This window comes from Macaca mulatta, chromosome 6 (assembly GCF_049350105.2).
Source record: "Macaca mulatta isolate MMU2019108-1 chromosome 6, T2T-MMU8v2.0, whole genome shotgun sequence".
In the NCBI taxonomy this organism is placed as follows: domain Eukaryota; kingdom Metazoa; phylum Chordata; class Mammalia; order Primates; family Cercopithecidae; genus Macaca; species Macaca mulatta.
In genome coordinates, this window is record NC_133411.1 from 76,621,526 (window position 1) to 76,765,704 (window position 144,179).

The 144,179-nt window shown below is 38.6% G+C and overlaps 1 long non-coding RNA gene across 1 annotated transcript; it reads right to left on the reverse strand.

Moving 5' to 3' along the window:
- Nucleotides 1-9,640: 9,640 nt before the first annotated feature.
- LOC114678812 (uncharacterized) lies at nucleotides 9,641-113,503 on the reverse strand. Its single transcript, XR_003730355.2, has 4 exons — nucleotides 113,351-113,503; nucleotides 70,344-70,803; nucleotides 68,738-68,770; nucleotides 9,641-9,721 (listed from the first exon to the last, which is right to left on the reverse strand). It is a non-coding gene; the product is annotated as an uncharacterized LOC114678812 (long non-coding RNA).
- Nucleotides 113,504-144,179: the final 30,676 nt, after the last annotated feature.

A 144,179-nucleotide genomic window follows, 5' to 3' on the forward strand; every position in this document is an offset into this window, starting at 1 on the left:
GGGGTTTTCTAAATATACAATCATGTCATCTGCAAACAGGGACAATTTGACTTCCTCTTTTCCTAATTGAATACCCTTTATTTCTTTCTCCTGCCTGATCTTGCTGACCAGAACTTCCAACACTATGTTGAATAGGAGTGGTGAGAGAGGGCATTCCTGTCTTGTGCCAGTTTTCAAGGGGAATGCTTCCAGTTTTTGCCCATTCAGTATGATATTGGCTGTGGGTTTGTCATAAAGAGCTCTTATTATTTTGAGGTACGTTCCATCAATACCGAATTTATTGAGAGTTTTTAGAATGAAGGGCTGTTGGATTTTGTCAAAGGCCTTTTCTGCATCTATTGAGATAATCATATGGTTTTTGTCTTTGGTTTTGTTTATATGCTGGATTACGTTTATTGATTTGCGTATGTTGAACCAGCCTTGCATCACAGGTATGAAGCCCACTTGATCATGGTGGATAAGCTTTTTGATGTGCTGCTGGATTCAGTTTGCAAGTATTTTATTTTCGCATCGATGTTCATCAGGGATATTGGTCTAAAATTCTCTTTGTGTGTGTGTGTCTCTGCCAGGCTTTGGTATCAGAATGATGTTGGCCTCTTAAAATGAGTTAGGGAGGATTCCCTCTTTTTCTATTGATTGGAATAGTATCAGAAGGAATGGTACCAGCTCCTCCTTGTACCTCTGGTAGAATTCAGTTGTGAATCCATCTGGTCCTGGACTTTTTTTGGTTGGTAGGCTATTAATTATTGCCTCAATTTCAGAGCCTGTTATTGGTCTATTCAGGGATTCAACTTCTTCCTAGTTTAGTCTTTGGAGAGTGTAAGTGTCCAGGAATTTATCCATTTCTTCTAGGTTTTCTAGTTTATTTGCATAGAGGTGTTTATAGTATTCTCTGATGGTAGTTTGTATTTCTGTGGGGTCAGTGGTGATATCCCCTTTATCATTTTTTATTGTGTGTATTTAATTATTTTCTTTTCTTCTTTATTAGTCTTGCTAGCGGTCTATCAATTTTGTGGATCTTTTCAAAAAACCAGCTCCTGGATTCATTGATTTTTTGTAGGGTTTTTTTTGTGTCTCTATCTGCTTCAGTTCTGCTCTGACCTTAGTTATTTCTTGCTGTCTGCTAATTTTTGAATGTGTTTGCTCTTGCTTCTCTAGTGCTTTTAATTGTGATGTTAGGGTGTCAAATTTAGATCTTTCCTGCTTTCTCTTGTGGGCATTTAGTGGTATAAATTTCCCTCCACATACTGCTTTAAATGTGTCCCAGAGATTCTGGTGTGTTGTATCTTTGTTCTCATTGGTTCCAAAGAACATCTTTATTTCTGCCTTCATTTCGTTATGTACCCAGTAGTCATTCAGGAGCAGGTTTTTCAGTTTCCGTGTAGTTGAGCAGTTTTGAGTGAGTTTCTTAATCCTGAGTTCTAGTTTAATTGCACTGTGGTCTGAGAGACAGTTTGTTATAATTTCTGTTCTTTTACATTTGCTGAGGAGTGCTTTACTTCCAACTATGTGGTCAATTTTGGAATAAGTGCGATGTGATGCTGAGAAGAATGTATATTATATTGATTTGCAGTTCGGAGTTCTGTAGATGTCTATTAGGTCTGCCTGGTGCACAGCAGAGTTCAATTCCTGGATATCCTTCTTAACCTCTGTCTCATTGATCTTCTAATGTTGACAGTGGGGTGTTAAAGTCTCCCATTCTTATTGTATGGGAGTCTAAGTCTCTTTGTAAGTCTCTAAGGACTTGCTTTATCAATCTGGGTGCTCCAGTATTGGGTGCATATATATTTAGGATAGTTAACTCTTCTTGTTGAATTGATCCCTTTACCATTATGCAAGGCCTTCTTTGTCTCTTTTGATCTCTGTTGGTTTAAAGTCCATTTTATAAGAGACTAGGATTGCAACCCCTGCCTTTTTTTGTTTTCCATTTGCTTGGTAGATCTTCCTCCATCCCTTTATTTTGAGCCTATGTGTGTCTCTGCAGGTGAGATGGGTCTCCTGAATACAGCACACTGATGGGTCTTGACTCTTTATCCAATTTTCCAGTCTGTGTCTTTTAATTGGAGCATTTAGCCCATTTACATTTAAGGTTAATATTGTTATGTGTGAATTTGATCCTGTCATTATGATGTTAGCTGGTTATTTTGCTCACTAGTTGATGCAGTTTCTTCCTAGCATCAATGGTCTTTACAATTTGGCATGTTTTTGCAGTGGCTGGTATCGGTTGTTCCTTTCCATGTTTAGTGCTTCCTTCAGGAGCTCTTGTAGGGCAGGCCTGCTGGTGACACAATCTCTCAGCATTTGCTTGTCTGTAAAGGATTTTATTTCTCCTTCACTTATGAAACTTAGTTTGGCTGAATATGAAATTCTGGGTTGAAAATTCTTTTCTTTAAAAACGTTGAATATTGGTCCCCACTCTCTTCTGGCTTGTAGAGTTTCTGCTGAGAGATCCACTGTTAGTCTGATGGGCTTCCCTTTGTGGTAACCCGACCTTTCTCTCTGGCTTCCCTTAACATTTTTTCCTTCATTTCAACTTTGGTGAATCTGACAATTATGTGTCTTGGAGTTGCTCTTCTCGAGGAGTATCTTTGTGGCGTTCTCTGTATTTCCTGAATTTGAATGTTGGCCTGCCTTGCTAGGTTAGGGAAGTTCTCCTGCATAATATCCTGCAGAGTGTTTTCCAATTTGGTTCCATTCTTCCCGTCACTTTCAGGTACACCAATCAGACATAGAATTGTTCTTTTCACATAGTCCCATATTTCTTGGAGGCTTTGCTTGTTTCTTTTTACTGTTTTTTCTCTAAACTTCTCTTCTTGCTTCATTTCATTCACTTGATCTTCAATCACTGATACCCTTTCTTCCAGGTGATCAATTCAGTTACTGAAGCCTGTGCATTTGTCACGTAATTCTTGTGCCATGGTTTTCAGCTCTATCAGGTCATTTAAGGACTTCTCTACATTGGTTATTCTAGTTAGCCATTCGTCCAATCTTTTTTCAAGGTTTTTAACTTCTTTGCAATGGGTTTGAACTTCTTCCTTTAGCTCGGAGAAGTTTGATCGTCTGAAGCCTTCTTCTCTCAACTCGTCAAACTCATTCTCTGTCCAGCTTTGTTCTGTTGTTGGCAAGAAGCTGCATTCCTTTGGAGGGGGAGAGGCCCTCTGATTTTTAGAATTTTCAGCTTTTCTGCTCTGTTTTTTCCCCATCTTTGTGGTTCTATCTACCTTTGGTCTTTGATGATGGTGACATACAGATGGGGTTTTGGTGTGGATGTCCTTTCTGTTTGCTAGTTTTCCTTCTAACAGTGAGGACCCTCAGCTGCAGGTCTGTTGGAGTTTGCTCGAGGTCCACTCCAGACACTGTTTGCCTGGGTATCAGCAATGGAGGCTGCAGAAGAGTGAATATTGCTGAACAGCAAAAGTTGCTGCCTGATTGTTCCTCTGGAAGCTTCGTCTCAGAGGGGTACCCAGCCGTGTGAGGGGTCAGTCTGCCCCTACTGGGGGTGCCTCCCAGTTAGGCTACTCGGGGGTCAGGGACCCACTTGAGGAGGTAGTCTGTCCGTTCTCAGATCTCAAACTCCTTGCTGGGAGAACCACTACTCTCTTCAAAACTGTCAGACAGGGACTTTTAAATCTGCAGAAATTTCTGCTGCCTTTTGTTTGGCTATGCCCTGTTCCCAGAGGTAGAGTCTACAGAGGCAGGCAGGCCTCCTTGAGCAGAGGTGGGCTCCACCCAACTCGAGCTTCCCGGCCACTTTGTTTACTTATTCAAGTCTCAGCCATGGCGGGCACCCCTCCCCCAGCCTCACTGCCACCTTGCAGTTAGATATCAGATTGCTGTGCTAGCAACGAGGGAGGCCCCGTGGGCATGGGACCCTCTGAGCCAGGCATGGGATATAATCTCCTGGTGTGCCATTTGCTAAGACTCTTGGAAAAGCACAGTATTAGGGTGGGAGTGACCCGATTTTCCAGGTGCTGTGTGTCACAGTTTCTCTTGGCTAGGAAAGGGAATTCCCTTACCCCTTGTGCTTCCCAGGTGAGGTGATGCCTTGCCCTGCTTCAGCTCTCACTCGGTGGGCTGCACCCACTGTCCTGCACCTACTGTCCGACATGCCCCAGTGAGATGAACCTGGTACCTCAGTTGGAAATGCAGAAATCACCCGTCTTCTGTGTCACTCACGCTGGGAGCTGTAGCCTGGAGCTGTTCCTATTCAGCCATCTTGGACGAGAATCATTTTAAATGTTTTTATCTGGTTAATGTCAAAATCCAATTACCATCCATAGTTTCCTTTAAGCACCCAAAGAAACAATAACAGAAAAAGAAACATTTGCCCTCTCTGAGTTGCATGATTTATGCCTCTGCCCCCTAAAATGCACTGTCTGCCCACGCTCACTTTGATTTTGCAGTCTGCCTTCATGTTTTTCCCTCCTTTGGGTGCCTTCCAAATTGCTTATCAACATTGGCTGCAATTTCTTTGTGTCTTGTTCTGATCATAATCTGCTAATCCTCCCCAGATGCCACGCCAAGTCCCAGCGGTGCAGTCGGGCCTGCAACCACTGCTCATGACTCAGCACCTTGGACAGAAGAGCTGAGGCTCTGGCCCCAGGCGCCCAGGCCGGCACTAGTCACTCACTGTTTCCAAGCCCAAGGTACATCTCTGCCTCCATTTCTATTTTGCCAGGAGCAAAGCAGAATTGTGGGAAGGGTGAAGAGTCCAGGCAGAAATTGAGCAAGACTCGGGCAGCAACATATTGACAAGGATGTCCAAGCAGGAAATGGGCAGAACCTTAGCACTGGGGACTTTGCCATTTAAGCCAGGTCTTTCCTCAGTTCTGAACATCATAATCATAACAATGCTAGTTATCATTTATTGAATATTTCATGTGGGCCAGGAACTTTTAAAATACACTTTCCATGTACTCTTTTTACTAAACCCTCACTGCCACTCTATAAAGAACAGATATTTTCTGTTCTCATTTCACAAGTGAGGAATCTCAGGCCTGAGATCACACAAGAATTTAAATCCAGACAACTTCAGAGCCCACAGATTTAACCCCATTGCTCTATTACCTCCCAAAGGCATGAGTCTCTAAAACACAATATTCTACAAACCTTAAGAAAGAGTCCACAGGTCCTGGGCTCTCTTCCTACTAATTCATACCCAAATATTTGCATGCCAGGAAGGAGGGCCCATGTGAAGGTGGAGAAGTATGTCACAGACAACAGCTTGTGCAGCCTGCCAATAAACCTTTAGTTCTTGTCTTAAGAATCAAGTGACAGTGTCCAGTTCACATAAACAAACGTTTTCTGGCAATTCACAAATTCTTAGATAAACAAAGACAACTAAAAAGTTGCTGCCCATCTAAAAATGTTTGAAAGGATGTGGTATGCAGCAAGCTTCAGGCGAGAGATGCAAGCAAGCGTGTCTCTCGTCCACCTGCTCATGACCCTGTGGCATTCCACAAACTAGCAAGGACACAGTGCAGCTTCATGGAATACCAGGGCTCCAAATGCATATTTGTCACATACCATTCACTCTGGCAACATGCATTCCACATGCCCCAGAATTCTGCAACTTGTGCTGTTTTGCCTTCTGATGAGAAAGCTTGCTGATAGTAAACACTTCTTGATAGAGGACCTTTGCCCCCAAGCTGAATGTTATTTGACCTGTGTGTTAAATTCCTTTCCCCCCTTACTATTAAGCCACACCTCTGTATTCTCCACACATCCCATCTTGCATAGCCTGCTAAATATTCTGTCTTGTCCCAAAGAGGATTGCCTTCTAGATAATTTCCTGTCTCCTTAACACAGGCTTGTCATGGGACCTCCTGACGCTTAAGGCTGCCAAGAACAACTTGCAGTTCTTGCAGTCAACACACTCCGTGCTCGTCCTGGCCTTCCCTGACACTCAGGGAGCCCCACCTTTCCTGGGCACATTCCATCCCTACTCATCCCACCTACTCCTTTTTTACTCCTTCATTGGGTGGTGCCACTGAAGCTTGCAAACTGCTCTTTTCCCTTAGGCAAGGGATTTGGGCTTCACAGTGTCATCTGTCCTGTGTAGTCTAGGGCAGAAAGTTAGGATTTAAGAATCCAAAAGTTGTGGCTTCCAGTCTTGACATTCCCAGATACCAGTAGTGTTCAAAATCCCCAAGTTACCAACAACCCATGTGTAACATAAAAATCCCTGGCTCTATCTTCATTACTAGGAACACCCCTCAGCATCAACTTTACCTCTCAACACCTTATTTCACTGCCTCAAAACAACAGATGTCTCCTTTTTATTTAATGCCCCCACCTTTCCTTCTTTCATTCTGCCTTTTATAGCTGCTGTTTTGTATGTTTCACGTATCTTCAGAAATTGGTTTCAATTATTTCTGATTACAAATGGTGGAAAGAATAAAGGGAGAAAGTGAAGAAGAAAGGAAAAATGGAAGGAAGGAGGGAAGGAAGGAACAAAGGAAGAAAAGAAAGAGAGGAGAGGAAAGGAAAGGAGAGGAGGGAGGAAAGGAGGGCAAAAGGAAGAAAGGAAGAAGGGAGGCAGGGAGGGAAGAATGACAAAAATGCAAACAAAATTAAGAAATTTCAGACAGAACTTTGTCCATAGCAGATAAGCTCAGAATACCTTAGCAAATTTAGTTTTTCTTTCTAAGCAAAGCAAGGAGCAACCAGAGGGAGGAAGCACCTAATATTCATAGATAAGGAATTTAATAGCTCAAATTTCTTGCATTCTATGCATAACTTCATAGGTGAGTTAAACTTTCTGATTCTCTCTTTCTCAATCTGTAAAATGAGGTGGTAATTAAGTAACTAGACCACTACAACTAAAATAGGACATTCTCTTATAAAATACTGATGTTACAAATAAAAAGTAGCACTATTGAGATACATTAAAAACTCTCTTCCAAGCAATATGCTAATTACAGAAATGAAAGAATCATTTGTCACTGCTATTTATCTAGGCAGATTCACAAATTTTTATTTCAGTTTAAAAACGTATCCTTTTTATTTCTGATCAAAAAACACTTCATAATTATGGGAGTGAGTGCAAATAGCCCAAAGCACGCCAGCAGCTTTCCTCACCGTTGCCCTGCTCAGTTCCCATAGAAAAGCACCGACACTGGGCAATCTACTTTACATTTCAGGACTTGCTCTACAAGGCCTCTTAACCTCTCTGTCTTTGATACTGCTGAGTCTTCCTGAAACTCTCTCCTTTCCTTGGCTTCTAGGGCACTACTTGTTGCTTATTTTTCCTCAATCTTCTCACTTTCTGTTCCTAGGTCCTCTCCTGTCCTAACTGTGGCCTCTTTTCTGCTCACCCTGCACCCTCTCCCTTCCAAGGCTCCAGTGTTTCCCAATGGCGACATAATTGGTTGGCATTTTGAGTGGGACAATTCACTGTTTAGGACTGCCCTTTTATTTCAGAACATTTAGCATCCTGGTCCCCTCTCATACATGTCAGCAATGCCACACCCAGTCATTGTGACAACAAAAAACAGCTCATATATTTCAAAATGCCCCTTCTAGGGGCAGCACCACTCACAGTGTGTGAGAAATTCTGTGCCATTTTACCATACCCAGCCCAAATATCTCCCCTATGCTTTAGTCCATTGTCGACTAGATATCCTCAGTGGGATGATGCAAAAAAACCCTTCACACTTCTGTCTGAAGCAAAGCCCATCTCCCCAAATCTGATTTTCCTCTTGAATTCCTATCTCTGTTGGTCATGCATAACCACCAGAGCCAGAAACATAGATGTCAACTTTGACTCCTTCCTCTTCTTCAAATCCCAGATCAATTAATCTCCAGGTCTTTTCAATTGTACCTCATGAATAACTTTCACATCTGTCATTTCCCCTCTATTTCCACATAATAACTATCTCTTTTCCAACCCACTGATTCCCAATATGGGATGTTAAGCCTGCTGGTTGGCCATGAAAGATCTCCCAATAAGCTACAAAATGATTATACGCATGTCTAAATCTCTAAACTCACATTCTTCTCTTATTGAGTAAAACTTGGTTCTATTCAGAGTCTTTGTTCTCTAAATTCATTTAGTACTAGAGACTGAAATTCCTGAAGTATGTTAAGGTAGTTTTTGTCCCACCTATGTGGGTCAGGGTCAAAAGAGTCTGTGCACCACTGTCCTAGACAATAAGCTCCTCAATGTTCAAACTCTAATCTCATTTTTCTCCCACCAGTTTTCTCCTTATCAAGTCCATAGTCCCCAGCATTTTCAGAATTATCTTTCTAAAATATTAATTTGACATTATCACTCCTCTGCTTAAATTTATTCAATAGTTGTTTATTACCTATAACACACACCTCAGGCAACCATATGTGAAATCTCAAGCTATGGTCTCTCTCTCTCTCTCTCTCTCTCTCTCTTCAACTCAGTCCCCAAACTTTACACAAAGGTCTACCAATCCCAAACTCTTGTAGTTTCCCAAGGACACCTTGCTGCTCAGTGCCCTTCTGCTGTTGCACATGTGTCTCTCTTGGCCTAGAGTTATCTGCCATTGACTTGACTTGAGTTGTATTTTAAAAGTATCAACCCCGGTATTGTGTAGAGTAGGGGTCCCCAGCCCCCATACCATGGACTGGTACCAGTCTGTGGCCTGTTAGGAGCCAGGCTGCACAGCAGGAGATGAGTGGCAGGTGAGCAAGCATTACTGAATGAGCTCTGCCTTCAGGAAGATTATCAGTGGCATTAGATTCTCATAAGAGCATGAACCCTATTATAAACTGCTCATGCAAGGAAACTAGGTTGCACCCTCCTCATGACAATTTAATGCCTGATGATCTGAGGTGGAACAGTCTCACCCCAAAACCATCTCCCCGACCCTGGTCCATAGAAAAATTGTCTTCCATGAAACTGGTCCTTGGTGCCAAAATGGTTGGGAGACCGCTGGTATAGAGAACAGACTTCAAGGGCACAGGGAAGAAGCAGTGATACAAAAGCTGATGGTGGTTTGCCCCATGGTGATAGCACTGAAAGGGGAGAATAATGCTCAATTCTTAGATATTTATATTCATTTTATATATTTCATTTAAATGCCTACCAAAATGTTTTTCCTAGTTGACAGGTAGCAAAACTGAGCCATCAAGTCATTGCCTTAGTGCATTCAGACTGCTGAAACAAAATTCCATAACTGGGTGGCTTATAAACAACAGAAATGCATTTCTCGCAGTTCTAGAGGCTGGGAAGTTCAAGATTAAGGTACTTGCAGATTCAGTGTCTGGTGAGGGCTCACCTCCCAGACAACCATCTTTTCACTATAACATTACATGGCAGAAAGGACAAGGGATCTCTTGGGACTTCTTTTTTAAGAATACTAATCTCATTCATGAGGGCTTCACCCTTATGACCTAATTACCTCCTAAAGTCCCATCTACTAATATTAATTAGTATTAGGATTTCACCATATGAATGTGGGAGGAGGGGTACAAGCATTCAGTCTACAGCAGTCATATGGCATCTCATCAGTATTGTATTGTATATCAGTATTGTATTGTATATAGTACCTGAAAGGCCTAGAATTCATTTCCTCACTTAAAGAGTTATTTTCCACTCAAAAAACCTCTTTGTAAACTGAGCAGGGGTGTGATTTCTGTCTCTCTTAAGAATTTTAAAAGTTAAGTGCATACCTCAATTATCTTGAAAAGAATTCCTCATTCCCCAGTTTGAGGTTGTTTTTGTTGTGTTGTTTTATTTTCAGCAATGCTGGTAAGAAAAGTCGTGACATTAGTAATGCTTCAATCTTGCTTTTGCTCCCCTTTCAACCCTCTTCTCTTAATCTTATCATGTACCCATGCTTCATAAGGTCCTTTATCCTAATTGTTTTATTGGTAATAGTAGTAGTTGTTGTTATCACTAGGAGTAAAAATAATTATAATACTACAGTGCATTAACTCAGACTCACAGAATCTTGTCATGCTAAGAGTTTAAATGAATTACTTCATTTAATTCTTACAGGAACCATAAAAAGGTGAGCAGCATCTTTATACCAATTTTGCAGATAAGACAATAGAGACTCAAAGAAGTTATGAAATGTATTCAAGATCATTCATCTAGCCAACTGTACAACAGAATTTAAATCCAGATTTCATAGCCTGTACTCTTACCTACTACTCTATGTTGGCTCTCTTACTGCCATTTATCTAGATTCCAACTATCATGTAACTGTGAACTAATCTAATGAAGCATTTAAAAATAAATATTTTAAAATTTAAAAAGTAATTTTATGTTTGTTGTCAAAAGTTCAGAAAACCTAGAAAAGCACAAAGAATAAAGTATTTATAGAATTACATCATACAGGGACTAATATTTTTGTATTCTCTACATCATACTCATAATAGATTAATATTGTTGTGATTAAACTGAACAACTTTTTTTGTAATCTGATTTTCTAAAGCATTAAAATTATCAAAGCATTTTCCCATATCATTAAGTTATATTTTCCAAGATCATTGTAGTCATATAGCATGCTATTATGTGGATGCATGAACAAATTTATTCAATCAGTTTTATACTGTTGAATATTTTGGTTAATTTTTTTTTTTTTTTTTTAGGTTAAAAATTTCCTTACTGATACTGCAGTTAAGAAGAAATCACTGGCCGGGCGCGGTGGCTCAAGCCTGTAATCCCAGCACTTTGGGAGGCCGAGGCGGGCGGATCACAAGGTCAGGAGATCGAGACCACAGTGAAACCCCGTCTCTACTAAAAATACAAAAAATTAGCCGGGCGTGGTGGCGGGCGCCTGTAGTCCCAGCTACTCAGGAGGCTGAGGCAGGAGAATGGCGGGAACCCGGGAGGCGGAGCTTGCAGTGAGCCGAGATCGCGCCACTGCACTCCAGCCTGGGCAACAGCGTGAGACTCCGTCTCAAAAAAAAAAAAAAAAAAAAAAAAAAAAAAAGAAGAAATCACTTAGGCAGATAGCAAGGGTATGGGAATCCCTGGTAAAGCTTTTCTTTTTAATGAAAAGCAGCCCCAAATCATTTTCTAACAAAGATCAGCCTGTAAAGGTGAGCTGCAGACGTAGAGGAGCAAGCTGGGAGCTTGCCTGAGTGAATGCCGGCAGGAACTAAGGACTAGGCCTGGCGCAGTGGCTCACGCCTGTAATCCCAGCACTTTGGGAGGCCGAGACGGGCGGATCACAAGGTCAGGAGATTGAAACCATCCTGGCTAACACGTTGAAACCCTGACTCTACCAAAAATACAAAAAATTAGCTGGGCGTGGTGGCGGGCGCCTGTAGTCCCAGCTACTCAGGAGGCTGAGGCAGGAGAATGGCGTGAACCGGGGAGGCGGAGCCTGCAGTGAGCCAGGATTGCGCCACTGCCCTCCAGCCTGGGCGACAGAGCAAGACTCTGTCTCAAAAACAAAGGAGCTAAGGACTAGACATTTTCAAGATGGTGGCTCCATCTTCCTGTCTTTGCCAGCCACATGTACTATAAGGGCAGACAAGATGGGCAGATCAACTAGAAAGTATATTTGCCTAATAAGATTAAGGTGGGACAACCAGCCTTCCCAGCAAGCTAAGTAAACTTCATACCTTACCTGATCGAACCGATCTGTGAGCGCTCTGTAAATCAGATACTGCCTCCTCAAAGTGGACTATAAAATTCAGTGTATTCACCACCAGCCGGTCCTTTCCCTTGGAGACCCCTCTCTCTATGGAGAGAGCTGTCTCTTTTTCTTCTCTTCCATTTATTATACCTCTGCTCCTAAACTCCTAGCGTGTGTCTGTGTCCTAAATTTTCCTGGCATGCAACAATTACCCAGACAACGTAGCCACTTCATTACTATCATTATTTATTAAAACTTTCATATATGTCTGATTATTTCTTCTGGATAAATACCTAGAAGAAGAATTTCCAGTTCAAAAGTAAAAAAAAAAAAAAAATTAAGCTTTTTATTCTTTTTTTGCCAAAATACACTTCTAAAGATTGTTCTAATCTAAATTTTAACCAGTAGTTTTTTAATGTGGCCTGGTTTTATACACTCTAGCTAATACTATTTTTATTATTTGGAATTGTTTTCTTTTCCTTTTAATACTTGTTCCCATTTATTTTATTATTTTATTTTATTTATTTTTTTGAGACAGGATCTCACTCTGTCACGCAGGCTGGAATGCAGTGGTGTGATCTCAGCTCACTGCAACCTCCACCACTGGCTCAAGGGATCCTCCCACCTCAGCCCCCCAAGTAGCCATGTATTTTAAAATCAAGAGGGGAAAGACTTTTGCTTCCTTCCATGAAGGAATAGTAATTGCATGGTCTTTGCACTTTTACCTCCATAACCCATAAACAACTAGAAAACTAAATGAAATATATAAAATGTCTGTTTTCCAGCGTTAGACAAGAGGCAGTGTAGGTCTATGATCCCTGAAAGCATGACTTGCAGCCTGGAAGCAATTTCCTAACCTCAGGGCAGGAAAGGGGGCCCATGCAGAGCTTGGCAGTTTCTCTGAATTGAGGAGAGACAGGAGCTCAGAAAGGCTGAGGCAGCTGGAAATTACAGGGCAGCATTCCAGAGAGGGAGGAGCCACACAAAGGAAGAATGCCAGAAACCTGCATAGGAGTCCCATTGAGTGGCTGAAGCCAAAACTGCACATGTGTAAGTGAACTCCACAAATCCAGGCAAAGAACAACTGCCAGGGTTTTCTATCTGAACAGTTCTCTGAGCTCATTCAGGGCAGAATGACATTCGACTTGTTATTCCTTGGAGTGTAAAGACTCCATTTGAATACCTAGGTATTCAATAAAGACTACAGAAAAGCCAAGCCTTAGTAGTAGGAATAAACTAGCTCTACAATAAGGCCACTCTAGACCTATCCTAACAAAGCTTAACAACAAGCCTCAAAAGGATAAAAGTGATATGCAAGTAACTGCCTGCCAAAGCAAACATCAATACTCTAAGACAACAAAATCCAAGCAGTCAATAATGTAACATTCCTAACATCTAACATTCAATAAAAAATTGTTAGATATGCCAAGAAGTATCAAGATGTGACCCTTAATCATGAGAAAAATAAGTGAGTGGAAATAAACACAAAAGTGGCTGAGAAGTACAATTAGCAGACAAGGACTTTAGAAGAACTACTATCAAAACTCAGCAATTTAAGAGAAAGCAAGGACATAAATAAAGAAGTTGAATATATGAAAAGGAGCCACACAATGTTCTAGAGTTCAAAAATAACATATCTGAAGTGAAAGAAGATTCACTTAATGAACTTAACAGCAGCTTAGACACTGTAAAAAAAAAAGATGAGTAAAATTGAAGATATAGCAATAGAAACTATCCTAAATCAAGCAAAGCGAGCAAAAAGGCTGGAAAAAAATGAATGAAACCTTAGTAAGATATCAGACAAGCAGTCTAATGTACATGTAATTGGAGTCTCAGATTGAGAGATAAGAGAGGAAGAAGTAGAAAAAAAATTTAAAGAAATAATAGTCGAATATATTCTAAAATTGATAAAAATAATAAGCCTACATGTTCAAAAAGCATGAAAAATGCAGGACAAACACAAAAAAATACCACACCAAGTCAAACAGCCAGCCTTCAAGATGGCTCCCAGTGACCCTCATCTGCTGGTATTCATGCCCTTGTATGGTTCCCTCCCATACAAAATAATGCTGACCTGTGTGACCAACTGGATATTGTGGAGATAATGACATGTGACTTCTGAGTGTAGATCACAAGAGGCACTACAGCTTCTGCCTTGCTTTCTTTTGAATCACTTGTTCTGGGAGAAGGCAGCTACAATGTCATGAAAACACTCAAGCAGCTCTATGAAGAAGTTCATATGTAAAGAAATTGAGGACTTCTATCCAAATCGCCATCAACTTGCCAGACACATGAGTGAGCCATCTTGGAAGCAGACCCTGCAGCCCCAGTCAAGCTTTCAGATGACTCCAGGCCCAGTCAACATCTTGACTGAACCTTCATGAGAGACCCACAACAAAACCAAGTAAGCTACACCTGAATATCAAACCCATAGAAATGGCAAGAGATAAGTGCTCATTGTTGTTTTAAGCCACTTGAATTTGGGGCATAATACTTTACACCGAAATAATTAGTTGTGCTTCTATTTGCTAGCAAAAAAAAAAAAAAGGAAAATAAAATCTTAAAACAAAAAACAAAAAACCCTTAACAATAGCAATGAAACAGCATCTACTGAAAATTACAGAACATTACTAAGAGAAATTAAAGTAGACCTAAATAAATGGAGCTATCTACCATGTTCACAGAGTACAGGACACAAGACTATTAAATATTACTTTTTTCCAAATTAATCTATATGTTCTTGACAAGCTAATTTTAAAATGTATATGGAAATGCAATGAACCTAAAATAGTAAAATAAATCTTGAAGTAAGAACAAAGCTGGAGGTCTTATATACCTTACATCAAGAATTATTACAAAACGACAGAGTTCAAGATAATGTAGTGTTAGCATAAAAGTAAACATGTAGAAAAATGGAATGGAATACAAAGTCCAGATATGGATCACACACATATGATCTATTGACTTTAGCAAGGGTACAAAGACATTTCAGTGGTAAAAGGAAAATTTTCTAACATATGGTGTTGAAATTACTGGATATATATGAGGGGAAAAATGAACATCAACTTTTATCACACACAGCATAAAACAGTCATAGAACTAAATGTAAAAGCTAAAACTGTAAAATTTCTAGACAAAATTTTCACAAAGAAAAACTTTTTGTTCACAAGAGAAAATCTTTGTGACCTTGAGATAGGCAAAGATTTCTTACATAGTACATCAAAATCACAAATTATAAATGAAAAAAATGATAAATTAGACATCATCAAAATTTCAAATTATTATTCTTCAAAAATCACTATTAAGGAAACAAAAAGGCAAATCATTAAACAGAAAAAATATTTGCATACATGTATAGCAAGGTGCCTAAATCTGGAAATTAAAAAGAAATAATAACTCAATAATAAAAAGGTAAACAAATTAAAAATGAGCAATGGATTTGAATAATAATTTCATAAAAGAAGGTATATGAATGGCCAGTAAGCACATGAAAAAGTGTTCAACTTTGAGTAATGAATTGTATACCTTAACTGGGTGAATTGGATGATATGTGAATGATATCTTGATAACACTTACATAAAAAATGAAACAATGAAGCTAGGAGTGGAGGAAGGAGTAAATTGCAAAGGTATGTGATACAGAAAAAGTGGCAGATAGGAGTCAGGGCTAACTTGCAGCTCCCACCTGGACAGACAAAGCAGTGTGTGGAGACTCACACTGTGAACTCTTGCTCCAAGAACTCCTACAGGAACATACAGGGAAAGCAGAGAGAATCCACAAACCCTTTGAAGGAGGTGGAATGCAACTGCAGGTTCTGTTAAGACAGCCAAGAAACTGTGAGTCCACTTTCTTTCTCAGCTGGGAGTCTCGTAACCTGGGACAAGTTCTCAGACTTGCTCACTGGTTGCCTGGAAATAAATTCAGTGCTGTTTGAGGGGGCATGGTGGGAGTGAGACTGGACTTTTGGGCTGCATGGGAGACGGATGAGGCCTGTGGCTGCTGGCTTTCCCCCACTTTCCTGGCAACTGGTGTGATGCAGCAGTGGCAGCCATAATCCCTCTGGGACCATAACTCCATTGGCCTGGAAACCACACTCCCATCCCCCACAGCAGCTGCAGCAAGCTCCACCCAAGAAGAGTCTGAGCTCAGACAACCCAACCCCACCTCAACATGATGATCTTTCTCCACCTACCCTGGTAGCTGGAGACAAAGGACATAATCTCTTGGGAGCTCTATAGCCCTGCCCACCACCTGATACTTGGGCAAGCTTGTATCCTCCCTATACTACTGCAGCTGATGCACTTTTGAAGGTGCTATCTTTTGGCTGGAGGCCAGCCAACACAAAATCAGTGCACTTAAAAATACAACCAAGGACCCTCACAGAGTCTACTTCACTTCCCTGCTACCTCCACCAGAGCAGGTGCTTGTATCCATGGCTGAAAGACCTGAAGATGGATAACATTACAGGACTCTGCAGATATTCCCCAGGACCAGCCTGGAGCCCAGTAGCTCTGCTGGGTGGCTAAATCCAGAAGAGAAATAACAATCACAGCAGTTTGGCTCTCAGGAAGCCTCATCCCTAGAAGAAGGGGGAAAGCACCAAATCAAGGAAGCACTTCATGGGACAAAAGAATCTGAACAGCAGCCCTTGAGTCCCAGATCTTTTCTCTGACATAGTCTACCCAAAACAGAAGGAACCAGAAAAACAATTCTGGTAATATGATGAAACAAGATTATTTAATACCCCCAAAAGATTATACCAGCTCACCAGCAAAGATAAAATCTCTGAATTGCCAGAAGAATTCAGAAGGTCGATTATTAAGCTAATCAAGGAGGCACCAGAGAAACATGAAGTTCAACTTAACAAAATAAAAACAATGATACAGGATATGAATGGAAAAATCTCCAGTGAAATAGATAACATAAACAAAAGACAATCACAAATTCTGGAAATGAAGGACACACTTAGAGAAATGCAAAATGCACTGGAAAGTCTCAGCAATAGAATTGAACAAGTAGAAGAAAAAATTTCAGAGCTCAGAAGCTCTTTAGTTTAATTAGATCCCATTGGTCAATTTTGGCTTTTGTTGCCGTTGCTTTTGGTGTTTTAGACATGAAGTCCTTGCCCATGCCTATGTCCTGAATGGTATTACCTAGGTTTTATTCTAGGGTTTTTGTGGTTTTAGGTCTAACATTTAAGTCTCTAATCCATCTTGAATTAATTTTCATATAAGGAGTAAGGAAAGGATCCAGTTTCAGCTTTCTACTTATGGCTAGCCAATTTTCCCAGCACCATTTATTAAATAGGGAATCCTTTCCCCATTTCTTGTTTTTGTCAGGTTTGTCAAAGATCAGATGGCTGTAGATGTGTGGTATTATTTCTGAGGGCTCTGTTCTGTTCCATTGGTCTATATCTCTGTTTTGGTACCAGTACCATGCTGTTTTGGTTACTGTAGCCTTGTAGTCAGGTAGCGTGATGCTGTACAGCAAAAGAAACTACCATCAGAGTGAACAGGAAACCTACAGAATGGGAGAAAATTTTTGCAATCTACTCATCTGACAAAGGGCTAACATCCAGAACCTATAAAGAACTCAATCAAATTTACAAGAAAAAAAACAAACAATCCCATCAAAAAGTGGGCAAAGGATATGAACAGACACTTCTCAAAAGAAGACACTTATACAGCCAACAGACGCATGAAAAAATGCTCATCATCACTGGCCATCAGAGAAATGCAAATCAAAACCACAATGAGATACCATCTCACACCAGTTAGAATGGCAATCATTAAAAAATCAGGAAACAACAGGTGCTGGAGAGGATGTGGAGAAATAGGAACACTTTTGCACTGTTGGTGGGACTGTAAACTAGTTCAACCATTGTGGAAAACAGTATGGCGATTCCTCAAGGATCTAGAGCTAGAAATACCATTTGACCCAGCCATCCCATTACTGGGTATATACCCAAAGGATTATAAATCATGCTGCTATAAAGACACATGCACACATATATTTACTGTGGCACTATTCACAATAGCAAAGACTTGGAACCAACCCAAATGTCCATCAGTGACAGACTGGATTAAGAAAATGTGGCACATATACACCATGGAATACTGTGCAGCCATAAAAAAGGATGAGTTCGTATCCTTTGTCGGGACATGTTGATGCAGCTGGAAACCATCATTCTCAGCAAACTATTGCAAGAACAGAAAACCAAATACCGCATGTTCTCACTCATAGGTGCTAATTGAACAATGAGATCACTTGGACACAGGAAGGGGATCATCACACACTGTGTTCTATTGTGGGGAGAGGGAGGGAGGGATAGCATTAGGAGATATACCTAATGTAAATGACGAGTTAATGGGTGCAGCACACCAACATGGCACATGTATACATATGTAACAAACCTGCATGTTGTGCACATGTACCCTAAAACGTAATTAAAAAAAAAAAAAAAAAAGAAAAGAAAAATCAGAGCTCAAAGACAAGGCTTTAAAATTAACCCAATCCAACAAAAACAAAGAAAAAAAATCTTTTTAAATGAACAAAGCCTCCAAGAAGTTTGAGATTGTGTTAAATGACCACACCTAATAATACTAAGCGTTCCCAAGGAAAAAGAGAACTCTACAAGTTTGGAAAACATATTTGAGGGAATAATCAAGGAAAACTTCCCTGGCCTTGTAGATCTAGACATCCAAATACAAGAAGCTCAAAGAACAACTGGGAAATTCATTGCAAAAAGATCATCAGGTTATCTAAAGTCAAGACAAAGAATCTTAAGAGCTGTGAGGCAAAAGCATCAGGTAACCTATAAAGGAAAACCTATCAGATTAATAGCAGATTTATCAGCAGAAATCCTACCAGCTAGAAGGGATTGCGATCCTATCTTCAATCTCCTTAAACAAAACAAGTAACAGCCAAGAATCTTGTATCCAGTGAAACTAAGCTTCATAAATGAAGGAAAGATACAGTCAAACAAATGCTGAGAATTCACCACTACCAAGCCAGCACTACAAGAACTGCTAAAAGAAGCTCTAAATGTTGAAATGAATCCTCAAAATACACCAAAGTAGAATCTCTTTAAAGCATAAATCTAATAGGACCTATAAAGCAATAATAAAATGAAAAAAATCCCACAAGGTATTCAGGCAACAAATAGTATGATTAATAGAATAGTGCCTCACATCTCAACACTAATATTGAATGTAAATGGACTAAATGTTCCACTTAAAAGATATGGAATGGCAGAATGGATAAGAATTTACCAACCAACTATCTCCTGTCTTTGAGAGACTCACCTAACACATAAGTATTCACATAAACTTAAGGTAAAGGGGTGGAAAAAGATATTCCATGCAAATGGACACCAGAAGCAAACAGGGGTAGCTACTCTTACATTAGACAAAACAAACTTTAAAGCAACAGCAGTTAAACAAGACAAAGAGGGACATTATATAATGATAAAAGGACAAGTTCAACAGGAAAATATCACAATCCTAAATATATATGCACCTAACACTAGAGCTCCCAAATTTATAAAACAATTACTACTAGACCTAAGAAATGGGATAGATGGCAACACAATAATAGTAGGAGACTTCAGTACTCCACTGACAGCACTAGACAGGACATCAGGATAGAAAGTCAACAAAGAAACAACGGACTTAAACTATACTCTAGATATTTACAGAACATTCTACCCAACAACTGCAGAATATACATTCTATTCATCAGCACATGAAACATTTTCCAAGATAGACCATATGATAGGCCACAAAACAAGTCTCAACAAATTTAAGAAAATTGAAATTATAGCACATACTCTCTCAGACCACAGTGGAATAAAACTGGAAATCAACTCCAAAAGGAAACCTCAAAACCATGCACATACATGGAAGTTAAATAACCTAGTCTTGAGTGGTTGCTGGATCAACAATGAAATCAAGATGGAAATTTAAAAATTCTTTGAACTGAATGATAATAGTAACACAACCTACTGAAACCTCTGGGATACAGCAAAGGCAGTGCTAAGAGGAAAGTTCATAGCATTAAATGCCTACATCAAAAAGTCTGAAAGAGTACAAACAGATAATCTTAGGTCACATCTCAAGGAACTAGAGAAATAAGAACAAACCAAACCCAAACCCAGCAGAAGAAAAGAAATAAAGATCAGAGCAGAACTAAATGAAATTGAAACTATATATATACACACATATGTATATGTATATACATATATACACGTATATATACACGTATGTATACATAGACTTCTATGTGTATATATACATATATTTATATATGTGTATATATAGTATGTGTGTATATATATATGTGTATATATACGTATATGTGTATATACATATATATGTGTATATATACGTGCGTATATGTATATGTAAATGGCCTAAATGTTCCACTTAAAAGATATGGAATAGCAGGATGGATAAGAATTTACCAACCGACTATCTCCTGTCTTCAAGAGACTCACCTAACACATAAGTATTTACCAACATATATATATACACATATATGTATATATACACATACTATATATACAGATATATACATATATACACATACTATATATACACACATATATATACATATATACATATGTATGAGATAAATGAAACAAAAAGCTGGTTCTTTGAAAAGGTAAATAAAATTGGTAGATTATTACTGAGATTAATTACGAAAAGAAGAAGATCCAAATAAGCTCAATTAGAAATGAAACAGGAGATATTACAACCAATACCACAGAAATACAAAAGATCATTCAAGGCTACTATGAACACCTTTATGCACATAAACTAGAAAACATAGAGGAGATGGATAAATTGCTGAAAATATACAACCCTCCTAGATTAAACCAGGTAGAAATAGAAGCTCTGAACGGGTCAATGATAAGCAGTGAGACTGAAAATTGGTAATTAAAAAGTTACCAACAAAAAGGGTCCAGAACCAGACAGATTCACAGCTGAATTGTATCAGACATCCAAAGAATAATTGGTACCAATCCTAAGATGGAGAAAAAGGAAATCCTCCCTAAATCATTCTGTGAAGCTAGTATCACCCTAATACCAAAACTAGGAAAGGAAATAACAAAAAGAGAAAACTACAGACCAATTTCCCTGATGAACACAACGCAAAAATCCTCAACAAAATACTAGCTAATGGAATCCAACAGCATATCAAAAAGTATCCACTATGATCAAGTGGATTTCACACCAGGATGTAGGGATGGTTTAACATACCCAAATCAATAAATGTAATACACCACATAAACAGAATTAAAAACAAAAATCACATGATCATCTCAATCAATGCCAAAAAAGCATTTGACAAAATCCAACAATGCTTTATGACTAAAACCCTCAGCAAAATCATCATAGAAGGGACATATCTTAAGGTAATAAAAGTCATCTGTGACAAACCCACATCCAACGTTATACTGAACAGGGAAAATTGAAAGCATTCCCCCTGAGAACTGGAACAAGACAAGGATGCCCACTTTCACCACTTCTATTCAACATAATACTGAAATTCCTAGCCAGAGCAATCCAACAAGAGAAAGAAACAAAGGGCATCCAAATTAGTAAAGAGGAGGTCAAACTGTCAAACTGTCACTGTTTGCTGATGACATGATTGTATACCTAGAAAACTCTAAAGACTCATCCAAAAAACCCTGAGGACTGGTAAATGAATTCAGCAAAGTTTCAGAATACAAAATTAATGTACACAAATTAGTAACTCTGCTATACACCAACAGCAGCCAAGCTGAGGATCAAATCAAGAACTCAACTCCTTTTACAATAGCTGCAAAAAAATAAAATACTTAGGAATATACCTAACCAAGGAGGTGAAAGACCTTACAAAGAAAACTTCAAAACACCACTGAAAGAAATTGTAGACGACACAAACAAATGGAAACACCCCCTATGCTCATGAATGAGCAGAATCAATATTGTGAAAATGACCATACTGCCAAAAGCAATCTACAAGATCAATGCAATTCCTCTCAAAATACCACCATCATTCTTCACAGAACTAGAAAAAAAAATCCTAAAATTCATATGGGAACTAAAAAGGAACCTGCATAGCCAAAGCAAGACTAAACAAAAAGAACAAATCTGGAGGCATCACATTACCTGACTTCATACTATAAGGCCATAGTCACCAAAACAGTGTGGTACTAGTATAAAAATAAGCACATAGACCAATGGAACTGAATAGAGAAAATAGAAATAAAGCCAAATACTTACTGATATAAATAAAACTGATCTTCGACAAAGCAAACAAAAACATAAAGTGGAGAAAGGACTCCCTATTCAACAAATGGTGCTGGGATATTATCAAGTCACATGTGGAAGAATGAAACTGGATCCTCCTATCTCACCTTGTACAAAAACCAACTCAAGACGGATCAAAGACTTAAATCTAAGGTCTGAAACCGTAAAAATTCTAGAAGATAACATCAGAAAATCCCTTCTAGACATTGGCTTAGGCACAGATTTCATGACCAAGAACCCAAAAGCAAATGCAACAAAAACAAAGATAAATAGATGGAACTTAATTAAACTAAAAAGCTTCTGCACAGTAAAAGAAATAATCAGCAGAGTAAACAGACAACCCATAGAGTGGGAGAAAATCTTCGGAATCTATGCTTCCGACAAAGGAAAAATATCCAGAATCTACAAGGAATTCAAACAAATCAACAAGAAAAAACAAGCAATCCCATCAAAAGGTGGGCTAAAGAAATGAATAGACAATTCTCAAAAGAAGATATACTAATGGCCAACAAACATATGAAAAAAATGCTCAACATCACTAATGATCAGGGAAATCAAATCAAAACCACAATGTGATATGACTTTACTCCCACAAGAATGGCCATAATCAAAAAGTCAAAAAACAATAGATGTTGGCATGAATGTGGTGAAAAAGGAACACTTTTACACTGCTGGTGGGAATGTAAACCAGTACAATCACTATCAAAAACAGTGTTGAAATTCCTTAAAGAACTAAAAGTAGATCAACCATTTGCTTTTGTTGTTTGTGTTTTGAGACAGAGTCTCACTCTGTCGCCCAGGCTGGAGTGCTGTGGTGCAATCTCAGTTCACTGCAACCTCCATCTCCCAGATTCAAGTGATTCTCGTGCCTCAGCCCCCCAAGTAGCTGGGATTACAGGTGTGTGCTACCACACCTGGCTAATTTTTGTATCTTTAGTAGAGATGGAGTTTCACCATGTTGGCCAGGCTGGTCCCAAACTCCTGACCTCAGGTGATCAGCCTGCCTTGACCTCCCAAAGTACTGGGATTACAGGCGTGAGCCACCATGCTCGGCTAGATCTACCATTTGATCCAGCAATACCACTCCTGGGTATCTACCCAAAGGAAGAGAAGTCATTATAAGAAAAAGATGCTTGCACACGCGTGTTTGTAGCAGCACATTTCGCAATTGCAAAAATATGGAACCAGCCCAAATGCCCATCAATTAATGACTGGATAAAGATAATGTGGCGGGGGTGTGTGTGTGTGTGACATATATATATTTGAAATACTACTCAGCCACAAAAAGAAATAAATTAATGGTATTTGTGGCAGCCTGGATGGAATTGGAGACCATTATTCTAGGTGAAGTAACTCAGGAACAGAAAATCAAACATTGTATGTTCCCACTTGTAAGTGCCAGCTAAGCTACAAGGACACAAAGGCATAAGAATGATACAATGGGCCGGGCGCGGTGGCTCAAGCCTGTAATCCCAGCACTTTGGGAGGCCGAGGCGGGCGGATCACAAGGTCAGGAGATCGAGACCACAGTGAAACCCCGTCTCTACTAAAAATACAAAAAATTAGCCGGGCGCGGTGGCGGGCGCCTGTAGTCCCAGCTACTCAGGAGGCTGAGGCAGGAGAATGGCGGGAACCCGGGAGGCGGAGCTTGCAGTGAGCCGAGATCGCGCCACTGCACTCCAGCCTGGGCAACAGCGTGAGACTCCGTCTCAAAAAAAAAAAAAAAAAAGAATGATACAATGGACTTTGGGGACTCGGGAAAGTGTGGGAGGCATGTGAGGGATAAAAGACTGCACACTGAGTACAGTGTACACTGCTCAGGTGATGGGCACACCAAAATCTCAGAAATCACCACTGAAGAACTTATTCATGTACAAATAATAATAATTAAATAAATAAATATTAGGGCTTGGTGATGGGGTCAATGTAAGAGATGCAATCACAAAAAATTAATTAAATCATACAATTTTTAAAAAGGTATGTGAGGTGATGAAATGATGAAAATGTTCAGTATCTTGATTGTAGCAGTAGTTTCATGGGTGTATGCAACTCTAAAAATTAATCAAATTGTACACTTTAACTGAATTCAGCTTATTGTATATAAGTAATCAGGTTGCTTTTATTTTTTATTTGTTTTTATTTTTATTTTTTTTTGAGACGGAGTCTCGCTCTGTCGCCCAGGCTGGAGTGCAGTGGCCGGATCTCAGCTCACTGCAAGCTCCGCCTCCCGGGTTTACGCCATTCTCCTGCCTCAGCCTCCCGAATAGCTGGGACTACAGGCGCCCGCCACCTCGCCCAGCTAGTTTTTTGTATTTTTTAGTAGAGACGGGGTTTGTGTTAGCGAGGATGGTCTCGATCTCCTGACCTCGTGATCCACCCGTCTTGGCCTCCCAAAGTGCTGGGATTACAGGCTTGAGCCACCGCGCCAGGCCATCAGGTTGCTTTTATAAGATGTGTAAACTGAAAAGTCTCCAGCATTTATTTCCCATCCCCAGATGCAATTAACATTGTTATACACTTGTATATTCTGTAGACATTTTATGCATGTGGTAAATTTTTTTTTCTTTTTCTTTTTCTTTTTTTTGGGACGGAGGTTCACTCTTGTTGCCCAGGCTGGAGTGCAATGGCACAATCTTGGCTCACTGCAACCTCCACCTCCCAGGTTCAGCGATTCTCCTGCCTCAGCCTCCCAAGAAGATAGGATTACAGGCATGCACCACCATACCTGGCTAATTTTTCTGTATTTTTAGTAGAGACGGGGTTTCTCCATATTAGTGAGGCTGGTCTCGAACTTCCGAACTCAGGTGATCCACCCACCTCGGCCTCCCAAAGTGGTGGGGTTACAGGCATGAGCCACCACACCCAGCCCTTGGAAATGCATTCTTATATACATTGTTTTCCCTTTCTTAAAACAAATGGTACCATACTATGCACACTTTTATACATCTTGTGTTTTTCCACTAAATATATTTTGAAGATAATTCTCTATCAGAATATAAGGAACTCCATTATCCTTTTTTACATCTGCTTAGAATTAGGTGGCATGGATGTAGTATGCTTAATCAGTATTTTATTAATTTATGTTATTTTCACTCTTGATATTACATTCAGTGTCAAAGTGAATACACTTGTATATATGTAATTTCATACATTTATCTATCCAGAGAGTAAATATGCATCCAAAAGAAGACTAGAACAAAAAATATAGACCTTTCTAATTTCGATAAATGTAGCAAATTTCCCTTCATGTGTATTGTATAAATTTATACTATCACCAGCAGTTATCAAGTTTTTTAATCTTTGACAATATCATAGGTGAAAAACAGCATCTCGTTACTTGAATTTATGTTTCTCTAATTGTGAATAGGATTGAGTAACTGCTCGGTTTCCAGAATCATGAGTATTTCATTTTCTGTGAACCAGTGTTTATAATCTTTGACTATTTTTCTATTATATTCTTAAATATGGACTTACCTATTGGTAGAAGGTCTTTCTATATAAGCAAAGTATTTTTCACCTCTGTTGTGAGGTACAAATATTTATTTGTTTGTTATATTTTGACTTGATAAGAATGAACTTTATCAAATATTTTTATTTTATAAAATTATACCACACATTTCTTCTTGACTCCTGAGTTTTGTGTTAGACTTAGATTTTTTCCATCTTATGACCATAAAAAATAATTCCCCAGAGTTTTCTAAGGCATTTTTATGGTTTTACATTTTATGCTCAAACCTTTAATCAATTGAGAATATATTTTGCTGTAGCATGCTAATTACTCAAATTTTTCCCAGATGGCTACTCAATTGTTCCAATACCATTTATTGAATAATCCATCTTTTCTCCATTGATTTGAAATGCCACCTTTATCATAGGCTATATTCCCATATGTATTTGAATCTATGTCTACACTTCTGTTCTATTCTACTGATCTGCCTGTCTATTCATGTAACTATACCAGAATGTTCTAATTGTTATAGCTTTATAACAAGAGTCCATACCTAGTAGGGCTAATTTCCCCTCCTTTCATCTTTTTTAATCAAAATTTTTTCTGGCTTTCTTTGTTTGTGTTTTTTTCTGTTTGAGCTTCAGAACCAGTTTGTATAATTCCACAGACTAAATCCTTTTGATATTTTTATTGGGATTATTTAAAGTTTATAGATTATAGAATATTGACATATTTCTGATTTTGATCCTTTCTATCCAAAACCAATTACAGTATACCTTTTCATTTGTAAGTCTTCTATTACTAGTCTTCAGTGCTAGTCTTTTACTAGTATTTACATTTTTTCTTTATAGAAATCATGCATATTCTCTTTCCAGTCGTTTTAACCTAATTGCATTGACTAGAATCTCTTAGAACTTGCTAAGTAAGAGCAAGGACATCTTAGTCTTGTTCTTAATTTTAATGGAAATGTTTATAACATTTTCCTGTTAAGAACCATGCTGTGTTTGTGGCATACATGTATATATTTACACTACCACCAGCAGCTATCAGTTTTTTAATCTTTGGTAATATTATAGGCAAAAACCAGTAACTCATTTACTTGAATTTATGTTTTTCTACATAAATCTATGTAAACTCTACATAGAAAGAAACATAAATCTATCCACTGAGAGATTTTTTTTTTTTTTTTTCTTTTTTGAGACAGAGTCTTGCCCTGTCCCCCAGGCTGGAGTGCAGTGCCCCAATCTAGGCTCACTGCAAGCTTCCGCCTCCTAGTTTCACGCCATTCTCCTGCCTCAGCCTCCCGAGTAGCTGGGACTACGGGCGCCCGCCACCACGCCCTGCTAAGTTTTTGTATTTTTAGTACAGGCGGGGTTTCACTGTGTTAGTCATGATGGTCTTGATCTCCTGACCTCGTGATCTGCCCGCCTCGGCCTCCCAAAGTGCTGGAATTACAGGCGTGAGCCACCATGCCCGGCCCATTGAGAGATTTTTTAAAATCGGAAATGAAAATTGAACTTTAAGATTTTTTAGTTTCTAGGAACACTATATTATTTTTTAATTTTACCAATTAATGTAGCAACTTTTAGTAATATATTTTTGTAACAATGAATAATTCTTACATTTCTGGAATGAATTTCATCATTCTGTATTCATTTCATATAGATAGAGAAAGAGTGTGTGAGAGAGATGGGGTTTCACTATGTTGCCCAGGTTGGTCTCAAACATCCGGGCTCAAGCAATCCTCCTGCCTTGGCCCTGCAAAGTGCTGGGATTACAGGCATGAGCTACCATGCCCAGCATGTATTAATTTTTTAATATGCTGCTGAATGCCATTTGCTAGTTTTTAATTTGGGATTTTACATCAGTATTCATAAATGAAACTGATAGTCCAAACTGTTTGTTCAATCTTTGCTGGATTTTGAAATCAGTGCTAGTTTCATTCTAAAATGTTTTGGAAACTTACGTGTGTGTGCGTGCATGGGTGGGGGTGTGTGTGTGTAAGAACAGTTTAAATTGTACTGCAGTTCTCTCACCCTTAAAGATTTCATAGAATTCCCCTGTGACTCCATCAAACCTAGTGATTCTTAGGAGGAAATTGTTTTATCCATTTATTTTTCATATCATAAATGGTAAGATGACATTTTTATCTCTCTGGGTCAATTCTGGTCATTCATATTTTTCTATAAAATTATACATTGTATCTGGATTCTCAAATTTATTTGTATAAATGTGAACACAAAGTCATGTGAATTCCTTTCTTTCCTGTATATGAGGCTCTTTTACGATTGTAATTGCTTTTTTTCTATATATGTTTTCTTGCTTTTTGTCTTATTTAAGTAAGCTAGATTATCTTTAAAAATTTTTTCCCCACAGAACCAGCTGTTGGACTTGTTATACATACGTTATCCACTTTAAAATTTATTAATTTGTTTTATCCTTATTTTTATTTTTCTGCTTTCTTTAGCTTTGTTTTGCTTTTATATTTTTAATCTATTAAAACTGGATGCTTTACTCAGCTGTTTTCATCCTTTATTGTTTATTATTATAAATTTTCCTCTAAGTACTATATAAGAAAACCTGTATCCTGATGAACTTTTTATGTTTTGTTTTCATTATCATTATTTTCTAGATAACTGGCACTTTCAGTTTTGATAACCTCTTTGACTTAAAAAGTTAATTTTTTTTGGTTTTTTTTGAGGCATTCTTACTCTGTCACTCAGGCTGAAGTGCAGTGGCATAATCACGGCTCACTAAAGCCTCAATCTTCCCAGCCTCTGGTGATCCTCACACCTCAGCCTCCCAAGTAGCTGGGATTACAGGTGCACACTGCCACACATGGCTAAATTTTGTATTTTTTTTTTTGTAGAAATGGGATTTCTCCATGTTGCCCACGCTGGTCTTGAACTCCTGGGCTCATGTGACCCTCTACCTTGGCCTTCCAAAGTGCTGGGATTATAGGCATAAGCCACGGCACCCAGTCAAAAAGTTAGTGTTTAAGAGAAGGTTATTCTTTCTCAGCTGTTATTTTGTTTAGTTTCATGATTTTAATTTATGCACAGTGAATAGAATACGTTAAAACTGTTTCTACTTTTTTTTTTTTTTTTTTTTTTTTTTTTTTGGAGACAGTCTCACTCTGTCATCCAGGCTGGAGTGCAGTGGTGTGATCTCATGCACTGCAACCTCCACACTTCCCAGCTTCAAGCGATTCTCATGCCTCAGCCTCCTGAGTGGCTGAGATTACAGGCACACACCACCATGCCCAGCTAAGTTTTGTATTTTTAGTAGAGACAGGGTTTCACCATGTTGGCCAGGCTGGTCTCAAACTCCTGACCTCATGTGGTCCACTCACCTCTGCCTCCCAAAGTGCTGGGATTACAAGCGTTAGCCACCGTGCCTCACCCATTTCTACTTTTTGAAATGTATTCAGGTGTACCTTATACCCTGAAATTTGGTCAATTTTTATAAATGTTTCATAGGTACACAAGAGTGAATTTATCCTCAGTTTTCATTATATAGAGGTTAGATACATATATCAGTATAATCTCCCTCAACACTTTAATATAGATTTTATTTCCTTATTTATTTTGACCATTTGTTCTTTCATAAATAACTAAACTTCCTCCTCCCCACTGAATTGTATGAAAAATTTTTCTGTTTTTCCTAATGTTTGCCTTAATACCTTTATAATTCTATTTATATTACTTGAGCTACTAGCTTTTTAAATGATCTCTATTTTTTCATGAGAAAATTTGACACAACTTTACTATCTGCAGTTTTTTAATCCCCTTTCTCCACCAATTATTATTATGTACATTATTTCTACATTTTCAGGTTTTATATCTATATTCTATTGATCATCTCCATTTATTTTTATTTCTTCATTCACCTACTGGTTAGCTAAAATTCTTCCACCAATATCTTCAAAAAGGGGTCATATGATGAAAATTATCTTATTTTTTCATGTTAAGAAACATTTTGTTGTTGCTGCTCTTGTTGTTTTTATATGTAAATGACAGTATGTCCAGATATAATATTCCTGACTCACACATTCTTTCCTTCAGTGTTTTAAAAGTATTACTCCACTTTCTCCCAATATTGAATATTGCTGTGAAGAAGTCTAAGGCCACCACTGTTTCTCCTTTTATAGTGCCTTTATATTTTTACCTAGGTGCCCCTAAAATTCTTTAGCTTTAAATCTAGAAACTTTATAAGGAGATTTTAGTATGACTGTTCTATGCCATTTTTTTCCTGAAACATGCCCTTATAATTTCTGGAGTCCAGACTTGAAAGTTTTCTTGAATTATATTTTTATCTTGTTCTCTATGTAAGGGGCATCAATTATACATATTTTGGATCTCCTTTGCCTTTCTTCCATGTCTACCTTTCTTCCTTTATAGCAATATGCTGAATCACAGTTTTAATTGGTACTGTAATAATATTTTGATGACAAGTATTTTTCCTATCCAACATTACTTTTTCTTGTTTCTTTCCAACTGTTTTCCTTATTGTATATCTATATAGATCCTGTGGTCATTCCTCTATTATTATTTATTTTTATTATTACTGCAATTCACCTTTGGGCAAGATGAGTAATTCTTGGATCAGCTGTTCATAGTCAGTTTGTTTTAAGAAATGGCTTATAACCTTGTTCCAAGGTAAATAATTCTCACAACACAGGGCTGTGTATATGAATGTGATTGCTGAATCATTTCTTCATCTCAGCTAACAAAAACGTCACACTGTATTACTTACCAAGTGAACCAAGAATGGCTTCTTTCCAGTCTCAACAATAGACGACTTATAGTAAATATCACTTATTTGTTTGATTCCTTTTCAATCTTGACTTCTCAGCTTCTCAATATCTCATTCCACATGTAATCAGGAAACCTTTTTCTGCCAGCTCCTCACCCTAACACCATTGTTACAGATAAAGAATTATTGGTTTATGCCTCAGGCTGTAACACTTATTTTAAAGATGTGTGCTTTGCTAGCTTTTTGTGAAATACACAGCTCTAAGCATCTCCTCTCTATGTCTTCTTGATCTCCTGTTTGACCTTCACTGTTTTTGGCAGGGCTTCCTCTTATTTTTATGGTTTTGGGTTTCAGACGCCTTTTTATTTCATGGCAATGGAGCTTTTGTTTTTGTTGCTCATGATCTTTGTTGCTTTTAGATGATTCCCGAGAAAGAAAAGAGAAGTTCTGATTTTGCTCCATACTTTAAAAGTATATATACAGCTGAAAGTTTTAAAAGTATTTGATCACACCCTCCACTGGGGAGTGTTTAATTTATTTCAGACGCTTGAAAAATCAACGAGGTTTATGTTATCTCTGCAGCCATCTAAGCTGGCTGCAAGATCACAAATAGGTAAACACATTACCAATGTGTGTGTTAATCTTTTTGTCATTCTCATACACTCCCTACTTCTCATCACCCACTAAAGATCAAGCACACACTCCCTACTTATCCCCTAAAGATCAAGCACTTGACGATAATAGCAAAAGTACCAGCGAGGAAATAGGCTCATTGCCCCTAAAAATAGATAAATAAGTCCCCAGCAACTTCTTTCTACTCTTAATATTAGAATAAATCTATGCTCATTTCAATTGTATGAGAAAGACTTTTTTTTTTTTTTTTTTTTTTTTTTTTTTTTTTTTTTGAGATGGAGTCTCGCTCTGTCACCCAGGCTGGAGTGCAGTGGCACGATCTTGGCTCACTGCAACTTCTGCTTCCCAGGTTCAAGCGATTCTCATGCCTCAGCCTCCCAAGTGGCTGGGATTACAGGCACCTGCCACCACGCCCGACTAATTTTCATATTTTTAGTAGAGATGGAGTTTCACCATGTTGGCCAGGTTGGTCTCAAACTCCTGGCCTTAGGTGATCCACCCACCTTGGCCTCCCAAAGTGCTGAGATTACAGGCATGAGCCACCGTGCCTGGCCAAGAAAGAATATTCTTTTCAGTTAAATTGCATATCAGAAACTGAGCACACATATATGAAACCACTCTGATAAAATATTTTGAACACTGAAATTGTCAATATATAGACTTCATGGGAAACAAGAATTTCACCAAACTAAATAATCTTTGGAGGCTCCAACTTTGTTAGATAGCTTCTATAGAGCAGCTAAAAGTGTCTTTGTTTTTAGATACTAGTAAGATCTAGTTTTATTGAATTATAATCAGAAAATGTTAATTGTGATATTCTAATTTGAAGAACTTATCAGGACTAATATTTGATTAATATGAAATTAGTAATTGTGAAATTTTCATCAATGTTCCATGGGCATTTAAAAAGAAGCTATATTCTCAATCATTGGTTCCCACATATAGGTCTTATTTACCATATTATTTGTGTTACATTGGTCTCCTTTATCCTTACTTTTTCCCTCTTGTTTTAGTCCTTTTTCCCTATATTTCCTGTTATTTCTGCATCATCAATGCTGTTGATGTGTTAATTAGAGATAGATTTTTCTAGCTGATATCTTTCTTGTGAATTGCATCTTGTAGCATTAAGTGAACTTCTTCTTTGAAATGACTTGGGTCCCCAAATTTCACATTGTGTAAAATTAATATCACAACCCACCGCTTTTTTTTCCCTCCTAATTTGCTCCATTATGGTGTCCCTTGGCTCACTCTTTTAGTTTCAAACAGCCTTATAGCATTATTTTAGCTGTTTCTCCTCTATATAATGTCATATTGGGTTTGGCTATATAATTTGGTTGAAAATATTTTTCAATTAATAGGCCAAGCTTGCTTACATTTATTGATATGGCAGATATGTTTACATTTAATACTGTCATTGCCATTTTATTTTTTGTTCTCTGTTTTCTACAGTTATTTAAAACTTATTTTATTATGTGGCCTGTTAATATCTATATGCTAATCTTAAATCACACTACTAAACTAGTCTTTAATTTAGTTAGTTCTCCTGAACTTCTAAATATGTCATTTTAAACAAAATTATTCTAAAATAATCATAAGTGAAGACAGCCTAAACATTACAAAATATGTTTGCATTTTAGCCCCAGGGTCATGTCATGTTCTATGGGGAAACCCTACCTACATTTCCACACTGGTTAAGAATAATAAAAGGATGCCCATTAGCACCACTAGCACAATGCAATTATACAAGGAAATATAATAAATGCCATAAAAATTATATTCAAGGAGATAAAACTGTATCCCTGGAAAACCCAAGAGAATAAAATGAATCAATTGAAAAACTACTACAAACAATTAGAAAATTCATTAAATTAAAATATATAAATTAATTGATCTCCTATGTACAAATAATCAGAAGATATATTGTAATAGAAGGCCCTGTTTGCAATAGCAATTATTACCACAACAAAATGCCTGTGAGAAAATGGAACAAGAATTTTCAAAAATCCATGGGAGGAAAAAATAAAAGAAATTTAACATCCATAAAAGGCACAAAAGAACATCAGAACAAGTGAAAAAAAAAAAACACTTTTCTAAGAAAGGAAGAACCCAACAATGTCAAGTGATTTTATGAATTAATGATACAACATTAATTTATAACATATCAGCAAGTTTTTATTATAACGTACCAACACTTTCTTCTTTCAAACTAGGTAAACTGATTGTAAATCTCATGCGAAAAAAAAATAAGCAGAAATATTCAGTAAAAACTCCGAGGAGGAGGAGGAGCAATGAACAGGTAACAAGCCCAAGTCCATGTGAATATTAAAACGCATTATAAAGCCATAACTCAAATTGTGTGATACTGACTGTGAACAGATAGACAAGTCGAACAGAATAGAAAGTAAAAAAATAGCCCAAATCCATATGGAAATTTATTATGTGACAAAAACAACATTTCAAATTAATGGTGTAAGGAGAATAGAGTTGCAATCTAGAAAAAAAATGTGATGTCAACTACTTACAATTTTAAACCATAAGAGTACTAGAAAAAAAAAATGAGGAAATTTCTTTTTAATTTTGAAGTGGGAATGTCCTTTCAGATTACTGCACAAAATCCAAAGCCATAAAAAAGGGACAAATAAATGTAAGTACATTTTTAAAACCTTCTGCATGACAAAATTATCATGAGCAATGTCAAAAGATAAATTAAAAATCAGAAAAAAGCTGCTGGATACGGTGGCTCATGCCTGCAGTCCTAGCACTTTGGAAGGCTGAGGTGGGTGGATCACAAGGTCAGGAGATCAAGACCATCCTGGCTAACATGGTGAAACCCCATCTATACTAAAACTACAAAAAAAATCAGCCAGTCATGGTGTCATGCGCCTGTAGTCCCAGCTACTGGGGAGGCTGAGGAAAGAGAATCACTTGAACCTGGGAGGCAGATGTTGCAGTGAGCCAAGATCGCACCACTGCACTCCAGCCTGGGCAACACAGCAAGACTCTGTCTCAAAACAAAACAAAACAAAACAAAAAACCAAAAAAATTAGAAAACAGCAATTACAACATGTGTCATAGAAAAAGTGCCAATTTCTCAAATGTTTACAGAGCACCTAGAAATTGATGACAACCAACCATTGAACAGAAAAATTGGCAAATAATATGAATGGAAGTTCACAGAATATGAAATACAAAAACATTTGAAAATGAAAAGCTGTTCGATATCAGTTAAAGGAATGCACACTATCACTACACTAAGTTATATTTTTTAAACATATCACAGTGGCAGAAAATGTTTAAAAAGTCGTTCTGTTGGCAACATCTACTAAAAAGTACAAAAGCATATAAATGTATAGGCATCTTGACCCACCAATCTGACATTGGGGAATTTATTTTATAGATATATCAGCACAGTGAAAATGTTATATTCAGTATTATTTCTGCAGCATCGTAATAGCAAAATTACCCAAGAATATCTATGACAGGTTAAATAAGCAACAGCACATCCACTCAGAGGAATACTATGTATGAAGCTTTAAAAAGTGAGGAGGCTTTGAATTGATATGAGAATATTTCTATGACATAGTAAATAAAAATAAGATAGAAAACAGTATATAAGAATGATAACTTTGCAGTAAGGGTAGGAGACTATAAATACTGAATATGTATTAATAGTTACTCATATAAAGAGAGTCTAGAAGGACACATTAAAAATGAATAATAGGGGTTATATTGGTAGAGGGTGCTGTATGAATTAAGAACAGGGTAAGAAGAATATTGTTAACTTTGCGTATTTAAAAAAGATTTTTTGAACTAAATGAATTTTATTACCTCATAAAAAGATTGAATTTAAGTATCCTTTCTCTCTTTTTGTTGTTATGAGTAGAATTTATAGTTTATGAGAAAATTATCTTCAATGAGCCTTTCTATGTACAAACAAGGTATTCTTTTTAATTCTATTCAAGTTTGCTTTCATGTCCATCTTTAGGATTTCAAATTTTTCTTGCATTGATCTTAAACATTTCTTACTACATTTATTACTAAATATTTTATTTTTGATTGCCTTATAAATTATACTTTTTTCCATTATAGCTTTTAAAGAATTATTGTTCACATATAGAAACATCACTGATTTTATTATGCTAATTTTATACTCAGACATCTTTCTAAATTCTGTAGTTTTACGATAATTTTTCAGTTGAACTTTTTGGATTTTTTTCTCTTGTTCATTTGCATCAATTTGTACTTCTGAAACAGTGAGCATTAAATTATTAAAGTAATAGGGGACATCCTTTTTTTTAATAACTTTGATGGGGAATGTTACTTAAGTTTCAACAACAAAAAAAGTCATTTTAATGAGCTTTTAGAGCAAAGAACATAATACTTTGAAGCTATATGGTCAGAATATGATAGATCAGGCATTCACAAACTACATTCACAGGCCAAATCCAGCTTATGTCTGTTTTTATAAATAAAGTTTTATTGAAACACAGCCACACATGTATGTTTATATACTGTCTATGGCTGCTTTCACTGAAAATATTTACTATCTGGTTATTTACAGAAAAATGTTATCCTCCCCAGTGCAAGAGACTATGCTTCAGTACCAATTCCAAAATATTGGTTGCTAAACACAACAAAAGTTTATGTCTTGCTTACACTATATCCAACATATGCTGACAGGGGCGTGTTTCAACATCACATCAGGACTTGGCCAACAAACTCTCACCATCTTGTAGCTCTACCATCTGAAACACACCCTCTTCTAGGACACACATCACTTCCATCCATGTCCCATTGGCCTAACATGTCATATAGTATCACACTTGGAACTGTAAGGATTAGACAAATAAAACGAGCTGTTATCTTTACTCTTGGGAGTTTATAGTCTAATAACAAAGAAATTAGGGGAATGACTAACAAATAATCAGCTAAGTCTTAGTGAGTTTCATCGAAGGGAGCAAAGTTCCATGAGGAGGCAACAGCAGGAAGGGAGTGATCATATCTGTTTCAGAATATGAGCAAGGGCTTGAGGAGAAGTGGTACTCAAGACCTACAAAATAGAGATTTAAGGTGGAGGGTGTCTAAAGAGAAGGGGGGGTGCTGTGAATAAAGGGACAGAGGCCAGAATGCTAGAGGTGCTCAGGCAATAACAGTCTAGTTTGATTAAAATATACAGTATATTTAGGAGAATAGTAGAAAGTATGGCTGCAAGGATGGGGCCATATTGGGAGGATCTTGAATATGCTGAATATGAAGTCTTCTTCCCAGAGGTTACACGTGTGAAGATGTAGACTCTTCAGTCTAAATAGTTTTATCCTGAGCACTCAGCATAGTGCTTGGCATGCGCATGTGTCTAGTAAATGTTCATTAAGCAGATAAAAGAATAGATGAATTTCCAAATTTTCTTTTATTATGTTAGAATGTGCTGATAATGCACAACAAAAATATCAGTGAAGATTGATAATGCTGATGACTGTCTGATCTTACAAAGAAACATTTTCAATAAACAATCTAGGCATGTTGGCATTCTGCAAATAAATAGGGCAAAAGTAACGATTTCGTCTGTCTTCCTGCCTTCAATCAAGTTTCAGCCTTCAGTTCCACAGTCCTCCCCACATAACTCCTGTATTCCCTTAACTCCCTGCTCCAATTATTACAAACTGACAAGATCTCATCCCATTGACTTTCTACTAGGTAGTCTTATATTTAGTTATTAAACTTAAAATTACTTTTTCTGAAAGGAAATTCTAAATCATGAAAGAATCCCTTAAGCTGATGTTTAAAAATCATTTCTTATAGCATAGACCAAAATAAATTTCAGATAGATTAAGAGTAAACTGCTTAAAAATTCAAATCATAGAAAAAATGAAATCAGAGAGCTATCAAACATCTCATGAGAAGATGACTATGTAAGCTTAGAAGCATTAGAAGATGCTTGAAAAGGGAAAATTCAACAGACTTACTACTAAATCCTAATGACAATAAATGAATAAAAAACAAATAAATATGTTAAAAGAACTCATGGGCTAAAATAAATTTGTAACATATATAATGTACAGAGTTAATATTTTTAAAGTAAAAAAGAGTTTAAACCAATTGTTACAAGAAATACTAAGCTATCCCAATGGACAAAGGAAAGGACCATCCATGATAGACAAAAACTACAAAAAATCTAGAAAGATGGTCAATCTCACTAGTAATAAAGTGAAAATTAAAAATAAATTAAGAGACTACTGGGTAAGTTATAAGAACAAAAACTATAAACTCTCCAGTGCTGGAGAAGATATTGTAATAGTTGTATTTATTTCTGTAGCTGTCAGGATTGTAATCAGCGCAATTCTTTAGGAAAGCAATTTGGCAATAGGTATTAAGAAGCATAAAAATGTAGTTAGTGTTTTATTCAGTAATTTTACTCCTGGGAACCTGTCCTAAGGAAACAATCCAAAATATGGGGAAAATTTTATTTACCAAGACATTTATCATGGCATTATTTGTAATTACAAAAATAAAAACTATCCCAATGTCCAAAAAGGGAATAGTTAGGTAAATTATAATGTGTCATTTGAGAGATTTTATGTGGCCATTAAAATTGCAGTTGAAATGAATCCAAATGGAAAAATGCTTATGCTATAAGAAATATTCAACATATCATGTATACTAAGATAGCAAGTAACCAGAGTCATTGCATAAATGGTAATACAAGGGTGTTTTAAAATCCCCTGCCCCCACCACTGTGAGAAAAATTATTGGTCATGACAGTTACCCACCTTAAATGGCCAAGTGATCAATTCCTCTCTTAGTGTAGACAGGGCAGAAAACTTTCGTTCACATGACACTGTATCACTCTTGGATTGTTTTAAAGCACCATCCACCCTGTCCACTGATCCTGAAATTCTTCTCCCCAATGTAGCACAAGCCGTTCTCTCACTGTTATGCTTTAGATTCATGTGAAGGAAGGTCAGAATCAGTCTGCCCTTGTGTCAGACTCGGATTCTTACCTGGCCACAGTGAGGTGGTGGAGAAGCAATTGGCTCAGGATAGGAAAGGAACTAACTAGAGAGCCTCTCCCCTTTATGATGAGCTTCTCACAACACCACTACCACAGAGGAAAGAAGCTGAATGCCTGCACCCAAATTATCCTAAGTACTAAGAATGTATCTGAGACACGTCACCTATGTTGTGAGCTACACATTACACCATGCAAAGGCTAAGGTAAGGTAGGCAGTCCCTGGCCTTCCCTAAGAAGACCACACTCTATAGGCAGTATGTCTATGGCATAGTTCTACTGCTATGTAATTATCTTGAAAATGAACTAGAATAAATAATTTAGCTAAGCTTAAAGTGTTTACCTTGGGCCTGGCCCTATGTGCTTAATATGTATTAACTCATTGAACAACAGTCCTACAAAGTATGTGCTGTTATCATTCTAATTTTACAGGTGAGAAAACTGAGATACAAAGAGGTTACATACCTTTCCCAAGGGCGCTCAGCTAGTAGTTGGCGAGATCGGGAATGCAATCAGCACTGTAACACCACAGCTTGTATCCTCAACCACTGTTTAATAAATGCCTCTGATAGCCTAGTTTCTACTACTTAATTCATTTTGATGCTCATTTCCTAGGCTTCTATGAGTTCTAATTATTGACCAGTAAAGAAAACCATGAATCCCACTTGCATCCTCTCATTATGAAAGGTATCTGTTATGAATTGAATTGTGTTCCCCAAAAATTCCTGCGTTGAAGCCTTAATTCTCAGTTCCTTAGAATGTGACCTTACTTGGAGGTCAAATCTTTACAAACATAATTAAGCTAAAATGAGGTTATTAGAGTGAGCTCTAATCCAATATGACTGTTGTTCTTATAAAAAGGGAAAAATTGGAGACAGACACACACATGCAGGAAGAATACCATGTGAAGATGAAGGCAGAGATCAAGGTGATGGGTCTACAAGCCAAGGAACAGCAAAGAGTGCCAGGAAACCAGCAGAAGCTAGGTGAGAGGCCTATTCTCTCTCTCAGTCCTCAGAGGGAACCACCCCTGCTGACACCTTGATCTTGGACTTCTAGTTTGTGGTTGGAGGAGCCCTAGGAAATCAGTACAGTATCTTTTTCCTCTTCCTGTTATTGTTGTCTATCTACACAATAAAAATTATTTTGTCCAACCAAACAGATGAAACTAAAATGGATGGTAGGGATCAGTAAAAAGTAAAGATCTGGGATGGAATAGTTTAGGGGAGCATTTTAAAATGTTTAAGCATTTTAAAACAGTTGATGAAGCCTTAAGATTCCACATAGTTACCTGAAAAGCTTCCACAAAGCCAAAGAAGGCACAGAGAGCAGGGTTCTGGAGCCCATCCCCTCCAGATAAACCCCGCCTTTAGTGAGAGCCAGTCTACTTTTCTCTGTTGTACAATTTGTGTTTAAATTAAGATTTCTGTTTGAAGAAAAATTTCCATTGCATTTTTGAAGGTTAAGAATGTTTATTTAAAAACTGAACTTGTTGCATTTCTTCACTTAATTTTATTGAGCCACTACTATGTATCAGGCAATGTTTTATCTCCCATGGACTACCCTTTTTTTTCTTTTTGAGACAGGGAGTCTTGCTCTGTTGCCCAGGCTAGAGTGCAGTGGCACGATCTCAACTCACAGCAACCTCTGCCTCCCAGGTTCAAGCGATTCTCATGCCTCAGCCTCCCAAGTAGCTGGGATTATAGGCGCGTACCACCATGACCAGCTAATTTTTGTAATTTTAGTAGAGGCACGATTTTGCCATGTTGGCCAGGCTGGTCTTAAACTCCTGGCCTCAAGTGGTCCATCCGCCTTGGCCTCCCAAAGTGCTGGGATTACAGGTGTGAACCACTCACCCAGCCACCCATGGACTAACTTTATGGCCCCCAGGTAGCCTGTGTTTTAAAACATTGGGTCAACAACAACAACAAAAAGAAATTATTAGGTAATCATTTACTAATTCGCTCATTATTATTAATCAAAACATGTAATAGCCAATCAAAATATATTTATCAGGAAAGCTATAAACATCCCCTAAGAATGCCATTGTCCAAAGATGACTTTTGGAATTGCCCTCAGCATCTGCAACATTTTCTTTTGAACATCCTCAAAAGCAGTAAATCACTTTGGGCAAGTTACTTAATTTATTTGTGCTGAAATTTCCTCATAGTAAAATGGTGATAATAATAGTATCTACCTCAGTGGGTTTTTGTGAGGATTAAATGAGAAAATCTATCAGTAGTTCTTAGCACAGTGATTGTACCCAGCAAATGTTCAGTAAATGATATTAGTATTATTAGTAATATAACTAGAATTGTCACAATTCTTGGAGGATGTGTAGTTTCATTGGAGTATTGAAAAGCTTTTGAAGATAAGCCTTAAATCAGATGGGTGATACAACTGGGTAAAAAAAAAAAAAAAAAAAAAAAAAAAACTTTATATCAGCAGCAAGAGGGGACTACAGGGCAAGGAATAGTATTTGTGTAGTCTATAAACTGGTATTTTTCTTTACTCTCAAATATGTGTGAAATAATCTCTGCATCCTTAAAATAAGCACTGTCTTCCTAACGTGACTACTTTGAAAGGAAAAACAAAAAAAAAACAGAGTCTACTTTCAATGGAAGCTCCATGGAAATGAGTGGTTTCACCATCAGTCATTGTTTTCAGCATCATGCCTGGTTCAATCTCATGGGAGCTGACAAACACAAAGATGGCATATGCAAATGGAAATAATACAAACAAACACCTGTGCACTCATGCTCTGTAAATCTCTCTAATTTTATCTCCTCCATGTGCTACTTGTCTGTCTTTGAACCTTTGTGGAGAGGGAAAAGGGGAATTTTTAGAATGTTCATACATCTGTGTTATTTATGTTTGTGTTATTACACGTTTAAAATTAAGACTCTAAATTATTTACTGTAACATAGAACATGGATAGGGTTGTTTTTTTTTTTTCCACTCTTTAACCTGCTACTGGTGGTACAAGTTTCAACTCTTCAATTCTAGTTAAATTCTAGAAGCACTTATGGAGTGTCTGTTACATGTAGGGCCCTGTCCTTGTAAACATGGTTCACATCACCAAGAAGCTTCCTGTCAAATGGGACAGGTGAGATTTTAAACCCACATGAACCAAATCATGATACCAGGCAACCAGTGGTTAACAGCAAAATCTCAGGAACAGGTAAGCGTTTTAGGATATCAGAGGAAGAGTCTGGGAAAATATCATGGGAAAAGTAGGATTAGATGAGGTTTAAATTTAATTTTCTGATTGCAATAGGGGGACAGTTATCCATTCATTCAACACTTGTTCTTGAGTGGCCATTATTTGCCAAGAAGATCTTGATGCAAAAATGAAAAAGCACCTTCCTTAACCTGAAGAAAATTTAGAGCCTGGCTATACTATATTTAAAAATTGACACAAAAATAACTGTGCTACAGAGTAAGATGTAAAATTTGCTATGTGTTGAAATTGTTAGAAGATAAAAGTAATTTTATATACATGTATCATAGCCGAAGGTCCAAACAGATAGACACCAAACTGTTAACTGAGAAATGTTTACCTTTTAATCTAAATGCTGTGAATTATTTAACTATTTTTCCAGTGGACATATATTAATGTATTATGTAGATTGTCTTCATAAGGTAATATAGGAAGTACTTTGAAAAAAAGAAAATTCTGACTTTGTGAATTCTGGGAGGTTGCATAGGGAGACAGCTTTTGAGTTTCATCCTGAAGGATGGCTGAGGTTAGAATAGTAACAATGGCTGAATATATGTTGTAGACTGGACTTTATGCTAAAAGATTTATAAATATCTCAGGTAAACATTAAAAACAAAATCATTTAAGTTATTTTATCCTTATTTCTACAGATCACAAATCTGAGACATAAGAGAATTCCCACATTAAGTGACAGAGCTGAAGTTTAAACACAGGTTGTCTAGCTCCAGAATCAATGCATATAACTACACTAAAGAGCTTCAGGTGAAAATGTAGGACAAAATTCTCTAGCTTCAGAGAATGGAATCAACTAAAGACAAGGATGTGAAATAGCAAGATATGTGTGGGGAACACTGAGCATCTTTGTGTATGAACTATTTTTCATTTGTAAACCTTTCCTTATACGGAGTAGAGTTCCTCCATAAACGGCTGGGAATATCTTGATAAGTTACAATTGTTCTTCACTAGCCTCCCTGCCTCTAATATTTTACCCTTCTAAGATGTCTTGCACAATAATGCCAAATAAATATTCCTGGCTGGCAATTATTTGTCCAGTTAAATATATCAACGAATCCCCATAATGTGTAGAATCATTTCCAAACTCTTTAATATGTGGATCAAATTACTGTAGTACCTGAGCCCAACAGATTTAGTAAGTTCCCACCATCCTTTATACTACAAATAGGAAGTTCCAGGTTTATTTTTTAAGCCACAATGGTTAAGGGTTATATTTATTTTCCTGTTGAAGAAGAATAGAAGATCAATATCAGAACTGGATCTTTTATAACCAAATAACCAAGTACAGCAACCAATTGAGTTTTTCTTTTTTTTTGAGACGGAGTTTTCCTCTTGTTGCCCAGGCTGGAATGCAATGGTGCAATCTCAGCTCACCTCCGCCTCCCGGGTTCAAGCGATTCTCCTGCCTCAGCCTCCTGAGTAGCTGGGAATACAGGCATGTGCCACCACGCCCAGCTAATTTGTATATTTTTTAGTAGAGATGGGGTTTCTCCATGTTGGTAAGGCTGGTCTCGAACTCCCTACCTCAGGTGATCCGCTCACCTTGGCCTCCCAAAATGCAGAGATTACAGGAGGGAGCCACCACGCCCAGCCCCAATTGAGTTTTTCTATGATAAGTACAAACTTATATTTTCAAAACCAAAATTGATACTTTTAGTGTCAAAGACAGAGAAAAGATCAAAATTACAGACAATATTCTCTAAAAGTTGTGCTCATCATAAGAAAAAGAGGCTCAAAGTCTTATTTCCAAGCTTATACAACGAGCTACAAAGTTGATGGCAATTCTTATACTCAGTGACAAGTTTTTGCAAATTCCTATACAAATATACCAGCAACAACCAGCTCAGTGGTTGGACTGAGAAGAAACTCCAAAGCACTTCCCAAGGCCAAACTTGGGCCAAAAAAAGTCATGGCCACTGTTTGGTGGTCTGCTCTCAGTTTGATTTACTACAGCTTTCTGAATCCTGCCGAAACCATTACATCTAAGAAGCATGCTCAGCAAACCAATGAGATGCACCAAAACTGCAATGCCCGCAGCCGGCACTGGTCAACAGAAAGGGCCCAATTCTTCTCCACAACAGTGCCCAACTGCATGTCATACTACCAATGGTTCAAAAGTTGAACAAATTGGGCTATGAAGTTTTGCCTCATCCACCATATTCACCTGACCTCTCACCAACCAACTACCACTTCTTCAAGTATCTCAGCAGCTCTTTGCAGGGAAAATGCTTCCACAGCTAGCAGGGTGCAGAAAATGCTTTCCAAGAGTTCATGGAATCCCAAAGCATGGATTTTTATGCTACAGGAATAAACAAACTTATTTCTCATTGGCAAAAATATGTTCATTGTAATGGTTTCTATTTTGATTAATAAAGATGTGTTTGAGTCTAGTTATAATTAGTTAAAATTCATGGTCCAAAACCACAATTACATTTGCACCAACCTAATATATATGTATGATATTTGGTAAAAACAAAAGTATGAGTGAACCTAAAATAAGACTTGGCTCACACACAGTATATTTGTAAGCAACAAGTACTTAATAAATCTTTACATTTTGTTATTGAAAACCCAGGCTACAGGAGAAAGTGTTTGTTTGCTTGGTTTTATTTATTACCACTTTTCAGGGGGAGTTATATGGTGTAGACTGACAAATGTGCACTTAGAGTAACAATAATTAAATACCAGCTGACTGAACAGCAAGGAATGGTTTTTCCATGAATAAAAGATGTTACACCCGAATATAGGTCCACACACTGGCTGATTTATAGAGAGCAGCTAATGGTCAGCAACATACCTCTGGCTCTCGATTCCAAGTAGAGGGTCCTAGTGAAAATTCTTAATACAATCAAGTCATGACTTTAGGCAAGAAACGGGAAGAAAGTTCAAGATTCTGCTTTCCCATTTGAAATGTTCTATTCTATGAAAGGAAGGATGCTTACACTGATTTTTTTAGGTGAAGGATGAGAAAAAAATATTTCCATACGACACTGACCTTAAATGGTGTGTATCAATGATATATGCAGCATCTTAATGGTAGAACCCATTACTTTAGGGTCAAATTTTCAGTTTTTAATGCTGTGGGTAAAATATTAGATTTTCTGTGACGTAAATGGCTCAATTTCTGAGTTTGACTGTTTTCAGTATTTGATCATTTTCTCCACCCAGCAAAGAAAAAAATCTATGAACACATCATTGAGCATATTTTTCAAAAACACATCCAAATTCTACCATAGAACTTGAACAAATTCTTTACAGAGACTGATACCACCAAAGATGTATTCAGAATCCATTCACCACCATCTTCTAAGTTAAGTCATTTAACATTCAACTGTCCTACTTTTGAGTTTAATATACTCACTAACTCAACATATGATGGGAAACTCAAAGTAGTCTTCAGTGAGAAACTGTTCCATAATATTTCAATCTAAATACCAAGAGCTACCTTGATGCCATTTTCAAGGATCTGTAATTTTGCATTAGGGTTTTTTAATCAAGTGGAAAGGAAAAGATAAGCCACCCAGACGTAAAATCTGGCCTAAAGCTTCAGCAATCTGATGTTTACATAAAGCTACTCTTCTTATTATTAATTTAAAATATATTTTAGTTTTAAAGCATCATGATTTCTTAAAAATTTGTCTGACACCAGTAATCTATTCCTTAAGTAATTTCCAGATGTCAAGGATTTTAAAAACTATGCCTTATAGCATGTTGTTTTCTGTGCCTTATAGAATGCTGTCTTACTAAGGCTGATTTCTCTGCCTCAAATTACACCTTACCTATACTTTCCGTTCGTAATTTCAAAATTGCTCTGTAAGCGGCTTGCTCAGCATTTCCCAGGCCCAAGTGGGAACTCTGTCTATCCCCAAGTAAACGCTGCCAAGCAATAGTAATATCACTAGAACATTAAAATCGATAATCCTGAAACATTAGGGTTTTTTTTTTTTTTTTACTTAAAAACCATGTCTTTTCTGGTTATTTTGTTTCTTCCCTTGGAAGCTAGAGTCTATTAGAAGTTCATTAGCAATAGCAAAACAGAAAATAAGGGAAAAGGATGAAATGAGAAAGAGCAGAGTTCCTCGGTAATGAAGCCCATTATGAGACACCCAGAAGGGTGTGGCCGCCCTTAGTGCTTGCCTACCATAGCAACTGCTCCCACAAGGATATGCAGATTCTCAGGCTCTGTGTTTGGTTTTCCAAGGGCCATGTTTGCCTTTGATGGCAGCAAGTTTAGCAGACTCTATTAGTAACTCTAAGAATAACGCATTGGTACGTCCCCTTTCAAAAAGAGGAACGTCTGTATCCTAGCTTCCTAGGTATATTGTGAATAAGGAAGATTCTGAGAAGATGTGAAATAGCCAGTGGGCACTAATTGCATTTTCCTTCTGAGCCTTGCAACTTATTTCCCAAGTGAGTTAAATCACAAGCTAGAAGAATCTTAGAGCTGTGAGAGACTTGAGGATTTTCCTTTATCATACAGTTGAGGAAACTAAGGCCCACACAGGGCATGCCACTAACTCAGAGTCAAACTAGAGTTTATTTCTGGGTTCAGGTAAGGACAAGATTCACTTGCAGACCACTACATTGCCTTCAGTCTCTGCTTTTGACTTCTCAGTTTCCCTATGAAGCAGAGGCATCTCACGACCTGCCCATCCCCACTTCCCAAATCTCATAATCAGCTTCATTAGAGAATTGCCCTACTTTAGAGAGATACAGAACACTTCGCAAGGAGTTTGTAAGTCTCTCTCTAGAGAGTTTGAAGAAAGAGAAGGAGCTTTCTATTAAGGGAATATTTTAAGTGCAGTCTTTACTGAAGGCACAGAGTAGCGGTCTTTTAAAGTTCCTTTTATGTCCTGAGATTCTTCTCTCCTGCTCTGAGAAAAATAAAGCATTGAGAAGCCTCCTTGCAAGTTGACATCAAAATGAGAATTACATCTTAGATAAGAGGCAGAACTAATCTTTGATTTAATCTTACTAAGCCATGTGCCCAGTTTCTTCGGGTTGGTTTGAGTCCAAGTAGACAGAGGTTAAACAAATTAGAACACACATTGACAGTGGGAGCAGGGTTTTCAGAGCTATTTGAAGATTATGTCTACCTTGCCAGACCAGGCTTGCAGCAAGTGAGTAAACTTAGATTAACCCTAGATTAATCTATAGACAAAAGAACCTTTGGCCAAGGGACTAAGATAGGGCCGAGGGAGAGGGCGAAGAAAAATATGCTATATCCTAATCATCAGGAAAGAACAGGCTGTTCAAGCCAATTCTGTTCTGATGTATAATGAGATCAATTGCATCTGGAGCTCCTTGGGCACTGGCAGGAGGCGCAGGGACAGCAGGGCAGCACGGAGGAAGGATTACCTCATTGAAGAGAGCAGCCAAGGCTGCCAATTCCCTTTCTGACCCTTCTTTTTCTGAGTCTGCCCTCCCTTGCCTCAGCCACCACTGAATTGCCAGTTGCCCAGTGAAGCACAGCTAGTCTGCAAAGTAAATGTAGCAATATATTGTACCAACAGTCTCTTTTCCCATTAGCCAACTAAGTGTCTTCCTGTTGAAATTCACCTTAAACTTTAAATGAATAGAAATTACACAGCTGCTTTCAGATGGTTGCTCCTCTTTTTTTCCCCAAACTATCTGTATAGATGGTATTTAGGGGAAACTTTTAACCATCTCTCTTATTCTCCTTCAACATGGAATGAAACCATATAAATGTGGGAAGATGGCTCTTCAATCAACCATTCCACAGGCATAGAAACTTAAGTTATTACAGCTTAAGTCTAGGTCACTAGGCTCCCCAACAAAGGAAAAGCTAGAGCAGGGGTCCCTAACCACCATGCCGTAGACAGGTACCCATCTGTGCCTGTTAGGAACCAGGCCGCACAGCAGGAGGTGAGCTGAGAGGAGTGAGCATTACCGTCTGAGCTCCACCTCCCATCAGACCAGCAGAGGCATTAGATTCTCGTAGGAGCAGGAACCCTATTGTGAACTGTGCCTGTGAGGGAACTGGGTTGCCACTCTTCATGAGAATTTAATGCCTGATGATCCGAGGTGGAACAATTTCATCTGGAAACCATCCCTCCCACCCCCATCTGTGGAAAAATTGTCTTCCATGAAACCAGTTCCTGGTGCCATGAAGGTTGGGGACCACTGAACTGGAGTGTCTTTCTTTGTTCTCGTCCTCCATTGTATTTCTTTTCTACTTCAGGCAGCATAGAAAAGCAAAATGGATGATGTCTTTATGAACCACTTCAATTAGTGATCACATCAGAGTGGGACTGGTATGGACAGGGAGTCAGAGAAACAATACAGATAAGGTTTGAGTCAGATAGGGGCTGGGACAGCAGAACTTGCCAATTAACTAATGTTGCTAAAAAAAAAAAAAGAAAAGAAAAAGAAAAATGTTGGGGGAGAAAAGGCTATGCTGGCTTATTTAAGAAAAAAAAATGGCATCGGAAGCCTCTTGGACTTCAGATAACTCTTACAAAACATTTTGATGGATTAAGTGCAAAAAGTGAATCAAACATATGGATTAAATTTTCATTAAAATATAAATGGGGGTATTTTCCTATTAAATTAAGTAAAACGTTTGGCAAAGTAGACTTGGTTTTGGCCAATCCCAGAGCATTTGAAAAATGGTTTTGAGATATTCAGTGAACTGAACACAAAGCCAGGTTTACCCATCTCTAGAGTTTGGAAAAATAAAATTTGGCTCATCAAGGTTGGATTCAGTGTCAAATGTATTTGTGTGGAAATAAGTTTCTGAAACACCAAAATTGCCTACGTGCCTTGGAAGTGCAGTTGAAATGCCTAGTAGTTATTGAGTAACTCAGTCTGCCCAGCACCATAAAAGGCAGAATCCACTGACCTGACATAAAGATGAGCAGCTCCCCTCCTCCCCAACCAAGGTATTAAGAACTGAACCGGCCAGGCACGGTGGCTCATGCCTGTAATCCCAGCACTTTGGGAGGCCAGGGTAGGCGGATCACAAGGTCAGGAGATTGAGACTACCCAAGCTAACATGGTGAAACTCCATCTCTACTAAAAATACAAAAAAAAAAAAAAAATTAGCTGGGCGTGGTGGCGGATGCCTGTAGTCCCAGCTACTTGGGAGGCTGAGGCAGGAGAATGGCATGAACCTGGGAGACGGAGGTTGCAGTGAGCTGAGACTGCACCACTGCACTCCAGCCTGGGCAACAGAGCGAGACTGTGTCTCAAAAAAAAAAAAAAAAAAAAAAAAAAAAAAAAAAAAAAAGAACTGAACCAAAGAAGTCAGTCTATCCTGCATTTTCAACAATACTGTCTAGCCCAGAAAATTAACACAAGGCAGCAAATGAATAGGAAACGCTCATTTGTGAGAAAGGTGATCAGCATAGTTGGATGGCTGACAAGGAGTTTTATTATCTGCATTGTCCAGAGAATTTTAAAAAGCAAAAGACAATAAGAGTATTGACGAAAGGTGAGTAGAATGTTTGGAAATATTTTCCAGGTATTAAGGACTTCATTTTACTTATTTGTAAAAAAAAATATCCAAAGAAATGCATGGAAATTGTTAGCACTCTAATGCCAGTCCATTTGAATATCTTTCCATCAACCCATGGGTTACTGGAATTTCTTTTAATCCATCTATCAGCAGCCCATCTGAACATGACTACACATGAAATTTCAAGTTTAGTAATCTTTTGTTCCTGCACATGGCCATTATGAAACTCCATTCTACCCATGGTAAAACTTCATCTTTCTGCCAGTGTTTTGGGGAAATGGGATCACAAAGAGCCAAAATTTCTGGGTAACTAAACAAGTATCAAGACGTCAGCATCAAACCATAAGAGGGTTATATTTAAGCCACTTTGAGTAAAAATATTTGGAAATCTTTGATCTACTTCTGTTTGTATTCTTAAATAAAGGATCACATAGTATTGCAAGAATACTCCAAAGGTGGTTGACGTGGATAGAGCTATTTGCCTCCAAACTACATGATCTCAGCTTGCAATACCATTTCAACACTTGTATTTTCTCTGTACAGCATATAAGTCAAGAAAACAGAATTACTCTAAGTATTTAAAGCAAGAAGGGATTTAAAATAGGGATTTAGAAATTTATGCAACCATTGGAAGGGCTGGTGGTGTAAAGATCAGGGATACTGCTGCCTGCTAGCATTTCATAATCCAGGAAATGCAGGCTTCATAGGACACTTCTATCCAGGACCTTAGCTGACTGTGGTACCAGAGGAAGTGATTCTCAGTGGGGGTTACTGGAAGTCCTCGGAAAAATCATATGCCTGAAGATGTCCATATGCCTGCCCACAGCTGCAGCCAGAAGATGCTCTCTCCCTCTTTTCCACATTCCACACCTTGTATGAGCATCTCTCCTTGATAAAATCAAAACTTGAACCCTCCTAGTAAAAGGAAATGTAATTTCCACACTTCCAGTCCCTGCACACAGGAGAGAGTTTGGAAGGGAGAAGTGATGTTGAGCAGCAGTTCCCAACCTTTTTGGTACCAGGCACTGGTGTCGTGGAAGACAGGTTTTCCACAGATGGGTTGCAGGGTGAGGGGATGGATTCAGGATGAAACTGTTCCACCTCAGATCATCAGGCATTAGATTCTCATAAGGAGCACATAACCTAGGTCCCTTGCATGCACAGTTCACAATAGAGTTCATACTCCTATGAGACTCTAATGCTGCTGCTGATCTGATAGGAGTTGGAGCTCCGGTGGTAATGCTCACTCATCTGCCACTCCCCTCCTGCTGTATGGCCCGGTTCCTAACAGGCCACAGACCAGTACAGGTCCACAGCCCAGGGACTGGGGACCCTATTAAGTATTATCAGCAGACATTATTGACATATGAAGTTGTCCTGCTTTTTGTCTGTTGCTGAGTACCATTTATTTAGTGGATTTTCCTTACCTATTCCTCTTCATTCCTTTCCATCTTTTATTTTTGTGGCACTTGATATTGGTAACAGCCAAAAAATCTAATGCCTAATTTATTGAGAATAAATTGTCCCAGGTGAAGACCTTGAGACCATAAAAATCAAACAGTACAGTAGAGTGGTAGGTGCTGGAACAGATGTATTAGCCCAGCTCTGCCAATTACCAGCTACATTATACTAATATTTCTGACTATAGATTTTCTTATCTGTAAAATGGAAATAATAACAACTGCCATTCCTACCTTTCCCAAAGATGTTGCAAGTATAAAATGACTTATACCTATGAAAGGTCTTCACAGATTGTAGAGTATTATGAAATATAATTCATTCTCTCACTCACTCAACACATTTATTTAGTACTTAGTCTAAGACATAGAATTGGACATTTCGAGGGTATAATATAAAGACAAACAACAGTCTCTGTGCCCTAGAAATCTACCACTTAGTAGCAGAACAAAATACATAAATATAAAACCAAAATACAAAACAGAAAGTTAGAAGGGCAGTAAGGAAGAAACAAAGGATGACACTTTTGCCTAGGAAGGAACTATTATTTGCATGTGAAGAAATTAGGAAGGCTTTATGACCCAGCTCATTCATCTACTTAACCTGTTCTCCTATCTGATTCTTGAACTCTCACTCTCACATGCTATACTCACAATCTTCAGTAGATGTCATTGCCTTAGTTCCATTAACCATCCATCTAATTCCTTTTTCTCCATTCTCATTGTAATTGTTTTAGCTTGGGGTCTTATCACCACTGTAATACCTTCCTCATTAATCTATCTGCCCCCCAGCCTGCCCTCACCATACTCCCCACCCTACCCTACCCAATCCACAATCCTATATAAAATTAATTGATCCTCTGCACTGCTCTCAAAATAATCTATCCAAAATAAAAATCTAGTCGTATAATAACCTGCTTAAAATCCCTTCAAAAAGTAACCCTTACTTTTAGGATAAAGGTAGCACACAAGGCCCTCCGTGGTCTGGTCTCAGTTTCCCTCTTGACTTACATAGGGTGTGCCTTTGTGCACAAACTTCATGACACCTATCTATAACATTCAAGACGGTTTTCTCTTTTTTCCTTCCTGGTCCATGACAGTGTTAAGAGTAATATAGCTGTGGTCCCTAAAGTGAAGGAATGGAATTAAGAGATTGGTAGGCTGAGGAACAAAGGAACTGGCTGAAGAGAATAAAAGAGGAAAAAGTATGACTAAGGATAAGGGAGAAAGGTAAAAATATGTAGTTGGTGACATCTGCCTTACATGATACTGAATGTGGGAGCCCGGACTTAAGCTGATTGTCAGATAAGGAAGGATTCACTGGGCAGGGGCACTCAAAACTGTGGCCAAGAAGATGAGATTCTTCTCTATAGAAGGGTCTGAAGCCAAGAACTCTCTGAACCTTTTTATGGAGGAGGAATCGGTTTAGGGGGAGGTCTTACTGACCATAAGAAGTTCCACTATATATACTGTTCTCCAGATATTTTCTAGTGGGATGCATTGCTGCAATTATGATAAAGGTTATCTAACATTTACATAGCACTTTACAGTTTCCCAAATGCTGCCACAAATATCCCATTTAAAGACCAAATTATAGGCTTTCCAAATTAAAGCAGTGTTTCCAAAGGGTTTCCAGACTACTTGCTTGGCCAACTAAAATGGTTATTACATGCTATGTTTTTATGGAGTCTTTGAATTCTCTATTGACTCTTGGCAAAACTAATGTGTTTGAGTGTTTTCCAACATTAACATGATAACATGGTAGAGTCTAAAAAACACTTGAATGAATAATCACAATCATTTGTGCTAAGAACTCAGATCATCTCTGCAAAAACAAACAAAAAAACAAACAAAAATCAGCTAGTGCAGTATAGAAGATTAAAGAGAGGAGGTAGTGTAAGAAGACATAAAGGCAGGTCTTGACTGCCAACTTGCCTCTATCTGTTCTTTTTAGCCATCAGACTGGTCTCAGTGCACTCATGTGTCCAAGGGAGAAGGTGGGAAAGAGGTGTGCAGAAGGAAAAGCTCCTTTTATTTTGTAGTTAACAGATTAATTAACTTTTTCTGAATATTTTCCTTAAAGAGTTAAAGGCCTAGAGTTTAATCTTGTGTTGCTGAACTACTGATTGGTTTATATCAAAGATATTAAAAATTAACCTTTCCCCAAATCCTTTCTCCTTCCTGACTCCAACACCAAAGTCTTGTCACATCTACTTGGAGAAACTGACCCAGACTAAATGTGTTTTAGCTCCCAAATTGAAACTTGAAAGGATAAGACATTGTAAATATAAACAATGCTTTTCAATTACTTCACAAATAATTGCTCCTTCCTTTTTCCACTCTTCTGAAGTTCTCTTCTGTAATAACTAGATCGATGTATCCCTTAGCTGCTGAAGTTTCTGGCAGGAGTCCTAAGACTTGATGCAATTCGGATTACAGGATTAATACCCTGCTGGGGCAAACTGAAAGCAAGAGGCACTTTCATTTAGAACATCTGGTCACCTAGTCTTAGGACTTTTTCGTAAGTGCATTGTAGTCCCCAAATTTCACATTCTTTTGGAGAACCACGAGGATTTCTTCATTTGTATTACACCCTTATAGACAAGGAGAGAATATTCATGGCTCTAGGCTTCTCCATGGAAAACTGGGGCTGTTACAGTGGCCTTAACTTAGCAATCTCTCACGCTAGTGATGGCTCTCTAATTAGGAAAAAGATACAAAATAACATTTGTGAAGTGCTCCACAGATGATTTTTGTATTTTTTTTCCCTGTGGTTGCTGTAAAAAGTTACCACAAAGTTGGTAGCTTAAAACAATGTACATTTACTCTCTTACAGTTCTGAAGGACAGAAGTCTGGGGAAAAATTATATCAGCAAGACCATACTCCCTCTGGAGCCCTAGAGGAGAATCTCTCTCCTTGACATCTCTACCTTTTACACCTGTGGTTTTTTTTGTTTTTGTTTTTGTTTTTGTTTTGGAGACGGAGTCTTGCTCTTTGGCCCAGGCTGGAGTGCGGTGGCAAGCTCCGCCTCCCGGGTTCACGCCATTCTCCTGCCTCAGCCTCCCAAGTAGCTAGGACTACAGTCGCCCACCACCACACCCGGCTAATTTTTTGTATTTTTAGTAGAGACAGGGTTTCACCGTGTTAGCCAGGATGGTCTCGATCTCCTGATCTCGTGATCTGCCTGCCTTAGCCTCCCAAAGTGCTGGGATTACAGGCGTGAGCCACCGTGCCCGGCTATACCTATATTTCTTGCACACCTTGGCTCATGGCCCTTTTTCCCAACTTCAAAGCAAGCCATCTGGCCTCTTGCATCAGTGGTCACATTGCCTTTTTCTGTGTCAGACTGCTTTCTGCCTCCCTCTTACAGGGGCAGCTGTGATTGTATTGGGTCCACCCAGATAATACCAGATAGTCTCGCTATTGAAACATCCTTCACTTAATCAGAGCTGCAAAGTCTCTTTTGCCATCTAAGGGAACATCCACAGTTCCCAGGAATTAGAACCTGGATAACTTTTCGGGGGCCATTATGCTGCCTACCACACTTTTGCTTTTAATTTTCACACCGCCGCCACCACCATCATCACGCAGACATTGTTACCTCCATTTTACAGATGAAGTTACCGAGGCAAAGACTGATTATGAAATGTATTATTTTAGGAAATAAGTGGCAGAGCCAAAGTTCAAACCCAGTTTTTCTGGGTTTATGAAAGAAAAAAAAAAGAGGAAAAACCAGGGATATAAGGAAAAACTGATGACAACTTTTTCAAATCTTTTTTCTCAAATTCCCTTCTAGTTCTCCTGTACAGCACAGGTAACCCAAGAGTGACCCTCTATATCTGCCTGACCTTGGCAGAAAAAAAAACAAAATCTCCATTTTTAAACTTGGGATGAGAAAGAAATGGTGACTGACAATTGGTTGAAATTCATTTGTATAATGTTTCACCTAAACCCCTTTTTTCATCTGAGATGTGGAGATTTGAAAAATAAATGAACCCCTTTTATGATTTTTCTTACTTTCAAGTTGTCTAATAAGAACAACTCTTCAGTTGTTTCTATGTGTTTTTACAAGTATCACCTCATTTAACCCTCACAATACCCATACGCTGCAGGTGCTATCGTTCTTCTCATTTGTTTTCATTTCACAGATGAGTGTATTGAAGCACACAGTACTGAAGTAATTTTGGTCAACTTTTCACAGACCGGGATTCAAGCCCAGGGATCTTTAACCAGTAGGAATCTTACTACACTACTTATAGTCTAATGCTTTGCATATATTTTAACCTCCCTCTAGTTTGTAAGTTCCATAAGAGGAGGCTTTATTCTAATTCTCCCTTTTCTCTGCATCATTGAACATGTGTATTATCCATAACAGACTTTTAGGTGCTGAATAAATGAGTGAATATTGATTATGATTGAATTTCTCTTTTCCCCATATGTTTACTCTTAAATATATTCCTTTAGAAGCTTGCTATTCAAAGTGTAGTCCCCAAGCCAGCAGCATAGGCATCACCTGGGACGCTATGAGGAATGCAGAACCTCAGACCCCACCCAAGACCTGCTGAATGAGAATCTGCATTTCAACACATTTCTCAGATGATCTGCATGCACATTAAAGTTTGAAAAGCACTCTTGAAAGCACATGGTTAAATTTAACAAACTTAATCCACTATATCCACATGCTTCTCTCACCTACCGACATACTTGAGCACCTTGGCTCTGGTCTCTTCAAGTTTATTCTAGGTCTAAGGTTCTGTGAATTGGCCAGTTCCACAAAAGCTGTTCCTTTTGTAAGCACTTGTTTCAATATGACAAGAGCAACATTACTCAAGGGAAGCATTAGTGGGTAGCTAGTACTTTTTTTTTTTTTTTCTTTTGCTTCAAAGTTCTCAACAGCAAGCACACAAGAAGTTCCCCTGTCCCTGGACACACACACAGACTGCACTTCAGTGGACTGCATCGCAGGTGAGCCGGGAAGCTGCAGCCCAGATGAAGAAAAGACTAGCAACCTGTCCCTGGCACAGGGAAGGAAGCTGCTCATCATGGTGACATAAAGTAAAGCTTCTAAAGTAGCTCATATGTCTCGACCATCAGGAGGGTTTTATAACAACACATCTCATCTTCCCACTCTCATCTCTAGACCCTGTGGCACCTGGCTGTGAAAACTTTTAAATAAAGGAAGCATTGATATGGTGCATCCAAGGCAATGCTTTTGAGAGAATCTAAAGAGCAGTTTGTGATCCCAAGATCAGGGCATCTCTTTTTAAGAGCTGATATTACCATATGAATAATAAAAAGAAAGTACTCACTTAGCATAAAAGAAGATGAGATCACCACAGATCCCCACTTCAGAAAATGAATATCAGACTCATTCTGAAAATGGTATAGGAAAATTGAACTGTAAAGAAACCAACAACTTTCAGGTGATGTAATCTAGTGCACCTTCAGAATGCGACAAATCTAGATTAGAGTTTGTACTAGACTTTTTGTTTTAAGATTTTAATTTCTACCTACATAAAAATATATTGGTGGGGGATTGCTATAATTAACATGCTATCCTCAATCTGTAATATAACCAGAGGATGCTGATACCACATTAGTAGAGGGCATTTTTGAGTATTTTAAACCTCAAACTTTGGTTTTAAACAGTACTTGATTCTGATCACATTTAACTGAGGGCTTTTGCTTCTGGCCAAGATAGAGTAACAGGGATAGAATGTATCATCCTTCCTGAAACAACCACAAACTAGACAAAATATGTAAAACAATGGTTCTCAAGATGTAGGATGTGAGGCAACAAAGGACAGAAATCCCTGAGAAATATAAAACAAGTGAAGTGAGCCCTACCGTCACCAGCTTACTTCCTGGAAGGAGACTTTCGGCTGCAGCACATGAAGAGAGAATCCAGGTAGAGCTTGGTAGTCTCCCTGAGTTGAGGTGACAAGGCTAAAATTATGGGGAGGCTGCTTTCCAGGGCAGAGTGCCAGAAAAGAGAGCTGTGTATGGGGAAGACTCTGAAGGTCTTCAGAAGGACTCCTTTGCATATTCAACTGAGTACTGACCAATACAGGTATAAGAGGAAACTACCAGAGGCCAGGGAAAGAACCATCCAAAAGAATTAGAGAACAGAAAACTCACAGCTTACACAGGACAGGGAAAAGTGCCTGTTTCCATTAGACAGAATGGAAAATCCCATAACACACAGGATATAGGATAGACTACCATATTAGTTTTCTATTGCTGTGTAACGATGTACCATGAATTTAGCAGCTTAAAAACAATACCCATTTATTATTTCACAGTTCTGCAGATCAATAGTTCAAGCAGGTTTGACAAGATTCTCTGTTCAAGGTCTCATAAGGCCAAAATCAAGCTGTCAGTAAAGTTGGGATCTTATCTGGAGGCTCTGGAGAAGACTCTGTTTCCGCATTCATTCTTGTTATTGACAGAACTCAATTTCTTGTGGCTGTAAGAATGAAGTCCCTATTTTCTTCTGGCCATTGGTCATGGATTGCTCTGGCTCCTAGAGGCCACTCTCAGCTCTCAGATTCTTTCCCGGTGACCCCTTTCATATTCAAGGTAATGACACATCAAGTCTCCCTGGTGTTTAGAGTATTTGACCTACTCTTCTGCAATCATCCAGAGAGCAGAATCTGCTTTTTAAAATACAGAATAGGCCCACAAGATAATCTACTTATCTTAAAGTCAACTGATTAATAATATTAGTTACATGTGCAAAATCTCTTTTTCCAGCCATGTGGAAAAAAAGTCATTAAAAAAAATCATGTTAATACCCAGGGGAAAAATACAGGGATTAACTTAGAACTCTACCAACTAAAAGTACTCAGAAGAGTCTTGCCTCAGTAGTTGGATTAAAATTGCCCTCCATGAAATATGGTCCTGAACTATATTAACAAAGTTTAAAAGCAAGACCCAAAAAAATCAAACTATTTCCAAATAACTTAACCACCATAACTTAACCATACCAGGACAAAACTCTAGAACACCTACAGGAATGCAAAAATAACTAGCAGCCAAAAAAGTCAAATTCACATTGTCGGGTATTTAATAAAATATTCCTCCCAGGCATGCAAAGCAGCAGGAATAGGTGACCCACAATGAGGAGATAAATAAAACAATAAAACTCAACTCAGAACTGACAGCAGTGATAGAATTAGTAGATAAAGATCTTACCATAAATATTACATTTATAATATTTCATATGGTGAAAAAGATAGAGGAAACACTAATCTTGTTAAGTGGAAACACGGAAGATTTTTTAAAAGATATACAATGATCTTTTAGAGATGAAAATACATTATGTGGGATTGATGTCAGATTAGACATTGCAGAAGAAAAGGTAAGTGAACTAAAAGACGCACCAACAGAAACTATCTAAAATAAAACACACAGAGAGTAGGGAATTAAAATAAATAAACAAACAGAACACGCACAAGTTGTGGGCAAATTCAAACGTCTACTATATGTATAATTGAAATCCAATCCTCAAAGGGAGATAGAAGTAATATAAGAATTAATCACTGAAAAATTTCCAAATTTGTTGAAAACTATAGACCCATAGGCCCAGGAAGCTCAACCAACCCCAAGGACAAGAAGCATAAAGAAAATTATACCATGGAACATTATTATGAAATGCTCAAAATCTGTGTTTTAAAAAATCTTAAAATCAGCCAAGAAAAAAATTATGATATACACAGGAACAAATATTAGGATGAAAGCATATTTTTCATCAGAAATAATGCAAATGAGAAGATAATGGAGCAACATATCTGAAGTACTGAAAAAATAATTGTCAACGTAGAATTTTACACAACAGTAAAAAATATTTCTGAGAAATGAAGATGAAATACTCTTTTAGATATACAACAACTGATCCATTGCTATCAGATCTGCACTACAAGAAATGTTAAGAAAATCTTTCAATCAAAAGGAAAATGATACCAGATAGAAATATGTATCTACACAAAATAATGAAAAACATTTGAAATAACTAAATGGGTAAATATGATTTATTTCTTTTTTTATATTTATTTTTATTTTTTAAATTTATTTCTAGAGGCAGGGTCTCACTCTGTCATCCAGGCTAGAGTGCAGCGGTGATCATAGCCTCAAACTCCTGGGCTCAAGCAATCTTACATCCTCAGTTTCTCAAGTAGCTGTGACTACAGGTATGTACCACCACATCTGGCTAATTTTTAATTTTTTTGTAGAAATGGGATCTCACTATGTTGCTCAGGCTGGTCTCAAACTCCTGGCCTCAAGCAATCCCTTTGCCTCTGTCTCCCAATACAGTGGGATTATAGACATGAGTAACAGAGACTGGCTTATGATTTATTTCTTATTATTGAGATGGCTTTTAAAAATAATTGGCTATTTAGAACAGAGATAAACAAACTTTTTTTCTAGGAAGAGCCAGATTGTAAATATTTCATGCATTGTGGTTCACACAGTTTTTGTGACAACTACTCAACTCTACTGTTATATCATAAAAGCATTCATTAAAATATGTGAATAAATTGATATAGCTGTGTTACAGTAAAATCTTATTTACCAAAACAGTTGGCAGGCAGGTTTGGTCACTGGGCCTTAATTTGCCAATCTCAGAGTTAAAGAAAAAACAATAATAAATATAGCATGAGAATTATAATATAGGTAGAAGAAAAGGTACAAATAAAGCATAAAGTCCAGAAGGTGAAAACTGGTACCTACTGTTCTCATACCATATGTAAAGCAAAACAATGTTACTTGAAGGTAAACTGTGCTAAGTTAACTATTTAAGTATATTATAAATCCTAAAGCAACTGCTAACAAATAATTATAGTTAATACACAATTAAGGAAATTAAAAATGAAAATGTAGAATCATAAGTAAAATTCAAAAGAAAGCAACAAAAAGCAAGAGGGAACAAAGAACAAGTGAAACAAACAGGAAACAAATATCAAGAAAATACAACGCACTGATTAAAACGTCAATGACGATAAGGGAAGAGGGGATAATACACAAGGTCAGATGGGTAATGTTAGTGGAGAGATGAAAACTGTAAAAAAAGAATCAAGTAGAAATGCTGGAAATAGAAACACAATCATAGATGAAGAATGCCTCCCATATGCTCATCAGTAGACTTGACACAACTGAGACAAAGAAAAAAGAAAACCAAGGTAAGTCCATATAAATAACTCAAACAAAAACACAAAGAAAAAATAGAGAAAACAGGAGCTATAGAATATTATCAAATAATCTAATTAAAATTAATGATAGACTCTAAATCACATATCCAAAAAGCTTGGAAAATACCAAGTAGAACACCAAACTGCTGAAAAACCATGACAAAGAAAAAAAATCTTGAAAGCAGCTAAAGGAAAAAAAGCAACACATAAAGTATAGACAAACAAAGACAAGAATTAGAGCAGACTTTTCATCAGAAACCATGGAAGCCAAAAGATAACACACTGATGTCTTTAAAGGGCTGGAAAACAAAACAAACAAAAACAAATTTAAAAACCCACTGTCGATTCAGAATTCTAAACTCAGAGAAAGAAGAAAAGAGAAAATAGGAAATAAAGGTATTTTCATACAAACAAAAGCTGAGCCAAATTATTGCCATTTGATCTTCACTAAAACAAATGTTAAAGGAAATTTTTTAGTAGAAAATGTATAACACCAGACAGAAATTTGGATCTACACAAAGAAATGATGCACACTGGATGTGGAATAAATGAAGAAAATATAAATTTTATTTGCATTACTTATAATTAGAACAGAGATTAATAAACATTTATTCTAGGAAGACCCAGATTGTAAATATTTTATGTATTGTGGTCACACAGTCTTTGTGACAACTACCCAACTGTAGTACTCTAAAATGTAACTACAAAAAGGAAAAATAATAGTAACATTTTGTGCATTTAAAGCACACACAAAAGTAAAATATATGACAACAAAAAAGCACATATACAAGTAAAATATGTGACAACAATGATACAAAAAATAAGATGAGGAATTGGAAATACTGTTATAAGATCCTTATACCACAGGTAAAATGGTATAATACTACTTTAACTCTGATTAATTAAATACGTATATTGTAAATCCACGGCAACAACTAAAACAGATTTTTTTTTTTAAGACGGAATCTCACTCTGTCGCCCAGGCTGTAGTGCAGTGGTGCGATCTGGGCTCACTGCAAGCTCTGCCTCCCACGTTCACGCCATTCTCCTGCCTCAGCCTCCGGAGTAACTGGGACTACAGGCGCCTGCCAACAAGTCTGGCCAATTTCTTGTATTTTTTAGTAGAGACAGGGTTTCACGGTGCTAGCCAGGACGGTCTTGATCTCCTGACCTCATGATCTGCCCACCTCGGCCTCCCAAAGTGCTGGGATTACAGGAGTGAGCCACCGCACCTGGCCAAAAAGGATTCTTAAAAGTGATATAAATAACAAACCAATAGTAGAGATGAAAGGGAGTCATAAAATGCAATCAATCAAAAATAAGAGAAAAATAATAAATGATACAAACAAGAAACATTTCACAAAATGGTAGATTTAAAATTAGCCATATTGGCAATGACATTAAATGTGAACTATCTAAACACACCAATAAAAAGGCAGAGATTATTCAACTAGATAAAAGTCAAAGCAAGACCCAACTACATGATGTCTATGATAAACCAACTTTAAATATAAATTAACTGATAGGTTAAAAGAATGGAAATAAAAATGGCATACAAACACTAATATAATAAGAAAGCTGGGAAAGCCATATTGATACCGAGAAAAGTAGACTTAAGGATAAGGACTATTATAGCAGATAAAGTGGAAGAATACAAAAGGATAAAATGGTCAATTTTCTACACAGACATAACAATCCTAAAGACATATTTACCTAAAAATATGATTTAAAAATACCTAGACCAGATGTAGTGGCTCGCACCTGTAATCTCAGCACTTTGGGAGGCCAAGGTGGGAAGATTGCTTAAGACCAGGTGTTTGAGACCAACCTGGGCAACATAGCCAGACCCTGTCTCTACAAAAAAATTCTTCAAAATTAGCCAGGCATGGTGTCACGCACCTGTATTTTTAGCTACTTGGGAGGCTGAGGCAGGAGGACTGCCAGAGCCCAGGAATTTGAGGTTGCCGTGAGATATGATTGTGCCACTACACTCCAGCCTGAGTGACAAAGTGAGAACCTGTCTCTTAAAAAAATAAAAATGTGCAAATAAGATAAAAATAACTAAAGGAGAAACAGACAAGTGCACAATTATATTTGAAGTCGCCAACACTCTTCTTTCAGAAATTGGTAGAAAAAGTAGACAAAAAGTAAGTAAGGATATAGAAGAGTTGAGCAATACAGTTAACCAATTTGACCTAACTGACATTTATAGATCAATCCAAGAACAGCAGGATACACACTTTTCTCAAGTACACATGGAATATTCATCAAGACAGACTATCTTCTGTGCCAAAAATCAAACCTTGACAAATCTGAAGGAAACAGAAATTATACAATATATGTTCTCTGAACATAGCTCAATTAAACTAGAAATGAAAAACAGAATAACATCCAGAAAATTCTCAAATATTTGGAAATTAAACAATATACTTCTAAATAATCCATGAATCAAAGAAGAAGTTTCTTTGAGCATTACATCCAGGGTCCTGAGAATCAATCCACCCCACCCACTGCAGCCTGTACCTATGTGTACCATAGGGAAGCCTGAGAACAGGCTAATGCCATTCACAGCCTTCAGCAGTGGTGACCATGCATGCCATCCGGGGCCTGAGGATAGACTTGCCTGGTTCATTGCCACCACCACTGGAACCCCAGCATACCATCTGAGGGCCTGGGGATTGATTCATTCTGCCACTGAAGCTGGCACCCACACACACCATCAGGGAGCATGATGACAAGCATGCCTCATCCACTACCACCACTGCCACTGCCCATGCATGTTATTCAGGGCCCTTAGGATCTATCCATCCCACTTACCACCACAAGTACCTACATGCACCATCAGAAGGCCAGAGAACAGGCCTATTCCACCTGCAACCACTGGTACCAGCACATACCTTCTGGGGGCCTGAGAATGTACCTATCCCATCTGATGCCACCAACTAGGTGCACATCCCTAGAGCCCAAGAACTAGCTTTCACAGCCTGCCACCACCACTGCCACCAGCACTCCCTCACATGCACCTCACATGGACCTGGGGACTGGCCTGCCCACCCTACCAGTGCCACTGCTGGCACCCACACATGTCACTCAGGGCATGAAGTCTGGCCTACTGCCACTCCTGCCATAGCCAACACCATGAACACCACCCAAGGGCCAAGAACCCACTCATTTGCCTGCCTGGCCCACTGCTGTCACTGGCAGCACCCAAGCAACCTGCCTAGAAGTCCAAGAACTGGCCTACTCAAATCTGCTACCACTGATACCAGCATACACTGGTCAGGAAAACAAAGACCAGCACGCCTGGCCTGCCACCACTACTAGTGCTCAAACATTAGCCAACCTGGCATCCCCATCCCACCAAAATGCCATCACAGCCTCCATTAACATGCACAGCCTAAACCACTAAGGAGCTCAAACACCACTGATGCTGATTACAGTTGAAGAAGTCATATGGAGACTACACTACTGCTACCCAGAATCAAAGCCAAAATACCTATAGATATATCTATAGGAAAAGTCTTTTCCTGAAAAAGCCAATCCATAAAATTCAAAAAAGTGATTATTATATCAGATGCATAGATATCTCGTGTAAGGGCAAAAGAAACATGAAAAAGCAAGGAAACATGACACCTTCAAAGGGACATAGTAATTCTCCAATAATAGATCCCAAAGAAAAGGAAATCTATGAAATGTCTGAAAAAGAATTCAAAATAATGATATTAAAGAAATTCAGTAATACGTAAAAGAACAAGATAAATAATACAAAGAAATCAGAAAAACAATTTAGGATATGAATGAGAAATTTACCAAAGAGCTAGGTATCACAAAAAAGAACCAAACAGAAATTCTGGAACTGAAGAACTCATTGAATGAAATAAAAATATATTCAAAAGTTTCAACAATAGACTAGATAAAGCAGAAGAAAGAATTTCTGAACTCAAAGGTCTTTTGAAATAATACAGTCAGACAAAAATAAAGAATAAAAAAGAATGAAGCCTATGTCTTTTATGGGACACCACAAAGTGACCACATATTCAATTTTTTCGTGTCCCAGACGGGAAAGAGAACAACCAAAGGGATAGAAAACTGATTTTACAAAACAGTAGCTGAAAAGTTACATAGTCTTGCAAGAGATTTCGACATCTAGATACAGGGAAGCTCAGAGATCCTCAAATAGATGCAATTCAAAAAGATCGTCCCAATGGCACATTATAACCAAACTGTCAAAAGTCAAAGACAAAAGTGAGAATTCTAAATACAGCAAAATAAAAGTGTCTAGTCACTTATAAAGGAACCCCATCAGAATAACAGTGGTTTTCTCAGCAGAAACTTTACAAGCCAGAAAAGAATGATATATATTCAAAATGCTGAAAGAAAAAAAGAAGCTGCCAGGGAAGAAGACTATACTCAGAATAAATAAAGTATTTCCCAGACAAGAAAAAGCTGAATTCATCACCACTAGACCAGCCCTACAAGAAATGTTTAATAGAGTCCTACACCTTGAAGTAAAAGGACAAATTCCACTATCATGAAAACACACAAAAGTATAAAACCCACTCACTGGTAGAGCAAACACACAAATAAGGAAAAGAAAAGATTCAAATGGTATCACTGTGGAAAATGACCAAAACACAATAATAAACAATAAGATTGGAAAAAAAAAGAAAAAAAATGATATATAAAACAGCCAGAAATCAATTAATAAAATGACAGGAATAAGCCTTCACATATCAATAACCTTGAATGTAAACAGATTAAACTCATAACAATTCTACATACCCAATACTAGACCACCCAGGTACATTGAGGAAGTATTATTAGATTTATGGGGAGAGATTCACCCCAATATAAAAATAGCTGCAGACTTCAACACCCTACTCTCAGCAATAGACAGATCATCTAGACAGAAAATTAACAAGGAAACATTGGATTTAAATTGAACCTTAGACCAAAAGACCTGGCAGACATTTACGGAATAGTTTTATCTAACTGCCACAGAATACATATTCTTCTCATCAGCACACAGAGCATTCCCTAGGGCAGACCATATGTTAAGCCACAAAACAAGTCTCAAAAAAATTTTTAAATTTGAAATCATATCAAGTATCTTCTCAGACCACAATGAAATAAAACTAGAAATCAATAACAAGAGAAACTTCAGAAACTGTGCAAAATACACGGAAACTAAACATACTTCTGAACAACCACTGGGTCAATGAAGAAAGTGATGAGGAAATAAAAAAAAATTTCTTCAAACAAATGAAAATAGAAGCACAACATACCAAAATCTATGGAAGACAGCAAAAGCAGTGCTAAAAGAGAACTTTATAGCAATAAACACCTACCCAAAAAGGTAGAAAGATTTCGAATAAATAACCCAATGATGTACCTTAAGGAACTAGAAAAGCTAGAAAAAACCAAACCCAAAATTAGTAGAAGGAAAGAAAGAAGATCAGAGCAGAACTACACAAAATACAGACTTAAAAAAATAAAAAAACACAAAGGATCAACAAAATGAAAAGTTGGTTTTCTGAAAGATAAACAAAATCAATAAACCACTACTAGATTCACAAAGAGAAGACTGAAATAAACAAAATAAAAAATAGAAATGCAAAAGATCATCAGAGACTATCTGAACAACTACAAACTACATACACTAACAAACTGGAAACCCTAGAAGAAATAGATAAATTACTGGACACATACAACCTACCAAGATGAAACCAGAAAGAAATAGAAAACCTGAACAGACCAACTTGAAAAATCAAGGAAACATGACATCATCAAAGGAACACAATAATTATTCAGTAAAAGATCTCCAAGAGAGAGGAAAGTAAAAGTGTCCTAACAAAGAAAAGCCCAGCACCAGATGACTTCACTGACAAATTCTGCCAAACTTCCAGAAAGAACTAAAACCAATTCTCTTCAAACTATTCCAAACAATAGAAGAGGAGGGAATTCGCCCTAACTCATTCTATGAGACCAGCATTACCCTGATATCAAAAACAAGCAAGGATAAAACAAAAAGAGAAAACTACAGGCAAATAACCCTGATGAACATAGAGGAAAAGAATCCTAAACAAAATACTAGCAAACCAAATCCAATAGCACATCAAAAGTATAATACACCATAATCAAGTGGGATTTACCTCAAGGATGCAAGGATAGGTCAACATATACAAATCCATAAAAACAGATCGCATCAAGAGAATGAAGGACAAAAACTACATGATCATCTCAATTGGTACAGAAAAATCATTTGATAAGATTCAACATCCCTTTATGATAAAAAATCTCAACAGATAAGGCATAGATGGAGCATACTTTAACATAATAAAGGTCATATATGAAATATCCCAGTCTAGCCAACATGGTAAAACCCTGTCTCTTCTAAAAATACAAAAATTAGCTGGGGGTGGTGGCACATGCCTATAACCCTAGCTACTCGGGAAGTTGAGGTGTGAGAATCGCTTGAACCCTGGAGGCGAGGTTGCAGTGAGCCAAGATTGCACCACTGCACTCCGGCCTGGGTGACATAGCAAGACCCTGTCTCAGAAGAGAAGAAAAGAACAGAAAAACCCATAGCTAACGTCATACTGAATGAGGGAAAGCTGAAAGCCTTTCCTCTAAGAACTGGAACAAGACAAGGATGCCCACTTTCACCACTCCTATTCACATAGTATTGGAAGTCCTAGCCAGAGCAATCAGGAAAGAGAAAGACATTAAAAAAGCATTCAAATTGGAAAAAAGAAACTCAAACTGTCCCTTTTTGCAGATGTTCCTTTTCTAGATCTTCCATCTAGAAAAACTGAAGATTCCACCAAAAAGCTCTTAGATATGATAAATTCAGTAAAGTTGCAGAATATAAAATCAACATACAAAATCAGTAGCATTTCTATACATCAATAATGAACTAGCTGAAGAAGAAATAAAGAAGGTAATTCCATTTACAATAGCTATCAACAAATAATACCTAGGAATAAGTTTAACAATGAGGTAAAAAACCTCTCAAGAAAAACTACAAAACACTGATGAAATAAATTGAAACAACAAACAATGGAAAGACTTCTCATGATCACGAATGGGAAGAATATTGCTAAAATGTCCATACTCCCTAAAGGAATCTACATATTTAATGCAATCCCTATCAAAAGGCCAGTGTCAGTTTTTTACAGAAATAGAAAAATAATCCTACAATATGTATGGAACCAAGAAAGAGCCCCAAAAGCCAAAGCAATCCTGAGCAAAAAGAACAAAGTTGGAGGCAGCATACTCACTGACTTTAAAATATGTTACAAGGCTATAGTAACTAAAATAACATAATATTGGTATAAAAAGACACATACACCAGTGGAACAAAACAGAGAATCCAGAATTAAATTTATGCGTTTACAGCAAACCGATTTTCAACAAAGTTACCAAGAATATACCTTGGGGAAAAGATGGTCTCTTTAATAAATAGTACTGGGGAAATTAGGTATCCTTATGCAGGAGAATGAAACTGGACCCTTTTCTCTCACCATATACAAAATTCTGCTCAAAATGGATTAAAGACTTAAACATAAGACCCAAAACTATAAAACTACTGCAAGAAAACATAGGGTAAACGCTTCAAGAAACTGGTCTAAGCAAAGATTTTATGGCTAAGACTTTAAAAGCACAGGTAACCAAAACAGAAATAGACAAATGGGACTATATTAAACTAAAAAGTTTCTGCACAGCAAACGAAACAATCAACAGAGTGAAGAGACAACTTGTTGAATTGGAGAAAATATTTGCAAATTATTCAGTTGGCAAGGGACTAATGTCTAGAATATGCAAGGAACTGAAACAACTCAACAGTTGTTGAAAACAATCCGATTTTTAATGATCAAAGGATATGAACAGACATTTCTCAAAAAAAGGCAAAGAAGTGGCCAACAGGTATATAAAAGAATGTTCAGGCCGGGCGCAGTGACTCACGCCTGTAATCCCAGCACTTTGGGAGGCCGAGGTGGGCAGATCACGGGGTCAGGAGATCAACACCATCCTGGCTAACAGGGTGAAACCCCATCTCTACTAAAAATACAAAAAATTAGCCGGGTGTCGTGGCGGGCGCCCGTAGTCCCAGCTACTCGGGAGGCTGAGGCAGGAGAACGGCGTGAACCCGGGAGGTGGAGCTTGCAGTGAGCCGAGATCCCACCACTGCACTCCAGCCTGGGCGACAGAGCCAGACTCCATCTCAAAAAAAAAAAAAAAAAAAAAAGAATGTTCAATGTCACTAATCATCAGGGAAATGCAAATCAAAACCATGATTAGATTTCATCTTACCCAAGTTAGAATGCTTGTTATTAAAAAGATAAAAAATAACGGTGCTGGCAAGAATGTGGAGAAAAGCAAATTCTTATACACTATTGGTGAGAATGTAAATCAGTTCGGCCACTATAGAAAATAGCATAGCGATTTCTCAAAAAAAAAAAAAAAAAAGCACTACCATATGATTTAACAATTCCATTACTGGATGTTCATCCAAAGGAAAGGAAGTCAGCATTATCAAAGGGATACCTGTACCCCCATGTTTATTGCATTGCAACACTATTCACAATAGCAAAGACATAGAATCCACCTGTGTCTATCAACCAACAAACAGATAAAAAAAAATGTGATACATTTACACAATGGAATACTGTTCTTCCATAAAAAAATGAAATCATGTTATTTACAGCAATGTGGATGGAACCAGAGATCATTATGTTAACTGAAATAAGCCAAGCACAGAAAAACAAATATTGCATATTCTCACTCATATGTGGGAGTTGATCTCATGGAGATAGAGTAAAATGATGGTTACCAGATGCTGGGGAGGGGGATGGAGAGATGGAGAACAGTTGGTTAATAGGTATAAACACATAGTTAGACAGAAGAAGTAAGTTTCAGTGTTTAACAGAATAGTAAGGCAACTATAGTTAACAATATATCATATATTTCCAAATAGCTAGAAGATTTGAAATGGTTGCAACACAAAGAAATGACAAATCTCTTAAGTGACAGATATCCTAATTACCCTGATTTGATCATTACACATCATATGCATGTATCAAAATATTACATGTACGCCATAAATATGTATATTTTATGTATCAATAAAAATTATATAAATATGTGCACACACACAATACAAGTCTCAAGGAAAATATTAACATATTCTGAACTCGATGAAAAGAAAAATATTACATATCATCATTTTAAAATTAAGCATATACCTACCATATGATCCAGCCATTCCACTCAGATATTTACCTGCAAGAAAAAAAGAAAAAAGAAAATATGTTTATACAATGACCTGTACATGAATGTCCTTAGGCTCTTTATTTGTAATTGCCAAAAATAGAAGCAACCCAAATGTCTATCAACAGGTGAATAAATCAACAAATTTTGGTATAGTCACACAATGGAATACTACCTACAATGAAAAGGAATACACATATTTTAGTATATTCATTAAATGTAATAGAAAGGAATGAACTATTAATATTACATGTACGCCATAAATATGTATATTTTATGTATCAATAAAAATTATATAAATATGTGCACACACACAATACAAGTCTCAAGGAAAATATTAACATATTCTGAACTCGATGAAAAGAAAAATATTACATATCATCATTTTAAAATTAAGCATATACCTACCATATGATCCAGCCATTCCACTCAGATATTTACCTGCAAGAAAAAAAGAAAAAAGAAAATATGTTTATACAATGACCTGTACATGAATGTCCTTAGGCTCTTTATTTGTAATTGCCAAAAATAGAAGCAACCCAAATGTCTATCAACAGGTGAATAAATCAACAAATTTTGGTATAGTCACACAATGGAATACTACCTACAATGAAAAGGAATACACATATTTTAGTATATTCATTAAATGTAATAGAAAGGAATGAACTATTAATATATACAACAATATAGGTGAATTTCAAAACTATTATGCTGAGGGAAATAAACCAGGCAAAAAGGAGTAAATATTATTCCATTTTATAAAATTCTAGAAAATGCAAATTAATCTGTAGTGACAGATCAGTGGTCGCCTGGGAATGAAGGGTGGGGTGAGGAGGGATTACAAAATGACTCAAACTTTTAGGGGTGATGGCTATGTTCACTGTCTTGATTATGGTGATAGTTTCATGGGTATGTGAATATATCAAAATGTATCGAAACTATGTATTTTTAGATATATGCAGTTATTGTATATGTCAACCTACACAAAGTTGTTAAAAATGAATCAGCAACATTCATGTGAACTTGCACAATCTGAGTTGGTTTCGAGTAAATATCTTGCCGAACTCAGGATCTGACCATGAGCAACCTCTCTACCCTCCATCCACTCCACTCCTCTGTAGAACACACGAGAAAAAATATGAGAATTTTATCAGAGCTAGAGTCTTTCACAAAATTTTGATGGAAGGGCTAAAGCTTAAATTGATAATACCAGCTTCGAAAAAAAATCCCAGAGGGAACAGCCTAAAAGAGAAATATAATCCCAAAAATAACTGTCATCCCTAACCTTTACATGTAGCATCTTTCAGCCTATTCAATTATTTCCCTCTCCGGACCATGATTACCATCAATGGCATCAAGTTCTCCATTATGCCATAGGGTCATTTTTTAAAAATTGCCTGGATCCTCTATTAAAATGCTGGGTTGCCTCATGATTAAGTAGTTTTCACTTTTTATTCACAATAAAAAGCTCAGACTGGGCGGTTTTATCACTGCTTATTCTACATCTAGGGAAAAATCATCCCCTATTTGGCAGCAAAAAAAGCCAGTAACTCATTTCAATGCTGCAACAGGCCTTGCCTGCTAGTGGGCACACCCTGGCTTCAAGAAGGCTTTGGATGTGTGAAGACCATACATTGCCATGATTTACTCAAATAAAATAATAAACCAGGCCATGAAAAGTTAGAGAGAAACGTATAATTCTGCAGCCTATCTGCATCCGTTCAATTATGTTAGCATTCATGACCGATGTATTCAATTGAACATCATAATGATATTTGCTGTTCCTGGTTTTGAGTTAATTTCCTTACAGAATTAGCATTTTGTTTTTCTAATTTCAGAGCATATTGAAAACTGTTCACTACTTAACTAAATCCAGCATTATGAATGTTTTTCCTAATAAGGCAGCCCCTTATGCCCCTTCCCACATTTGATAATTCAGTTTTAAGAAAATAAATGCTTTTCAACTTAGTGATGGGGCTCAGGCCTCATGAGCATTTGAGCATTGCAATCTCACCTTTCACACAGGATGAATCTCTGATGCCCTTATGATCCTCAGCTCTTGCTGGATGAGGAATAGTTGTGGCTAATAGTCACACGATAATCTTTGGCAAGTGATTATTGCCATTTAGAACCCCAACTCTCAAAGGTGCATTTCTTCTCTTTATTGTTTCTCCTGGAGCTTTATCTCATAGTGTGTTGTGGTTATTATTACTTTTTAAAGCAATGGGAAGTTGCTATTATCTGCAACTTTGATTGAATTTCTTGAGCTTGTTCTTTCTATTGCCACATTAGTAAAGGCACCAGGAAACACTTTGTATTTATCCTCTCTTCAACGTCAGCTTCCCCTGGATCCTGGCTGCTCAGGTAAGTGAAATTTTCCAGTACCAATGTCCCCCCAGTCTTCTCATTTTTTATCTCTCAGCTAATTGATCTGTCATCCTTCACTCTTCTTATTTGCAATGTCTGGAACATTCCTGAAAAGTAAAACAACAAGGCCTAAAATGAACACTTAAGAGAAATTATAAGTCATCCTCTCAATTTTACTGGAAAGGCAGTATGGAAGGATTTGATGGCAAACTGTGTTTCCGTTCTTCTTAGAGAAAGAATCAAATCCCTTCAGATGACTATCTTAGCTATAAATTTAGGTATCTTCTTCAGAATGTTCCCTCAGGTTCTCCTGTGGTTTTCCTATTGGTATTGATAAATTCAATCACAGATTACTCGGTCAGCAGTTTATTAGGCATTTGTAGAACTCTGATTTGAAATTTGCTACTTTATATATTTGGCCAGTAACTTAAGGACTATCAGAACAAGAGACACCTCTATGATTTTCTGAAATCTCTATTTCTTTTAGGGATTCAGTAACCACATGGAGGGCAGAGTCATTTGCTGACCTAGGAGCATCTCAGACTGAAATTGTACCGGATGGATGCAGAATCAAGTCTGCGTATCTGTACCCCTGAAACAAGTAAAGAAAGACAGTTGGACATTTCCAAAACACAGGGTCAAGCAGTCATTTGTTAAGAGAGGGTTGCTCTGGGAGATAGTTGCAGGGGTTGGAATAACACATCCCAAACCTCCCTTTCCCTTCCAAAACACAAGTCAATAGACCTGCCTTACATTAATTTATCTAAACATTTCCTAACCATATTTATATTTTCAGTCTGTATGAACTCCTGGGGTAATGGATCTGAGAATCACTGTTTAAGAGGATTGATTGTGTTACCTTGTAGGAAAGTAGAAATGGAGTGAGATGAATCATTCAGGCAGAATCATTGTGCTGCAGGACAGATGGAAAGGCTCGGCGAGCACTCGTGCCCCTCCCTGTTACAGAGCATCTGGCCGTGCCTAGCCTTGGTGGGCTAGAGAAAAAAATACAACTCTCGCCCTGCCAGCTGTGTTTTCCATCTTAATTGAAAACTTACACTGAAGCTATAGCTAATATACTCAGTTAGGCAGTGCAAGCCCTTAGCCTTTCTTTTGGCACAAGCAGCTGTTGACATCTTTCTGGAAAAAATATTTACTACTACCTGTGAAGTTGCTTTGTACGACTAGGTGATATTCAGGGTAAATAAAACAGGTATGGCTCTTGACCCTTGGGGAACTTAGTGGGGAGAAGAAGCAAACTCAGACAGACAAATAGAAGTTTACAATAGATGTAAGAGATCAAGTAGCTATGCAGAGATATCAGTAAATTAAAAAGAGATGATTATATATTTACAATATATACCAGAAGTGCCCTTCCTTGCAAGTATCATAGTTAGATGGATGGGGGGTGGAGAGAGAGAGAGAGAGAGATGCTCTCCACATATATTCAAAAACTGGAAGAAAATTTAAAGAGACTTGCTTCTAAATCTGTTAATACAAATGAAGAGATGAACAGTGTTCAGTAGATTTGTTACAAGAGGAAAGTACATATTGGGCACCATATTTTTAAGAGAATGAGTGTGATATGGAGAAATAGGCAAAATCAGATAAAAATAACTGTAATGGAAATAGAAGAGGTGGAGGGAACTTCTATTAGGGCTGTGTGTATATGGGAGAGGAGGAGATGGAAAGATCTGAGGTAACAGAGATTTCTAGTAAAGTTCTTGGAAACTGGAGTACATACAGTCTGGGCATCAGGACTTTTCAAAATCCTCCAGGCAATTCTAATGTGCAGCCAAGTTTGAGAAGCACTGATCTGTATCATCCTACAAATGGCCACCAGATCAAGTTTTCGATTGCTTTCATTTTATTATTTCCTTTAACAGAAGATTTTTTTTAACAATTATTGGCTAGGTATCATCTATTCTTTCGTTTTTGTTTTTTTTTTTTTAACAAATAAATGGTAATAGCCATAGATAATTGCTTTACTGCTTTGAATCTTGGGCTTTGACCTGTATATTGAAAATAATAACTACTTATAGCTTTGCTTTAAAGATAAAAGGAGGCAATGTTTATAAATAAAGCATTTAACCAGTGTTTGCTACAGAAAATATGCAAGAATAGCGGCAATTACTGCTACTAACTCTCAACATTCTGACAGATGATCTTGCCACAGTCTCCACTCCACCCCATGAAGGCATCTAGCTAACTTCCTCCATATCTTTGTTCATGTTGCTCTTTTCCCTGATAATAGGTCTTGTTCCTCTTGATTTAAGCCCTGCCTTTCTGAAGTTCTACCTCCTTGAAATCTTTTTAGGACATATCCCCATATACTTGGTCCTAAACAATCTCACCTCATTTTAGTATCCCTAAAGACAAATTATCCTCAGTTAAGTTGATCTTGAATTGTCTCTTCATTTTACTATGCATGCTAAGCATTGTCTCTGCAATTATGTTACAAATTTCTTGAGAGCCGGTATTTGGTTGTGTCATCCATGGCTGGACGTGGGGAAGCCTGTTTATTGTGTTTAATGAAATAGTCATTCACATATAAGAGACACTCAGCAGATTGTAATTTCCAAATAGGCAGGAACCTTATATGCAGGATTCATCTATATCTCCCTATGACCTGGAATAATACCTGATACATAATAGGTGCTGGTATTAGTTTGCTAGGGCTGCCATAAAAAGTACCAAAGATGGGGGACTTAAACAACAGAAATTTATTTTCTCGTAATTCAAGAGGCTAGAAGCCTGAGATCAAGGTATCAGTAGGGTTGGTTTCTTCTGGGACCTGTCTCCTTGGCTTATAGATGGCATTCTTTCCTTGTGTTTGTGTCTTAATTTTCTCTTCTTATAAAGACACCAGTAATGTTGGATTAGGTCTCACTGCAATGGTCACATTTTAATTTCATTACCTCTTTAAAGACCCTATCTCCAAATATACATTCTGAAGCATTGGGATTTAGGACTTCAAAACATTGAATGGGAGGGGGGAGTGCACAATTCTGCCCATAAAAGTGCCCAATAAATATTTGTTGAATGAATGAATGCCCAACATGTCCTCATTGCCTAATCCAGCATTACTGCTTAGTGCAGTCTGACATTTATTAAGCATCTATTATGTTACTATCTTAGGAGTTTGTGCTAGGAAGATGAGTAAGCTATGGTTTCTGCCTGAAGGAACTTACATGTTAATGGAAAAAAAACACTGCACACAATTTCAATAAATGGGAAATTAATTTAAAAGTATGCACAGGGAATATGTAGGACAGAAGGAAGCCATCTAGTCAAGCTGGGGGTTCAAGGAATGCTTCCTTGAGGAGGTAATTTCTCAAGTGAGTTTTAAAAGATGAATGAGAATTTCACAGGAAAGAAGGGCAAGAGGCCATTGATTTTAGTATTAGGCGATCACACTGTCTGCAGAGTGGTAGATGGATTTAAGGCAGGGGCAGTATTAGAGGCATGGAAGAAAACAGACACAATTAACAACAGTTCAGGTGAGAGATGAAGGGATTTGGGTGGTGGTGCAAAGAAGTCAGTAGGCATGAGAAACATTTACAGGATAAAATCTGCAGGTCTTATTGGTAATTGAATATGGGAGGGGTACAGAAGCAGAGGCATAAGGACAGAGTAGCTCAAAGAAGTACTGAAGAATTTGTGGCCATAGTTTAAAACCACCACAATCTGCAGCACATGGGAAAGTGTGAGAAATGCAAATTCATAGAGTCCACCTAGACCCACCAAACCAAAATCTCTAGCGGTAAGGCCCAGCAATCCGTGTTTTAATAAGCTCTCCAGGTGATTCTGACACTGCTCAGAGGTCCTGCTCTCATAATGAGAAACTTTTTCTGTGTGTTCAGGAAAAAAATATTTTCTTACTGTTGCTTCTAATAACTCTCATTGAATTATTCATGTCCCAGTTCTTGCTGAATATCTCCAAACCAATTAGTTGAGTGAAAGGAGACATTATGGGGGTGGTTGGGGTATGCGTGCATGCGTGCATGTGTGTGTGTGCTGGGAAAAGAAGTGGAGAGAATACCCAAACACAAATGATCTCCATGCATCAAAAGATTTTCCAAAATCTGTTTTTCATCATTTATTACTTAAATTTAATTTGTGGCCAAGCTTTTCTAGTAAGGTTTTTCTAGTAAGGTTGCAATTAAAATAAAATGTAAGCAGATCACAGAAAACGTTATACTTTGGGGGCAGGATTTGGAAAGCACAAATTTATTTACTTATTTATTTGTTTATTTATTGTCACTCACTGTGCTACCCAGGCCTACTAAAAAGAGGATGCATTAAAATAACTAGCTAGTCAATATCCCGATCGATGTTTCAGCATAACCCCATGGTGACCCTAATGCAATGACCTTTGAAGTCCAAACTCTTCTGCCTCACAGGTTATTTCCAATTGACTTAATACAAAAGGTTCAGGTGCAAAACCAAATCATTCAATTCCTGGAAAATCATTAGTAGTTAAGTAATTAAACAATCACTCACTTATTAACTTTTCTAGGTACTTTGGTCACGCTTGACAATACCAAGATTGCCTGGTAATTATATAAATTATTCCTATTCCTGGTTTAGTAGCTACCCAAAAAATATATTTTCATAAAGAATATATAATAGGCAGGGACGTAACCTTCAAAGTGGGGTTTGGGGGAATAGAAATAAGGTGACAAATTCTCCTAAAGAAGAATTGCTAATTCAGAAAACATGTTTGGAGCAAGTGGCGTGAAATGGTAGAAACAACAGTGATTTGTTTCCTGTATTGTTTGAAATTTTAATAATAAGCATGAGCATTTCATATTAGAATAACAAAGGTGCTGTCATTTAAAATTAAAATAAAAAGGAAGGAAAAAATCTGGATGAAGGAAAAAGCACAGGGATCAAAGTCAGAATGTCCTGGTTCAATTCCTGATTCTACAACTTATTACTTGTGTGACCTTGTGTCAAAGGTGTTTGAACCAGAGCAACTCCATCTTGAATAGAAGCTGGGTAAAATAAGACTGAGACCCATTGGGCTCCATTCCCAGGAGGACAGGCATTCTAAGTCACAGAATGAGATAGGAGGTAGTTACAAGATACAGGTCATAAAGACCTTGCTAATAAAACAGGTTGCAGAAAAGAAGCCAGCCAAAACCCACCAAAATCAAGATGGTGATGAGAGTGACCTCTGGTCATCTTCAAGCCTCATTATATATTAACTTTAATGCATTAGCATGCTAAAAGACACACCCACCAGTGCCATGACACTTACAGATGGCATGGCAACATTCAGAAGTTACCCCATATGGTCTAAAAAGGGGAGGAACCCTCAGCTCCAGGAATTGTCTACCCTTTTCCCAGAAAACTCATGAATAATCCACCCCTTGTTTAGCATATAATCAAGAAATAACCATAGAAATGGGCAACCGGCAACCCTTGGGGCTGCTCTGGCTGTGGAGTAGCCATTCTTTATTACTTTACTTTCCTAATAAACTTGCTTTCACTTTACTTTATGCCCCAAATTCTTTCTTGCATGAGACTCAAGAAGCCTCTCTTGAGGGTCTGAATCGAGACCCCTTTCTGGTAATGCTTGGACATGCTACTTAGCTGCTCTGGGCTTCAGCGTTCTTATCTTTAAAAGAGAAATGTGTACCTCCAATGGTTGGTATAATATTACAGGAGCTGGGCCAGGTGCCATGGCTCATGCCTGTAATCCCAACTCTTTGGGAGGCCAAGGCGGGCGGATCACGAGGTCAGGAGATCAAGACCATCCTGGCTAACTCGGTGAAACCCCGCCTCTACTGAAAATACAAAAAATTAGCCGGGCGTGGTGGCGGGCACCTGTAGTCCCAACTACTCGGGAGGCTGAGGCAGGAGAATGGCGTAAACCTGGGAGGCAAAGCTTGCAGTGAGCTGAGATTGTGCCACTGCACTCCAGCCTAGGCAAGAGAGCAAGACTCCGTCTCAAAACAAAACAAAACAAAAAACAAATATATATATATATATGGAGTTATTAATAATATATGTAAAGCACTCAGCACAAGCCTGTCAAGGTGTGTACTCAACAATAGTAGCTTTTTGCTGTATTAGTAGCTTTTGGCTCAGCTCAGATCAGAATTTAAATCCCAGTTCTCCTACGTACTAACTATATGTACTTGGTCCAATCATTTCACCTCTATAAGTCTTGTTTGTTGGTTGGTTTTTTGAGATATATATATAAAGATATATTTTGAGACATCTTTCAAGATCTGAAAGAAACATTCACCATCTATCCTCTCTGAGAGCTTCTACCTGTGACGTTTCATCTACATAACAAGACCACCTTCGCTAGCAAGGATTCCTCTTCTCCTGGTCCCATCCGTGTTTTACCACGAGACAAGATTATCTATCATTCAAGGCTTCAGAGAACACAGAGCAGATATTTAAGAAATGATGGCTATTCTATGTTAGCTCTTTAGAACGGATTTTAACGTTCACATCAATTTGCCTTTGCCTGTTACTTGGGCTCAGTTCAGTCCTTACTACTGTCCTGTCCACACTGGCACTGGCAGGGAACTCTCTTCTTAAAGAAGAGATGGTTTTCTTCATTTTGTGTTTGTGGGAAGGCCCTCTTACATACGCCTGCCCTCAGATTGTCCCAGAACAATGGAACATGGAGACCCCACAAACCATGGGGAAAAAGATAAAATCATGCCTTTTAATAAGTGAATAAAGATGATCCCAGACATATTCTGTAGATGTTTTCCCATTTTTACCAAACAGTCCCTGTCTTATTAGAATGTATTCTTAGCCATCTGGCTTCCATCGAAGCCTAAAATTCAGTCAGGCACAATAAGACAATATGATAATGAAAGAAAACAAATATTTTACCCCAAAATATAATTCTTGGACATATTTTGAGATGGCTGTTCAGAGAGCCAGCAAACAGAATTAGCCCTGGAAAGCTGTCTTTTTTAGGGGCAGATTTGCATCTGTAGAGAAAATCTGCATTGAGGAAGCCAGGCTTTCTCTGAGAGCCTTCTCTCATCCAGACCTAGGAAAGATGAACTGAGAGTCTGACATCTTTCAAGATCTGAAAGAAACATTCACCATCTATCCTCTCTGAGAGCTTCTACCTGTGACGTTTCATCTACATAACAAGACCACCTTCGCTAGCAAGGATTCCTCTTCTCCTGGTCCCATCCGTGTTTTACCACTCACCAAACCCCTATTCTTTCTGGAACTTCAAGATGGCATAAAAGCATCAACCACCTGCCATTTTTTTACGTTCTATTTTGTATGACTCCCACACACATTAATAGCTTTGTGTGCCCTTTCTTCTATTAATCTGTCTTTTGTCAGTTGATTTTTAGCAAACCTTCCGACGGCAAGGGGGAAGTTTTCCATTTGCCCCTACGAAAAGAACTGGATGAACAAGATGACATAAAAATACAAAACCATAAAAGAAAAAGTGGTTAGATGTGACTACATTAATTTTGTTTGTTTATTTTAGCATCTCCAAGGCAAAAAGACAATATAAAAATAAAATGTCAAATGATACATGAAAAAAATTATGACATGTATGGCAGTCTAAGCATTAATGCTCTTAATACCATATACAAAGAGCATTTGCAAATCATTAATATGAAAAGGACCAGTGTCTCATTAGAAAAAAAAATAGGCAAAGGAGATAAAGAGGACATTCACAAAAAAAGACATACAAAGGATGAATAAACAAAGGAAAAATGGTCAACTTAGTTAGTAAACAAATAAAAATAAAGTTTCATCAGATGGTCAAAGGTTTTATAAATGGAGGATTTTTGGTGTTTGAAAGGACGTGGAAAATGGTATTTTGTATACTGTTGATAGAAATTTTCAGAAGGGCAGCATATATCTGATAACATGTACCAAAAACTTAATGTGCACATCATTTGATCTCATAATTCCATTTTTAGGAATTCATCCTAAGATAAATATATATAAAAGGGTATTTGCTACAGAATTGCTTATAATAGAAAAAAGTAAAACAAGCTAAAAATCTAACAATATGTCATTGATTAAAAACAATAATTAATCAATGCCTTATCTATACAGCAGAAAACATACTTTCATTAATTATATATATCATAGAATTATACCTATTGGGAATAGGTAGCTATCCAGGCAGAGAAACCAGCTTGTGCAAACGCCCTATAATGGGAAGGGCTCCAGCTCCACATGGGGTTTTGCAATCAGCTTTACCTTTGCGGGAGTCTGCCCTAAGTTAAGCCTGAATGTGAAACTTCACTAATCAGGGCCCCTATCTTTTGTGTTCACTGCTATTTGCCAAGTGCTTTGCACAGCCCCAGCACAATACACCTGTTAAACTGCCCTGCATGCCATTTCTATAGAAGTGTTTCTCTGTGGATATACGGAAGAATGCTCAGCAAATGTTAACAGTGGTGACCTCTCAGTTGAAGGGCTTGGGGGATGCTTTCTTCTTTCTACTTTTATGTGTTGCTTGAAATGTTAATAATAACCATGAGTTGGCTTCATAATTAGAAATAATTGTGTTATTGTTCTTTTAAAAGTTTATGAAGAAAAAAAAGATCTGGATGTAACAGAAAGTACCTACTAGCCATTGAATTCAGATATTTTTGGTTTATTTCTTGAACATAGCCTCTTACTCTTCTATCAAAGGCTACAAACAAGGCAGCCACACTTGACTGTCAGTGGCTGAAAAGACACCTGACACTGACACAGTCTGGGGACAGTCAACAGTATTTGGCTCACATTCAGAGAGAAGCCGCCCCCAACCCCAGACCTGCAGTGCTGGTTGCCCCTCCATGGAAAGGAATGTTCTTCCCTTCCTTCCACCACCTGGCAGCAACACACCACTTATCCTTTTACTCCCAACTCAGCCTCACCTCCTCTGGAAGCTTCCTCAATCCTGGCGCTTTTCCTCTATGTCCCTGCAATGTTCTCTTCATTGCTCTTGTATCACCATCTCTCTAGAGTTCTAAGTGATCCATTTACTTACCTGTCTCATTCATTCTCATGAGCTCCTTGAAAGCAGGAAGGCTGTTTTACTCTATAGTTAATAGTTTTATGCTATTTGCAGGCCCAGCCTATCACCCAATACATAGCAGAAGCTCAATAAGTACTTGTGAATGAACAAGCAGACAGTAGCAACTTTATCCTGGGCTTTGCCATACAGTTATTACTATGCCCTAAGAAACTTTCCCACACTTCAAGTTCTTTTGCAGCTGGCTTGGCCTGGCCCCCCAGCTGTGTCAGGTACTCTGCAGATACCAATTCACATGACTACATTCCTGGTCTGAGGGATGGAGGTGGTTTACCTTCCAAACATCAGGGAGGTCAAAGGATGCCACCCTTATGTATCCTCTGACTGCCTCAAACTCTGTTCAAATAAAAACAAGATGGGAGACCAGTTTAAAGTCAGATCAAAGCTTCTGAGGCTTGTCGTGTGTCCAGACACCAAAGCATTCTGAAGGAAAAGGCAATATTTCTCCAATCCACGTTTTACCAGTGGATAGAAAACACACACTGATCCTGATCCTTGCCACCCTGCAAGCAGAACTTTCTCACGCATGAAAGGGCTCTGGGCAACCCAGCAGTCACATTTTCTTACTCTGAACCCCTCTACCCATGAGCTTCCGGGTGGGTTTACACCAAGCAAGCCCGGGCAGCCCAAGTTATAGAAATGTTACTAGAACAAAGAGGAAGAACAAAAACTGTGAAGTTACGTGTGTTGACAGACCAGCGATGTTTTTATCTGATTCAGTGAGTTTTTCTCTGAGGTTTAGCAGGAATTGCAAATGCTGAGCTGTTCCACCTGAGCTGAGCTTTTAAAATGCTGCTGCTTTGGAATCAGAACTGTAGGAAAGAATAATGCTTCCATTAACAACAAGAAAGAGTGTTAGAACAGTATCTTTCTAGTACTTCAAAAGCAGGACAGGGTCCAGGGACGAGACTCTTGGGAAGCACACTGGCAACATTAGCTTCCAGGTCATTCTCACCCTGCCCTCTTCATGCCTAACAGTGACTTCCGTCTAGGAATATATTTCATGGGAAAATCCAAAATACAGGGAGGATCTTCCACTGTTTATATTAGGAAGAAAGGAAGGGAGGGAGGAAGTAAAAAAGAAAGGAGGGAGAGAGGGAAGGAAGAAAGGAGGGAAGGAAGGAAGGAAAAAAGGAAGGATTAGTCTAAAAACCTACCATTTACAGATATTTAAGAAATTAATGTAATTCTAGTGACTAGTTTATTGTGACTCCATTAAAATGATTTTGAAGAGTATGCAACAACACGGAAAATGCTTACTATATGACTTTACGAGAAAATACAGAATATGAATACATTATAATCACATAATTTTGGGAAAGACAGAAAAGTATAAAGACAAAAGTAAACAAAAATTAACAATTCAATCACCCAGGGAACTATTATTAACAGAATGTTTTCATCCAGTCATTTTTCACTTCATGTAGGTACATATATACACAAACACGTATTTTAATGAAATAAAATTGAGATCTCATGATGTATACTTACCTTTATATCCTACCTTTTTTTACACATTTTATTTATCGGCTTTATATATTCTTTAAAAATATGATTGTCAATACTTGCATAGAAGTCTATCATATGAACATCCCATGATATATTATGTTGAACCATATAAAAATGCTGCTTTGTAAATCAACATTTTATATGATTCAATAATTTTATATCAGCAGTTTTAAATGATTTTACTCAGTATTTACCTAATTCTCATTTGGAGGACTTGGGTTACATTAATTACAATGCAATCATTATCAATAAATATTTAGTACCTTTGCACTTATTTCTACAAGGAGAATTTGTAGATAAGCATATTTTTAAGATCCCTCAAATGTTTTTTCATATTGCCCTTCAGAAAACTTGTACCTATCCACATTCCCATAGTAGTCCTTCTCATATTGTTTTTACTGCACTCCAAATGCAAGAAACTGCTTATATTTTCTATTTAACACATGATGTTCTAGAAAAAAAATGCCATTTTTTCATACTTGCCATTTAAGACAACAGTTTCCCCAGAATAGGGCCTGTTCCGGGGTGGGGAGGGGGGCGCGGAAGGGAAGAGATAGCATTAGGACAAACACCTAATGCATGCGAGACTTAAAACCTAGATGATGGGTTGATGGATGCAGCAAATCACCATGGCACATGTATACCTATGTAACAAACCTGCATGTTCTGCACATATATCCCAGAATTTACAGCATAACAACAATTTTTGAAGAAAATGTTTTCCTGGAATAGTTGTGAATAATTTATCTCATCAAAGCTTGTTTATGTCAGGAGAAAGGACTTTCTGTTGAAGTCTTCTATCTGGACAGATCAAAATTAGAAATCAGTTCTGAACTTTAGGGTAAAAAACAAACAGGATATGTTCTGGGGCAAAGTAAATACAGCAATGGGAAAAAACACAGGGAATTCGAAATTCCAGGGTTAAGTTGAGATTTTTCAAGGTTAGAATCTAGTGAGGTTATGGAAGCCCACTAGTTCAGACTGAAACAGAATGAAGCATGAAAGGATGATCACCAATAAAAGGATGTTATGGAAGCCCACTAATTCAGACTGAAACAGAATGAAGCATGAAAGGATGATCACCAATAAAAGAGAGCTCTTGGATGTCTTTGTTATTTGGTGATGTCTCCATCTCTGCCAGCATAACACCTGCATCCCAATCAGCATTCACTTCTCTACGGTGACCTGTCACCCAGCTGTCACAACCTCACATGGTGGCACAGTGTTGGTTGATGGGTAAAGTCTGAGGGGATAGAAATTATAAAAAGATGGAAGGGAGATAATTTAGAGAGTGCCCTCTTAGGGGAATTTCTACTAGCTCCTTTTAATGCAAATCACCACTGGTTCAGATAAATAGCCTCACAAGGGTAGTAAGTAAATCTTTGGCCATTCTGGCCATCTTCTCCACAAAAGACAAAGGAGAATTTTGGAAGGGTTACAGAGGCTTCCAGGGCCCACTACAGCCAGGGGCCTGCCTGGGACTTCTTTAAAGAGAGCTTAAAGGGTGACTTTGTTCTCCAGAAAACAATCTAAAGAAAAGGCAGAAACTCTCTAGCCAAAGTGACCCCAGGCCAATTAAAACATGAAACTGAATAAAAATATGGAGACCTTTCAAGGGAAGGCTCCATAATGAGCAGGTGCAAAAGCTTCTTTGAGCCATGGCAAGTCCCTGCTTCCCAATAAAACTTCGGATCCCCCAAGTTTGCTTGGCTGGGGACTCCTCTAGGAACAGAGCACAGAGCTCTCCTGGAGTCTTTGAAAGACATTTTCACAGATTGCTATAAGCCCACCAGCACCAGGTACACCATCAGCAGAGATGCTTAAACCAGGAAACCAGCTTGATCTAGCTCATGAATGCAACCACATCTGATTTTCCTTCTCCCAGATCACTGGCTCTAAAGACATTCAAGCTGCAATAACTTAGTTTCACACATCACAAGCCACTACGTTTCACACTTGTCAAAGATTAATGAATTACATTTGAGCTGTGGGTCCAGGTCTGGACCTGACCCTCGTCTCTGTGCAGTTTCCCCTCCTTTCAGTTTCTCAGATGCCTGTCCTATGGGGCAACCAGTCATAAAAACAGATAGGAGACAGAAAGTGGGCCCTGAAGTTTCCACATTTCAGAAAAGATCAAGAAACTCAGCTTTCAATCCTCTTAAAAATGTTCCTCCTCCTACGTCTGATTCAGAAGGCATGCATGCAGAACTAACCCCACACAGAACTTCTTAATTATATATAATAACTTTTCCTCTCATAGTTTCTCTTCATATAGAGGTTTACACCAGTGGCTCTAATATTCTTTCCATAAATACTTATTTGGGACATATCTCCATACATAACCATTTCCCACTGCCAATGTTGGATATTGCGTACATTAATATTACTTTCCCTCTTCTCAATCTATGACCAGTACTTGAAAACTTCATCTAAAATATGCTTTGGGGATTTAGGGTTTCTGGAAGACCCACTTAAAGCCTTAGAGAACATCTCTGGGGTTAGTATCTATTTTCAGGAGCCTTGGACAAATGTTTTGTCTCCTATTCTTAAATGTTACATCACAGAATTAAGACGAGGCCCCTCCTATATTGTGAATGAATTTGAAGTAGAATTATATCTGAAGGGGTTTATAAAAATATATTTTATGTTTTTGTCTAGCCTGTTTACATAGTGGTAATATTTACAAGTGAAACCCAATGTGGCACTTAATTGAGTTTGTATTTTTTCCAAATATATTCTTAGCCCCCAATTATTTAACTCCCATGGGAAATGGTCAGATCACACTTTTTCCATTTCAGAAGAGAAGAAACTGATTATATTTTAAACCATTTTTTCACTTCTAGTATAATCAAAAAAGTTTCTACCAGACTCTAGCATCCAACAGATAACAACTACAAAGCATGGACAAATTATACAAAGAAAAATGAAATATCCAAAGGTACTAGAGAGTAAACTCAAGTAGGAAAATTCTGAAAGGAAACTGAGATTTGATAGAAGGGATTGGTGCAGGTGAGTTAAGAGTATTTATGTCTTCTGCTGAAAGGCAGGTCAAAGTCAGTGCCACACAGAGTAACTAAAATTCTAATAGAAAAACCAAGTCTTTCTAGACTAAAGAATCAAAGGTCATAATTTGGGGCAACCACAGCTACTGGAAAATAGGCAGGAAAATCCCTGAAAAAGTGAACTAGTGAGAAGGAGCTCCAAATTTTCTACATATATTTTTTCTAAGTATCTGAATCACCCCTGAATCACATATGTATTTGGTAGACTCAATGCACCTCAGCAAAGAAGAAAGAAAGAAACAACAAGAAAAGCTAAACTGGTCAGGTGCAGTGGCTCACACCTGTTATCTCAGTACTTTGGGAGGCTGAGGCAGGAGGATCACTTGAGCTCAGGGGTTTGAGATCAGCCTGAGCAGTATAGTGAGACCCTGTCTCTATTTTAATGATAACAACAACAACAACAACAACAACAACAACAAAGAGAGAGTATGCTATATAGTTTGAGCTACAAAGGTAATTGCCTGCTGAAATAAAACATCAATAGTCTTCAGAGGGAAGTAATACAAATCAGAATACCTACAACCAATCATTCACAATGTCCAGAGTATAATATGAAATTTATTACCATATGAAGAAACTATCCCCAGTAAAATAAAGAAATATATTCTTACAATGAATTCAAAGATAATAAATCTCTATTGAGAAACAGAAACCAATTAAAAAAAGAATTAAATTGAAATTTTACCACTGAAAATCACCATATCTAAAAGTTAAAATTCACTCATTGTGCTTCATAGAATGGAAAATACAGAAGAGTCAGTAAGCTTGAAAACAGATAAATGGAAATGATCACTCTGAAAGACAGAGGGAAATAGATTGAGGAAAATAGAATATATACTCTTGAGCTCATGGACCTATGAAGCAATAACTAAAGATCTAACATATGTGTCATAGGAGTCTCAGAAGGAGAGAGGAGAGGAGAGTTGAGAGTGAGCATTAAAAAATATGTAAAGGTATAATGACTGAAAAGTTTCCAGATTTGTTAAAAGATTTAAATTTACAGATCCAAGAAGCTTAATGAACTTCAAACAGGAAAACTGTATGTAGTTTCATCATAGTTAAACTGCTAAAAAACAAAGATAAGGAAAAAAGTCTTGAAAGCAGTCAGATAAAACCACACATTACACACAGTAGAACAATGGTTGAAAAATACTAACTTCTCATTTAAAATTTTGGAGCCAGAAGACAGTGGAACAATATCTTTTAAATAACTAAAAACAGAACAAATAAAAATCTGTTACACCTGAATTCAATATGCAGTGAAAAGATCTTTCAAGAATGAGGCAAAATAAAGACCATTTTCATATAAAATAAAACTAAAAGAATTTATGATTAGTTATCTGCACCAGAAGAAAAGCTAAAGGAAATTCTGCAGGCTGGAAGGAAACAATACCAAATAGAAACACAAATTTATAGAGAAGAATGTAAAACTTCAAAAATGGTAAATATCTTGGTAGACATAAAAGACCTTTTCATCTTTATTTCTTTTAAATTCAGAAGGCTATTTACAAAAAAGCATAACATTGCCTCATGGAATTCACAATGTATGTTAGCATACTACATGTAATAACTACAGCACAAAGGACAGAGGTAGCATGGACTCATACAGCTGAAACCCCTAGAATAACCTTTAAAAATAATGCACAAAGGTGTATCTAAAAATACAATAGGCATTTTTGGTTGGTTTTTTTGTTTGTTTGTTTGTTTGTTTGTTTTTGAGAAACAGGGTCTTGCTCTGTCACCCACGTTTCAGTGCAGTGGCAATGATCATAGCTCACTGGGCTCAAGTAACTCTCCTGCCTCAGCCTCATGAGTAGCTGGGACTACAGGCATGCACCACCGTGCCAGGCTAATTATTTTATTTTCTGTGGAGGCAGGATTTCGCTTTGTTGCCCAGGCTGGTCTCAACTCCTGGCCTCAAGAATCCTCCTGCTTTGGCCTCCCAAAGTGCTGGGATTACAGGTGTGAGCCACCACACACAGCCTACAATAGACATTTTTAGAAAGCAATCCTAGAGGAGAAAAAAGGAAAAGCAGAAAAATAACAAAAAAAATTAATAAAACAGTAGACCTAAATCCAACCATATCAGTAATTTTATTAATTGTTTATAGACCAAACAGAAATTGTCAGAATTAATTAAAAAAAAAAAAAAAAGACAAGACCCAGTTACCAGAAATGCACTTTAAATCCTATAAGGAAGCCAAGAAGCATATAAGCAGTCCAAGCCATAACACAAAAACAAAACAAAAAGCAAATTTATGGAAAAAACTTGACAAATCTCCACAAAAGTCTATGCTTGAGAAAATAGCCTCTATGACTTTTCAAACCTTATGCTTCAGAACCAAGTACACAATTTACTGATTTTAGCCAGACAGCAAGATCATTTTCTATATTCAACTTTATCTCCATTAACATATAAAGAATTATTCCACATGTAAGTGAGACATCATCAAATTTTTTATTTGAACATTACATTCTTACTTGCATTTTGAGAGGGGGTAGGAAATGTGGGCTCTGATTGAGTTTTGAGGAATATTGGCTAGGTATTTTGTAGAATGACTCTCATTTTGGGTTTGTATGGTGTTTTTCTCACAATTACATTAGAGTTACGAGTTTTTCTTTTTCCATTCTCCATTCTTTAGAAGCAGGTCACTAACTCTAGCCCACACTCATGGTGGAGGAAATTAATTAGGTTCCATCTCCTGGAGAGGGTGGCATCTACATAAATTATTTGAAATTCTTCTAAAGGGAAAAATATTTTAATTTCTTTTTTCCTCCATTTTCAACCATTTATTTATATCAGTATGAACTCATATATATTTATTTTGTCTTTTGAGTTATAGTATAACACCATGCCATCTCTTTTTAATTTAAGTGAAATCATTTTCTGTGCATAGAATTTTTTTTAAAGAGACTTTAAGTTTTGGAGCAGTTTTAGGTTCACAGTAAAACAGAACAGAAGGTACATAGCTTTGTCCATAACCAACAACCCCTACAGATGGGTAATAGACAAAGCTGTGTACCTTCTGATATTGACACATCATTATACGGTAATGACATATCATTATATCCAGAGTCCATAATTTACATTATGCTCTTGGCATTGTACATTCTATGGTTTGGGACAAATGAATAATTTGTCCATGAATCCACTATCATAATATCTTAGAGTACTTTACCCTAAAAATCCTCTGTGCTGCACCTATTCAGTTCTCCCTTCCCTCTAGTCCCTGGCAACTACTGATCTTTTAACCATCTCCATAGTTTTCTTTTTCAGGATGTCATATAATTGAAATCATAAGGTGTGTAGCCTTTTCAGATTTACTTCTTTCACTTAGTAACACACATTTAAGTCTCTTCCATGTTCTTTTGTGGCTTGATAACTCATTTCTTTTTAGCACGGAATAATATTCCAGTGTCTGGATGCACTACAGTTTACCCAGTCACCTACTGAAGGACATCTTGATTTGCTTCCAAGTTTTGGTAATTATGAATAAAGGTGCTATAATTATTTGTGTGCAGGTTTTTGTGTGGACATAAGTTTTCAACTCCTTTGGGTAAATACTTAGCAGCACAAGCTGTGGATTTTATGGTAAGAGTATATTTAGTTGTGTAAGAAATTGACAAACTGTCTTCTAAATTGGATTTTTGCATTCCCATCAGCAAAGAGCAAGTGTTCCTGTTGCTCTACATCCTCTCCAGCATTTGTTTTTGTCAATGTTCCAGATTTTGACTATTCTAATAAATCTGTAGTGGTAGCTCGTTGTCATTTTAATAGGCATTTTGATGATGACATATGATGTGGAGCATTTTTTCATATGCTTATTTTCCATCTTTATATCTCCATTGGTGAAGTGTCAAAGTCTTTGGCCCATTTTTTAAAAAATGAGGTTGTTTGTTTTCTTATTGTTGAGTTTTAAGGGATCTTTGTATATTTTGGATAACAGTTCTTTATCAGATAATGTCTTCCACAAATAATTTCTCCCAATCTTTAGCTAGTTTCTTAGTCTCTTGACAGTATCTTTCATGTAGCAGAAATTTTCTATTTTAATGATGTTAGCTTATTAATTCTTCCTTTCATGAACTGTACCTTTGGTGTTGCAACTAAAAAATTACCCCAAACCCAAGATTGTCTAGATTTTTTCCTATACTATCTTCTAAATGTTTTATAGGTTTACGCATAGGTCTGTATCCATTTTTAGTTAATTTTCATAAAGGGTATAAGTTCTGTGTCTAGATTTATTTACTTTTTTGCATTTGGACATCCAGTTGTTCCAGCACCATTTCTGTCTTGATTATTGACTGTAGCTTTATAGTATGACATGAAGTCAAGTAGTGACTATCCTCCAGCTTTGTTCTTCTCCTTCAATATTGTGCTGACTATTCTGGATCTTTTGTGTCTCCATATAAACTTTAATATAAGTTTGTCAATATCCACACAAATAACTTGCTGGGATTTTTATTGAGATCACACTGAATCTATAGATCAATTGAGCCGTCCTATCCATGAACACAGAATATCTCTCCATTTATTTAGTTGCCCTTTGGTTTATTTCATCAGAGTCTTGTCATTTCCCTCATATAGATCTTGTACATATTTTGTTATACATATACCTAAGTATTTCATTTTGAGGTATGCTAATGTAAATGGTATTATGTTTTTAATTTCAAATTATATTTATTGTTGATATATAGAAAAGTGACTGACTTTTGTGTATTAACTTTGTATCCTGCAAGTACCAGGAGGTTGGTTTGGTTTTTTTGTTTGTTTGTTTGTTTTTGGTCAATTCTCTTAGATTTTCTACACAATCATGTTATCTGAGAACAAAGACAGGTGTGTTTTTCCCCCCCTTCTCCATCTGTGCACCTTTTATTTCCTTTCTTGTCTTATATTAGCCAGGACTTTCAGCACAATGTTGAAAAGCAGTGCTGAGAGGGGACGTCTTTGTCTTGTTCCTGATCTTGGTAAGAACGTTTCAAGTTTCCAACTTGAAGAAACTTGAAGTATGATGTTAGCTGTAGGGCTTTTGTAGACATTTTTAAATCAAGTTGAGGAAGTTCCCCTCTATTCTAGTTTACTGAGTTTTTCATTATGAATACGTGTTGGATTTTGTCAGATGCTTTTTCTGTCCATATTGATATAATCATGTGATTTTTCTTCTTTAGCCTGTTGATGTGATGGATTACATTAATTGATTCTCAAATGTTGAACTAGCCTTGCACACCTGGGATAAATTCTGCTTCATTGTGGTGTATAATTCTTTTTATACATTGTTGGATTCAATTTGCTAAAATTTTGTTGAGGATTTTTGATCTATGTTCATGACAGATACTGGTCTGTAGTTTTCTTTTCTTGTCTTTGTTTGGTTTTGGTATTAGGGTAATGCTGGCCTCAAAGAATGAGCTAGAAAATATTCCCTCTCATCTTATATTTTGAAGAAATTATAGGCAACTGTTATAATTTCTTCCTTAAATATTGGTAGAATTTACCAGTGAACCTATCTAGGCCTGGCATTTTCTGTTTTGGAAAGTTATTAATTATTGCTTCAATTTCTTTAAGAGATATAGGCCTATTCAGAGTGTCTACTTCTTCTCGTGTGGGTTTGGCAGGTAAGGTTTTCCAAGGGATTCATTCATTTCATCTAGGTTATTAAATTTGTGGGCATAGAGTTGTTCATATTATGCCTTTATAATCTTTTTAACGTTCATGGGATCTGTGGTGATGTCCCCTTTTTATTTCTGATATTAATATTTTGTGTTCTCTTTTTTGTAATTAGTTTGACTAGAGGCTTAATAATTTTAATAATCTTTTCAAATAATCAGCTTTTGGTTTTGCTGATTCTATTGATTTCCCACTTTTAATTTAGTTAATTTCTGCACAAATTTTTTATTCCTTTTTTCTACTTTGGATTTAATTTGGTCTTCTTTTTCTAGTTTCCTATAGTGAAAGCTTAGATGATTGATTTTAGATCTTTTCTTCTATTATAATATATGCATTTATGCTACAAATTTCCCTCTAAGCATCAGTTTTGCTACATCCCACAAATTTTGATTTTGTTTTCATTTTCATTCTGAACCTTTTTGATTCACGTAATCTGTAATGTACATTTCTATATCACCCTAAGTAGATCTATTCCACTTTAACTGGTATATAATATTACATTATATGGCTATTTCATATTTTACTTATTTAGTGCTATTTTATAAGATCCTTAAGTTGTTTTAATTTTTATTCTTATTCAAACAATGCTCAATAAAATATCTGTGTATATCTTTATATATTGCAGGATTATATCAATAAGATAAATTCCTAACGTTGGAATTGCTTAGTCGACTGATACATATATTTTCCAATGTGATAAATATTATCTAATTGTTTTGCAAAAGTGTTGCACCAGTTAATACTCATGATGAGCTTTCAATAGGTCATTGCTTTTGTAGGAGGAGATCCACTCTCCTTTTTTAATTGCAAAGCATAGTCACCTTACCTAATTACAGCAGGATGTCATACCTGTATATTTTGCTAGAAACACATTAACCTAGAGATGCGTGACTTAAATGTTAATCTTAGGTGTTGATATGCTCTGATGAGTAAGAAATTGATAAAAGCTAGAGACAAAATGGGAGAAATAACTTGAGGCTTGCTCTAACAGTAACAGAAAATAAAAATCAAGAGAAAAACAGTTAGAGGGGGGATAAAGCAAAACATAAACAAAAAAGGGGGAAGGGGAGAGTGAAGACCACAGAGATGTGGTTAATCAACAACAGGATGTGACAAACTGGGGAGCTGACCAATATCCTTAACATAAGATTTTGAGAAAAATAGAGCTCACAGGGTAGACTTAAACCTGGGAATCATTCTTCATATTTACCCAAAGAGACCTATGGCACTAGCGAGTATTTGTTTTCTCAGGTACTAGTGATTCAAAGACAGGGAGATAAAAAGGGGGAAATTAAGATCAAAAGCCTAACTTATTTTATGCAAGAGATAGTTGAATTCTAAAATTTTTGTTTTTTGTTTTTTCACCCTCTCATAGGCCTAGCTTTAGGATTTCTTTCACCATAAATTCTTTCATAGATGGGATCCCTGTCTGCTACAGCAGATGCCACCCCTGAGAGACTTGAAGTGACCTCTACCTCACACATGAGAGGAAAGACTCTTCTGTTTACTTCTTGGGGAATGTAGTGATTCAGGACTGTAGTGTTTCCTCTCGGAGTCTCTCTTAGAGGTTTTCCTATTGTTTTTGCTCTAAGCAGAGTCCCCACATTCACACTCCCCCAACCCCCTCCACAGCACAATCAATATTAACTCATTCGTAACAGAGGAGCAGCCTCTTTTCCAATCACAGTTCTGCTGACTTGTTTGGGATTGGTTTGGGTTGAGTCACTAAGAGACATATTAGATTAAGGCACTGGTCTTTTTAATAATAATATAGAATCTCCACACCTCTCAAATAGACCTCAAGTTTAGGAGTCATTTATTTTCATTACCCTCTCTTCATGGGAAAAATTGAGGACCCTGTTTATTTATTTAGAACAACAATAAGCTGAATCACTCTTGCTATTTAACATCTGACTTTTTAGAAAATATTCTTTGTTGTGCCTGAAGGCAATGCTGCAAAGGAAACAACCATTTTAAAAATAGGAAAGATAAATTAAATAATACCAATTTACAAACAAATTTAAAATCAAAACAACCCCCGCTACACTCTCTTCTTGGTCAGCTCTGCCTCAGCCTAAGAGATCAGTAGGTAAACGTTTTGTTACCTCTGTTTGCACACATGGATCATCAGGTGAGAGGGTGGGTGTTTGGGAGGAGTTGGGGAGAGGGGTGAAACAATATTTTTGCACCAAATAACTCGGACTCTCCAGTTTGTAGTTAGTTTATAATAAGTTTGTGATCCATGGATCTTTGTAACTTAAGGAACCATAATGACAATTCCAAAGGCTACATTAATTCCTTGTTAAAATAAAAGAAGGAGGGTCTGCTGAGAGTGGATGTTAGGAACAAAGCTATTTCCATTACCCTATTTTAAGTAAATCGCTAGCTAGAAGGCCCATGTACCAGCTACTACTAACTCCCAACTTCAGAAAGTCATTTGCAATGAGCTTTCCATACCTCTTTGGGTGGGAAATGTACTATTGCTTCTCTTCTTAGCGAGGCTATCAAGAAACACACTTCAAAAAATTCCCGTGGGACACATAATCATTCTTTCAAAATAGCAATTTGGCTGTAGCAGCCTTCTTCCCATTCAGCTAAGCAAGTGTGTGAATGGTAATGGAGACAGCTAATGCCTTTTGGTTTTGCTGTGGGCAGGGGAATCTTACCATCATATGTAATTAGTAAGAACTACAAGAAAAAGACAATTGTTATAGAAGTCACACTGAAAATACTCTAACAAGTAGTCTAAGCAACATTCATTGAGCTCCTTTGGGGGTGGGGAAAGGGGGGTAATTTTCTGGTGTTAAGAATGTCATAAGATTGCCAAGGTAGCAAATGAGTGGGACTTTACAAAGGCCTTTGGAAGGAGAGGGGGCAATCCCACGAGAAAATGACAGGTGATGTTTTATTTCCATGGTCCTTTTTTACTTGCCAGTTCTTTCTTCTCAGTAACACAACTGATATTCCCCTTCCCCCAACAACGACGACAATAAAATAAATTTTTCAAAGATTCTCAATATGAGTCATGGAATTACCCGCTGTGGACCAGGAAGTTCTCTTCAGGCTCTCACCTGCTAAACTATGGCAGAAGTTTGGAACCTTTGATTGTGCAAAGGTTTCAAAAATCCACAGCACAGCTCTCCTCCTGCTGGGCTATGAATGGGGAGACAAGGGACCAGTACCAGTGAAGGACATCCGGAAGAGGAAGTGGATGAAGGCTCTGCCACTGGCCAAAATCGGGTTGCACCTCTTCTCCCATGCTCCCCATACAAGCCCCTACAACGACATTCTCCTGGAAGCCCATTTTCATTGCTGCCTCCAGGCCTTTGCTCTCCTGTTTGTCTGGGACTACCTGGGAGCCCTTCTTCTAAACCCATCCTAGTCTGATTTGAACTCATTTTTCAAGGACCCACCTCTTCCCGGTTTATAGGCCATTTTCTCTAATTTCAGCCCACACTGCACTCTCCTTTCTCTGAATTCTTGTAGCACTTATAATCTCTCTAAAATTATAATAACAACAATATTTTAGTTATTTATCAAGTACTCACTAAATGTCAGGTCCTATGCTAAGTAGTTTACATTATCTTTTATTTAATTTTCACAGCTATCCCAACCCATGTTACATTTGAGAAAACCATGGTCATGTAGCTAGTAAGTGGCAGCATGGGATTTGAACCCAGGTCCATCACTGGTAAAGCTTGTGTCCTTCCCCGTGGTCCGTATTTCATTTTTTGGGCTACCTCACAATATACTTGCACTGCATCCTTTTTATATATTTTATATTTCATTCCATGTGCTTGTGCCTCATCTTCACAACAGGATTTATGCCTCTGATGAATGGGGTTACTTATTAGATGTGTGTTTACTGTCCATTTTGTCAAGCATGGGATCAAGCATTTAGTAGGTGCCTAATATTTGTGACTGGATATAGCATGAATAGACATGCATCATTCTTCAAAGCTCTCAACAGGCTTTATAAGAACAATCACACCAGACGATGGTGCATGGAGGAGGGGAGCAGTGTAGTGGTCGCATGTAAAAAGGGTCCCTGAATAGCCAATAAACCATCTTACTCAGGTTCACTGTGATCCCCTTAACCTCTCAGAAATAGGCAAGGCCATGTGAAGCCTGGCACAGATAGAGTATCAGAGAAATCCCAAGAGATGCAGCACCCCTGCCACAAAAGCAGTGTGGCTGTGGCAATCATTGTTCCTGAAGCTTCTCTGAGGATCCAAGATCACTTCAGCCAATCAGCTCCAGGATAGAAAGAACTTCAGGGTTTTTCTGGGCTTCCTTGCCAAGCTTTAAATAGCTTAGTTACATCATTGAGAACCAGTGCCAAATGAAAGTCTTTCTGATTGACCTGCTATTAGGAGGCCACTGCATTATAAACCATCAAACTTTAGCCATAAAATAATTTCAAATGCAGTGTCAAGAGAAGAGTTCCAATATGTAATAAATAAAACTTAGAAGATGTGTAAAAATTAAAGGGTGGCTCAACTGGTTCAAATGGCATACAAATTTAATGTGAGTGTCACAGTCTAATGGAAAAAACAGCATCTCAGGATCCAAGGGGGTTCACATCAGTTTCAGCTTTGCCCTTCATGTAACCTCAGCCATGCTACTTCATCTTACTGTGCCTCAGTCTCCTCAGCTGCATAACAAAGACTGCGAATTCATTGATTCTCAAATTACATGCTAGACATCATCTGAGGTTCACATGACGGCATAAGCTTCGTTTCCCAAACTTCATGTAAATACACACCATATGTTTCTAAAAAGTTCTCTGTATACACACCTCTATTACAAAAGTATATCACTTAGCAAGTTCTGTCAAGGTAACGAGCCCCATTTTAAAGAAAAAGAAAGGGAGGGAAGAATCATGTTCAGGGTCACAGAAAATAAGGCCAGAAACACACAGAAACAGGTTCCAGATATGCAATCTGCTGCTTATCCATGGAGCCATGCTACTTTCCTTTAAGAAGAGAGCACTTAAAAGAATAAGGTTCTACCTCTATTCTCATCAAGGAGAGCAACACCTTTGTAATGACTTCTCAAGTGACTTGAGAAAAATACTTTCTTATCACAATTTCCATGTATATTCAAAATTACCATAATTCCCATGTCAATTCAAAATTAGAAAAAATATTAACACCTTTTCTTAACTGTACAGATGCCAGGGGAACAGAGTCCAAGACTCATTGTAGAGGGAAAAAACCCAAGGTTCTCACAGAATCTCCATCCCCAGCCCGCTTGGCCAGAGTTTCCTTTTTAAATTCTTATGTCTCTATCTCTCACGGGTCTCCTCTTCCTCTTTTCCTCTTGTCACACTATCTGCTATCTTTCCTGGCCACCTCTAAAAGCCAACACCCTCATCCTTTCCCCTTTGTTTGCTTGTTGCATCTACCTGTTAAGGGGCTCGGAAACAAGAGGCCAAAGCCTGTTAAAATCAGAAATAAAGCTACATAACTAGAGAAGACCTGAGCTGCCTCCCTGAGAGAAGCACACAAGTGTGACATCTGCTAGTTGCTAAGTCCGTGTCTGTCACAGACAGTGGTAGAGGTCTCTCTTTCAGAGTAAAGAAGCCTAGCTGGATTTAGAAAGCAGCATCATTTGGGCTCTTGACTTTGGGAGAAGGAGTCCCTCTGATATGACACACCAGTTAATTCTTATTCCACAAAAACTGTAACCATAGCACAGTTAAAGCACGATAGTGGGAACAGGTAATGAATAGGGTCACTTTCCTGAGTGACATCTCCACTAAGATCTTTCATCATATCAGCCATCTGTGACCCAGCCAAGCAGCATTTACCAGGTCAGTCCTATATAAGAAATAATAGGAGGTGGGGATGGGCATTTGAGCTTGGCAAAGTTGTAATTCAATCTTTTGGACTTTGAACATAAATGGGACAAAGTCCTACAGAGACCACAATGGGTGTTAGGGAATAAAATGGCACCTTTCTCAAAGAAACAGCTAGAAAGGAAGCATCCCAAGCTACGTCCTGAAAGACTCTACCCTCTAGGACTAAATTACAGTCATCAGAACCTTTATCTTAGAAGCAAATTGTTCATTGTACTTACTCTACGAGGACCCTCATTGGTATCTGTTTCTCAACTTCACCCATGAGTTACTCCCTTCAGGAAGGCTTCCATACACTCCTTCCCACCTTGTACTAGATGCCTCTCTTCTGATGCACAACACCCTGTCACACTTCTGACCAACTTACACACACACACTGTACTATAATTGTATGCTTTTCTTCATCTGTAGGCTCCAGGTCCAGTAGGACAAGGCCTGCATCTTTTGGCTCATAACTTTAGCACCCTTATATGTGCTTTGTGCATAGTACATGTTCACTATATGTTTGAATGAATGAGTACATGAATCTTTGTATCTTCTATAATACAGTTCTCCTTCCACCAAAGCATTCATCTTGGTACCTTCCCATCATGAGGCCAGGGTTGGGCTTTGTGACATCACTCTAAGATAAGATAAAAGCACAAGAATAGGTTGTACTTAGCAGAGGCAAAACAAGCTGTCCTCAAGCAGGGTGTGACACAGGTTTCTTCTTGTCTTGAGGATGAGTGAAGAAGCCCACAGCCACATGGGTATTTTCGCAGCTTCCCGTGGGGGAAAGACTGACCCTGGATAGGTAGGTGATACATGACCTTGGAAACACATGGTTTCATTGTGGCCGGGGCCTAAAAGAAACAGGACTGGGCCTTGTGGCAGGTCTGGCCTCCAAAGCCTGGAAGGATGAGGTTGGTGCTCCATGCTGTGGCCCAGAGAACTGTGTGAGTTGTTTCTTGAACACATAGTGACATGTCCATGCCCTAGACACCAGCACAAGAATTCAAGCCCTGTACAGTGGAGCTCTCTTATACCTTTCCTGGGCAACTAATTCAATTATCAGGAGAAGGGGAAAAAAAACAAAAAAGGAACAGCTGGCATTTTCCATTGAAGGTTCTGAATAAAACCAGAAATACTTCGTGCTTTTGGGATTGGGAGGTGGAGTAATGTGAGCTGCCAAGCTGCAACGTGTTCTTAAACAAACAGGCTGTGCAACCACAGGAAAAGCCATCTAGGAAGGTATATTTTTATTAGTCCTTCTTTCAAAGACTTACAAGATTTTAAAAGAACCACATGAATTCTGTTTTTAACTTGCATAAAAGCCTGAAGTTAATTTTTATGAGCAGATTTCAAATCCCTGAAAAACAGGTTTGGTAATATCTCTGACAGGGCTTGAACTGCGAGGTTTAAGGAGGCCTCAGGAAAAAAAAAAAAAAAGACAGTTTAATGTCCTCTGTACGTTTTCACTGAAAAGCTGTGTCACATTTTGGTAAATAATATTTAAAGGACAACAAATCTTGCTTAACAACACTCCATGGAAAAAGCCGGCAATGAATGACTTCTACTGACTTTTAATGGTTGGGTGCAAATCATCAAAGCTAAGGCTAATGACTTTCAGAAAACTATGAGTTTTCTTGGTTTCTGATAAGTGATGTTGAAAGAATAGTCCATAAAACAGACCACCAACTCCCACCTCTCTCCCATCCCTAAAATGCCTCATCCAGTCAGAGTTTCTACTTATAGTTCTCAAGTAAGCAGAAGACATGAGAAGGTCACTGCACTCCCTGTGCATCTGCTGAGCCCTGACTTGATCTATGTCCACACGTGTAAGCTAATTAGAGCAAACATATTTAAATTTTTACTTTCTTTTTTTTTTTTTTTGAGATGGCGTTTCACTTTGTTGCCCAGGTGGGAGTGCAATGGTACAATTTTGGCTCACTGCAACCTCCGCTTACTGGGTTCAAGCAATTCTCCTGCCTCAGCCTCCCCAGTAGCTGGGATTATAGGCATGTGCCACCACACCCAACTGATTTTTATATTTTTAGTAGAGACGAGGTTTTGCCATGTTGGTCAGGCTGGTCTTGAACTCCTGACCTTAGGTGATCCACCCTCCTTGGCCTCCCAAAGTTCTGGGATTACAGGCGGGAGCCACTGTGCCCGGCCTTAATTTTTTTTTTTTCTAATTCAGCCATATAATTGATTAGTATCCTTAAAGTCAATTTGGTTAACTAATAGTAATTTTCCTTAATAATTTACAGTTTATTGAAATTATTGATATGAATCAATAATACTTCTGACAGGTTAATGTCTGTATAAGCACAACATAAAGCTACTAGTCCTAGAAACTGAAGGCAGACAATTTTTTCTCTCACTTTTTCTTTAGCCTCAACCCAAATAGAATGGAAGGTCAAAATGTGGCAATGTCTTGGTCACTTTGGAAGAGCCAACCCAGCAGACATAATATTTCCGCATGTCACATGACCAAGATAAATAGCAGGTCAGGAAGCCAGGACCAGAACCCAGCAGAGAGCTGTGCTCAAGAGGTGGAAATGAGAGCACAGAGTCAGGGCACTGTGTCTATGTCTTGCCACTAGACCCCAGCAGCAGGGGGTCAGGAAATGACCTGGGCTTGGTTCCAACCAAAAGGAGAGGTTCAGAATCCCTTCTATCCCCTCTAGACCCTTCCATTCACCAGCCACTTCTTCCTACCTTTGCCCACCATCTCCACCCCAGAAGCCAAGCCTCAAAACAGACTATATCTGGAAACTGCTTACCTTGTGGACAGGATGTGAAATATTTTAAACATCCTAATGCTACAACAACAGTGATCAGTGGTTTTATTTTATGTCAACACCGAAGTGTGAGGACCAAATGTAAATAGATTTTTAATCACAACATTATTTCCAGAATGGCAGGAGAATTTAATTTTAGGATTTGGGAAGAAGGAGTTATTGTTAACTATCTGAGAAGAATCAAGATTTGGGAGCAGGAAGTGAAGATTATCCAAATTAAAGATTGTGCTAATTTATTACAACCATATATACTGAAAACAAGCATGTTGGGGTAAGTGGACTGCTTCCTCCATAGCAGAGTTATGATGGCTTGGGAAGAAAGAATTAAGCCATTATAAAAAGTACAGCAACCTTCCTCCTTCCAGCCTGCCTGCGCAAAGTGACCATGCAGAACAAGCCATACCTGTACACTATCTCCATTTCAAACATGTATAAAATCCTATTTACACAGTTCTAAACTTTCTTGAGAACTACTGATTCCACTACGATCCTGGAGTCCTAAAATGTCTTATGTAATCCACTCCAACTTTTTCAATTTGCAGATGAAAAGACCGAGGTGCAGAGAGATAGAGTGACTTTCCCCAAATTTTAGAGTTTTCTGTTCCTCTCAGGGTGTAACAGGACAAAAAGTGATAATCTATGTGACTTGGGGTTGGGAGATCAGTGTAATGTAGTGTGTTTTGATCTTGGCCAACTGTGCGATCTTAAGCAATTTTATTTCTCTGAGCCTCAATTTTCTTATTTCTAACAACTGGTATAATAATGGCACCAACTTCAGAGGTTTTGTGGTAATTAAATGAGAAAACATATTTAAAGCATTGAGTACAGTGTCTGGTACCTAGTGGGTATCAACAAAAGGTATCTATAATAGGTATTTTTGTTATTGGTATTATTACTGTGCTAATAGCATAATGGTTGACAGAATAATGAAGTCAGGAGTCAAAATAAATTATAATAATGATGATTATTATCATAATAATATGAGTAACATTTCTTAAATATGTATCCGGGCACTTTAATGATTGCTTTAACTACATTATCTCACTCAGTTCTCCTAATTCTATAGATAAGGAAACTTTCCCTTAGAGAAGCTTAAAATTTTGCTCAACAGCTGACAAACGATGCTCCTAGGATATGAACCTAGGTCTCACAGACTCTAGAATTCCTGCCATTAAGCTGAATTAAGGAAAACCATCGATAGATTAAGGAAAAATAAAGAAAAGGAAAGTGTTTAATTGCATGAGTGAGGTCCTTTACTCTTTTCCCAACTAAAACAGATGAAAGCCTACATTTTAGAACAAGATGGGCCAATATCAATCACTTCACTTAACCATGTCAGACTTTTATGATAAATGTTATGGCTGAGGGTGAGGTCACTCAATGTCAGCTCAATATCCCTTTAACAGGGAGCTATAAGTCAATCCTGCCATCTTAAGATTTATCTCTGGTGTACAATAAAATTGGTTGTTTTTCTATTGATTGAGCATTTGAGATACCAAAGCTTGAGAATTCGCTGCTATTTATTTGATATGTTCCTGTGTCTGTCAAACTTGTAGGAGTGTTATCTGCTGTTTTAATGTGGCTTGAAGCTTCCCAAATCCGTCTTCCATAATTGTTTGGGTAATGTCATTTGTTTGAAAAATGGGGGTAAATTGAGGGCCCCTCTTTTCGTATTTACAGATATTAAGAGATTTTATTTATGCAAGCTGTTAACCAGGTTAATGTTGCCCACCCCATCCCGAGGGGTTAGAGTGTGGGTGAGGCATACTTCTTAAGGGTGCTCAAAGCCTCTGAAAAAGTTACATCTTCAGTAAAAAGCCCACATATTGCAAAATGTTGGAAGGACGGTGCCTTAAATTGTGAAATCTTCTGTGAGGGATCTCATTTTTCTGGAACTCCCTGACATCTGATCCCTCATGTTGCTGGAAGGATTCCAAGAGCACCATAAAATTAGGGCTGGTCCTGTCTGAACTGAGTCCAGATCATTTCAAAGTGACTCAAGGCAGGGAAATAAATATTGAACCTAGTTAAATGTTGCTTGAGATTATGCTTGGCACTGGGTGTCCAGTCACTGATTTACTCCTAGGTTACAGGGGTTATTTTGAGCCCAAATGGATGTGCCAGGGCGGATTCATTCAATGGCAGCAATTATTTGCAAGCACAGTTGCATTTCTGACATGTTTAGCGGAATGTAATGTAGAGATTTATGTGATAGTACTGGGTGGGTGTAACAGACATTAAAGTCCTCAGTTTCATGCTACTTTACTCAACCCTGGATCACATTTGGCTTTTCCCCATTCTTTTTCTCCTTTTTCTTGTCTTGCTTGAAAAAAAAAAACTGACTTTTTTTCTGTCTTTCTTTCTCTTTCTTTCTCTCTCTCTTTCTCTTTCTTTCTTTCCTTTCTTTCTCGTCCCTTTCCTTTCCTTTTAGACAATAACTTATAAGTTATGAATGAACAATACAAAATTAAAATCAAAGAGGTCAAAAGAAAGAGTTGTAATGATATTCAGCTCACCCCACTCCCACTTTAAACCACCCTAAAAATGTGGGGATAGCTACTTGGAAAAGAAATGTTTTAAATGGCCAGTTACAACTTTAAAGAAGAGATTTTGAAGCACAAGTACCCATCGTACACATGCACTATGTACAGCCACATGATTTAAGCCCTGTTGAGTTGGCCTGTGACATGTTTCATTTACGACTGATGTCGGGTCTTGTAACTCAATGCCACAAGATGGAAGTCACATGCAGTTCCAGTCCTCTGCCTCTTTTCCCTTTAGCAAGAGGAGGATACTCCCTAGTGCCACGTTTCGTCTCACTGTTTGATCTGAGGCTTTGGCTGCCGTCAAGTCCCAGCTGGGCAAGACACTGGAGCAGCATTCTGGGATAAGAGCAACCTTTGGGATCACACAGACCCACATGGGACTCCTGATCTGCACTCTATTAACTGTCGACCTTCAGCAATTGACTTAAACTCTCTGAGCTCAGTTTCCTTATCTATAAGATGGAGATGATAATAGCTCCTACCTCGCAGTACTGTTGTGAAGATTTAATGGGGTAATGCACATAAAGTGCTTGGGTCAGCACCTGGCATATAGCAACACTTACTACATGGTAGACAGCAGAACAATTCCTCAGATGTCAAACCACCTTTCTTTCTGACAGACCTGCAGACTCTGGCCACAGATGTGACCCTAGCCTCAAACCTCTACAGACCTGATCAGAGAGATGAGGTGGCTCAAAAGCTTGGCGGGGGTGGACAATAGGGACAGGTCAGAGGTCCAGCATGGCAATCAGGCAGGAACCACCTTCCCAGGACACACCCCCACTTATTGGGTTACACTGCCTGTGCTTGGTCTCCAACCCATATCTACATTGGCATGGCAAGGTACAGGGCCTTGCCAAACACAATGCCAAGCACAGACTTTATTAACTTGCCTACATCTTGAAAAAATAGACACAAAACCACAGAGTACAGATTAAATCCTGTTAGGAGAAAAATCAGTAAGAAATATCTGTTTAACAAAGCCCCATACTTAGACCATTTTCTTTCAAGAACTATTTGATCAAACTTAAGATTAGAAGCCATAATTTTCACAAATGTAAGACTGTATAGTTCCCAAAGCCTTTCCCCATACCTTATCTTATTTGAGCCTTCCCAGCAACTTTCAAGGTAAGTATTATCTCCACTTTACAGATAAGAAGCTGATGTTCAGAAAGTTTTAAGTCAAATCCAAGGTCACTCAGCTAATACCTGTTTGAGTTATTTCTTGATTCCAGATCTTCTGACCCCAGCATTCCCAGCACTACACTGTTAACCTTTTTCTACCCACTGATGACTGTTCGCCAAAACCCCTACTACCCTCACATCCCAACACTCACCTGTGCTCTCTGGCTGTGATTAGAAACCTGACCAATGTATAGGCTCCAAAAAGGGACACAAGTTAAACGAGGCATGAAAAAAATCTGATTTAAAATATGATCATGAATATGCACCATATACAAAAGAATTTAATGGAAAGAAACAGAGTCCAAGAATTTCAGGGGGACTCTTCACTCTTCTAGCTTTAAGAAGCAAACTGGACCTGATGGGTGATGTACTTTGTGAGCCAGTTAAATATCATGAAACTTTTAATCATGATACATCCCATAGACCTCAGGGAGAAAGTAGTATTCTCACCAAAGGTACAGATGAATGGGGATTTTATGAACAGAGGCAGATCAGTTCCTCTACACAGACTCTATGCTCCCGGCTACAGTGATTTATTTCTGTCCCTTCCAACCCAACATTTCCTGAGAACTCCCATGGCCCCTCTCTTTGCTAGGTGGGGAAGAAAGACCTGATCTGGTCACAGGAGCAGTGTTGGTGAGGAGAGGACGACAGACCTAGTGATGTTTCTTTCACCCTCCCCACTTCCCACCACCTGGAAAATGAAGACTGACAACTATTAATGACTCCTGGTAACCACATATGGATTATTCATGAGATAAAGCATGATTTAAACCATAGCTATGAAATGATTATTTCGTGTCCCACAGAGCCCTTCCCCAGCCAGGCCTGAAGCTATGGGGATGGAGGTGGGTGTTTGGGATGAACCAGGACTGCCACACAGAACATCCAAAGAACCCAACTTCTTGACTGTGGGGAGCACAGGCAGAGCTGATTGGACATCAGCTACTCTGGGGAACACAGGAGATTGCCTATTTTTTAGGAAATGTTCCAAAAAATTGTTTCCCCTCCTCTTTAGCCCAGAGTGAAGTAGGGTGTTTCCTATGCGGAAAGTGCAACCTCCTCCGGCCCCTTAACACAGTGAGAGAAGGCTCAGCACCACATACTCGCTGAGCTAACTGAACCGATGGTGCTCTCCGTAAGTGGCCACTAGACTACAACTGGGGTCAACCGGAGCATGCCCAGTGACATCTGCAGATCCCAAGATATGATTTCATTAACTGCTGTGGATAAATCAGTTGGGCATTTGCTGGCAGTGTTTAAAATGCCATGACGGGTCAGATTAGAAAGTTGCTAGCACTGTAAGTCCAAAGGTGACCCGAGGAGGGTTCTTGGCTTCTGCCAAGGGTAAGATCCCACAGCTGCTTGAGCTGACTCCACCAGAACAAAGTGAGACCTCTGCCAGCAGGCCCATCGTTCCATCTAGACAGGTGTGGCCTCCTGCCACCACCAGGACACACATCTGTAATACAACCAGAGACAACCAAGGTACCCTGGGCTGGAGGCAGGGCAGGGGTAACTGCAGTCTCAGAACCTACTTCCCAGGATGCTTGACAAAGTTCTCCCCCACAGGTGCTTCTCCTCTCTGGAGTAGTGTAATGATGAAAGACAGGTATTGGAAGTTGAACTACCAAGGTTTGAGTCCCAGCTCTGCCCACCAACTACGTAATCATGAGAAAGTCAACCCCTCTGAATCTCAGGTTCCTCCTCTGCAAAAGGGAATAATAAAGCTCCTATTTGGTCCTGTAACGTTGTTGTAAGGATTAAAAGACATGATTGGTGCAAAGAGTTAGAATAGTGAGTCAACACGAAGTCATGTTTCATATTATTTTTCATTTAGGGTCCTCCATCTTCCCCTTACCCTGGAGACCCATCCTGTCTGCTCTAGTGGGGTAGTGCCTTGTTCTCTGGGATGCTCCTCTCTTTACTCTGAAAGAGACCAAATCACCAGTCCACACAAAGCTTAATGTGTTGTTCTCAGGAGCATTTGTATTCAATAAGAGGGTGGAACTTTAGCTACAAGGAGCAAACTCCTAGAAGGAAATTTCCAGTTTTATTGGTCTGCAAGTAGAAAAGGGTTATTTGCATCACATAGGAGAGTATTGAAAAGGAGGCGAGGAAGTAGGCTAAGGCCTCATAACCTGGACATTGATTTCAGGATAAGAAGTGCATATATAAGAGGTTTCATAGGTTGAGTCGAGAGCAAGAATAGGAGAAAGTTTTTAAGAAAAAATAGGATTGAAGGGGAACAAGTGTTGCCATGTGGAGATCCTGCTTGGAGCACTCACTAGCCTAGAGCCACCTTGCCATGGGATGGACCTGCAGCCTCTGGAGTCCTTGGTAAGGGATGGCTGAGCTGAGCTGAGTGTTCACTTTCCTGTGCTTCTTACATTTCCTAAGGTGTAGGCAACCAGGAGATGCCTTGTTCTCTACAATTTTCTGGGACCAACACAGCCACATCTATTATCCCTTTGTCCTTCCTCACCTTCCTTGCATCTCTTCATACACATTCACATACACACACACACACACACACAACCGTTTCCAGGTCTGAGAAAAAGGTAATAGACAACACACAAACTCTAAGAATCAAATGCAGACATGTGAAGCTGGCCAGGTGCAATCATACATGCCCTCAGGTAAGGCATGATTTATCACCAAAGTCCCCAACTCCTTTGCTCTCTGAAAACACTCTGCCTTCTTGCAGATGGATGGTGACAATCCCACTCCTTTCTACCTCATACTGAGGCCACCTTGAGCATGTGGCTGGCCATGCAGCCTTGAAAAGTACAAATGACCCCAAGGGACTAAAATAGAATGGGGAAAGTCAGGCACTCCAAAGCTGCAACATCACCCTCTGGCAGTTATAATTGCTCCCCTGCAGTGAGGGAATGTCCCTGCCCACTACTCATCAACCAGGTAGCTCCTGGAGGGCTCAAGTTCCTGGTGGAAGGGGCTTGGCCTGTTTCAACTAACTTCACGCAGCACAAAGTCCAGCCCATCTCTCTGTAGCTCTGGGCATTTAACAAATGTTTTAATGACGATGATGCAACCCTTTCAGCTTAGGTCTGTCAGGGTCCCCTGAGAAACATATATTATCTGAAGCTTTCCCTTTTGCTTAATTACATTGTACTAATGTTTTTTCCACTAGATTTCTCCTCCCCCAACTCTCCCATCCAAATCCTGCTTCACTGTGGGTTGGATTTACATAAAAGGCCAGCACATTATAATTGTGATGATTGATCACTGAAGTTTCTTTGGGTTCAGATTGTTTCCTAATGTGGGTCATTTTTCATCATAAAGAGTTGGCTGATAATGATGTCATTTCCATTGCTTGAATTTTGAGGCAGTGGCCACATATCACAGAGTTTAAATGACTGTCTATAGGGCAGCAAAATCATGTCGTTATCAGTTTAAAGCAGTTGCTGCTTTACTCCTGGGGACAAAACAAGAATTGGAGCCTCCTAAAACTCATCAAACAAGAGCAGGATGCCAGGAATACAAATCTGCAACTGGGCCTGGGAAAGGAGCAGCAGGAAGGAGGGGTGGTGGTGAAGCAAACCTGTTTTTGCATGAGGCTGTGTGGTAAGTATCAGATAAAAATGACAAAGTCATACTTGACAGAAAATAAGCTGTATTGCTGATCACTGGATACCTTAGATGTGCTCTCCTACAATCCTTTAACTGTGATTTCACAGCAAGATTAACGAGCAAGAATTGAAATCACGCACGAAGAGAAGCTTTGGACTAAAACCCATCTGCCGGATAAGTCAATAAATGTCCCTGTCATCAACTGCTTGGGACTGGGATGGAGCTGGAATATGGCCCTAATGTTGCATGTGTAAAGTATGGATATAAAATGAAATGATGTTACATGTGTGTTTAAAACAAATAACTGCATTGTTAAAATCCCAAGGCTTGCAGACCCTAAATCACTGTGAATGAGCTGCTGCCCCAGATGCTCTGTTTTCTGCTATTTTCCTCCAGCCACCTTCCCATGTGGCATGTCCTTCTGAACCCGCTAGGATGCCCTGCAGATGTTAAAAGTGTATAGTACAGCCCCAGCCCTGTCTTCCACAGTCTTTCTCATGCAACCCAGCATCCCTTCTGCAACTTCTTTTCCAATACTGTAACTTGGAGAAAATTGCAAGAACAGTAAAATGAACACCCATATATTGTTCACCTACATTCACTGTTTATTGTCCCAGATATGCTTTATCTCTCTATATATATATGCACACACTTTTTTTTTGTTTAATCATTTGAGAATTCATTGTGTTAGCTTCCCATGCTTCAGGACACTTTCCTCCTACATACTTAGGTAAGTATCTCAACAGAAAATTTTCCTCATTTCATATCATACTCCAGAAATTTCACATTGATATAATACTCTTCTCTAATATGGTCTTTTTAAAGTTCAATTGTCCCTACACAGTTTTATGCAGCTGATTTAAGTACATACATAAACACACACACCCACACACACCTGCACATGCACACACACGCCTCCAGGGTTTAATCAAAGATCTTAGATTGCGTTTAGCTGACATGTTTGCTTTTTCATTTGTTTATTTTGTGTTGTGGTGTTGAATTGGTCCCAGCAGTATCAATATAAACTTATTTGTATTTCAAAAATTTATTTCTTAGGAAGATGGAGATATGTCAAGAAGACATAGGATTCATCCTGAAAGGATTCCCACTAGGAAAACTGGGATAATTTAAACATCAAAATGACAAATGACAGAAGTGGTTATAACATATTAGAGGAAACAAATATATATTCTGATATTTTGAAAAATCAAGGTGGGAAGAAGAATGAAACACTCCTCTTTACAAAAGAATACCAACTAATAAATGAGTAGGAAATTTAGAAATAGAAAATTGTCATTTTGTAACCATCATAGTGATAATTAATTCAGGCAGGGGCCATTATATCCCAGTCCGCATTTGTATCTTTCTTTTTCCACAGTAAGAATACAGGTTCCCAACAACCTTGTTACATTTACCCATTTGCCGGGTCCTGCAAATGGAGTTAAGTGGAGTTTAAGATTTCCATACAGTTTCATTTTTGTTCTTAGAAAATGTTATGTTAGGTTGTGCAATCAGCACACTCTGTTCGAAAGTGACTTGAGTAATTTTTCTAATGTGTGATTTTTATCTATTTCATATAATTTTGATTTTTTTCTGTTTGAATTCAATTTTCATCTTTTTCTCATTTCTTAATTTTATTTTTTGGAAATGTAAACCTTTAACACACTTTGAAACACAAAACCAAATCAAAAGGGATCACCAGAGAAGTTCTGTCTTCTTCCCTACATGTTGCATTTGGTTCTCACTGATTCCTGGAGATAACAAATTTCATTCATTTCTAGCTTAATTTCCTTCTGTTTCTTTCTTTCTTTTTTTTTTTAAGAAAAATAAGCAGATTCACAGACAACTTTTTAAGCCATTAATATTTGTGTCCTTTTTGTAACAATTGCTTTGGAATTTTGGAAAAATATATGAGAAAATTCCAAAAGATGAAGTCACCCCAAGAACATACATTTTCATTTCCTGCTTAGAGTTAAGGGAAGATTTTTTGTTTAAGGGAGGATGATAGAGGCCAACCTAGTCACTGGATTTAGGGGACTAACCACTATCAAATTCCCCAAAATCTGTATTTTTTGGTCTCAGTAACAAATAAAAAAGCAACCAATTTGACCCCATACTGATTCTCTTGTTGATACGATCAAATTAACCAGCCCAGAAATAGCACTTCCTAGACTCAGCATAATTCTGACCACTTTGCCCTGTAGCTTAATACCCTTCCATGGCTTCCTATTGTCCTCAGGATAAATTCCAAACTTGTAAAGCCCACAGTAGGCTGCCCTCTGCATTTGACGCACACACATGCACACACACATGGGCTCCTGAGTCCCAAAAATTCACTTCTTTTCTCACCCTGTGCTGTTTGCTTTGCTCACACTGAGCCCAACATTTGAACTGCTCTTCCCATAAAGGGCGAGGAAGTTGGGTAGATGGGTGTCACCTTCACCAGCCCCTCGAGGCAAGTCCATTTGTTGAGCTCTAAAGATGTATCTTACTTTGCAGTTTCCCATGTCTGAAACTTGGGAGTTGGGTTTATAACAGGACCTCCTGTGCCTGCAACCACTTGGAAAGGCATGATGAGAAACTGGGCTTTCCAGTTTAGCTTTGGAGCCAAGGACAGAAGCAGGAAGGCTTATTACTGTTCCAGGACAAAACCTGGGACACAGTAGCTCCTTTAGCCCCAGCCTCTGGGTCCTGCACTGTGGTGAGGACTGCACCCCGACCCTGTGCCTTTCATGCCTCAGGCCTTCCAAGTTCTGACCCTGCAATTGGATGGCTCTGTCTGCCTCACCTCCCATGCATTGTATTTCCTACCAGGCTAGCAAATTAACAGTCTCCTAGGAGATCTCTATTTTGACTCTCTTCTTGCATTTCTGCTTCCCGTATCCTACATCAGATCCTACGTGACTCTATAACAATCCCATAAAACCCAGCATTTAATCTTGGTTTAGTTCCTTCTATTGTCTTCAACTCCATGCTTCCACTTGAAGAGAAGCTAACACAGCAGTGATTTTCAGGCTTGACTGTGAAAAAGAATCACCTGAGAGATTTCTGACTCAGTAATCTACGGTTAGGGCACTAGGATCTGCATTTCCAGCGTGTGCCTCAGGGACTGCCAGGACCTCTTTAAGAAACCCAGTAGGTAGGCAGTCTGGGCACTTCCTATCACCCTTCACCCTAACTGGGCCCTGTTAATGCTAGAGATACTCTTTCTCCTAATTACTCAGAATGACCATTCACCAGACATCCTTAGTAAACTAGGCCTCTAAGCCGACAATTGCTCTCACCAGAACCACTGCCCTCAGCTGGCCCAGACAGGAACTACAGCTCTAAGACACATTCCCTGCTCTTTACCCCAATTACATTCTTGCCTTAAAACAAATTTATCTTTGAACTGTGAATAATAGTATTTTTGCACTTAAAAAAATAGACATTATTATGCTGCCTACTCATACTCTGTTTATTCACACCAATGTAATTTTTATTAAAATGTTTGGATATTTCATTTGTAAAGGTGTTTTACATAGTAGGCATACTTAGAATTCTCTTTCCATCACCCAACTTGTAGAAAATAATTTCACTGACACCCAGCTAATCAATATTTCTTTCCTGAAAAACATAATAAAATGCAATTGGACTTGACATCTATGAAGCTGGTAAAATTAGTGAGAACTACCACCACCTGGCAGAAGAGTGGCTAATAGACGTGGTGGAAGGTGTCCCGGCCATTTATACGCAGAGTCTGGTGGAGGCGGCCACATAGAACCAAGTCCAGTGGAGACACATGATGGCTGGTTTGGGAGGGGTGCTGGGGGACTGTTTTCTTCCAGCCCTTGAGACACAGGCATGCTTGTCTTCACTTCTGAGGATATCAGCAGCTGCTTTGGCTGAGAGTGCATGTGGTCTTACCTGCAAACCTTTCCCCCCAACCCCCAAAGAGCCTTGAAAGAAACCAGAAGAGATTCTGAGAAGGTAGCTAAGGAATCCCAGATCACCCTAAGAGTTTGGAAAGAAGAAAGAGGGTATGGCACACCCAGGGAAATGACGCCTGTGCACCCCAGCCTGGCCCACCTCACAAGCATAGTAGTGGTTATGTATGAGGATCTGGGGGCTTTCTGCTAGAATCCTCCTCCTGCTCTGCCATGACCGGTTGTGATTCTGGATAATGTACTTAGTCTCTGTCAGCCTTCCCCATCTACTTGAGGACAGACAGTTTTAACCCACGTCACTGTGATGATAACAGCGCTGATGACATCAGGTATTTGACACAAAATAAGCATTCAATAAACATGCCTCCTTTTTTGTTGTGGTAAAATAGACATAACAAAATTTACCATTTTGGCCATTTTTAAGGGTATGGTTCAGTGGCATTGAGTACATTCACATTGCTGTGCAACCATCACTACCCTCCATCTCCAGAACGTTTTCATCATCTCCAACTGAAACTTTGTTAGTTTTTTCAATCCATTAGCTGGATTTAGTCACATTTCTAAATTTCTTAATATAGTATCTAACATGTTAACTGTAAGTATAACATCAGGAAACACAGGATCCCATTTTAGCTTTTGGATTCTATTTTTGAGCAATTTATGTATAGGGATTGATATTTCATTGCTTTTACTTTTTCTTAGGAGTCTTACAAATAACAAGAGAAAATTTCCCGTTTAAAAAATAGAATAAAAGTCAATGTTGCAATTTTTGTAAATCCAAGCTATGTTATGGAATCTTAGTGATTTTCTTTTTCCTATATCTTGAAACATTTTGCTATTCATCATTCTAGTCATTATTTGATCATTACTCACCAATTATTCCCAACTATGTTTAAAAACACTGAAATAATGTGAAATGGAAAAATGATATAATTTCATAAAAGGCTGATGCAATAATGAACTAAACTATGGCTATTACATCACCTTTCAGTTTCCCTGCTGTCCTGCCCCAAGTATTGTAGAATCATTCAAGAAGGTTTAGGAGAACAGTAAAGACACCATCTTTGTAGTTTCTTTTCATCTTTTATACACAATTGAGCATCCATAATTTTTATTTTCCAACCACAATGGCAAAGATAAGCAAATTTACAGAGGAAGATGTTTCATTTTATTAAACAAATCATAAGATTAATGCAAAGAGATTTCATATAAGCAAAAGTTTAGACTGTGAGTTTTCAGATGACAATATCCTAAATGAATTTTTCCAAAGTCTAGAATCAATAAATGGACACTATATTTTTAAGGACAAAAATGAAATATGGAGTTCTCAATGAGTTAGTAACTCAACAGGAAGAACTTCATCATGCAGTGTTTTGTGATCAGAACTTAGACCATCTGTTTTGGGGAAAAAAAAAAAGTAACATTCTTTTGCCTCTTATGTGGTTGCGCACCAAAATTTTCTGGATATGGGTCATAAGTGGACTAGGTGGGTGTGTACTGAAAGGGGAATGGAAGAAAATAAATAATGTGGAAACCAAAACCATCAGTTGAATTAATCATTCTAATTGATGAAACATGAAAATGTTTTGCAATTATAGAATAAAGAAGATGTGAGTCCTCTTTTAAGCAAATTATGAGCCACAGTTTTTAAAAATATTTTATTTTGATGATATAACTGTAAGAAAATACAATTGGAAGAAACGATAAGCTAAACTTTTAGAGATGGACTTGAAGTCTGGAATCAATGCTATATTTATAAGACTGACATGTTCCAGAATTATGCATGACAATTGATCACCAGTTAATGGCATTCAAAGGAAGTTGCCCCAAAATTGTAGGCATCAGTACCTTCTACACCGGGAAAATATGGTAAGAAAAACTGGAGTTTGCTATGTTTAAATTTTTATTAAAATTTGTAATAAAGTTGTTTTTCATAATATCTCTGGTCTTCTGTAAATTACTCATAAAATGACTCAAAAATATAAAAACACAAAAAAAGATCCATTGGACACAAATGGTAAGTGGTGAGAACTATTCTTGGTATACCAAGGATTAAGCACTCAATAAAAGGTCATTGTTATCACTGCTACCATCATCAGAGTTCACAAAGTTTTATCCGGTCCTAGACTTATTCTGAAAAAGAAACCACATCCTATGTTCCATGGAACAAAAAAGATTCCTAAGCACCAGTGGGTTTGAGGTATCCTGTTACCACGGCCAGGAAAGGGTGTCCCGCATGCCTTTCCATTGCAGCATGAGAAAGGAAGACATATGGCCTGATGTGGCCAGTCACGAGGTGAGCCTTCTTCCTGGTATGTACGCACAGCCTACAGGATGTATCACTGACCACTCTCCCCAGCTACTACCCGCCTCTGCTGATTTACATGGGACAGGGCAGGCTTCCCTGCCTTTTAAGAGCTCAAACTTTTAAAAAGAGTAGAAGAAAAATTTGTAGCCCAGTGGTTCCTTTATTCCTTCTGATGTTTATGCTGTGACTTTGAAAGATGAAGACTATGGGAAGAGACCATCTGGCTAGAGGAGGGAGTAGCCATTAAAAAATCATACAACTGGGCCAGATGTGGTGGCTCCATGCCTGTAATCCCAGCACTTTGGGAGACAAAGGCAGGCATATCAGTTGAGGCCAGGAGTTCAAGACTAATCTGGGCAACGTGGCAAAACCCCATCTCTACAAAAAGTATAAAAATTAGCTGGGTGTGGTAGTATGTGCCTGTAGTCCACTTGGGAGGCAGAGATGGGAGGATCACTTGAGCTTGGGAGGTCAAGGCTACAGTGAGCCATGATTGTGCCACTGCACTCTGTCCTGGGTGACAACTGAAAATCTGTCTCAAAAAAAAAAAAAAAAAGAAAAAGAAAAAAAACTGAATACAAAAAGGACATCCGGGGCTCAAAGACAGAAAAATAGTAACAGAGGAATCTCCCTACTAGTTCTGAAGAGTAAAATCTGAGAAAATGAGTGAAGAAGAAAACAGAGCTTCAGATTTCTATGTATCAATTAAAAATACATTTGATTTTTTAAATTAGTAAACATTACCCCCTGGGTTTGTCCAATCTAAGAGAAAGCTTCCCAGCCATAAGAGTAATCCCCCCAGTGGAGACAAAAACGACCACAAGACAGTCACTGATACCCATGTAGGCAGATATTCAAGTATTAGCCAAAGGATCATGTGAAAATATGCTGCAAAAGCTATTCCTAAGTGGAGAGGGAGGAAACCTGGATCCCCTTAAGGTCTCTTCCATCTCAGTGCAGGGTAACATAATAGTTAAAACAAAGGGTCTTGGAATCAGAGTGTCCCAGCTCAGCGTGTACTGAGCGACACTGTTTAACCTTACTAAACCTAGCTTTGACCATTTGTAAAACAGTAGGCCAGCTGGGGTTGGGAGGAGAATGCTGATGACAGTGGTACCCACCTGTGCTGGTTTGCCCACCAGATCCCTTTACACCCTTCACTATCCTTTCTGCCCCAGGGAGACTGACCTGGATGAAACTCCTCAGCAGCCTCCTCTTTGAGTCCAACAGCCTGCCCTGGTTGTATCCAACAGACTCCTGCCTCAGAAAGAGACTGAAGGGGAAGAGGAGTGAGTGCAGGCTGCTGATGGCCTCGGCTCGTTGTGCGGTCCTGTCTGACTGCCTGTGTCCTCCAACTGAAGGTCACTGCTGCTCTCAAGGCAGCTCCATCTGCATAACTCTTTCCTTCTGGATTCTGGAACCTCCTCTCTTCCCTCAACGCTTCAGGCCTGGGGGTGGTAACTGCTCCTTTGTCGCTAGCCTGGGCCACCGCACTATCTCTTATGGATCCCTACCGCTGGTTTTATTCTATAAACACTCCAGTTACTAAATCCCCTTCCAGTTATCCTAATTGAAGTGGGCATCTGTGCTTGGCTGGGACCCTGACTCTACCTCAAGGATCATTGAGAGGATTAAAAGTGGTATTGCACATAAAATACCTGGCACTTGGCAAGTAACCATTACAATGATACTATTATCCTCCTTTCTCTGATCTCTCACCCGCCTTTTTCAACCAATGGTTAATCCTTCTAGTCAGCTCCTCCTCTGATTCTTTAACACAGGAGTCAGCACACTTTTTTCTATAAAGGACTAGATAGTAAATAATTTAGGCTTTGTGGGCTACACAGCATCTGTCGCAATTGCTCAGCTCTGTCACTGAAGAACTAAAGTAGCCATCGGCCAGCAATGCGTAAATGAATAAGCATGACTGTGTTTCAATAACATTTTATTTATGAGCACTGAAATCTGAATTTCATATCATTTTCATGGATCATGAAATATTATTTTTCTTTTGATTATTTTTCAGTCATTTGAAAATGTAAAAACCATTCTCAGCTCACAAGTTGAGCAGTAACAAGTGGTGGGCAGGACTTGGCCTACAGGCCAGAGTTTACCAACCCCTGCTTGAACAGAGTTGTAAGATTTAGCATTCCTGCTGCACCAGAGAGCTTTTATGCCCCAAATTATGATTCTATATTTTTCCTATTTTCCTTGTTTATAAAAACTAAGACTCTAAAAATTCATTCTTTGAAGCCAAAGCTTGCTTGCCCTTTCCAACTGGCTTTTGAAATCCCCTTCCATAGCACATTCAAACCATCCCCTCTATCATACCTTCCAGGGGCAATGTCCTTGAAGCTGTTCCCACACTAGAAACCCATTCCAGCACTTTTCATCTAGGAAAGGGCACATCCAAGACTAGCCCAGTGTGATTTACTCCATGGAAATAATAACAAGAACTCTGCTGTGTTTGGGCAAAGACTGGCCTGGGCAATGCTGGAGAGAAGGTGAGGTTTGTCTCCGCAGGACTCCACCTGACTGTGCCCACCCTGGGCTTGCACACATGTGGGGCCTTTACCGCCTTGTGATGATGCCCCTTCATCCCTTTCTCACAGGACCAATCTGAACACTCTGCAAAAATGCAGATCAGATGCTAAGACGTATTAACCTATTCCAACAGACATACAATGCTGTGTAAGAGTCCTGAATTTTAACATGTCTTTTCAAAATAACCTAAGGCAGTGGTTCTCGATCTGGCTACGTGTTAGAATCACCTTTTCCAGCATTTAAAAATGCCAGTGCCACCAGACCATGATTGAAATTTTATCTGCAGTTTTAAAAAGCTACCCAGATGATTCTAGAGCAAGGTGAAGGTTGAGGGTCATGGACTTTGACGAATGGCTGAGGGAGTTATTTTCAGACAACTGAAGGGGGCCAGGATGCATCCATTCAAATCATGATTTATTTTAATTTTCCTTACTGTCCCAGGCAAAACTTTAGAAAAGAAGGCAACTGGGAGGACAGATTGATAATAAACATTTTTGTGCATCTAGTTTGCGTTTGAATTTTATTCATTACCTTTCATTTGTGTATTCATTCATATAACATCATTCATTAAGCTACTCCCATGTGCCAAGCACTTTGCTGAACACTGCAGATACAAAGATAAAGAAAATTTCTGTCCACATGGAGCTTATATTTGTATGGTGGAAACAGTAGGGGGAATTGAACAACTCATTACACAATTATTATTTAATGGCAATTGTGGGAAGTCTTATAGAGTTCAAAATGCACCTTCTGAGGAATTCTCACTTAACTGGAGAAGATCAGGGAATGCTTCCTTGAGGAAGTGGTGCTCTGGCTGAGCTCTAATATGATTGTGAGTCAACTAGACAAGAATAGGGAAGGCAGTGGGAACTACATAGGCAAAGGTCCTGTGATGGGCGTACAGGAGCTTGAAGCTTTTGAAGAGCTAAAAGGCAGCAGTGTGGGTGAAATTCAGAGAGCAAGGGGAGAATTCTAGGATGGATTAGGACTGGGTCAGACAAGGCATTGGAGGCCTTATTAAGATACATGTTATCTCCTCTTCTTCATTAACACCCTCATTTTATTAACTTGAGCATTAGTGACATGCTCAAGGTTCCATCACTGGAAAGAGGTAAGGCCAGCACTCAAACCCACTTCTGCCTAACACCATGTGTGGTTCCATTCGTCTCTGTAGTTCCCGCCACCTCCAGGGGTGAGATGTTTCACCAGAAACAGAAATTATAAATCAAAGTTGGGTTTCTATATAGAATCTTTCCATACAGAAATCGATTATCTATGCTTGCGTATATATAGGGAGGAACAAAAGGAACAAACTAGAAAGGATGAAAGATACTAACTTTAGGGAAAATGACCTTCCTTCAAAAAGGAAAAGATTTGCCTGCATCTCCTACCCAGTCCTTTGCAGAATTCAAAAGGGCTCCTATTGCTGGACCTTAGTACAGGTCAGTGAGATAAAGTCATTCACTGATTACCTAGATTTATTGAGTATTTATATGTCAAGTACAAGAGACACCAATGAAAATACCAGATCCTGCTGATCCTTTGGGGAATTTAGTCTTTTCTAGGAGAGAGTAGAGATGCAATAAACTTAGCCAAATTCAAAATCAGAAATTCCTAAAGGTTAATAGGAGGTTAGAGAAGAGAGTAGTAATCTCTTATGCTTAATATTTATGTCTATCAGAGTTAATCTATTTCTCCCTAACTGCATCATCCCAATGTTTTTCAAAGATGACCACACAAAAATGGCAAGATCAATAAAAATTACCAGTTTTTAGTAGCTAGGAATATCACATTATGAATAAGATTTAAGCAATGGGCTAGGACATTCTGGAACATGATCAATGAGGGAAAATTGAATAAATCTTCAAAAAAAAAGTCTGACTCTGTTCCAAAATCAAAGATGTACGTGAGATTGATCCAGTCCTCTTCCAGATGGTTTGAGGAAATCTGAGCTGAGTCTTTGAAGTAATGGTTAGTCTAAGATATATAAAATGAGCAAATAAAAAACTTCATTAAAATCCTAAAATAAAACTGAAAACTCTGCAGCAGATGGTATGGATCATAGATAGTTAAATGTCTGACAAAGGCAGTAATGATTATTTCTTATCAGCAACAAGGATTTGGGACAGAGACAAGGAGATTGAGTTATAGGAAATACAGTACTGATTTTTGAAAATGAAAGTAAGATTGATTCTGTCTGGTACTTCAGGTAAACTTCGATCTCTCTTAAAATATTCAGTTGGATTCTAACAATCACAGACTCACCTCAGCAGACTTTCTTGACACTCAGGGCAGATGGTGGGAAAAGAAGTGTCCATCTTCCCATTTTTCCTCAAGAATCCCTAAGAGCCAGTCAACAATGTGCCCAGAGCACTCCCACCTCATGAGGCTGAAGGACCAGCACACTTGCTCCCGAGTGAAATCTCCAACATTCTCTAGGCTCCAACACATGGTTAGGGGAGATAGCTGAGTGAGAAACTCCTGCTAAATGCCACACATCAGTATCCCAGCCACCAAAAGCACACTACAGTTGTGGGTGTGTGCATGCATGTGCACACATATGTGTGTGCACACATGTGCAATGTTCACATCATCAGCTATCCTCCTTTCTTCTAGGATTTCTCCTGCCCTTCATTGCAGCCAGAAGTTGGCAAAAGAGAGCAAGAAACTGTAGCCATCATAGCTCATCAGAGGCATCTTCCAATATAGCTCCCAAACCAAGATCTGGAATTTCTGCCTGGTCATCTTTGGAGATTCCTAAGTCAGAGCTGAGTCTAAGAACAGACTTCTCTTTCTCCCTTTCCAGAACCTTTCAGAGGCCATTGCCCCCATATTCGTGCATTCACCCTTCCCTCAAGTAAGATGTTAAACCGTCGGGAGACCAGAAGAACTTTGCTTTAAAGGAAAACAAATCTTTCCCATACAATATTTAATGCCAGCCCCATCTCCACCAACTTACTCTTACTCATATAACATAAAATAAATCCTTTTCTCCTCTTCCCCTTTGTGTGATCTGCCAATGTGTCAGCTCCCTAGTTTTGAGGGCATTGTAACTATATCTTCATCACGTCCATTGTGATGAATGTGCTGGGTAGCTGTCAGCTGCCTTTGATGTGTAACTCTGTGTTCTAGACCCACGACTCAAAGCTTGGTTCCTGGATTAACAACATCAGCATCACCTGAGAGTTTGCTGGAGAAATAGAATCCCAGGCCCCACTCCAGACCTGCTGAATCAAAATTTGTATTTTAACAGTATTCCCTAGGTGATACTAATGCACATTAAAGGGAGTTCTGACTAAATTGCAAGACACTTATCACATCCCTGAAAACGGGTTGGCAGTAAGTCACTAAAGATTAACTCTGTCACTAGAGTGGGATTTTATAAAGAGATAGAGGGAAAATATAAGGGAGAATTGTTGTTACTATTTACCGCTTACCCGAATTTATGTCCCTTATATGAAGCACTTAGACTCAATGAGACCATGCATATACATGGTCAAGCATCAGAGAAGCTCAAAGAAAGGAGAGCCTGATGTGGGATGGCCAGGTAGGGGCAAATATCATGGAGAAAATAGAAACTTACCCAAAGATAAGTGGGTAAGATCTTGTGACAATCACTACACGGGAAATATCTAAATCTAAAACAGATAGCTGTCAGGTAGCACTTACTAGAAATGGAAAGCTCTGGTAGCACTTATTAAAACTTTAATAAATTATGTTATTATTTTCATTTCACTTTAATAAATCATTATTATCATGTATTTTCTCTGAGCATTAATAAAACCAGGAGGGTGATGGTGATGGGTGTCATGGAAATAACAGGGTTTGGTGTCAGATGGATCTGGCTCTAACTCAGCCAGACTGTGTCATCTTGAAACAGTTACTTTCCCTTGCTGAGCCTCATTATCCTACTGAAACATTAAAATAATACCCGAGGATTAAGTAAGAGAAGGTATACGAAGTTCCCAGTATAGTGTCTGTGTCTGTAGCATAGTAGGCAGTCAACCAGTATCAATCTACCTTTTCTCCTCTCTCCCCTCTGGCACAGAGTTGGCCCCAGACAAATGTTAACTAAACTTGGACCTAAGTCAGCAAGTGCAATCCAGATTCATAAAGTCCTGAAGAGTTTAGGCTTGATGAAGCAGGAAGCAGGAGTCATGTGCAAAGACAAAAACAGTATTTCACGAAGACCAGCATAGCAGTGGTATTCAGAATAGAAGAGAGAGGCAGATGATGGTTAACAGTGAATTGGTAAGCTCACTGAAAAGACAACCATGTAAAGGACTTTGGGCCAGGTCTTTGAGGCACACCTGACTGCAACTGTGTTGGTCATTTGTCCTTTTGCTCTCAGTTCCACTGTCCTCACTTCCCCTGCTCTAATCTGTACTTTCAGGAACTGGATTTCTTGTCAAGTGGTTTCCAGGTAAGATCAGCCAGTGGGAGGCTCACCATCTCATCAGTGGAAGAGGGGAGAGGCTAAGATTTGCATCTTTTCCTCTCCCTGCCTGGGTAGCATCTTAGGCAGTGCTGTTTCTCTTGAGACCTTCAACTCCAACAGGCAATCCACTCCTCTGTTCTCCCAGTTCCCAGCTCTGCCCAGTAACTTGTGCTGGGCTGTGGAACACTTCCCCCTCTTGTGCTTCAACCATGCTAGAGTGGAAGGAGCTTCCAGCCATTGCCAACCTCTGGGGCACTTCACCATCTCCTCTTTGGCTTCTCAGTTTTAGCATCACCTGAGTAACCAGTTTCCTGTATTATATTTCCCCTACTGAAAGACCAAAAGTGGCTTATATTCCCTGACTAGACCTTAAATGACAATATCTAAATCAAAATATATTTCAGATTATTTCTGTATGACTATGTAGGTTTCTAAATCTTGGAAGATATACAAAATAAAAGCCTCACAATGATTTATCTGCCAGTGAAGAGGAGGAGAGGAACTGGGCTTAGAATTCTCCAACCAAAAAATTCTAGTAGATCCATTAGTGCAGGGTAATCATTAATCTGTGAATGTAGTGATGTCCATAGGCATGTCATTTAATTCAGCATTTGCATTGGTGATCTGGAAGGGTGAATAACAAATGCAGAAAGTATTGGGAAGTATTGCAAATACCCAAAAGGAGAAGGAAATCATGTTTTAAAACCCAAACTGGCAGTTACAGAAGTATGTGCAGGATACAGTCGTGGAATTCATAAAAATGCATAGCTGGATCAAACAGCAAAATGAGATGATGCCTGAAAAAATATATGGTTGGATAGGTAAGAGAAAGTAATCAAAAACACAGATACTCCACAGGAAGGAAAAAAAACAAGAAATGAATATAGGGAAGAAGACTGAGGAGAGACAGTGCAAACCTAGATCTAATTTGGAAATATGATGGAAAGAGCCTGGTTATTTTGAGTTTTAAGCATAGACACTTTATGTTGTTATTTTTGTTCTGAATGATGTTCTTTCTCTCTCCAACCTCCAATCATGCCCCCCAATTTATACAGTATTCATTAGGCCATACCTACCATACCTTACCCAATTTTGCATACCTCAATAACAAAAATGAGAAAAATAGTAAGTTGCAAGAATCTGGGGAAATCAAATCTGAAAGATAATGGGCTGGAGGGCATGACTGATACAGGAAGTAAAAAGAGCCACATTAGCTGAGTAATCATATTTCTAGCACAGACAGAACCACAGAAAATTGGGCATATTGTGTGGAAGAAACAAATTCCAATTAAAGAATAGATTTCAGTGTTGACCTAATTATCTAATGTCCAGCTCTCATTTTTATGGAATGAATCCAGGCAAGTAAAATAAATTCTTGGAGATAAATCTACTCTTTCTAACAAAGAAAATTACTTCTCCGTGAAACTCCAGATGATCAGAAAACAATACCCTAGTATATTATTTTTGCTCAGTTTGAACCTCAAGTATCACTTATATAAGGATAATATTGACTTCTAGGGGTTCAGCCAATGTATTTCTATGTGGTCAAGAAGGGTTTCCTTTTGGGAAAACAGAAGTTCAAAAGGAGAACAAGAACTCTCAACTCTGAAAGGACACAGCCACCAGTAAAAATCACTTGCTCCCAAGTAAATTATTAGGTGAAAGAAAAGTAAAGGATTAAAGCTAAATACTTACAGCTCCTTGTTAAACTGGGGCTGTTATAATCTAAGAATTCATGAGAAACCATTTTCAAATTTAGAAGGGGGTGGGAGAGAAGCAACTATAGTCGACTGTAATATAGTAAGGATCTGTCACATGATCTAATTACAGAAATGAAAGCAACCCAGGAATTATGTGGTCTATTCAAGCCTGCAAGGAGTACGAACAAAGAATATAATTATACATCAAGCCTGTTGATTAAACAATTACTATTTAAAGCAGATATAGATTTAAAATTAATTTGCTTCTGCATTCTGAGGATTTGGGGACTGAGATAAACAGTGTTTGAAGTTTAATTATCCGTGCGTTAAGATGAAGGGCTCATTTCAATTTGGTTAGCTCTGCAGAGCATTTTGGATGGTGTCAAAGAATGAATCCGACTCTGCTGCAAGTCTCGGCACTGCTGAAATGTGTGATTAAAGTGAGCAAGAAGACTCGCTCAGCCTAATTCCCACAGAATGTGGTAATATCACAGGAGGGATTGTGCAATTGCAAATTAATATTTAAATGAACACTAGTTTGAAGTTTACCTGGAGGGTGAAACACACTATCTCCAAAAGAACAGAAGAAGGCCAACCAAACAGTTCCAGGTTCCACAGCAGTGAAATCTGAGGAGTGGAGACCTTCACGCATGTTTGAGCAACTAGGACACCTACCTGCCAGCGACTCTGAATGGAGCGATTCTTATCAGAGGCCACATGTACAGTGTCCCACAGCAGAATTGCAGGGCTGAGGGGTGTGCAGGGTGAAAGGGTGAATTGGGGTTGGAGTAAAAGACAATAAACAGAGACTAGAAAACTCCAAAAGTTAAAGAGTGATTGTCGAGATGCAAGGAAATGTGTCTGTGTTCCCACAACGAGATCAGAACGTATGGGGACAGAATTCCCAGACCTCAAAGCCAACTCAACCGCTTCCGTGAAGGGAAGGTGTGCTTCTGACCTGGCTGTGCTCGAAAGAACGGGAGGATGCCACAGAGTGTCCTGGTTCAGAGAATGGACTTCAGAATGAGAAAACTGAGTTTCATTCCCAGCTCCACCACTTCTCAGTTTTGCGACCTCAGCATAGCATTCAGCTCTCTCAGAGCCCTCTGTTTCTTCAGTAAAATAGCTTTCAGTCCTTCCTCATTGGGTAGTTGCAAATATTAAATATGGTAATGAGGGTGGCCTAAGAGTGTCCTTTCCCTACTGAAAACCCCTCTGTGGCTCATCATTGCTTTTTGGGTAAAAATCAATCTCTTTAGCACGGCCTGTAAGGCCCTGAAATGGGGTGACGCCCACTCACCTCACCTGCCTCTCTTGTGTTCTCTTCCCCAGCATTTTCTCCACCCCAGCCCCACTGGCCTTTTTCTTTTTTCAGTCCTTTATTGTCTCTTCTGCTTTCAAGGCCTATTCATTTCTTTCCCTCTGCCTTGGAACATTTATCCCTCCCCTCTTCACCCAGTTGACATCTCTTCATTCTTTAGATCCCACTGCTAGCTGTCTAAGGTGGTAGTTAAAAGCTCAGGCCCTGAAGACAACATGTTGTGTTCAAAACTCAAACTCCACCACTTACTCTCTGTATGACTTTTGCCCATGGAAGATTCAGCTTCCTTCTCTGCAAAACAAGGTTGATTACTAGTACTTACATCATGAGTTTGCCATAAGGGCCACATGAGTTAATGCAGGCTATGGTCTCAGAAGTGAGTCCAGTTCAAAGGAAGCATTGGAAAACTGCTTTTGTAGTCCTCCAAAAGATCTCCCTTCCCCAGCACCTAGCACACTTGCAATGTTATGTTTGCGTGATTGTTCTAATACACCTCTCTCCACCAGAACAAAGGCTGTATGGGGGCAGGAGTTTGCCAGTGTTTAGCCCACGTTATAGACTCTGTTCCTAGTAGAACAGATACTCAAATATTTGCTAAGGACTAAATCAGTGAAAATGCTGAGCATAGTGCCTGGCACATAGTGGGTCTCAATAAATACTAGCTTTTAAATAGCAACCCACTGACAATGCCAATTGTTAAATGAAAAAAATTCTGACTATTATTGTTTACTTTGCCCAGTGGTTCTCAACTGGGAATGATTCTGTCCCCCAGGCAATGTCTCGGGGTGGTGGGAGTGCTACTGGCATCTAGTGGATAGACACCAGGGAGGCTCTACACATCCTACAATGCAAAGCACAGTCCTCCCACAAGAAATGATCTGGCACAAAATGGCAATAGTGCCAAGCTTAAGAAACTCTGAATTTTGCCATCTGTTATTTTTCTCTGATGGCACAATTTACCAGTTGAGTTATAGCAACAGATCAGCCTAAGGTAATTATTCTTCCCCTTTAGCCTGTTATTCCTATGAGTGCAAGGTCACTCCTGCTTCTCCCTCACTCCCCTAAACTCTACTGTCTTATCTCTCTCATTCCTCCTCATCCCTTTGCCAGGTCTGAGATGAAAATGCGGGAACATGAGTAAGGCTGAAGGAAACTGCACACTCAAGACACCCTTCCCCGTTTGTTCACTCTTCTCTGTCATCCATGCATTCCTATTTTCCAAAGAACCTTCAGCGGGAACAGAATGTGAGCACCACTACTTGGCTTTCCAGACAGTGCTCTATTTCAAACATTACGTTTTTTAAAAAGTTTATGTAGCCTCCAAAAATAGGTCAGGGGCCAACATGTACAACCCTTGTGTCTAATGCAGAGATCACTCTAAGGCAAAAGAGAATTCCACCAATAAACATAGTGTTCAAAAATTATCAAAATGTAACATTACAGGAATGAGTTACAGGATCTGAGAAAAAGCAGAGTAATAGAGCAAAATTATTCCAAAGTGGCAAGCCAGATAATGTCGAATGCTCCAGAACATGCAAACGTTAGAGGTTAATATCAAATTTAAAACCTAATATTTAATCAATTGCATAAAATGATGTGCACAATGGTTAAAAGTATGTCAAATGGAAATTACAAGTGTTGGCTAAGATGTGGAGAAATTGGAACTGTCCTATACTGTTGGAGTGAAAATTGGTTCTGCCACCATGAAAAACATTTTGTTGGTTTCTCAAAAAGCTAAAAATAGAACCACTCTACAAACCAGCAATTCACCTCCTAGGTCTATACTCCAAAGATCTGAAAACAGATACTCAAATAAGAAAATGTACATGAACATTCTTAGCAACACTATTCACAATAGCCAAAATGTGGAAACAGCCCAAAGGTCCATCAACAGATGAATGGATAAACAAAACGTGGTATATCCATACAATGGAACATTATTCAGAATATTATTCAGCTATAAAAAGGAAGGAAGTACTGATACATACCACAGCCTAGATGAACCTCAAAAAACAGTATGCTAAGCAAAAGCTCATATACTGTATAATTCCACTTATATTAAATATCTAGAACCAATAAATCCATAGAGATAGAATGCAGACTGATGGTTGTAGGTGCTGGGGGAAGGGGAAAATGCATAGAAGTGCAGAGGAACTGTTTAATGGGTAAGAGGTTTTACTTTGGAGTGATGAAAATGTTTTGAAACTAGAAAGAGGTACTGGTCGCAAAACACTGTGAATGTACTAAATGCCACTAAATCGTTCACTTTAAAATGGTTAGTTTTATGTTATGTAAATTTGATCTCAATAATTTTTTTAAGTATATCAAAACTATGCACACAAAATTGACAAACACCAAAAGAGAGGATGCCTCAAAATGGAAATAAATGTTGTAGCCTGGGGGAGTTATAAGTGATTTATTTTTACAGTTTTAATCTGACCTTATTTTTCTGAAGTAATACATATTAGTTATAAACATTTTTAAAAATACATAAAAGCACTAAAAAGGATATAGAAGTCACCACCAATAGTATTTCCAGTTTTAAAAAATATTTTTGGAGAGGGTACCTGGATATGAACCCAAAATATTTTTTAATGTCAATGTTAACTTTCCTTTGAAATTAAAAAAACCACCAAAAAGAACAAAACCAAGACCTTATGCATTAAGGAAGATAAACCCATGCAGTTGAACATTGATTTCTGCCAAGGTTTTTGCTGTAAGCCTATTTCTCTCTGTGGGCAGAAGCGAGGTTGGGAAATCGAGGGTTGTAGGGGAGATGGTGGGGAAGCAGATAAGTCTGTGACTTTATGGCTAAATCCTTTCTTCCATCCTCCCATCCATCCCAGACCAGCATGTCTGGTATTCATCAGGCTGGCAAAGCCTGGTCTCTGTGGGACAGAATTTGAGAAGTCTCCTTCTCCCTGTCTGTGCTGTCAACTCTCCATGAAAGAAACTAGAATGTCCATTCCTCTTGCCTGCATAGCCTCTTCCCCTGCACACAGCAATGGTCTCCACTAATTATTACCACTATAAAGCTCTAGGAATGAGGAGATGGGGGTTTAGTACCCTTGACCTCCTGACGATCATTATTTCCAAAAGATTTGCAAATGATAGTGTAACTGTAAGTCCCGTCTCCAATTTTTCTAAAGCTTTTTGAGCATAAACATAAATAAAATAATAAGAAACAAAAATAGGAACAGAAATTTGGGGTTTAGCTCAGTGTAGAACAGATAAGTAAGCAGTGAGTCAACCACTTTCTATCAAGGGCCTATGTTATAACCAACTACTATGGACTAAATGTTTGTGTCCCCCCGGAATTCATATGTCAAAACTTAATCACCAGTGTGATAGTATTTGTAATGTGATTAGGTCATGAAGGTGGAGTCCTCATGAATGAGATTAGTACCTTTATAAAAGAGACCCTAGAGAGGTCTCTCACCCCTTCTGCCATGTGAGGACACAGTGAGAAGACAGCCATCTAGGAACCAGGAAGTAGGCCCTGACCAGACATCAAATCTGTAGCATCTTGATCTTGGACTTCTCAGCCTCCAGAACTGTGAGAAATAATTTTCTGTTGTGTGTAAGCCACCCAGTCTACGGCATTTTGTTACAGCAGCCCCAACAGACTAAGACATCAGCACTAGGGTGGTGTTGTCGCTAAGAAGATACTCAAGAACACCATCCTGATTCACAGATTCAGAGCTTTTGTGTTTAAATAGTCACTCTTCCTTAACCTATCAATGGTCTTTTTTGAAATTGAGTTTAATCATCCAAGCTTCAGTTGCAATATCCTCCTCTTCTTTGAGTAGTTGCTTCTCTTGTTCTTGCAACACTACCCTGAGTGAGGCATCTCACTTCTTGAAAAGAAGACCAGAAGATGTTAAAGATATGTAAGCACCCTAAAAAGATTCCCTCCCTAAAGAAACTTGTAGAATCAAAAGAGCTCCAGAAAAATAAAAAAGATAAAAGCATCAACTGTCAGAATTATTCATGTTCAAAACAAAGCCTAGTGTATTTTCTATGTATGGAGCATACTACAGCTGATCTATCTGACATGGGAAGGCTATCCCATAACTGATGAAAGGTACTGATTCCTTTCCACTTCCTTAGGGAATTTTGCATTAACGGTCTCCCCGAAAAGAGATGCTTAAGGAAAAATGACCACAAGCAAGTATATAGAAAATGCCTAGCCATCTGGCCTTGCCTTAACTTCTTGCTGTGCATTTTATGCAGACACACAAAATGCCCTCAGCAAGATTCATCAGAGTAGCACAATCAAGAGAGGTAGTGGGAAGGAGAGGAGAGACAAATAGTCAAATGACTCGTATTCTCTTGTTCTGTCTTGCCACAAACATATAGACATGAGATATCAATAGAAACATAAAAAGAAATGAGTTCTGCTGCTTACACCAAGCATAACACTTCAGGTTCTACTTTTCTTCAGATTTTATGGTTTCTGTCTCAACCCAAGACCTGCCCTGGCCAAGACTTTGGAGCTCGGTTGCCTAAAATGGACCCTGATTCTTCTCTGGGGTATACAGAACCAGCTGTGGGTCCGAAGTAAAGATGCTGCAGAGGTGGAATTTCAGGTCCTCAAAAAGGTATATTTCCATAGAAACCAAAGCAAGTGGCCACCAGCTATGAAGGACTCATATCTCAAGCTCTGAGAAAACAAAAGTCAAAATGACCTCATGAAAACTTTGGTATCATTGAACCAGAATACTTGGCCCTGCCTGCAAATATTACCAAATCCAATTCTAGGTGGCTTCTTCTGAAACAAGGCAAATAATCAGGATTTATTCAGATCAACATCTGGAAGCATACATGTTCCACACAGTTAACTCTAAAAAAAGGGACAGGCCGGGCGCGGTGGCTCAAGCCTGTAATCCCAGCACTTTGGGAGGCCGAGACGGGCGGATCACGAGGTCAGGAGATCGAGACCATCCTGGCTAACACGGTGAAACCCCGTCTCTACTAAAGAAATACAAAAAACTAGCCAGGCGAGGTGGCGGGCGCCTGTAGTCCCAGCTACTCTGGAGGCTGAGGCCGGAGAATGGCGTGAACCCAGGAGGCGGAGCTTGCAGTGAGCTGAGATCCGGCCACTGCACTCCAGCCTGGGCTACAGAGCGAGACTCCGTCTCAAAAAAAAAAAAAAAAAAGGGACGCTGTGCCCCAGGACTTTACCCCACCCTCCCCTCCTCTACCAGCCTAAAAACCTTCATGGTGCAATATGTCTCTAAAATTCCTTAAGATAGCATCACAAAATTAGACAATGACTGGCAGCAATTGTCTCCCAAACTTGCCAAACTTGGGGGGTTTTTAGGGCAGAAAGCAGCTAATGGCCATGAATACTTCATTTAGCGCTTCTTTTTTCTAATGCATTGCAAGACGTTCACTCTCCAGCGCTGGACTCTGCCAAGTATCCCATCTCAACATCCCATTCAATTTCTAGAGAAATTCCATCCAAATCTTTTATAAGCCCTTCTCAAATGTTCAGAGTTTGCAAAGTACTTTCCAATAATTCAGTAATCCAGTACCCTTCCCCCAAGTCACAATCTAAACAAAGATAGTTGTCCTCTCACTATTAACACTTACTTTGCAGAAAAAGACCCTCGAGGCCCTAGGGAGGTTTATAGCTACTTACCAGGATCTTTCTGAAGTCAGAAATGAAGTGCAAATGTAGACTTTTAGATCTACACCCCAGGGCTTGTCCCACACAAACACAGAACGGACAGCTGACTCCACCGGCAAGGTGAGCAGTGACAGTACTATGTCTCCTTTTGACCTGTGATAGTTCTTGAGTTTCCTGTCAGCGTTACTCCTTGGGAGTCCTTCCTATACAGACAAAGCCTATATTGAAATGCTTTAAGCGGCAGTCAACAATATTTTTGGCACTAGGGACCAGTTTCATGGAAGACAATTTTTCCATGGACTGGGGAGGGAGTTGGGGATGGGGAAATGGCTTGGGATGAAACTGTTCCACCTCAGAACATCAGGCATTAGATTCTCATGAGTATGCAACCTATATCCCTCACATGCACAGTTCGCAATAGGGTTCACGCTCCTATGAGAATCTAATGGTGCCGCTGGTCCGACAGGAGGAGGAGCTCAGGTGGTAATTCTTGCTCAATGGCCACTCACCTCCTGCTGTGCAGCCCAATTCCTAACAGGCCACGGACCGGTAGCAGTCCGCGGCCCAGGGTTTGAGAATCCTGCTTTGAGGTTTTGCCCAACAGGGTAAAGTAATGTAAGTTTTAGGTGGTAGACTGATACATGTTTCTTTATCTGGAAAACCTGTTGTCACCGACAAAGAGAACAGGTCTGGAACAATGGGATGCAGGACAAGTAAGTTTGGATAAGTAGGCTGAAAAGGAAGAGGAAAACAATCCAAAGTATGAGGTTATGTAGGACCGAAATACATGAAACAGTAAAGGGAATAGCAATGGGGGTGAGAGAAAGGGAATTAGAGTAGCAGACACTTGGCTGGCTTTGAAATAGAGCAAAAGGAACAGAGGAAATGAAAACCAGACTTGGCTGAATTTACAAAACTGCCTGAGGCCAGCACTGCTTCCCAGGGGAGGAGAGACCAGTGGAAAGGGTGATCTGGCTGTTTTTAGGGTAATGTCTTTGATACCCTAACCTCATTGGCACCACTCCTCAAGGAATGATAAGGCCTCAAAGAGCCATGAGACTGGGAGTGTCAGGAGCAGAGCAGGAGCAGGAGAAAAACGTAGGAAACGTCAGAATTTCTCCAGGCTGGGAGGAGTGGCGTGGGGCAAAGGTCTTGGAGTTTCCCATTGTGTAACTATGCCCAGGCCCATCTCCTGGGGAGGCAGGTGTGCCTCGCACAGTTCAAGCTGTGGCCGAGCATCTGTAAGTGCTCTAAGACCATCTGGGATCTCTGATCTCCTAGGGAAAGAAGCATGTGACCAAGAACTGGCAACATCAGATGGACCCGTCCTGACTCAGACATGAGAAATATGTTCATCAATTTCACCGACCCGTCCTGCTGCTCGCCTCTCTCCCCCATCTCCTCCTTGGTGCCTTCTAGGACTGTGAAGAGATATGGTTTACTTCTTTGATAAAATGTAGTTATTTAGTAATCTATTAATACACCTTACCTCAAAAAAGATTTTTAAATTAAATATGAAAAGATGTCAGTGAGTTTTCCTCTACCTCCAAATACTTCTCCAATTTTAGCTTCACAATTTCCCATGATCTCACCCTTACTTTCTGATGCCCAAACCTTTGTGCCGATCTCTGGCTGCTTTAGTTTATATCAGGATCCACCTACAAGGGACAGGGATGGATAATCCTGACCTTTCTTGACAAGCTCTTCTTATCACCAACACTTACCTGTTCTCTGGTCCATTCCCTGAGGGCTTTGTTCAGTGCCATCTATTCTGATAAATCAACCCATGCCAAGAGGAAACAGTTGCTTAGACAAGCAACTGTTTGTCTCTCTCGTAGAGAGAATCAAATGAGAGAAATCAATACACACAGGTGAAGTTTTAATATTATTTCTATCAGTACATTAGTCCTCACAGTTAATAAACTGATATTAGTAGGGACTCTCAGAACATTAATCTAAATGAGAGTCTCTGTTCTAGGGAATTTCAAGCATCAGGGCAGGCTGGAGTTGGGGAGAGGAAGAAAGGGGAGAGGCAGAAAGGGGAGAGGCTACAGCTTTGGGCTCTTCTCCACTCACATTTTCTAAACCAGCTGCCCACTCTCCCTGAGGTTGCAGCCCATCCTATGGCCAGACCACATTTTGCTTCATTCACTTGCATCTGCAAAAAGCCTAGGTTGATCTATAGTTAATAAAATAAACTGTTCAGAGGATACAAGAGCAGTAATGAAAAGGTAATGCCCAATTATGAAAAATAGCGTTTCTTTGGGCCAAATATCCTACAAAATCTCCCACAGTTGGGAAGAAATCTTTCTTTAGGGACTCATTCCCCTAGGCAGGGGCAAAATTGCTTTTGTTCTGGGAAGTCATCACTGCCACTGTCCAGCTCTGTGAGATGAGACAAACTGTTTGGTCTCTCTGAGCCTCAGGTGCTTTATTTATAAAATGAGGACAAATACACCTATCTCATCAGATTGTGAGAATTCAATTTAATATTATGTAATATGTGCAAACCATGTAACTCAAAGCTTGTTACACAGTAAACAAGTGAAAATTGTAGCAACCACAGCAACTATTCCTACACATTTTGAGAGGGGGAATATTTGGCCTTCCAAAGGTACTTGAAGATAACTTTGAAGATAACTATGTGATACTCATATTATTAAAAAAAATTAAAAGGCACAAAACTAGGAAAATAATTTGGGCTTGAGAATTTCACATTGCCCTTTGAGACAGCTGGCAAAACCTTGAAATGTCTTAACCTCAGAGATAGGAATTTCTACCCTAGAGATAGACGTTACCTGTCTGGCCGCTCCCAGAGACAGAACAGAGGTCCTGGCCACCCCAGGAGCAGACTTCTCCCTCCCACTAAGCTGAGGGCATCCCATTCCCTGTCCTTTCCCTCACTTTATCCTTTTCCACCCACCAGCTCCCCTCCCAGCTGTGAGAGCCTGCAAGAGCCTGCCTAATCTGAACTTGGAGACTGCTCTTTTGCCTTTAAAATGCCTTTCCCAGCTTAATCAGTAACCAGTGATCTCTAACTGCCAGTTAGTCTCCTGCCCTGACATGAGTTCCTTCTCCTGCCAGTCGGTAGATGTGACTTTTTTAGGAAGATTCAATTCCCAGCCTTCTCCCTTCCTGCCAATGACAGCTTCCCTCTTTGAAGGTTACCTGTCGCTAGCATTCTTGCGCATGAATGCAAACTAAAGTGGGTTCTTGTCCTGACCTTGGAGAAGCACATCATTCAGTATATGAGTTCTAAAAAAGCACATTTGACATTTGCTGTCTTATGTGTGTCAGGACTGAGAAAAGGAAGCCCCACATGGCGGGATACCCTCTTAGGTCCACAGCTCTGGCTTGTGAATGGCACTTGTCAACTAAATCTTGCAATGATATTCAGCAGGCATGATGTGGAGGAAATGTTAATGAAATCCTGCCTAACTGAAGGAACACATTTGAATAGAATCAAAGTCATATGTGGGATTTTTTTTCTCATATACTGTCTTCTCTGCATACATTAACCTTTTGCCAGCTTTAAAAAAAATAAAAAGGCATAAAACTGGAATGATTCACTCATTCAATCATTCTTCAAACACTTATGGAACACCCATTATGTACCAGACCCTGGTACATGGAATAAAATATTGAATGAGACACAGATTATTTTAGGCAAATAATCTATTATTCAGCATTTTATGGTGGGAACCCAACTTCTCAGTTTGTTAAAAAACAAAGTATTTCAAATGACCCTTTGCTTCATTTTAAAACAGGCAAAGGGAAAGGCGGGGCTCTCAGAGCAAACAGAGTGTTGCATTAGCTAAGTCATGCTGTGGACTTGTGGAAAGTTTTTGAGAGGCAATAGCATGTTGGGTTATGGGAAACAGACATGCAAGCAACCAGGATGGACGGGATGATCTTGGACAGTCTTTCAGGAGAGTGCCTAGACATGCCATTGTTTGTGAAATTGTCTTTCAAGCAAGAAGAACCTATAATGGCAAAGCTAGGCGAGCCCTCCCTTGTCCAGTCTCTTCCTCACTGCCTGACACCACTGATAGAGAAATTCAGCTGAGCACTGCTCTGCTGATAATGGTGTGAAGCACTCCATTTAGCAGAAGCTTCCTAATGCAGAGCTTTTAGAGAACTCAAGGACTTGCTCTGTCATCATCCTAAGTGCATGTTTCCATTGCTGAGTCAGAAGAATGAAATTGGAGCTGGACCAGAAACAAATGAGTGAGTCAAAAGAAAGACTTGCCGCAGAGCAAGCCCCACTGCTGCTAAGATTGCTAAGGTGTGGTGTGGAGTAGCTCAGCAAATGCCTAGGGCCCATTCATTCATGCAACAAATGGATATGAAACACCTGGTGTGTTTTGAGAACTGTCCTAGGTACTAGGGACAGAGCATTGAACCAAACAGACAAGGCCACACCTTTGGGAGGCTTATATTGTAGTGGAGAGTGACAATAAATTAATGGTATCATTTAAAATATTAAAAGAGTGAGGAAAAAAATAAAAGATGAGCTACAGAGTAACTTACCAAAAGGATTTACATTGGTCCAGACTGTATTGCAGACAACAGAATCCACTCTAGTTAGGTTAAGCAGAAAGAATTCTACACAGGGAATTTAGTGACTATAAAATTGTTATAAGGGCTAGAGGACGAGGCTCTAGACTGATCTCTCAAGAACAATCTTCCGTCTAGGCAATTCTGTTATAAGAAACTGTGGTACGGTGACTTCTATTGGTATCTGGGGTGGGGTGGGGGAAGCTGTTGTATTAGGCAAGGTGCTACGCCCCTGTTGACTGCAGAACCATATTAGCCCCCAGTGCAGTAAAAATAGCAGACACTGAATGAAGAAGCTGCCTCTTCCTGCTACAAGTCACAGCCACAGCAATGACCACTTGCTCCAGACTCACACCACTTCCACCACAATCCATGCCAACACAATGACACTTGGTCCCATCACTGTGAGCCACAAAATCGATGTCTTGCATTTTGTTGGGGGAAACTAAATCATTTCTAGTACCCAAGCTTCAAGACAGTCTGGAAAATGCGGGTTTTAGCTTTGCATTCTTGACATAGGATAAGGGAGTTTAAAGGGATATTAGACTACCCAATCCATAGTAGCTACCAAACCACTTTGAGAAGGATAGTCAGGGCATGCCTCTGTGGAAAGTGACATTTAAGCTAAGACCACATGAAGGACTGACAAAGAAACAGTCCAGGAGATGCAACAGTAACAACTCTGGACTTAGTAATTGGGGGCAATAGAGAACTTAGGGAAGAAGTTAGCAGAAGCTAAATCAAGCAAGGCTTTGAAGATCATATTTAGGAGTCTAGAGTTTATTCAGAGTGCAAGAGAAAAGTTTCATGAAGGATACTAGCAAAATCTGATTTGTATTTTTAAAAGAAAATTTCATCTGCAAGGTGAAGAATGAATTATCAAAGGGCAAAAATTGAGCCAAGGAGGAAAGACAGAAAATTCTTGAAGATTAGAGATGATGGTGCCTTGGGCTAGATGTTGTCTGCAGAGATAAAGTTGACACTTTCTCTGTGTGTTTTTTGGGGAGAATTACAGGGTTTCAAAATAAATTAGATGTGAGGAGTTACAGAAAGAAACATTCAGGATTGCTCTCGTATTTCTAATCTAAACAAAGGGTGGGTGACATTTCATTTGCTGGGTTGAGGGAAAGTGGGTAGAACATGTCTACAACTGACCAAAACACACAGTTCTTGATGTTTAAAAGGGATCTGTCATGTAGACAGGATGGAGGTAGACACAACCGGAAAGCTTCAGGTTTTGCTCTCCCAAGTGGCCGCTAATTTAATTCTTCAGAGTAGTCTTGAGGTTCTGGAGAAGTGGGTCTCCAACTCTATGTACGTAAGATTCTGACACAGGTGGGATCCATACTTAAAGACATGTGGAGCAGTGTAGAATTGTTTGGGGGGCTGGTGTCTAATCTTCATGAGGAATAAAAGTCATAAAATAAAGAATCATTTGGAGATAAAAAGCTGAGTTCTGAAAAGTGCTATAAATTTAGAACAGTGGCAAGTCAAACCCTCGTGCCGCCAATTTGGCACAGCAAAATGATCCTCAGGTCACCTGCCCCCATGCCCTTCCCTTTCTTACCTCTATTCATTTCCACCACTAAAATATTTGCTAGAATCACTAGCATAGGATGCTTACTGGGTTTTTAGGAACTAATAATTAAATGATGAAAAGATGTCAAAAACCAAAATGTAGATTACTATCTCTTTATAAATATAAATGCTATAAGTGATCAGGCTGGGAGTCACTCTTTACTTGGAAAAATCACAGCTCTAGACTATACTATAATCTCTTCAACAAATAAATAAACCAACAAGAATTTAAAAGTCTCAGCAAAAGACAGAAGGAGAGGCCATGTCTGGGCCCTGCCTCTCTGAAGCAATCAGAGCTCTTCGAATAGCTCTGTTGCTGGGGCAGAAGCAAATCACCTTTTCCTCTCCCTGAGCATTAAATCTTCCATGTCTTTAATACTCTCCACGAGCGGACCGGTGCCAAAGGAGAAAAAGATTTAATTTCACGTTGCTAGGTTTTTACAGTTCTGCAATTAATAAAGAGGTAGGTTCAGTCAGCTGGCCTGTTCGAAAAGTAAAAGGAGAGGGTTAAAATTATTTATTTGACCCGCTTCAAATCATGCAAAACTACAGAATAAAACAATTCCTAACTTGTTCCCGGCTCCCACACCTCAATCACTTTCAAGGAAAATGCTTCTGAAGGTATTTCACACTTACAAATGAAAATATTTTGGCACTCTGAGGTCTGCATGAAAGATTTTTTGGGCCCTTCTCCTACCCTATAGAAGATGTAGGTGTATAATAGAATAAGCCCAAGAGTAAAGTTGCCAGCTGTCAAACTGATGATTTGTGGGTGACAGAGATACATGCCCAGTGCTCTCAAGAGTTAAAGGTTAAGTCAGTGTAATATATCACTTGATAAAGGGAGATTGGTATATATAAAAAGAAAGATTGACTTTTTGAAGGATTCGATTTAATAAAATAGTTGGTTAGTAACTACATGGTTGACTGAATTTGGCCAGTTTCCTTGTTTTGGAGCCATCAATTTGGGCTCAGTTTCCATCGTTAGTCTTCTCCCTGGCTGTGTTGGGGTTTCTGTCAAGTGCTTATACCAAAGGATGGGGAGGGGACTGCAGAAGGGGCCTGAGCCACAATTTGTTATTTCTGTCACCTATTAGGAAAACAGATTCGTGTGGAACTTTTCTTTAGAATCTCCTGGTTCTGAGCAGATGGCAGATATTTAATACATGTCTCTTGGCTGTGTCAATGAATCATTGTATCCATCTGGTGCGGGTAAATTCTACACTGGGCATTGTGGTTGCCTCTGTAACATACATTCCACTTCTCTCTTACTGAGAAAAAGCAGTGGTGTCACAGGAAAGACCCTCAGTTAAAGAGATGGGCCTGGACCGTTATGGGGAACCTCAACCTCTTTTCCAGAGACTGATTTAAAAACTGGGCATGTGATCCTTGATTCTGGCCAGAGAGACAGAAAGAGAAGCTTCTGGGAATGTTTGTCTTGGTTCTTCAGAGAGAGAGAGAGAGAGCAATAGGAGGCTGGTTTTCTCTTCCTTGCTGTATGGGAATTAGGAGGCCTGCACCCCACAAAAGCTGCTGGAAGCCATTTTATGAACACGAGGAAACTAGCCTGAGAATGAAGCCAAAGATTAAGACAACAGAATGTAGAAACTGAGAGAACCTGGCCCTTTGATGATGTTTTTTTAACTCATCGAATCAAACACAAAGCTTCCTCTACCTCTGAATTGCCTGTTATAAGACCTAATACATATCCTTGTTGTTTAAGCCAGTTTGAATTTAACATTTTGTTTCTTGCAGATGAATTTAAATGATGTGAAGACTGCCCCATTTTCACAAGCAGATTTTGTAAAGTAGCTATTTCAAATATCCAGCGTACCTTTCTTTGAAATGGATAATCAGTAATTATATTTCTAGAATGTCTTTAACAGTCCATTCTTGCTATAAAGCTGATTTTTAAGAACGAAAAAGTTTACAAAAGTCATAGGAAATCGGGGCTGACAGTATAGAGCTTCTTCAGAAGTTATACTCTCATTTATGTGAGTGTCTGAAAGCAAATCTTACAGTTTAAGTGCAGTTTTTAGGTCATGTCATTTGGTTATATTTAGATGAGTCTTTTTATATATATATTTTATAATCAAAGCCTATACAAAAGCAACTTAAGCCAGGTTGTAAAAGAAAGCCCCACCCAGGCATATCTCCCTGCTCTGTAATCAATTACTCCTTCTTCCACACATCTAATATAACACCCATTCTCTAATTGGGTAGAAGTTGGGTATGAGATTGTACATTGCAAGACAGGATAGCTCATAAGACCGTGCACTCAAATCTTCACTCTGTCATTCATTAGCTGTGTGCCTCTGGGTGAAATACTTAACCTCTACGAACCTCCATTTATCCCTTTGTACTGTTTTGTGTTTTAAAATAGTAATTGTATTTATCTCATTATTACCATTACCATTATTATGTGCATTATATAGGTTAACGTGTGTGAAGCACTTAGCATAGGGCCTGCCATATAGAAACTGCTCAAGAAATGTTATTAATACTCACTTTGTGTTATAAGCAATCAATGAGTATTACCTGAAGAGAAGATGCTGGAATTTTTTAAGTGCAGATTGACAAACCAACGTATTAACTAAATAAGTGGGGTTTAGGAGAGTGCTGTCTGGGGCACAGCAGGCGGTGTGGGCTCGTCTTCTCCAGGTACCTTCTTAACACTGCCCTCCTCCCTCTCTCTCATGAACTTAGCCTGCAGCCCTCACCCTCCACAACACTCAAGAGTTAACTCTGATTCCTTCACATGCAGCTCAGTGTAGTAAAAAAAAATTATAACAGAGCATGATGATGATATCATGGCTTGATATAGAAACACTCAAAGTTGTCTTTTTAAAAATCTGGAATATAAAGAATGACTAAATTAACAAACAAAGGAAAAGGGAAAAAGCAATAGAACCTGCTCATATTGGCTCAATTCTAAGAAATTTAAGAAACTGCTTAAGGGTGTGGTGGAAACAGCACTGCTGTCTCCAGCTCAGTGTGACCTTGTGCAGGTCATAGCATCACCCAGGACCTCAAAAACCTTATCTCTCAGATGAAGAGCTTGGACAGGAGCCAGTGTTTTCAACATGTGCTTCCTAGAACCTCTTCAGGGGCTGTCGGGGGTGTGAGTGAGATGGGAGGGGTGCAGAGGGGGACACAGGGGCTTACAGAGCTAGTCTTTGTGGTCCCCTCATTGGCTCTAACCACAGCAGTTTCATGGTCACCTGTTTTATCTACTGCTTTTCAATAAAAAGTTTGAACAAACACACAAGAAAGTTTAACTCAATAGTTTTCCAGGTCCCTCCCAACTCTGACTCCCCAAGAGTTCCCTCCCATGGCTCTGATCCTCGGCACTCCCACCCCAGCCCAATCTTTCCTTTCCACCCAACAGACAAGGGGGTGTTACCAGCTGCGCTGCCTGCACGCTCTTTCTGTACCAGGAGGACCTGGAAGACCACAACTTCATTCTCCTTGACCGGGAAACCTAGAACAGGTATTAATGAACCCCACAGAGCCCCTGGATGAGGAGGGGTTGTGAGAACAGTAGGAACCTGATCCTGAGAGCAGAAACAGAGAGGTGACAGGCTTAGACTGGGTGCTGCACATGGGACTGAATCTTTGAGGTTCCTGAACTGAGCTTTTCCTGAACCAATTTTCTTTTCTCCATTCCACCCCCAAAGTGCCCAGAGAAGAAAGGCTAAAGAGATCATATCTGATCACTCTCCATACATTTAATTTATGTGTGTTCACCTAACCCCTTTCAAAGCCCTTGTAGAGTCTGAGTGTGAGCTCACAATTCTAAATGCTATGTGTGTGTGTGTGTGTGTGCGTGTGTGTGTGTGTATATATATATATTTATATATATACACATATATATAAATATTTATATATTTATATAAATATATACACACACACACAAATACAACATTATACTGTAACTTGGTTTTTTTTTTTTTGGCGGGGGTTCAAGATTTTGCTTTTAAGATCCATTTATGTTGAGACATATAGTTCTAGAAGGGTGTCCCTGGGCTTTTGGCTTCCCTGGGCCACACTGAAATAAGAATTGTCTTGGGCCACACATAAAATACACCAAACACTAATGATAACTGACAAGCTGAAAAAAAAATAAAAAAATAAAAAACACAAAATAACAAACAAAAAACACACACACACACAAATCTCATGTTTTAAGAAAGTTTACAAATTCAAAGCTGTGCCATGCTCAAAGCCATGCTGGGCCACAGGTTGGACAAGGTTGCTCTAGAGATCATGTTAACTTCAGTAGAATATGTCCTGGCATGAAGAGACCTCACCTTATCTAATCTTCAGTAAATGGAAATTAAAGCTGTTTCCAATTTCTCTCCATTACAAATGATGCTACACTGAACACATCCACATGTGAATGCATTACACTAGAGTAGTAGAGAAGTGGTGGAGTGAAAACTAACCTTATTTTAAATTTTATTTTATATTACCAAATTGTTTTCCAAAGTGGTGGCTCCAATTTACACTCCCACCAGCAAAGTATGAATATTTCCTTGCACCAAATCCTCACAATCACTTGAAATTGGTAGACTTCTCCATTTGTACAAACCTGATGGATGTGAAAAATTATTTTACTGTAATTTTAATTAACTTTTCCATAATCACTGAAGTTTTACAGTTTTTCAAATGCTTATTAGTCATTCATGTTTCAACTTCTGTGAATTGCCTGTTCTTCTCTCTTGCCTATTTTTGTCTTTTTCTTACGTTTTATGTGTATTCTTTAAGTATTCCAGATATTATTCCTCTGTCAGCTACACATATTACAAATATCTTCTCTCATACTGTGACTTGTCCTAGTATTTTGTTTATTTACGTTGTCTTTGTCATACAAAACTTTTCATGGACTCAAAGTTACCACTATTTTCCTTTATGATATGTGGTTTTCAGGACTTGCTTAAGGAACCCTTCCCTACCTCAAAGTCATAAAGATATTTCTGTACATATTATTGTAAAGTTTAATGTTTTATAATTTAAATATAACCAGTCTAATTGAAATTGAATTTTTATACATGGAATGTGACAGAAATATAATTTTATCTTTTTTTATCTTTTTCCATTGTGCCTTACCTAAGGTCACATACTTTTCCTGGAAAATCCCATATATAAAGACTGATTGACAAGGAATAAAGATTCAGCCTCATTCCACCAACTTGGGCCAAATCTGAAGGGTCATCCTAGTTCTAGAGCTCCCCTACTAAGGTCTTCATTGAGACTACATCTCAACCAATCTTCTCCTCCATTCATTCCTGCTCTTTTCAGTCTTGTCCACAAATATCAACCTCAAGAACATGCTCTAATAAACTTCCAGCACATGAATCTCTATGTCAAAGTCTGTTCCTTGGAACTGACACAATTAGTCCATGAAAACAAGTGCTAAAGAGATTTTAAAGTCAGGTCATTCTATGCCTGACCAACAACCAGGGCCCATTACTGGCACAAGGTACTGGTAAAGTTGCTAAAACTTCTGTCAGTGGTAAACCAAGAAGGTATCCTGATGAAAGAGAATGCACAAAAGGATGTGATTTATCAGGCATTTGAGAAATATTGGACAAATAATAACTAGAGAAACAGTGGAAAGGGTGGCTATAGCTAAGATTAATCCTTTGAAAAAGATAGCAAAAGGCTAATAGAAATTAATTGGTAACTAACAACTAAATTGAAAGCCAAAGGATCTTTATGGTATCATATAAAGTGGCTCTTACATCTTAGAATCTGAGGAAAAGGTGAAGAAAGAATGCTGAAGACCAGACCCAGGACTTAACCATAAGAGTAGCAGAACTCCAAAGATTAAGTTTTCAACTTGCACAGGTCACCTATGTAAGTTCAGAACCCTTCTTGGGAAAGAATGAACCTTATCACAAGGATGCAGACATATGAGTTAATGTAACTGAAACTCTTAAGCCACACCCCATGCCTCTGAACCCTCTGAGCTTGCAGAAGTAGCCCACCCTCCCTGTTAAAGTTTACTTCTTTCTCTCTTACTTGCAAAGATGGAAGACATCTCCCTTCCACAGTACAGCATGCATCCCTCTTGGGATCTGCCTCTACTTAATCTCCTGGCAACTAGTATAATAATTAAGATTAAGTCACAAAATAGCCCATGGAGGTGCAATGCTGAGCCTGATCAAGAAGGAAAGAGAAAACGCCAAAAATGAGCTGCAGGACCTAGCAAACATGTCCCAGCAAGAACCCAGGACAGTGTATGCATTGGACTGGATTCTGAGGATGCTGGCTCAAGGGAGGCAGAATACAAAGTTGAAGAAGCAGAAATTTATTGATTTGGGAGCACTCTGGCAGGACACAGGATTTAACATAGGTTCTGTTTAGGACCCTGGGAGATTGTGCCAACACCCTGCTAGGATGGCTCCCAGAGCATGAAAAAGTGATGGCCCAGCGGGGGTTCACAAACTATAGTTCACTGGCCAAATCTAGCCTGTGGCTTATTTTCATACACCCCACAAGCTAAGCATGAGCTTAACATTTTTAAAGGGTTGTAAAAGATAAAGAAGGTAGGCAAACAAGGCTGTTTGTGGCCGACAAAGCCTAAAATATTTACTATCTGGGCCTTTATAGAAAAAATTTACAAAACCCTGGCCCACACTAAGTGAAGGCAGAAATGCCTGGATTGCCAAGGTAAAAAGTAGAAGGAATTATTCAAAAACTCAGAGAAGTGGGCATACAAGAGTGGACATACCATGTAAGACTGAAAAATCCTCAGAATGATTATCCTCCACAGGAGGGCCCAAAGCAATAAAGAATGTGCTGGTGAGAGGGGTACCAGCCTCCCTAATTTCAGTGGTGGCTCCCCTCTGCAGGCCAGGGATGACAGTAGTAAAGGCCATAACAGAACTGGGCTCATTGATAGGAATGGGAATACCAGGACCCTGAAATAATGGATGGTGGCACTTAACTGTTAAAAACCCAGGGTATGCAATTCTCATAATAAGTAGCAAGTTGGGAGTGGCAGAAGTATTAATGATGATTATCCGGAGAAGACAGGGTTGCTGTTCCACAATCTAGATAGGGAAAAACATAATTGGCATCCTAGTAATGTACTTGGGTACCTCTTGGTAATTTCTTGTTCATTTTGATGGTAAATTATAGCAATCCTGGCCTGAGAAAGTCACAAGTGACCAGGATCTCAGGCCTCTCAGTCATGAGGATCTGGGTCATTCACCAGGTAGGCCACTGAGACTAGCAGAGATGCTAGCTAAGGGGTAGAAGGATCTAGAATGCATAGTAGAGCAGGGATCTGTGAGTATCAAAGGATATTAATGTCTATCCATTGTGACCCCAAGACCAACTACAACAATGAAAGCTGTAGTCCATCCTACTAATCTTCCTCTTATAACTTTCCCCCATGACTCCCTCTGGAATCCTGAAAGAATGGCTCCCAGAATAAGTAGATCCCAGTGCCTCCAAGGTCCCACTTTAGGACTGAAAAACTTACTCCTCTATATGCATGAAGTAGTGCCAGCAGTCAGACCTCATCTGTCAGCCCTCTGAAAGAAGTATCTTAGCAGAAGAGAGCTGCCAAGCCCAAAATCACATTCCTTCCCCAGGCATTCTCACGCAATGACTGGTCAACATGGGCATAAAAGGTCTGACCACCTCACCCCAACTTGTGACAATTCTGAAGGGACTTGCCAGCTTCAGATCTCCCCATGGGGTTTTCTAGGGCCTACTTTAGAATTGCATTATAACTCAACTTCTCCCTCTGCCCGATTCTGCTTCGTTCCCTTTCTTTTCACAGGTGTTGATATTAAGAGCACTACCTAATAAGCTCTGCACACTAATCTCCATCTTAGAGTCAGCTTCCCAGGGAACACAACCTACAACAATCTTTTATCCAACAATGGCATTACTTGAATTATTTGACAGTTTCTCCTGTATATGTACATTGTCAAAAAAATAATCAAAAGCATTTTCTTGCTTTTCCAATTCTTGTATCTTTCATTTCTTTTTCTTGTCTAACACCATTGTCTAGTATCTCCAGTACCTTGGTGAATAAATGTCATGATGACTGGCATTTTTGTTTTCTTTCTCTTCAAAGGTAATACATTAAGGTAAGTATGCATATTAAGACTTTAAGGATAAGTATAATGTTTGCTCTTAAATTTTGGTAGCTATCCTTTATCAAATACTCCCACTTTTTTCTGTTTTGCTAAAAGTTTTTTATTATCAAAATATGTTAAATTTTTCAAGTGCTGTTTACCCTTCTATTGAGATGATTAGGATATTTCTTCCTTCGTTAATATACTTAATTACATTAAAAGAGGCCCACTGTTATATCATCTTTATATTACGTAATAAGCCCTATTTGGTTTACACAACACACGTGCACACACACACACATAATGCTCATAAAGATATAACTGGATTCTGACTTGCAAATATTTTATTTATGATTTTTGGTCCCATGTTCATTACTGATTATCGGTCTGCAAGTTTTCTTTTTTATATTGACGTTTTCTGTTTCTAGCATCAGGTTTATCTGATTTTTTTATACTAGTCCCATAAAATGCATAGAAGAGCATTCACTCTTTTTATTATTTGGAACATTTGTATGTTTAACAGAATTCATCTGTAAATGAAGAATTTGAGATGTGTATATGTGTGTACATAAACGATATGTATAAATTTTTATAAAATATTGATTATTGTTAGTGATTATAACTACTTATCTGTTTCCTCGAGTCAGTTTTGGGATATTTTTATTTGCCTATGAAATTGTCTACTTATTCAAAGTTTTTAAGCTTATTGGTATTTGAGGAGTCATGGTATGCTCTTTTGATTTTTTAATATCTATTGTATCTTACCAACATTTCCTTATTCATTTCTAAAAAGATTTGTGCTTTGCCTCTTTCCTGCCCAAGTTATAAACAAATTGAGAAAACAAAGGAATGTCTTTATTACTGATAAAGTCTAGGTGGAGGTGTTAGCTTAATACGAGAGCCAGAATTAGACTGTTTTGCTGACTGATTAAGGAGGATTTCCCAAAAGGGCTGCTCTGGTAAGATCTATGGCATGGAGGAGCAGAGAAGACTGTCCTGACTCCAGGCAGGTTTCCTCTGCAAAAAGAAAAAGGGCAGGCTGAGTTGAGTAACCTCAATTTATTCTTCTCAGATTTACCAATCAGATGCCTTTCTAGAGACAACATGCATAAGGGAGCACAAGGAGGTCAGTTCTTGGATTTTGGTGAACCTTCCTATTTCTGAGCTTTTTATTTTATTGGTTTATGTTCCCAGCCTCATGATTTTCTTCCTTTTAATTCCTGTGGGTTACTATGTTCTTTTACTAGATCTTTAATTCACAAATTTCTAATTTTCTTCATTTCGAATGGAATGTAATTGATAGCTGTAAAGTCTTTCATTAGAAGAGTTTTCTTTATTCTTTGTCTTTCTCTGCTACACATTTAATTTCTATTCTTTTAGTATTTATCCTTAAAGTCTTAATATGCATACTTACCTTAACTAAGTCTAAAGTTAATCAATATCTCTATCTTCCTCCAAAACAATACAAGAACATAGAATACTTTAAATCCAACCAGTGCCTGTTTTGCATATTGCCTTCATATGGCTTTTAATTATTCCTTGTCTTTTTACCTCTAAATCATGCCATTGCTGAAATTCTTATTTTATAGAGTCAATTTTAACTTTAATTTATCCCATGCTTACTAATTCATTTGTTCATCATTCCTACTTGTATCTCACTCCAAATTTCTGGATTTAATATGTCAATGTAAAATTCTATATTCAGCCAAATTATCATTTAAGAGTGAAAGTAAAATAAACAACATTTTATCCTGGCATTTTAAAAATATTCTTCTTTTTATTATTGAAATGTTTGTTGTCAGTTCTTATAAGTAATATACTGTTTCTTTGTTATTGTTTCTGAGATTTCCTCTCTGTCTTTTGAGTTCTGAAATTTCCTTTCAGCAAGCCTATTGGTTTTTTTTGCTTTTATTTAATCTACTTGGGATTTGTTGTACTTTCTGAATATGAGGACATAGGTCTACCCTAATTCTGGAAATTTTTTAATCATTATCTCTTCAAGTATTACCATTCTCCTACTCTCTTTATTCTTTCCTTCAGGAACTATGATTAACATACATAAGCCTTTCAATTTTATTCTACAATGATTTTTACCCATCTTACATATTTCCCATTTTTTATCTCTCAATGTTAGTTTCTGGATAATTATTT